The following is a 144,179-nucleotide window of genomic DNA, read 5'->3' as shown; positions in this document are numbered from 1 at the left end:
TGTTCGACGCGACAGCCCGCCGGGCGGTCGTGTCTAGTGCAAGTGCGCGCAGCCGACGGTGCGCTCAGAGCGGCCGAGTGTGTGAGTGTGCACGTGCCACGCTGAGGTGGAAAACGCCGCTGGGTTCCAGTGGGGTAAGTACACCAATTATTTCGTCTCCCTTGGGAGACCAATTCGACGCCCTTACCTCCCGTTGGTGGCTGCCGCGCAAGCGAGCAGGCTACCGAGGGAGGAAAGACTCTCTCTCCCTGCCGCTAGGCGGGGAGTAACTGACGCGACCATCCAACAGCACCAAGATGGAGGAACTAGGGAGGCACCTAGTCCTCTTCCTCCAGGAATCCCACCCCAAGCTATGGGAAGGCTTCATAGCGAAGCATAAACGCTTCCTAGGAAGCGAAACCGACGACGGCACAGCAGTGCCGGAAAAAAACCCAAAGACCGCACACAGGCCAGAGACCCGTCCGACCCCACAGGGCCGGCCCTCCACCTCCTACGGGAGGTCCAAAACGACCTCAGAGTCAGAGTCCAGCGGCTCCGACATGGAGGTCGAACAAGTTAACTCGACAGGTGACGAGGGCTTCACCCTCGTTACTAAAAAGCGCAAACGTGCGCTCAAAAAAAGCGAAACCGAGGACACCTCGGTCCTCCTATCCCCAGGCGCGTCGCCGCCTAAGAAAGTGGCCCAGACGGAGCGCAAGGCTCCCCCAGAGATCGAACATCAGGAACCCAGGGGTCCCAAGCCCCCTCCGCCCATCATCCTGCAGGAGAAGGGCAAATGGGATGAGCTATCCCAGTGGATAGCGAGGAACAAAATTTCATGCCCTAAGGCAAAAAACACCCAACAGGGTATTGTTATCAACCTAGGTACGGTAGAAGACTACCGTAAAGTCACTAAACACCTCAGGGCCCAGAGCATAGGTTTCCACACCTATGCCCTCCCAGAGGATAAGCAACTGAGGGTGGTCATTAGAGGCATCCCCTTAGAAGTCGACGCGGGTCTTGCTTTTGAAGACCTGAAAGCTCAAGGCATTCCAGTCAGGAGTGTCTATAGAATGTCCAATTCAAGGACAAAGGAACCCATCTCACTACTCATGGTGACGATAGAGCTCTCCCCGGAGGGCAAAAAAGTGTACAACGTGAAAACGTTGTGCAAGTTGAGCGGGATTAGGGTAGAGGCCCCGCACAGGAAGGGCCAAATAGGGCAGTGCCACAACTGCCAACTGTACGGCCATTCAGCGCGTAATTGCTACGCGCGCCCCCGATGCGTCAAATGCGACGGGGACCACAGCACAATTAAGTGCGACCGACAGGCCAACTCGGCCGACCCACCCACATGCTGCCTGTGCAAGGCCGAGGGGCATCCTGCGAACTACCGCGGGTGCTCCAAAGCCCCACGCAGGCACCGCGGGGGAGCTAAGCGCAACCAGCACCAAGCGCTATCAGCACCGCCCCCGCCAGGAAACGCGCGGCACCACAACCGCCACCCAGCCGCCGCCGGCGCCCTGGCGCCCGGCTCCGGCACCAAGGGTCTCGGCATGGGCTAAGCCCCTGCCAGGAACGCAGCCAGCTCGAGCTGCGGTGGCCGCAAGGCCGCAACCACCAGCTCCAGCAGCCAATAAACCAGGTAAGACCGACCTAGGTGCGGGACTGGAATCCTTAACGGGATTCCTGGACTGCATTGATATAGATAGCGTATTAGCGCTCTCGAATGACCTCCACGCCGCCAGCGGGTGGAAAGAAAGGATGGAGGTGGTGGTTAAACACGCCGCAACCATCAGGGCTCTGAAAGCAGAGCACTAAATCTGTTACTAACCACTATGGATAGTACGACCAAAACAAGGACCAAACCAAAAACACTAACTGTCGCGTACTTTAACGCGGACGGACTCCAGTCACAGAGGGACGAGATCGGCTTGTTTCTCAGGGAACATGATGTAGACATCATGCTCATACAGGAAACTTTCCTAAAACCCGCAACGCGCGATCCAAAAATAGCAAACTACGACATAGCTAGGCAAGACAGGCTGACCGGACCAAAGGGCGGCACCCTGATCTATTACAAGAGGAAGCTTCACTGTGTGCCTATCACACCCCCTCCTCTAGTTAATTTAGAAGCCACCATCTGCAAAGTGGCATTGACGGGCCATCAGCCCCTAGTAATAGTTTCTGCATACCAACCGTGCGGAAAAACAATGTTAGAATCGGACCTAGAATCCATTATGAATCTGGGTCCAGCAGTGCTTCTGGCAGGTGATCTCAACAGTAAACACACCTCCTGGAACACGTCAAGCTCAAATCAAAACGGTAAGGTGCTCTTCAGCCTAGCGGAGACACTAAACTTTGACATAGCCGCTCCGAATAAGCCGACGAGGTACGCGCATAATACCACTCATCGGCCGTCCATTATAGATATAGCGCTGCTCAAAAATATAACACTAGAAGTAGCAGCTATGAAGGTGGTCCAAGATCTTACATCGGACCACCGACCAGTCATTATGAAACTGGGCCAGTCCGGCGGTGAGGTCCCTCTGACCAAAACCGTCGTCAACTGGCGTAGCCTCGGGATCAAACTCGAGGCCACGAACTCCCAGCATCTGGACGAGATCCCAGACACAATTGACACGCCCGACACAGCATGCCGAGCGATCAAATCTTTAACAGCCCATCTCTCATCGGCGATCGAAGAAGCCACAAGGGAGATACCCGAGTCGGAACACCGACTCGGGGCTCTCCCAGGCTCCATTCGAGGACTGATCAGAGAAAAGAATGCCGTTATGAGGCGACATGACAGACACCCCTCCGGGGAGAACAAACAGAGATTGCGCCGCCTACAAAGGCTAGTGAAAGCGCGCGTCTCAGACTATAGACAGGACAAGTGGGATGCGCTGCTTCGAGACCTTGAACCGTCAGAAAACGCCTTCTGGCGGTTGGCTCGAAGCCTGAAGACCAACAACTGCGCAACCATCCCTCCCTTAGTTAGGACAAACAACGCCGACCCCGCCTTCGATGATCTGGAGAAGGCCGAATGTTTAGCCGACAGCCTAGAGAACCAGTGTACTCCATCTACACACTACACAGACCCTATGCACTTACATCTGGTCAATACAGAAGTAAGTAGGAGAACCGCCCTCCCCCCGGAGGGCGAAGAATTACCAAAGGTAACGGAGGTAGAAGTCGCTGAGATCATCAACGGTCTCAAACCTAATAAGGCACCCGGGCCGGACGGCATCACCAACAAGGTGCTCCGAGCCTTGCCCGGGCAGCTACTAACTCTGCTTGCAGGTATATTCAACGTCCTGCTGGCCAACTGCACCTTCCCTGACGAGTAGAAGGAAGCGGTGGTCATCGGCATCCACAAGCCGGCCAAGCCCAGGGAGCTGCCAAGCAGCTATCGCCCCATCAGCCTCCTCTGCACCATGGGAAAAGTGTACGAGAGAATCATCCTGTCATTATTGAAGAACTTCGCATTCGGCCAAAATCTCATCCCGGACGAACAATTCGGGTTCAGGCCGAAGCACTCATGTGTACATCAAGTGCACAGACTGACAGAACACATACTGTCAGGTCAAGCAAGATCCAAGAAGAAACCCGTCCTCACCGGCGCACTTTTCTTCGATGTCGAAAAAGCGTTCGACAAAGTTTGGCACGAGGGCTTAATATATAAGCTCTATCAACTCAAGGTGCCCGACAGGCTTGTGCTCACCATACAAGCCTTCTTGAAGAACCGCACGTTCAGATATCGTGTGGAAGGCGCCCGGTCCTCCAGACGACCGCTCCTGGCAGGAGTACCACAAGGCTCCTGCCTCTCACCGCTCTTATTCTCGCTGTACACCAGCGATATACCGAAAGATCCCCAAGTCGGACTAGCCATGTTCGCGGATGACACGGCCCTGTTCTACACAGACATGCACCAGGGCCGAATCACGATTAGACTCCAGACCGCCGCCAACCGCCTAGGCGAATGGTTCCGGAAATGGAGGATAGACATCAACCCGGACAAGAGCGAAGCCGTTCTCTTCGGCCAGAAGTTCGGAAGGAAGCAAATGCCCCGACTCAAGCCAATACCCGAGAAAAGGAAACTCGGGAATATCACTCTCTTCGACCGACCAATCCCATGGAAGGCATCGGTCAAATATCTAGGAGTCACCCTGGACTCCCGCCTAAACTTCGCACCTCACATCAAAACCGCGAGGAACAAAGCCGCCTTTGTATTGGGTAAACTCCACCCTCTACTCTGTGCCTCCAGCAAACTAGCGCTGAGGCACAAAATCCACATCTACAAGGCTTGCGTACGACCCATAATGTCGTACGCGAGCGTAGTCTTCGCTCACGTCAGTGAGTCAAAATTGAATCACCTGCAAGTGATCCAAAACCGCTTCATCCGGAAAGCAACCGGAGCGGAGCCCTACCAGAGGAACGTCGATCTTCATAGCGACCTGAACCTCCCAACCATTCAAGAATTCTTCGGAGAGGCGTCAAGGAGATACTTCCAGGACGCCGTACATCATCCGAACAGTCTGGTGGCCCAAGCGGCCGACTACGAACCAGACACCAACGCAACCACAGCAAAGCGTAGGCCCCGCCACGCAATACCGGACGAGGACGCTCCGACCCCGAAAGGTATTAAAAAACGCCCCCCGAAAACACCAAGGGGGGCCCCCACCAAAAAGGCCACTCTCCAAGTGGCCAAGACACGCCCAACCAAGAGGGCACACCGAACAGCTACTGCCAGGAGGCAGTAGCGAGAAGAAAATCAAGATCAAGACAGAAGATAAAGAAGATAACGCCGACGCAGACTCCATCACCGCCATCGAAGGAGGAAGCCGCAGCAATACCAGCAAGTCCCTCGCAGCGCAACCACGCGTCGAGAGACGGCAGTAGGATAGTCTAAAAAAAATTTTTTTAGCTCGCGGGTCTTCGACCCGCGAGCCCTATATCCGACGAAGCTGTGAAAGCCCGCAAGGCTAACAGCAGAAACATCAACAAGAAAACTATTCTATCGTTCAAAGCTTTCATTAAAACTAATTTTAGATTATTATTTAAGCTGAAAACATAAATCAGCCGAAAGACATCCTGTCTATACAGCTACATAAATTTATCAAAAGGCAAGACTGCTGCAAGAAACATACCGTTTTATCAAAGTAGAAGTATTTTTTAAAATACTTCAACTTGGACTGATATCACTGCTCAACAAAAACAAACAACTACTTAGATTCATCATCAAGTAATGTGACATTAAATAAAAAAGCTAGTAGTTATATATAGTACATATGTTTATACTTAGGCCAGAACTAAACTTTACATCTTTTGCATATGGCCATTCAAAACAAAAATAGTTTTACACAAATGTTAATTCTCGACTATATAGTAGTAGCCTAGAGATATAGAACTGACACTTAATCATAGGTCACGGGCTCTTTTTCCGAAATACGGTCATATATAATTTACATATTGTGTATTAATTATATAAGATTGCCACTGCTCACAAACAAGTTCCTAATTTGGTACCACTATTCCAAATTGCGATCGCTAACCTGCCTGCCAAGCGTGGCGATTATGATATATTCCTCCCTAAATACCTTCGTGGGAGATCTATGCCTTGCACAGGTTGTCTATAAGATGATGATGACGAACCTTTAACTAAAACCAAATCTATGGCAGACGTAAAGCCAGAGAATACTACTGCATGAAACGTGTTGTTTTATTTTAGATGTACGACCTCTTTATTATTGTAATAGGTTTATTTAAGTACACTTGCAAACTTAGTACAACATAAATCTATTTTCCATTGCAATAATGTCATTTCTCTAATTCAACATTCAAACAAAGATAAAGTTATCGTACACAATTCAGTTTGCTAAAACGTGAGCAGTGTCTAACTCCATAACGAAGCTTTAAGTTTATTAGTGTATCAGAAACGATTAATAAAATGTTTATTTCGTACTTTTGCAACCAAAGATTATTAAACACAACAGACATCAAGATTTATTTCTTTGTTTAAACGTTTGTCAATACAAAATGATATTACACATATAAATTAAATATTAATGCACCGTAAATAAATAGTCTCGAATAAAAGAGATAAAAATTTCAAAAACCGAACAAATTTATCAACCCTGTTCTTAATATATTTGTGTATAAAACAAAAAAAAAACAGGAACGATCTGTGTTTTAACTTACAATCTTGATTGAGTTTTTTACATATGTACAATATTTAAATTGTTGACATGAATAAGTCAGATTATGATTTGCTTAACTTATCATCTACCACATACTATCCACTTATTTTTTTTAAAAAATAGCAACAATTTCTCAAGACACTATGATGACACCTCTTGACGTATTAATTGCGTAATAATTAATGCTCGCGAATTTGAAGATGTCTTCATATTCGCGAGCAATATGTCAGGCATCGGTTATATGCGTGTTCATCGTAAATTACTTATTCTCCTAAGGAATTTATTAGTGATGGTAGTAAATAATTATGGGCTTAGAGCCATACTCCGTATTTCACTGTGAGATAGATCACTGTGCGAAACCGTTAGAGCTATAAAGAGCCTTATGGAATAGAGACGACGAATCTGCAAGTGCAGCTAAAGACTTCCATCCATCCAAGCGACCTTATTACGGTCATCTTAAGACGCTGGATACAGGCCTTCTTCTACTCGCCCTTTTGTAAATCTATATGAGAGGCACACGGCGAGGTCATAGGCATAGGTGGAAAAAAAAGCTAACAGTGGACGTCCGGCGGCTGAAATGTATACGACCAGTTAGACTTTAAACCCATATCGATATTTAAAAAAAAAACTATTTGTACCATAGAGATAATGAAATGTAAAAAAAAGAAATGTCATTTCTAAATTTTATTTTAACTTTATAATGTCATTGGTGCTAATATTAGATTCTACTTTTTGTTTATACTGTCAGCCGTATTATATAATACATATAAAACTTTTGTGCACATATGTATTAGAATACTTCACCATGCATCCATTTAATATTCGCAGAAAGCTTACAGTGTTTTGCGAAATGTCTATTCGGCTTAAAGGAATTCTCGACTATTTGTAACCTATCTATCTTGAATAAAACCTATCTCCTTATTATCGTCTCCATAGTTTTTTTAGCCCATAGACGCTCACTGCCAGGAATAGGTCTTCCCCAGAGATATCTGTGGGAATGTACCTTATTCGCCTCGCTTGGCAGGTGAAATGGCGATCGCCGTGTCACATTATGGTACGCAGAAGACACTGCTGCCCATCCTTTAGAAACTTGTGTCTGAGCAGTGGCAATCCCATATAATTAAAGAACGAAGTGTGAATAATATATATAAGATCATATCTCGGTAAATGAACCCGCGATAGCAAGTATCAATCCTCTACAGCTGCGCTACCACTGCTCTCCTTATTCTACATGTTAATAATTTTCGGATAAAAATAAATTAAATATATCATTACTTGTTATTATAATAATAAATAAATTATTTTTAATTAATATATGCTTACTATTATTTCCATTAAAATCGTAATTGCTTACATATTAAAAGTTTCTGTTTCACATTTGCAAGCTAAAAAAAATAATTAACATTATGAAACAATGACCTGCACTTAGCCTTATAATGATGAAGGTAAAAACTAAAAGTTTAAATACTGCTAGTTTTAAATGGACTATTCTAGGTCAGTTAAATACAAATATATGTATGTATGAGCTCTACTTTTCTAAAATGCATTTATTTAATAACCAATTAAAAGAATGGTTACTGTTGAAATAATGTACATTGTCTAAGTCAACTATAGTGTCTTAATATGAGATACCTGATTTACTTTTTGTGCATTTAAAGTCTCTGCGTGCTTCGTCATTTTCGTTTAACCAATAAACAGTAAATTAGGTTAATGGAAATAGATCGTGGCTTCCTTTACAAAATACCATGACAACAAATTTTTTACGCCTTCAATAAAAGCCTTAATGCGGTTGAAAGTATTAGCTTTGTGCCTGGAGGAATAAAGAAAAAATACATCAGTTCTTTATACATAAGGTAAATATCCACTTTTTTACGTCAGTAAATTTTACATAATTGGACTTTGAAAAATTTCTCTCTTTTCAGACTGTTTCGGTAATATTATAAAACCAGAAATAATTACAACAACTGTCATAAATTCATTGAGCATTAAGTTCTTTATGCCAACACATGTATTAAACTTCACTAAATATGTAACGATAGTTTAGTTTTCAAACTATTTCACAAATGATTTTCTGCGGACTCAGGATTGATGTAAATGTGAACGAAGTTGTATATTTTAAACATTTCAATGTCACTAAAAACTTATTATCCTTGTTATATAACTTTAAGGTTAACCATTATAAAAATTTTGACTGTATGAAAACTGTGTATTCAAATTAAAAAATAAGTGTAAAGAAAACACTATATTTTTATTGAAATAGCTACAATGACTTCCCCTTGTACTGGATTCCGCCTTAACGTATAAGAGGGATTTAGTAGCTGTAGCCTGGTCACTCACGGCGAAGCGATGAGGAACCTGCCGATTTTTAGGCGTAGTACAAGGGGGTAGCTTTAAATGGGAGTGCAGCCGTGTACGAAACTGCAATAGAAGCATCAGTCCCTTGTTCCGCAGCGGAGGCAGATTCGCAGAGGAAGAGGAGTGAGGATACCTATATATTACGACGCGGCGCTCTCCCTTTACTTCACAAGTAAACGGGTGCAGCGGCCGTGACCGTAAAACTGTAGGAGACAATCATCCTTCAATAATCAGAGCCATAGACCATATCCGCCACAGTGATCTGATACGGGCCTGTACTGGTGAGTACTCGTACTCTTGGTGGCTTCTGGGTAGACCGTTGCCCACGTATTACAGACAGGCCAAGACGAAACCTCACCTACGTGATTTTGGATGTATGAAAACCTTGCTACCATATGATGACATACTGATGGAGGAATATTCTGGGATTTTTAGTCACATGCACATAGTAACGTGTACTTACCGCGTCAAGGGTACTTATTCTAACCCTGCGAAAACATTTTACTTTAGTTATAGTTGTATATTAAAACTTTTAATGACTTGCAAAACAATATTTGCAGTCATTGCAATTTTTCAATCTAATTTTTAGAAACTATTACGCTATTTTTATACTAAATAAAAGTAGACAAAGCTAGTTATGGTTTTTTAATGCAAACTTCTGCGCTTTAATATATTTATGATTATTGTCCTCGTAAAATTTTATTTTGTGTCTAATATTATTTTATTAACTTACTACACCAAATTATCAAAAAAATTGCAGGACGCGTATCTAACGGTCAATAATAAAATTCGTTCACATAAGTACATTAAATCATAAGTGTACTTAAACTATGAACGAGTCTGTTGTCTTATTTACCTAGAAATTACATAAATTATTCTCTGCTCACCCCTTGAACATACACTACATGCGTTACTATTTACGTACTGTTTACTAGAAACAAATGGCGTTGTGGTAATCGCCTATGACCTTAAAAACTGATAAAGCAACAATTGCGGTTACAAAGAACGAAACAAACTCAATATACAGTGGCAAGAGCAATTTCGACAATAAAGAGAAAACGATACAATTCGGCTTTAATCACAGTCGGCTTACGTTTAAATTTAACATTTTAATCCTCATTATCGTTGTGGTTAACAAAGACTTACTCAGTATCCACCCGCCCAATTAGGCCTTTTGATAAAACGAAACAAAAAGCCTTTTTTTAATTTCGGTTATAGTTTGATGACAAAAACTTTGTCTGTGATTTGTTCGTTGATTGATATTTTTTTCGTAATTGCTTTACGTGTTAAGTTTGTTCAACGCTTTATAAATATGAATTTTAAGGATAATGAAAAACTAACTGTTCTCCACCCATGTGGCCGCACTGCCTTTTGTGGGTGTTATTTCAAAAATTCATTCTTGTTTTTAAATATTTGAGAGCATTTTCATGAAGTTTCACACGTCACAAAGAATTATTATAGGAGCATAAAGTTCAACCGGAGAATCTCAGAATTACAATGGTATGAGTAAAAAGAGATATAATTATTTGCCTACCCAAGCTTTGATATAGTTACATATTAGTAATATCGCAAAGCGTTAGTTATAAATGGCAAAAATTTTATGGAGTAAATACTGAAGTGAAAAATTGTAAGATTAGTATATTTACCCCAGATTTTAAGGCAATCGCTTATTGTTTCAAATGGCTTCTAGCCAAGGCAATAACAGTGAGTCTTGTGATAGTTATGTTTTGCAATTCCAAAAACGTCAAATAGGTTAACCGGTTTTTCAGGCTGTAATACGATGTCGGCCTTAGTTTGAAGCTATAATAAAATCAGTTTCGTCTTTTAAAAAAAATATAGCTATTTGAAAATTAAGTTAAGATTAATTAATGAAATAAAAAGATTTGAACAGCCAGGTACATATCATGTTAAAACGACGTCTATTGACTTTTACAAAATAAACTCTCCCCCATAAATTTCCAATAGAGAACCGGGTGGAAGCAGCTTGTGATACGAGTGTCTCCTGATGACGTTAACAAGCCAATCCGCCTTATGTGTGAACATCCTACGCGACCCTGATAGATCCGTGGTTTGAGCTCCAGAACAATGAGGCCATAAATTCTACGCGGTGTGTTGCTTGTCTATTGCTACTTTCATTCGCCAATATACAGTTATCTACCTTCCTCAATCAATCTCGTAGAAAAATCCGGGACTTATTATTAACTATCGAGTATAACATATAAATGAAAAATTGATCCTGGTAGGATTACTGGCAGTTACATAGTAAATTTTCCTCATAAAAGAAACAATACCAATATGTAAGCCATTATAAGAAACCATGCTCAAACACGATGCTTAGTAAGAGTTAGGAAAATTAGATTTAGGACTTTGAAAAGTCATATATTTTGTTATTTTACTAAGGCATATAGTTACTATAAAGTGTTTTTTTGTAAAGCGTGACCAACGCATTTTCTATTTCATATAAAATAATCAGCTGAACCTAAAGCGGTGTACAGTAATGAAATCTGTTCGCAACTACGATGTAGTTATGAAGCACAGGCAAACGTTTTACAACCGCGCGTACCCGAGGGTAATGTAGCGGCCAACGCTTTATATTTCCTCAAGCAACTTTCAGTTACCGCAAAATCCTTCTGGGCATGAAAACGATTTACAGTTCCAAAGCGACTAGCAGACCAACATATCTTAATATTAAGCAGTCATTTTAAAATTTGCATTAGGTTTCTAGTTGTGTAATTGTTTATCCATATCTGCTTTGCAATATACTTTAAAGTATTATTTTATATATGAGTAAATTGATTTATAGATTTACAAATGTGGCTTATAGCACTACAACCTCTGACCTCTTTTCGGGGAAATAAATATTCTCACTTATTTAAAGTCTCTAACGTTTATGGTTCCTGAAATATCATAATGAGTCAGTAAATAGGTGAATATATCTTTACACACATGTACATTATTTTGTCATGTATCTATTTTTTATTTATTTTTTTATAATTAGACGATTTATCTTTTTTATGAGACGGTTAGCGATACAGTACCCGTCAAGGTACAGTTGCGTGCTTATATTAAAAATGCCGCACAAAATGATTGGTGTTTTTTCTTTTCTATAAATTCTTTTTATTCGTTTGCGTTAACTGCTGCACCAGATTTTCAGCCTAGGACTGTTTAAAATTTAGCCTAGACCAGTATTTTTTAACGTTTTGCCGACCCTAGCACTACCTTAACTTTACTTAATTTCTTACGCGCTCTTATGTAACATTTATTTTTTAAATTAAAAGCGAAAGGGTTAAACTCGGGTCGTGTCCAATTTCAAATAGCCCCTTATGGGGCTTAGGCCGCACGTGGGGAAACACTGGACTAGACGTCCTTTAACATGTTTAACTTACTTTGCCAAATTTGGCAAATTGCGCATTTTTTAGAACATTATTTATATTAAGATGGTTTCTACAGCAGAAACTCGTTTTTCCGGCGTTGATTGCCGCTAGGTGAGATGAAAGTAATTAGAATACTGAATAAGGTACGAAGTATTATAAGATTCTTAATATGATACATGTGGGTTAACTAGCTGGACCGGAAGAGTTTAAATAAATTAAATGAACTAAATATTTCATAATTTAATAATAAAGCAAATAGCAGATGTGTAATAAGTATACTAAAAGTCTTCTGTAACGAAGTATAGAAAGCATGTTTAAATATAGTAATGGGCAATAATAGCAAGAAATTCATCACAATCATCATCATTTCAGCTGCAAAACGTTCAATGAAGATAAGTCGCCCATCTATTTCCAATAGGACCGGAGGTAAGCTGTCGACATATACTGTATTCCGTCGACCTTAACTGGATCGTCTATATTGTGTGTGACAAACACAATTCAATTCTGTACTAAAAGTCAACATATATATACGAACCGGCACCCAAGCATCTAAGATAAAACTTTAAAATATTTAAAAGTAATAATAACATAAATTGCATAGGTTATTTTAAGATATTCGCCATTTGATTTCTACTTTCTATTATTACTAGAACGACTACGAAAAGAAATCCTTGTGCTTTTATTATCGCAAAAATGTTTATTTCTTAAAAAATTAATTAATTATTCCGATACGTAGAATATACTAACACGTAAAAAATTGAAAAAAATATGTGTACTTTTTCATTGAATAATGATCTTTTCTCCTATGAAAGCAATAAAAGAGATCTATAGAGCAATCTAAGAAACAGGTTCATGATTTACGATCTTTCCTGGTGGCCCTTTTGAATCTCGCATTTTACTTTACCTAGTTAAAGAAATATTATCATAGAGTCAAAAAAGCATTTATCAATTTTACCTATGATTTTAATAACACGTGCCCGTTTTTCATATGAACTGTTGTTGTTATTTCATGTTTATTAAATCTATTTTAAACTAAAATTGCTTATACATTTAATATTTTGTATTTTATTTTCATTTTTCAAGTCTGTATTCTACACCAACACGTAAAAAATTTAATGAAATAGGCAAAAAAGAAGTACAAGCGACGGTCTCATCACAAACGCCGATTTTTTCTAAACAACTATGTTTACAATTTTATTACGATTAAAAATGGTTATCAAGAAGATAAATAAATATTTTGATTTCCCCTAATTGTTGTTTGCTATAAAAAAGTTGCACGCTTAGATTTATTTTAAGAAATAATATGATAAAGTATGCAGTGTGTAGTTTAAGTTTTTAAGTTGTCGCATTACATATATTTCTTACTTCAAAGATTCTTTTTGAGTTTATTATTTTATCACGAATGAAAGGCACTTTATCAATTCTTTGTCAAGCTACTGTCTCTTTTGTTCGCTTCGACATCAGGTCAACAATGTCTCCATTCATTGATCTTGCAACGCTTTTAACGTAAACTATGAACGCTTTGCCCATTTTGGTATGAGCCGAGTTCACACACGCGTTTCTTATTTCACTGATTAATGTAGCGGGAATAATTAAACTAAAAAAATGTTGTAGTTGTACGTACATTAAATTATGTTTTAAATAAAAAAATAAGTTTAATTAGAAGTTAGCTCAAAATGTGTAAAAAATTATTGGATCGTTATATTACGAAACTATAAATAAATACGAAAAATGATTACTTCCTTTACTCTACTACACGTTTTTGCGTTAAAATTTGCTTTTTTTAACATAAATTTTAATAATACATATGTTATTAACATAATATCCTATTTATATTATGGTTTAGGTTGATATTCGCAGACTAGAATAAAAATATATTTAATTAATAATCTGAGAGAAGAAAAATGTCGATAGATATTTCAGTGCGAAATTTATTAAGTAAATACTCACTTTTGTTATTATAGGTATATTAACATGAAAAAATTTAAATATGATGATAAGACTGGAAGATAATCGTATTGAGTTATCGAGAGTAAACTTGACAAAATGAACGCCAAAATAAACCAAATCAAATAAAATCCACGTTAGTATCAATAAAAATCGTTCAGTGCAAATACGTATCGTCAAGTTCTTTGGTCAAATCATCCGTAATGAGCACTCAATGAAAAGTTTAGTAGTGTAAAAATGTGGAAGGCAAACGATCTAGCGGACACTTTATAATGAGACTGACAGATATTATCAAAACTGTTACTAATAAGTCCGTAAATAAATGCTCCTAATCCACAAAACACCGAGGTACAAGGTGACACAGCGAGAGCAGCAGGGGCACCAGAACCGACCGGGGCAGTACCACGACCACTCCGACGAGGATGCACGAATAAGAATAAAATGAATAAAAATATATCGCAATATGTGTAATTTACAATGTTATAACTCTAAATAATTATTAATACAGACGTTATGTTTAAGATATGGTATTTAAATAATTTATACATAAGACACCACACAGTGCAGTTTAACTTTTGTTGTAATAAAGACTTTAATTTTGATTTGAATTATTATTTCGAGTTTTACTTTATTACTTTAAGTTTATTTTAATTTTAAATGTAAATGTGAATATTATTAGTTGTAATTTCTGATATATTTTAATTGAATTTAATGCAATAATATTACGTAGTTTCTTCGGTTCGTTACTAAGTGTGTATATGCTATGTTGCTGTATTTATTCATAAATAATTGTCAAGTAAACTTTTATCCTATTACTATTGTCAGTGATTATGTCGGCGGTCTACCTAGCGGGGTACCTACCCACGCTAAGAATAATAAATTTAAACGAGATAATTATTCACAGTGCCTTAAACCTTTTTAGCTTTATTAAAAAAAAAACAAATGTGCGATTAAAGGAAATTTAAATTTCTAGACATAAATAGTTTATTGCTTTATATTTTCATGCTGTTAGCAGCTTTATTGAGATCTGTGATAAAAAAAATTCGTTTGCTTTGAGCCACAGCCTGTATAACAATAACTGATTTAGAGGAATGACATTTATTACATACAAAATAAAATTTTAAAAACTTACTTAAATACATTTATTTTTTAAAACATTGAGGCTTTATTTATTCAAACTTACAGCAAATGTTTTTTAATGTCCATATGCACACATATTTCGTGTACAATATGTATTCCGCTTAAACATTATGTGTGTTGAGAAATATTACTAGCCGAGCGAGGCGGTGTGTACCACACTTTACTATCTGAAAGTATGTGTGCTACGCTGGACATATAGAGTGCAACTACATCCGACGTCTCTCGGATGATCTATGAGCGTGCAGAAACATTAAGAGATAGGTAAAGCTGTGCTTTGTGTCATAGAATAAAGTACATTTATACTTTACGGTTTAAATATGAAAAAAGTTTTCAAAACGTTAACGATATAATTTATTTGTGACATAGAATTGTAACCTTTATTTAAAAATTTTAATTATAATCTATCACAGAAAAAGTTAACAACTAACAAGAACATCAATTTTGTGAAAGAATTAAAATGTAATAAATGTTAAACGTTGCAAACTGATTGGTCACTGGTGAATACGTACGTGAAATAATATAGAATATCTGATGATGTATGGCGGTGACTGTACTGTTCCCTGGGAAACAAATGAGGATAAAACCCACGCAACTATAAACTGTAGTATGACCTCGTCAAAGAAATGACTAGGAACTTTTCATAATGAATATGTAAACAGTGAAGTAAGGATAGAGAGGTATAACAGCGAATTCTCTCTATAATTTGATAAAGGCCTTAGGCCAGCCAAGAACGAACATCACTTCATTTCCGAACCGAGCTTCCAGTGCAGCATTGGTAAGATCTGACGGTAGGTTTACAGTCTGATGAAGATAGTTTCCTTGAACCAGTTACTCAAGTCATCAGCCCATAGTTCAGTACCTGACCCCTTTCACTACAAGGTGATGTACTTAGCATCCGCACAGTGAATCCATCCATGGATTTCTGACAAGTTACATATAAACTTTAAGTAAGTCGATGAAAATATTTTTTTTACAATATTCGAAAAACTTAAACTCAGAATGGTCTTATATTATTGATGTTTTATGTACAATATTAAATTTATACATTTTACGTTAAATAACATCATTATTTATATAATAATGTCAATACGAAATAAATAAAACATAACGTAGATAATTTATAAAACGTTTTAAATTTATAATTATTTTTTTCCATTAAGTATTAATGAAACCTCTTTTCCCATGCCTAGTAAATAACATTATTGTGTCCATTCAAGATTGTAGCACCTGATCCACCACTCTGAAATAAGAAAATCGTTTCCGTTTTATCTTAAGTAAATGAGAGTAAAGGTAATAACTTGCGAGTCTTAAGATTATTGTTGACAATTCACAATAACGTACACATCTAAAATTACATAATTTAAAATTATATAGTGCATATATCCATGTATATTGTAATAAATAGTTGTAATAAAAATAATTAAAAATGGTTACTCGCAATTTAAGTATGAAAAATAGGTTATTTAAATTATAGCTGGTATTTTCGAGTAATATATTATATGTATAAGTATAATGATAATACCTTTATTTTTAAAAAATATAATTTTAATTGACAACGTCACATTATTATGTTTTTATGGTTAGGGTGCAGTGGTGCAACATTTAAAATAATGAGAATAATTGGCTCGCTTCAAGCAAATAAAGAGACATCTTTGCCGCTTGACGTACCTAGGATTTCTTTTTTAACCAGGCTTGCACTGCTACGCAGATGACACTTGCAGATTCCACGGGTACGAGGCGACAGGGTGCAGAGAGTGCTTAGTCTAAAAACTCTTTTAAGATAGCGAAGATCGCGAGGTTTCTGTAAAACCTTGACGTGAACAGCCAGTTACCATAGTTACTTTGGATTGGGAGGGTAGAATGATCGAGAGTATGTAAGGTTCTTAAAAACTTTCAGGGCATGGATTTTTATGACTAAATCTCGCGTTATACCATACTGTTAGAGGCTATATTATTTATTATTAAGTGATCAACATGCTTGTCTCTTGCCATTATACAGTCATATAACTTTTCATCAAATCTTTCTTTAATCCTATGGATATTGAACTAAAAATATGCATGAAGAGGGAGTAAATATAGGAGAGTAAATTATCGTCGCTCATAAACTGCATTGAAATTTTCATTTAACTGCGAGGCATTGATTGATTGATACAGTTATGACAGCCACGTAATTGAATTGCGTCGAAGAAAGGTATTATTTTTGCACGAGGACGAAAATTAATTTTCGAAGAAACCACCTCGTTGACACGGTATTGGTCGCGCTCTGCTTCTGGTAATCATTTTCGATTAAAATGTACTTCAACAAACCGGCTCGAATACTCTATTTATTTGAACGTAAATAAAAATAAAATAAACACATTTTAATCCAGATAATATTAATAGACAAAGTCTTTATAGATTATTTAATATACAGGTGATTGGTTTTAAGTGTAAAAGCTTCAGAGTAATCAAAATATATTTCTTTCGTCAGTACTACTATTGCTAATCATCCTGTATAAAATGAAAATTATCAAACTCTACCGAATACTATTACGTAGTCTATATAATCTCTAATTACGATAGGCCAACAACTACTATCAGTACTAAGTCATCAGTGATAGGTAGTAAACAATAATTAATTGTAGCATGTAGTAATGCGAATTTTGAAATTATTACGTTATATATTATAGATATGAAATAAACAGTAAATTCACCCTTATAAATCTTTTACACCGATTTCCAATTAGTCTGTAGTTATATTAAAATGTTATCTTTACATATGTCACCTATTTATACTGGGCGTAGTGTTTTGAAACATCAGACCTATGCCGGTGTAACTAAAAGGGCTCTAACGAATCGAAGCTTATTCCGCAGAACTTGAGTGCTCCATTGAAATTTTCAGTGGTGTATGGTGGGAGTTTTTAAAATGCAATGTTAATTATAAGCTATATTCCAAAGATCGAGAGGTTTCTGTTATTAGTTGGTAGCAAACGTTTTCTGCTATTCATTTCAGTTAACAATACAACAAGGCTGTTTAAAACTGCTCAGAAATGTACTTTTAAAAGGTTTGATACTTTAGTACGGCCTCGTCTACGCCGATGTGTTATTTATTTCATTGCAAGTTTTATTGCAGGCTACAGTAACTTTATTACTTCCGCTCGAAAGACTTTTGGGTGCCTATAAGAATTTTATGACTGGCTATATTTTTTTTAAATTTCAGTCGTTTAACAGTTTGATTGTATTAAACACGGAAAACATCTACAGACCGGATATGTACTTTACATACTTTTCCATTATACAAGCTTTTCGTAAATAGGTTCATTTATGTATAAATTATGTTGATGTGCAATGCTGATGTCATAACACTGTAATTAGGATTTCGAGTCTTTTGCCACGTAAAATTTTAACGCAAATATTTTCAGTAGTGTTAGTATCTTTACCTTATTTCAAATGTTATCATGGTTAGTAATAATGATCTGCGACATGAATCTCAGTTTTAGTAACAGCCTATAGAAACTGCTTTTACATTCTTTGTCTTTGCTTTTATCCGCCTAATTGCCCTGGATTTCTGAACAATTTTTTCAGTCCAGTGGCTTTTCAAAATTTCTTTTACTCGATAATAGCATACACACTGCTAGTTAAATAACCATCATAGTTTTATCATTATTCTATGTTAGTTATGTATTTTGTGTACATCGTATAAGAAATGATAACAAAAAATGTACTCATTTATCAAATTAAAATTCTCTTCCCTACGACCATACACTGCCTTGGAGGTTAAGATATTAAGAAACATTTAAAGTAATCAAAACCCTTTTAGTTTATCCACCGATTTTGGTCGGTTTTACATCATCGTCGTCGTCATCATTATTTAAGCCTTCGAATGTTCATTGTTAGATAAAACCCTCCTCCATATAATTCTAATCGAAACATATTATTTTTACATACATATATTAACGTCATAATAACATTTAAAACATCGGTGCAAAGGAAGTAGTTTGTTGAATAGTTTATACAGCGGTTTTCCTTTTGTAGATTATCATCATTTTTAAGGACGTTTGCTGCTAGATATAAACTAGATTAGATTTCCATAGGACTAGACACCTGTTTTTCCCGTTTCTAATTTGTTGATTATATTGTCCCCAAAGGTCTCAACCGTTAGATTATACCAATGAGGACTATAGAAAGCGGCCAGTTTGCACTGTTTTCCGATTACATTAATAGAGTTATCTGTCTTGTCTCCATTCCAGAACATCAAGGTCACAATGGATATCTGTTTACTCCACTTCAACATGCCGATGCCCTTGAAAATATCTTTGGTTTCGATTGTGGAGCTTTTCATTTCTGATGCGATCTAGTAAATAAATCCAGAGCATAACCTTCTCCTTGGTTCGTTTCATAAATACATATTATTAAGGAGAGATTCGATTAATAATATATATTTCTAAACTAATATAATACTATAAAAATAACATAATACCATAATCATATAGGATATACGTAATACGTCACAGTTCCATGAAAACTAAGGGTAATAAAAAAAACTGTGTGAACGTGAGTTGCAATATAAAATTGTCCTGGAGTCTATATTTCATAAATCCCAATGAGAACGGTGCTATAATATTATTCAGCTGTATTTCACTTTGTAACGTCACTTTCTTACTTTAAGTCGCCATATATCTAGTATGGACGTGTTCTGACTTTATTTATTAAGTATTTGACGTCAACATAGTTTTTGATTATATCAAGCTAGCGTAATAATGGCTATGCACTTACAATAGGTAAATATAAAATATATTTAAATTCGTACCAAATTTTATGACTCTAATGTTATGTTTTTCTATTCGCGTGTCTTTCTAGAAAAATCGAAAAACCTGGTTACATGTATTTTAATTATATATGCAAGAAAGTAATAGTTGTTTAATACCAATAGATCATTGATTTTATTAAACAACCATTTTATCTCGAAACTCGTAACACGTTTTATATTATTATTCAACTTTAAATGTGTAATAGTATCAATCATTAATAAAATTTAAATTTTTAATACACAACGTTTCATAACAAAACTCAATTCTGTCGTAAAAACTTGTCTCTACAACTACTGTCTAGTATACTAAATAAGTTAACACATCCGTCACGGGTCTGAGTGTACCCTTATATAATATAATTCTACAACATATTTGAGTTTCACGACACTTATATTTGAGTCTAAAATCAAAACTATATTATTAAATAAATCCTACTAAAGCATTTAAGAATTCTTAGTTGGTCGAAATGTGTGAAATTTGATTTATGGCCTCATTTAAATGATTGGTATTACAATTTTTTTTTTACATTTTATCTTCTTTTCTCTCCGAAACAAGTACAAATGTCGTTTCTTTTTATTATCTCGAGTGATATGACTATTTTTTCCCTAATTACTGTTTTTCTTTCCGATATTTGGTATATAATAAAGAGTATTAAATAAATATGAATACAAAGTACATTTCTCGTAGGGATTTCTAAAGAAATATAACAAAAGTAATAATTAATCAACAATAACAACTGCTAATCTGCAAAAAAGTAGGCCAAGACAATCATAAAATTATTTCAAGGCGATTAAATATACCAATGGCGCCGATCCGGAAGGGGAACTCGGAAAGTATCTTTAGTTCACGTCGCGGGAAGTTTACCCCCCACCAAGAAAATGTGAGTAGCTAAGAATCTGTTATCGTTTCATTTTTACAAGCGAAGATCAATCCGCTTTTTAGATAAGGGTTTTTATTTTATATGTATAAAATATCGTTTTAAAGTGGTAACTGTATTATTAAAAAAATGCTCGAAGACGGAGTTTTACACACCCGTTGGCCACGAAATTAACATGTATATGACAAAAACTATGTCAAATGCCCATGTTATGCCCATTCCTGTATTAGTAGCAAGTTTGATTTTAAAAATTGTTAAATCGCACGTTTACCTGGGACAAACAGCCCAACTAGGTAAGTCCAACTTTGAGAAAGAGGTCAATCGTTGAATCCAACTCGCCTAGGCAGCGTTCGGAACCAACGAAACATCTCGTCTAATATCTTTTAGTTGGCAAGCTCACGGTTGCTCAACGTACTGTAGGAGGGTTATGCTCGGGATTTCTCTACAAGATCGAATTAGAATAATACACTGATTTTAATAACGAACTACAACTTTGGTAAATTTATTCAAAATCTACTATAATATTGAATGACATTGGAAGGATAGACAGAAACATGTCCTGAACTTATTTTACATGAAATGCTGCGCTTGTCTACATGTATATGAAGCAAACAGAACCAACACACACTCCTCTTATGATATTTTATTTTGGTCCTCATTGACAAGAAGCTCACCGAGTCATAGAGGGCTATGCTTGAGATTTTTCAACGATCAAGAACTGGAATATGGAGATTAGTTTTTGAATGTGGAGATTAGATTAGTAGTAGTTAAAATGGTGAGCAGGCTACATAATGCGCAGAAAAAATGACCGCTGGGGTCTTAACGTTCTCTGTAGTGCTGACCACGGATTAACAGGCGCAACGTACTACGTCCACCAACATAATGGCTAAACGACTCTGTTAACATGTTGACTGCCACGGCAATTTTCAGAAATCTGGCCTTAGAATTGCAATTTAATTTAATAATATTATATTAGAGAAAATTCTAGTGTATAGTTGTCGTCAAAAAGCATAAAAAAGTGTTTATAAAATTCTATTTTATTTCCGGATTTTGAACTAATTTTTATGATTATATTTTTGGTTCGTTATTTAATAAATAATCTGTTCGTGCAAGCCAGCGTTGATTTTTTGTTCTTTTCCCAGAAGAAGGCCTATGCCCAACAGTGGAGGCCCTATGGCTAATATGGTTTTCAAACAAGAATGTCGCTTTCCAACAGCTGTGATATTACACTCGTGTCAGTGACACGAAATGTCAACAGGATGAACCCACAAGTCACAAAGACATTGAAAAATTAATTTATCACAAAATGAATTTAAATTTTATTTTTCTCAATCAAGATTTTAATTTTGCGATTGCAATTTAATGGCACTGCTTATGCAATTTAATGGCACGGGATTTTTGTGAAATATGTTAAACATGGCTTGTATATAGTAGTGATAGAGTCAATTAAAGCTTCAACTCAAAATCCGTGACATTTTTAACAGTGTTGACACATTATTTGGCAACATATAATAGATTTAAAAAAAAAAACGATTTGACTGCGAGGTCGCCGTGGACATTTATAGGATAATTTTGTTTTTTATTTTCCTTATTGCAAAATCTCTCTTTTCCCTGTATTTATTCCCTGTTGAAGTGCGTGCTGTTAGCCCGAAGACTTTACAGCTTCAACTGTGTTGAGTGGACTCAACTCCCCTGTACAATAATTTTCTTATAAATACTTCGTTTTAATTTTAATAAAAAAATTTGCAGTGCTCCATAAATAGTTATACCAAATAAAGTAACATATATTCTCATAGAAAAGCTTTTTTATCACCATTTCCCTTCTCGTTTTAGAATAAATTGCGCCAGCCACATTTCTACATCGATAAAGAAGTTAGTGATATCACAGTGTCCCTTTCTTTAGCAAGCCAGTAAGTTCAACAGAGTTCGATTTTAAAATTATTTAATAGGAGGTAGCACTTTATATCTCAACAAAGTCAATAAATAAATAAAGAAAATTTTAGTATTTCAAAACTTGTCTAATGCCAAAGTTTTAACAATGAATGAGAATACATTGCGTATTCCGCCGTAATAATTTATAATAAATTCATTGTTATGCTCATAATGAATAGGTTAGATATTCCTATCTCTTACGAGCTACAATTTATGTAGCAACATATATGAACAGTTTAGTGGACAAACAATACATTAGTCACGTATGCGTAGCAAAATCCTTAATGTTTAGTTTGTACATTTTCGTTGCAATATTTCAAATTATGTAGATCAATATTATAAAAACTGTCTAATGAAATATAACAAACTACAGTCACAAATCAGATTAATACAAAGTAAAATTGAAGAATACATTTAAATTCTTCAAAAATAATTACATAAATTAGGTGCATGATTGATTTACACTACCATGATCTCTTTTTTGATTTTCCTCCATATTTTCTAAATATATCAGATACACGATATAAGTTGTTCAAAATTGTCAATATTTAAGTGTTTAAGAACTTAAAAGAAAAAAAATTCTTGTTGCAGAAATATGCATATTGTTTGACTTTCCACTAAAATTTAAATCGAACTGTTATATCTATTAAACAATGTTTGGTAAGTCTAGTTTTTGCTAATCGTTGTTAAGGATACTGTCGAAGAAATTTTTCTAACATACATTTAATCGATTTATCAAAAAGATTCTCAAAATGGTATCTATTTATTTATTTATTTACTTTATTGGAGATAAACAGTAACAAAAAGAAGTAAGAAAGTACAAACTAGAAGCATAGACATATAAAATTAGTTACAATTGCTACCTTATAACTATCTCACTGAAAACATTTAATGATTTATGGTCAAACAAAGACAGAACAAGTAAAAACATTAATAAACAGGGGTCAAAGACTATGGTTTATAAACTTATATTATGTTTTTTTATATATCTATATCATATATTTATATTATGGTTTAAATTGTATTGTGTGTATCCATTCTATTAGTGAATTGTTAATTGATATAGTTATTAACGATATTGATGGAATAAGTTTAAAAAATAAAGATACAATTCAAAATGACGGTAACCTTTTTACTATTATTTTTTCCTTTTCAAAATAATAACAAAAATATCTAAAATCAAATAAATGCATCAAGAATTTATAACATATGCATAACTTATGTTTTCTTACATTATTTAAGTTGACAACATATGATTTAATCGTATAAAGTGTACTAAACGACAGCAGCTCGACCTAAGATCACAAACTCATCCAGGTACTAATCGAGTCGTTTGTCACAGAGCCTCACAAAGGAAGCAAATCCACTAACAGACAGAGTACTAATGGTGTGCACTTTTCTTCTTACGTATCACACGCTCTCACACGAGAAAATTATTTCACACAGGCATTATAAACCGTCGTCAGATTTCACGGATTTTTTTTTTTATAATTTTCTAAAAATTAAAGTCTTGCTTTTATCCCGTTAGTCTTTATACTCTTCAACGAGAACAATAATAAGTATGTAATACACAAAATACTTGCGTTTCTATAATAATCTCAATTTAAGGTAAGCAATTTTTTTCTCGAATTATTAAAACTTCATGAAAATTCTTGATCAGCAAAATTGAGTTGGCGAAACTTTTAATTTGATAAGTTCCAGATTGCATTTATATTTGAAATGTAAGCCTTATTAAAAATGTGAATTAAAGTTACCTCCGTAGGTATGACCTATTTGCATAATTAGGATGAAGAAGTTTTGTGAAATTTGACAAATTATTTTTGATGCGCTAATGAGAAATACGGAACATCTTAAAACAATTAGCTTTAATTTTTAATTATTTCAAGTGCGAAAAAAGTGGGGTTATATTAGGGGAACCTCTCTATAACCTGCTGATAGATGTATTCGTGGTAATAAAAAATCTCAGCTCATTTCTGGAACGGGTTTCTTAAGCAGCATTGGTAAGATCATATAAAATTGGGCTTGGCACGGTGAGGAGTCTGATCGGTGACGGAGAACTCCAAAACATTGCAAACAGGCCTTATTAAACCTACGCGGGTCGCCAGCCCCAGTACCGTACTCAGCCCTTTTTCCTAAAATGCGATGGAACTGATACCTGCACGGTGAATCTATGGAATGATGGGAAGTTTAGGTATAATCTTTGTAAATTCGCTTTACAGTACATGAAAGTTGATGATTAATCATTATATATCTAGTTACAAAAAAATGTAAATGTGTTTATTTTTTTATCTCTTAGTAAAAATACACTCTTTTTATAATCGGTACACGCACACACTGTCCTAATAAATACATTCTCTTCTCTTTGTTACGCCAGTTAATTCCCCTTCTATAAAACTAAAGGCACCAGATAATGTTTCTTTTTATTTAACATCATTATTTTTTCTCATTTTAATTGCATGCGCCTATGTATTTTACTGTATAATTATATTATTTTTTATTACGACTATTTCATATAATATTCATATTATAAGTAAATTCACGGAAAATTTATACTATTCAAGAAAATATTTAAATGACAATAATCCTTTCCAATGATGCGCTTGATTTCATTTAGGGTATATCTGACCAAAAATGTGCATGTATCAAAATTATTAAGCTTTTTTTACACATATGTTTTAAGGCATTTCTTCCTGTTGGCGATTAATTAGAGTCCTTTGTTCCAATGTGGAACAAATAATTTATTTTAATCTTTATTAATACTAAAATGAATAGTAAACTACTACAAAATAACGTTGTTATTATAACTCCTAATTCCTCGTTGTACTCGAATTTGCGCTAGAATACGACGTGCTGCCGTGCCTGGCCAACGCATGCCGAACAATTTTCTCAATATATCCCTGGATTCTCGGTCTAATTTTATCATCCGTCATTAACAGCATAACTTTTCTTTATGATTATGCAACTATGTATATATTTTCTAGCGTGTACAATAAGGACTAACTAACTTACTGCGGTAGACTTTCCCTAGTGAGACTCTATCCTATCTCTGAGTCCAGGCCGCACCTGCCGACCCTGTCTCGGACAGTCCAGCAGCAAGCGCAAAGCCCCATCAAAGATGCAAGAGCATGTAAGTCGTCCCTAAGCCGGAACTGACGCTGGCACGATTATGAAGACACACAGAACTTACACCTTGAAACATAGAAATTAAGTTCCAGCTTGTCTTTTCTGGTTTAAGAGTTAACTCTAAAAAGAAAAGATATGTTAATCAATAGTTGTATTTTGGTGAAGATCATGTATTCATAAACTTATAACTAAATATACCAAAAGATAAGAAAGAGATTCTAGATACTTTTGCCACTGAGGGGAAATATATACTAAATGGTCAGTTTAGATAAAATTTTACGAAAAACAGGCTTCTTTGATTATAATATTTACATTTAAAGTAAGAGAAGTTTATATATTTTAAGTAGTTTAACTTAAAAATATAAACGAAGTAGTAAAAGTTTCTCATAAGAATGTATTTATTCGGTTGCAACCATGTTGCTTTGGGTAACAAAGTTTCGTTGGATATTTAGAGTAAAGGAAATATAAAATGAATTTTCGTAATGTAATTTTTAGATAAAAGATTTTGAGCTTTGAGCTTTCTTACCAAACAAACAAAAGCTATGTTATGTGCTAGTCAATAATACAAAAGTACAAGTTTATTTTTTTCCTAGAAAAATATTTCATTCAGTTCATGTCACGATAATATTAGATATCTATTTTACAATAATACATCGGCATAAGCATTGACATGAAAATAATTCCCTACAACGAACGTCTGTTGAGATAGAAATAATGAAATCCACAACATCGCAATAAAACATACTGTAAACTAAAAGTTGTATGAGATTTGAAATACATTCTGACATTTTATAAACTTTATTGCAAGATCTTCTATTAATGACACTATAAAACCGTGACTGGGTCGAAATTCTAACTTTTTCTTTCAAAAATATATGTCGTGGTTAACAATAAATTTAAAATAGTCGCTATAGTAGTACTATCGAGATTTTTCTTGAATAATGTATAGAAATATTACCATAAATAATGCATAGTACATTGTATCGGAGCATCTTATATCCATGAAATTTCCTCATGAATTTTTTTTCTTTGGGTTATTACAACTTGATTTATATAGCTTCCATCTAGGATAAGGTTACAAAATATCTTCTATCTTCATATGGCTATGGATTTGGAGATAATCCCCGTATGTCAGGACCTCACGGTGGTAAGTGGAGTTTATTTCTAAGCTAAGTCAATGAGTACCATTGAAACTACGCTAGTAGTAAAATCGTACATATGATCTTCGACGACTTGCCGATTCCACCGTAGTAAGACAGAAGTAATATGTCTTATATGTTCTGGACCGCCAGATATACGTTTTCATTGTAGATTTCTATCTTACTTGCTTGGTTAAATGGTCAACGACTATCTTTGCAAGGCATTTTCGTGTAGAAAATACTTAAATAATGTTTAATGTGTAACATCTTTCCGCTCGATTGTTTCGTAAAAAGGAACGAAATCTTGTTACAGGATACCAGAAAAACGCACGCTATTTGATTTGACCAAGAAGCGCGCACGGTAGCGGATTGCTGATTATGAGATGGTGCCGAATCGTTTTAGTTGAGGTTGGTACGACGACGAACTACCAACATAATGGATGCGTGTATGTGACGAGAAAGAGAAAGAAAAACAGTATTATAGCCATGCAGTGTCGTGTATAAAATTTTATTTTATAGTTATATGTGTAAACTATATTAACAAGAATAATTATTTGATCTAAAATGTAATATTATGTTATTGTAAAATTGTTTTGGAAGATGTAATTATTTGTTAAAAATTGATACACACATAAATCTATATATTTTATATAAAGTATAAAATTTCATATTCTTTAGAATTTAAGTTACAATTACGTATTTAACACGACTAGAATAAGACATGCGCGATCGTAAAAGCTCCGTAAAATAGAACTATATATAGTTAACTTCACATGTATTTCATGTAAATTTTATAGTAGAGTAACAAATCAGATTGTACGCCTCATCTGCGGCTACAGTAAAGATTTGTAGTTAATTTTATATAACATCAAAGTATCACAATCAATTCATTTTCATAAAAACGTTAGCATGAAATATATTATGCAAAATTTGACGAACAAAACACAACAGTTAAACTTTTCCACCATTTATTCGTTATTTATCACCGCGTTTAAACAAAGAGTTCGCTCCGCGTTTACTCTAACAGCAATTTAACTTTAGTTACAGCCATAGCGGATTACGTTAATACTATTATTCTAAATAACAAAGTTACATCAAATGTTACTTTATAATCGAAGTTATTTCTTTTATTTAATTAAAGCTTTCTAGCTAGCCTAATTTTAAAAATCGTTGGTTCAGCCCTTAGGCGTCCACTGCAAGGCATTGATCTCATCCAAAGATATCTATAGCCAGCAGATATACCATAATCGCCACGTTTGGTAGACAGGTTGGCAATCGCGGTGTGGTACTATTGTACGCAGAGGATGGTGCTATCCGACCTCTGGAAACTTGTTTGTATGCAGTGATAATTAATGCAAAAAGTGTAAAATATTTAAGATTGTCTCAGATCTCTACTGCTGCGCTACCACCGTTCAATTTTAAAAATCAAATGGTATCAATTTATATGGTTTTTAAAAGTTATTTATTAATAACAGATTTTGTTATGTTTTAATGGAGTCTTACATAGATTGATACGTATTAAAACTTACACACTTCGCTTCCAAGAAACTTAAAAGGTCATTAGAATTTGCCAGAACTTTCTTTGGATGTCAGCTTCTCAGAAAAATAAAATGAAATATCTCCCTATTAAAAATAAAAATGTAAATTAGGGAAAAGTACGGACAAAGAAAGTGTATATAAATCGGTATTTATAAACTTTTTTAAGAGTGTTGTTGTGGGGTTTCTTTCTGCTTATTCTTCACAACTATAACACATTACGAAGCATATTAGTGTCAAAAATAAAATAGATTTAAAAAAGTGGACGACCAATAAGCATCCTCTCAAAAATTCAAGTAAATTTCAATTCGAATCATTCATTTATTCAAATCAGTTCAATTTAAATAAATTATTTTTTTCCTTAAAATGATTCATGTATAGCTAATTTGTTTTCAATTAATGTACACCCTATCCAAAACCATTGGTATAAGAGGTCACCATTAACGTAAGATATCGTAGCAATCAAAACCATTCTTAAAACTCCGATTACTATACATCGAAACTAATTATTGTTTACTATCTGACCAACAGACATTGTGCTGCCATAGGCCAAATGCCTGTTTTATCCAATAGAAAAATAAATTAGTGTAATAAGTTTCAGAATTATCAGTTTACTATTGTTGATTAAATGTTTAATACGTTAGTTAATTTGGATCGATAAGTACTGACCGATACATCTATTAAATAAACGACAATAAGAATTTACAACACCTGAATTGCCCACAGCAAAGAAAACAGACAAGCGACTATGCATTTTCGAAATTTATTTTTCCTGACATGAATACACAATGCAAAAAACGGACTTATTTTTATATATAGTATATAGCGATCGTTGTTTTTTCATTGTTTACTATAAAAACGATTCGTTATATTTTGTGTAGTCTAGCTTATTTTCCCTGTTCGACTATAAGATAACAAGGAACAATAAATCTAACAAATAAGCTGTGCCCTATTACAGGATAATCTCTCTTAATGCTGCGAAAATGAGAATTAGATACGCGTATAATTTAAGGCTCAAAGTTTGATAACAATTGCGTTATATATAAAAACGAGAACGTATTAATTAAAGTTCTAATTACTTTTTTACACATTTCAAAATTAATCTTTATTGAACAGATAATGAAATAGAGAATTTAATTTCAAAAACGACTTTTGTATTAGTTTGAGGAGTTTGAATAAAATTAATAAAAGTAATTTTTTTATTTTTTTAAATTACTACAGGTAATTTATCTATTTCTAATAGATCGTTGGCAGCTGAACTAATTATCGAGGTATTAATAAGATTTATTAATTTTTAAAAAGATTATTCCTTTTACAATAGTATAAGTAATATTTATTGAACTTTAGTGTTTGTGTACAGCTGCGCAGAATTTGCTCAGTGGCAACATGATTTTACTTAAGAAGTAAATTTTCAACTTTTTCCTTTAACAAGTTCAGGGGTAAGCGGGTAAACATTGTTTTTACTGTTTAAATACCAGGTTACCATTGTCGACGTACAAAAGCTTTTATATTAGAATAATTTATAATTATATATTATTAACAATTTTTAAATTTTTATTCTCGTTCCAGTTAGCGATTTATATTTTGTGTTTTCTCGAAAAGTGTTATTGAAATTTAAAGTCGGGGTTTTTCCAACTTTTAATTTCCATCTTTAAGTACGATTTAACGCATCAGTTTAATTCTACCGACACCTACTTACTAGTGTTTGGGTAGATGTTGAGTTGGAGCATGCTAAATCGATTAGTTGCCAATATTATATTGGCAACTGATCAAGCTATTGTTTAGCTCTCACGTATACCTTTTAATTAAAATATTAATCATAGATTAAATTGGGATCCCTTCATGAATGCCGTAGAGTGACCGTCCTACCAAGCTATTGGAAAGCTTGACTTAAAATCAGAATATAACAACCCTAGTGAAGTCACACGAGAGGGTCCACTGGCTTAATTATTGTTATAAACATTGCGATATGTGGCAAAAATAGAACGTCTCCTCTATCTTGTCTTAGACCTTAAACTTTAAGCGCAAAGATATCGTAAAATAATAATGGTACAACTTAAGGCGGTCATAGCTTTTGTAGTTATTGATATGATATGACTTTCTATCTTGTACTTTAATATGATGAGCGTTGAGAATATTTAAAAGAAAAGTATTTCTTTGTACATAATTTTCATTTAATTAAATTATCCAATTCAAAAATTAATATATGTAATAAAGTAACCTATTCCTGCTAATTTATTATTTAGTCAATTACCTAATATAATTAATTATACATTGCACATATAGGTTGATTGATTTTAAGTGAAAAGGGTTTAAAGGGAAAATGTATAATTCATTTGTTGTCAATTAACATATGATAAACCCTTTTAAAGAACAATAGATTCAGAGATAATAAATTACGCACTAATAATGTACAAGTATTAAAAAAATGTTTTCAAAATTCAGATTACATGTTAAATTAATTATTGCCTACACTCTGTCCCTGAAGACATGAAGACTACCATAATACAAAAAATAAAATATCTCATATATTTCAGAGTCATCACTTTGTACAAGGTGATTTTAAAAAGGTGCAAAAGCTTTAAATCTTATTACTGGCAAAGAAGCTATACAATCACCCCTTTAAAGTTTTCACTCTGATCATTAACTTACTTTTACAGACCAAATTTAGCCTGTTTAATTTGAATGCATAAATATAGACTGATTTTTTTAACGTGAGGAAAAAATGATTACATGCAAGATAATATATTACAATTCATTTATAAGTTATTAAAATCGATAATACTTAAAATCATTATTTATAAGTTGAATTTGGTGTTCTGTATTTATTAGAGAAACGTTTAATTACTTTCAAAGATACTTTACGACAAACCAGAAGATACTCATAAATCAAGCCTTAACATAAATCTACTTTCCAGCGACGTCTCCTGTCTTTTGTCTTAATTAGTACCCTTTGCGAAGCTGGATTTCTTTCCCTATTTAATGTGATGAAGTTTCTTTATAGCAGAAGTGTGGTTTCGCTTAAATTTAAATAATTAAAATGAAGAAAAAGAATGAAGTATTTGTTGTATTAAATTGTTGAACTCTGTTATAGGTTTACGAAATTCTTATAAGTTTCACAGGCTAACCTATATTCATACGAGTAGTTTGGTTAAAATAAATTAATAAAATCTCAATGTCATAGATATGGATTTTTATTTCACATCGTGTTTACGTTTAAAGATTACATTCATCAATTTTAACTTTAAAGGAGGGAAATAATTACAAGGAATTTTAAAAAATAGTAAGAGATATGTAAAAAAGTTTGAAGACGTGGAAAAATAGTAACGACGAAAAAGTTCTCACAAAACTATTACAAAAAGTACTTCAAACGTTATAATAAAAAAAAATCTTCTTCGTCAAGAAGAAGCAAAAAAAACGTTATTTACTACCCATAATACAAACGTCTACAGGAAAACTACGAAAACACTCGTAGCTAAATCAACATAAAATTTTATCTCTTTGAAAAAGTTTTTCTTCGGAATAGCTTATCATGAAAAACGTTACATGCCACACAAGTTAACCAGACCATGTCATAAGTTGTTTACATGTCGGCCACTAAACGTATGAATAAAATTGTCAGATTCGAACGTATTTATATTACATAAGCTACAAAAGAAACTAAAACCTTCCTTGTGATAGTGTTCTACTTATTTCTTTTACTAAATATATTGTTTGAAAAATATCGTAACTATAATAATATTGCTCTTATTTAATATTTTTTTGAATCAAGGCTGTAGTTGTGTGTGTGCTTATAGTTTTATTTTTTGTTTTGACTAGTGTTATCTTCGTATTTATCTTCTTATTTACGGAGGCTTCTTCCAAATATAGGCACGATCAACGGTCTTGCGCTGCTCACACCTTATTATGACCTTAACAATGATGTTGGTCCTTCTAAAAGGGGACAACCTACGCCACGTCTACCAGCTCATGATTGCCAGTTGTGAGCCTTTCGGCCTTATTTCAGCCATAGGTCGTAAGCTGCTAGATATAGGCTTTTAGGCCCAGGTCTTTCAATGCCCGTAACAAGGCCATATGTCCACCTTATGGTTGGATGATCTAGGCTTCACTCGCCGGACCATGGTGTCCACACCAAAACATTAAGACCCTCGATGCCCTCTGTTCTGCGCACTATGTCCCTATCCTCTTCCATTTCTTAAATAAGACATGACATACGGTTTAAAAAGCACAGTTGGATTCGAGACAAACAAATTTTATTTACAGCCGGAACTCTAACAAATAATACCACTGCAAAAGCAGCCATTACGTTGTGATTAAATTGCCATCCTCATAAAGATGTAGCACTTAACTATCTTTTACGATGCTTGTCGACTTGCTTCTATGTTCTATGTAATGAGTGGTTAGTCATATTGTTATCATTAAAGACGGAATTATTAAACCTTTTTTTCCATAATTGGTAATTTTTTTATATGCCGAAAAATATCCTAGTGAAGTTTTATGCGCTTGCGGCAGTAGTTTCGGCAAAATTCGTTTTTATCTGACCTCTACTAAGTGAAAGCAATAATCATCATCAACGAAGGACATTTTCATCAAGCAGCCTGCATCCAGCGACGGCATTATTGAGATCATCTGCCCACTTTGTAAGTGTAGTTTCTAGGCTGCGCTTCCCAGTTTCGTGATATTCACTCCAGATCCTAAAGGCCCCAAATATCTACCAAATTTTAAGTCTTCAAACCTTATGGTTCCAGAGACATCATGATGAATCAAGACATAGATGGAAATAAATATCTTAATTTTTAGATTTATGTACATTTTGTACACACTTATCAAAGTAAATTTTAAAAATTATTTACATTTATAACACGAAAACATAAGATCAATGTACTTTTATATTATAATAGAAGTTTTACTGAAGACATCTCTCACCTTAATTGAAATGTAGACTAGGAAAGTTAAGTTTGCAAAAACTATAATTTACATAATTTCGCTTTTTAAATATTTAATTAATATGTTTGTCGCGCAATAGCTATGGTAAAGAAAAAAATATACTTTTGTTTCGACCTATACATAAACGTTAACGAACAACTTTGTTTTAAACATAGGAATGAAAAAGTTTCTTTAGTAACTTTTTGAATCATTTGCGAAAAGGTTCACGGTATAAGCAATTTAGATTCAACACGTGTTCGGTTTTCAGCCCACAGAACCGTAAACACAATGACTTTACGAAAAAGTTTATGCGTTCCAGGTTATTATCTGAGGATTTTTTTTTCTTTTTCGAATTTTAGCTAGAAAAACTTTGACCATATTAACAAAGTTATTGTAATTTACTCTTTATATCAACATATGTCAATTTGGAATAAAATATGTGTATATTTTACACGTCCTTACACTGAAATTTGAGAATACTATTACTATATATTATCATTATTGCTATTAAATAGCTTTATTTACTGTAGCTTTTTTAATGTTTAAAAAAATTCGCTTTAGGAATTCATTTGTGTATTTTATTATCCAATTACGATCATTTATACTTTTTATACACTTGTGTTCGTCATGAAAAGAATGCCTGCAAAGCCCTATTTGGAAGAAATTACAAGCAAATTGAGCTCCCTCATAATGGCGTCATTTAACTTAAAGCTACGATGGATTCAAACGCGCCATGATCTGATAAGAACTCATTCTCCGGCAGGTTCTTTTGTGATCACTTTTAAAACTATCATAAATACTGTAGTTAAAGCAATTCACATCCACGCTTTATTATTACTAAAAAATCTTTACCACAACTATTATTTATCCTTTATTATATTTAATCATCTGAATTTCAATAACGTAGTTTATTTGAAATTTCATTATACTATTAATTGGAATAATCACATTTTGATGTAGCTTTTTCTACAGATGTTACGAGTATAAAAAAATTATCATATATTTTTAATAACATCATAGACATGTACAAATCTGTTCAAACCTATTTGTGTAATAAATATTACCTTGTTACAAAATTAACATTTAATATTTCCAAAGAATAGAAGTCATGTATTCACTATAATGGACAACTCCGTTACAATCTCTATAGTATTTTAATACTAGAGATTTAATAGAAATTTATTTCTACCGAAACCGCTGTACCGCGCCTAAGGAAAATACGACGGGGTGTAGGCTAAGAAAAAGAACAAGAGCGCCGCCGTCGTGAGCGTTGGCAGCGGACTAATAGAACGATGCCGCTAATTCCCCTCACTAAGGGAGGCCTAGCCGCACAAATACCCAAGACGCCGTATAGCGGTTCTGGTATATCTTACATGAAGTAATACTAATTCAGACAATACATAAGTTTTTTTTACTACATATCAGTTGGTTTTTAATTCATAATTTGAACAATAATGATGTTCGGTTTTTAAATGAAAACCATTTTGTTCAGTAGTACTTTATTTATCCTTCGTTGCGGTGATTTAAGCAAATACACAATAAATTAATACAAAGTATGAAGACTGTATAAATATTTGAGAGTTACCTGAATATACACTCTGTTTAAGCAATAAGCTAACCCTCGGGAGGTTATCAAGAGTGTCTTTAAATTAACATATAAACGAACACAGTATCATCGGGAAACCGGACATAAATAACATTAAAAAGTAAAAAAAAAACAAGTATGTGATCTAATCGAAAATAAGAATAACTTCTCTCTATCTCTCCTTGATTGAATGTAAAAAAAAAAATGATAAACTGTAAGTCCAAAAATTAACCTTTCTTCTATCATATTTAATGGATTCAGGCGTTACATTGCGGAAGTCCATCCTAAATAAGAAAGGACCAATATCTAGCCACCTCCGCACATGCAGTGGTTGTCGTGCATGAAAGTGCACCGCCCGCCAGCCCGCTCATAAATGCGCATGCGACAGACAATGCAAACTACACAACCGCCACCGTAAATTCACTCAACACGTGTTTCACCCCTCCACGGGGCATCTTCAGGAGTTGTTACACAGATTAGTGCTACTCGGTGTTTAGTTTAGTGTCGCATGCGCATTTATGAGCGGGCTGGCGGGCGGTGCACTTTCATTAAGTTAAAGACAACTTTATACAGTAATTCTCCTCCTCGACTCATCTCCTCATTGTCGAAGGTCGTCATCTCTTGGACACGGTAAAACCTTCAACTTCGTTTAATTGCCACACTAGTTGCTATGTTTGGCACCATGAAGAGCAGCATGAAGTTTGTTGGCAAAAGACAGGCGGATAATGCCGGACCACCTAATGTGACTACTACCTTCCCGGTTACCATCAGTTATTCGTGATTTTGACTGTCCTTTATGTGTCCTAGCAATGTGGTGAAAAATTCCAGATTTTGGTGCAGGCAGATAGCTGAATGACTGGTAATATTGAGACCGCGCAAAACGGATTCTTTAGTATGAGACGTCCACATGTCCACAGAATTTGCAGCTTATAACTCCAGTACCACACTTAGTAAGTATTTACATGATCTAGATCGACCTTTATTGAGGTCCACATTTCTGACCCGTAGTTAAAGAAGAAGTTAAAGAAAATAAGATAATATCAAGCAATTGATCGGTTTTTATTTTGACATTATTCCGGTATAATCTATAACAATCAAACTTTTAAATAAGATTAAATAAACGCGAAATTTCTTAATGTTAACTGAAACGCTTATCGGAGAACAATGGAATTACTGAAACTTTCAAGTCGGCTACGTTTGATGCTCTAACAGCTAATGGCTGATTTAGCCGATGAGCGGTAAAATGCACGACGATATAAAAGTTTTAATACCATTTACAAACTGTTAGATTATTTCCCGCTACAACATGATACCATTAAAACTACTGCTAATAATTATATACTCGTATATATACATGTATTAAGTTTATAACAATACTTTTTTTAAATGCCCTATATATACTTAGATATAAGTTTTTTTTTCATATTGTGATAATTTGTATTCGTCATTCATATATATTTATGTACATATATATAAAATGGCAAACGGGTCTTAGACAGTGAGGAGAATTAATGTAATTTTATACATTAATATTCAAGGAACAGATCGTTTTAGGCATGTTCGGGCCTGATATAGAGTTCAGATCCCTATATTGGCATTCATTACTCGGATCTTGACATTATAATTTATAGTCCGAATAAATTAATAATTGCAGCATAGTAACTATTAATGTTACAAGATCTTTGGTTACCGCCTTAACATGAGAACGACCGGGTAATCGTAAAATTAAGCAATATAAATAAAATTTCTTGCATCTTCCGATAGTTAAAAATAATACAAATTATTTAATGATAAAATTTATAATAATAATTCAAAACGAATATTGAAATAAAATCTACCCACAAATTTACGTCCTGTGAACACTAATATAATAAATTTGCTTATGTCATTTTTAATTATTACCCACTTACTTAAATTCTTTATCATCATTTTAGCCGTAGAACGTACACAGCCAACAGACCTTCACCATAGATTTCCAATAGAACAAGTTGAAAGCGGCCCTCATCCAGCATCTTTAAACTAGCCTAACAAAGTCATCTGTCCGCCAAAACCTCAAAGAGTCAACGGTCATCAGTTTTGTGCACAATTTGGCCTGTCCACTGCTACTTCAAGTTGCCAATCTGCTGGTAAGCCGGTTTTGTTCGCCCGTCTACAGAATTCCTCATTCAAGATTCGATCCCATAGAGATCTCGACCACGGCCTTCTCAATTATATTAATGTATTTTCAAATTTTAGTTTAATGTATTTTTAAGTTAAAATCATGGTTATAAAAATTAAATTGATTTTGTTGAATAAGTGTATTATAAAGGTGGCTTTGTGCAATTTAGCTACTCACATAAATTTATACAAACACTTTTTATTTTTTTTTAAATTTGAATATAAAAATATGTTTAAATTTACTTTAGCTATTTCTCGAATATTAATGACCTTGTTCAAAAATGTCTCTTTCACGGCATCTGTGAATAAGAGCTTTCAGATTCGCGCTTTTTAATCAATCAAAAAAATTTGCATCGTGCCCATGAGACTTAAGAAAGTACTTATCGACTTCATTTATCGGCACACGATATATTTAAATAAAGTTTATATATAATTTTGTACATGGAATCTTTCTTTCTCAAAGTTAAATCTTCGCGAAATTTATATTCATTAATAATCTTTTAATAAAGCAACTAGCATCGAAATTGTCACTTAAATATTAAATTTGTATTGTTTCGCCTTTATTCGTAGTTTTTTTCCGAATCTCAAATTGTAGAGTCACTACCAACTAATAAATAAGTCATAAAACGTGAAGGGTAAGTTAAAAAATTAGTCACCCTGTGAAAGTTATAACTAGTGATGTAATTATTGAACGTTCGCAATGTCATGGTTATCAAGAGGGCGACGCAGTAAATTTTTGGCTACATAGCCGTGACTAGCTTATTTTAGATTTATTACATAACTCTGTGTCGCAAATTTGGTTAAACTGTGTAGATTGTCAAATATTATTTCGAAACTCTTTCTCTGTATCGCGGAGCATTTGGTGCTTCTCGCCGCCCGCCCTTAAAGCAGTAACTTCCGTCCCCGTTTCGACATCAGGACATGCGTCTCACATCGAGCCCCGTTAGTCTCGATGCACAGAACTGTCATCACTCTTATGCACATGACTAGGCGGCCGCGCCCGCCTAACCCGCATTCAAGCGAAGGCGGTCTGGAGAGGCCCGTGTCACTCTCGATCGCCGAGTAGTCTTCGTTTCGCACAACTTACACTACACCTCATTGACTACACTACTATACACCTACACGGGTACAGTCCATCTACGTGTGTGCGTCTTCGTTGTAACTAGGGTACGATCACCCAGCGTAAATTTTAAGTCTGACCTCCTATTTCCGCGGACTCGATTTCGATGAAGCTGCACAAAGCTTAAATCGGCTAGCAGCAGACCTCAAACACATCAAATGAAAATTCAATGCAATTATTATTATGACGCAACTTCCAAAGATTACTTCATTTATACGACGGTCTTCACTCGCGTGATGTCCGAATCCGACTTGGAGAATAACACCACTCTCGCTCTTGAGAGTGAGAAGTAAGAAAGTAGACGTGAGAAGTATAACAGCGAAATCTCTCATGTCCTGCTTAGGGATTTAGGGTTTTCGACAGCAAACATAAACTAATTTCTGGAACGGGCTTCCAAGGACTCTTTGCCTTAGTAGGATCATTTAAAATTTGAATGTAAATACATTGCAAGAAGGCCTCCGCCAAAGGGTTCCGAGGGTCTAAAACTCCGAGGACCGCGCAGGGCTCCTCTCCTTACAAGGCTTTAATAAAAGTTACATATCTCAAATATTTCTGTAATTAATGTTAAAAATATATGCTAAATTATATAAGCTATATGGCATAAATAGCTTATATAATTTAGCGTATATAAAGTAAACACAACAGTATATCAAAATTATGTTGTATTAATAGTCCTTCATGTTACCAAATTTAAGTCGTTCAGAATCAATTACTAAAGAACTTTACCCATATGTTTATACAGATTTAAATTATTGAACTTATCGCATCGTCTGTGAAGTTTCTGGCAATTTATAACTTGAATATTATTTGCACTGCGTGTTAGGGTTTCTATCAATTGTTGGCGGTGCAGGGTAATATATAGCAAAACTCTGACATCTCTTCGAATTTTAATAAAGTATCAGTAAATCTTTATATTATATAAACATTTGAAAACTCAAATCTGCATTCAATTGAAATATTCAGTTGGCTTTTATTTTCTTATTTTAGTCCTTCGTTAATTTACTAATTTTAGTACATATTTCCAAACACATCGCTTTCTTTTTAAATGTACGTCAAAAGGCATTCTTGAAATTTTAAATATATGAAATTCATTTATCGGTTATAATGTGCATGTTTTTCGATATATCGGGGAACATGTATAAATAAAACAAATCGTAAAAAATGAATTAATTTATTTTTATTGACATATATTTAGTTATTCGTTAGACAGACAAATACACATATCTTTATTATTAAAAGAAATGAACAATGATATCGAGAAGTATAAACTACTCCTCGATATCTTGTTGCAACTTTATGTAAATCGTTTCGGTTAGAAAAACAAACACATCCGTTTATGAAGAAATTCATTTTATTTAAAAATATACCTACCACAGAATTAAGCGATACGAGAAAAAATGTGTAACGCTCACACAAAATAATTTTAAATAACTCTGTGTATACCTCAATTAATAAATATTTATTGAAATTTGCAATAAATTTTATCTCGAAATTTTCAAATATTTCTACACAGAACTAAACGACACAAAAAATAAATAATGTGTTACACCCTCACAAAATAATCTTAAATAACTGTGTAAATAATGCAATTAATAAACATTTAATGTAATTTACAAAAGATTTTTCTTTAAATGAAACATCTAGAAAGTCTTATTACTCCTGTTAAGTTAATTTCTATTTAAATATTATTACAAAACATACAAAATTATTCTGTACGTAACCATTTAATGTATCCTAAAATTATTGAGTTTCTATTTGTTAAAGGAAAATTAAAATAATTAAGTGCAAGTAAATAAGCATTTAAATTTTTGAACATTTTATTTCTTATTATAAACGATAGTTATTGCTTACGAAAAATAGACACAAAGACCCAATTTAAGTGGTCCACATACTTATATTTATAGCTATTAAATTTCTAATGACCGAAACACATTTATTTTTCTACTTATTACAAACACGACTCTGTATGGTTTTTTAATAAAAATGTTCCAAGTGGACAACGTTCACTTCCTTGTTAAAAGTCACTCTTGGAAGTCATCGTGTCAACGTAATTTCAGTGTCACTTGAGCTTCTTGAGCTTTCTTTAATTACGTCTAGTTCTCTGTTCGATAGAGAAGAGTGTCGCGAAAACTTTTGCATGTTACTATATTCGTTTTTTTCATCAACACTGTCACGAAAAGGCTCATTTACATTGTAGTCTTTTATCTCGTTGTCGTCATCTTCGACCACGTCATTTATCTCTACTTCTAAAACATGATTTTCCTTTTCTCCGTATACATTAAAATTTCGTTCATGGCTAAGACTACGTATCCTATCAAGGTTATGTTCTAAATCGGTTATATTTTCATTTTCTATACACGACACATCATTGAACTTCCATTTGACACTTGAATTAAAATGTTCGACTCCTGGGTATATCCCTATACTATTACTTCTATGCCCGAACACCGGACAGTTCGGAAATTCTCACAATTCTGAATGTCTACCGTTACATATTTTATTCAGATTCCCCTCATCCAAACTTAAATTTGATCGAGATCGACCACAATCAAGTTCGGCATTTGGTCGAAACAGACAAAAATCTGAATTTTTCATTCTACACTGCCGCGAACAAGACTCTATTTGAAAAGCTGATCGATCAAATTGCCTATACTCTGTGGGACCATACCCATCAAATAATCTAGGATCATGCTTACAACTATTACTGGGGCAACCTTTAAAGGATCCTGTACATCGAAGTACGTCTCTATGACAAGCTTTTTGTATAGCATGCAAAGAAGTTGATGAAACTGTACGCTCTAAAATTTCTCCCCAGTATTTCTCTCCAAGACCTTCGAATTCACCTTTCGAGTGTAAACCATCAGATGTGATTGGTGAACCACAACAACCTGTAGGTTTTTCATATAGAGCAAATGTCTTCTTTCTGCGACAACAGACCTTTAAGCAAAAAACGAATTTATTACGAATTTATTTACTTTCAAAGTCATTGAATATTTTTGTTGTTATAAATACTTACGTAATATTGGACTAAGTCATTGCTTATTCTTCTAAAATGACTGTTTAAAAGCCAATAAAGGAACGGATTCCAAAAACTATTGCTTAAAGCTAGCCATGTAACAATGAAGTCAAGTGACGGTGGAACCTACGGAAATAATTGTGAAATAAGTAAATTCAATAAAGTAACAAACACATAGAAAAGATTTCTTACTTTACATCCAGTGCACGCCGCAACTACTTCTTTTATAGTAGCCGGTGTAACCATAACGATAAAACCTAAAGACATGGCCGCCATCGTACGAGATGTGCTAACACTGTGAGGACGAATTGGAGCCTGAATTTGCTAAAGAAACAAATCATATAAGAATTAAAATCGTAACTTTATATCAAAGTACAAGACTATAAATTTCGAATGTAATGAAGAAATTATAAACACTAACTACAGTTTCCAGTTCTCCGTTGGTGTTTTTGGGACATGTTATTGGTATGCCGTTAGGTCTTGTACGGTCTTGATCACATTTACTCCTTGTTTTACTGACATGGAATCCTGATCCATAGCAGTACATCAGTGCCATAGTTGTTGGAAAGTAATATGCGCAACAAGATAATATTCTGAAAAAATATTATAATTTTTAATTTCTTGCCAAATCTATAAGATCATTATTTCATCATCATGCGTGCATAGCAATAATTGAATTATCAAAGAAATTTAAAATTCATTACAAAAAATGTGACAATGTATTTTACCTGAAAGCTACTCTGCTATGAAATACATCGCATGCCATTAAACCGGTGGAATTGAAGTAATATCCTGATCTAGGCAGAACCATAACGGCAAATAGTGAAACTGACAATATCCACGTTATGCTTATAACCAATACGCAGCCCTGCAATAGTAGACAGTGATAAAATTTCTGTACCCAAACTATAATAAGCAGCTAATAAATTAACTGGGCAATTTACATGAAAATATGTTTTTATTTAAGGAAAATCGTTTCATAGATATTTTGGTCTTAGTGGCATTCACTAGATCATAACACACCCTACGTATAACAATGCCAGATTCAGCCTTTGTCGTCTTAAGACCAAAAACTATAGGTCCTTATAGTCTATTAATCACTAATTACTGCTTTCCGTACAAGGGATCACAATATTGTTCAGAGACAGCGAATCTAGCTGCTGCTAGATTCGCTGTCTTCTGCTGTCGCTGTCTGTAAAAGAAGCCTTTCATTTAAATAGACTTAAATTAATAAACCGGTAATAAAGATCTTTAAAATTTATTAATAAAATATTTACGAGGATCAAGTTACTTTTGATCAAGTTATTCTGCGTTCCCCAGAATTTTAACATTTGAATATCAAACAAAATAATTAAAAAATTATATGGAGATACAGCATTTAATTTTTCTATTAAATACATTGTAATGTATCGTTTAGTCACGTCATACGTCAATGTATTAGCAGCCTAGAGATAAAAGACTTTATATCCAAAATACTAAATAATCTCTTTACTGTTCACAAGTCAATACGATATTGTATTCAGTACAATAAGGCCCAAGTTTTCTTCAAATTAAAGATTGTAAGTTCGTATTTCAAAATATACAGCATACCTTTTTACTTGAGTGCTTTTGATAAGTGTTTGGATGCAGCAAGTATAGATACCTGTCCATCGCCATGCAAACTAATATAATTGCGCTTTGTTGACTAACAGCTCCACGTAATAATGCCTGTAATTGCAAATATTCATGTTTCATTATAGATAAACAGTCGTGATTCACACAGTCCAATCCCTAGCTTTTAGTCTCCGTGTATCACGGTCCCTAACTACTCTTAGCTTTATAAAATACATGTTTGGTGTAGTAGGAATTTTTTCTACTAGCCACTGGGAGTGGTCCCAGCGGCGGATGGACAAAATTCCTGCTACAAAAAAGATGCAGATCTTTTTTCGTGAATAACTTATTTGTCGGTACGTTTTCGGATAATGTAGAAACTAAAAATTCTACGAGTGACTTCTTGAACTAGACACTTTTTGTGAAGCTGTTTTAAAATGGAATTACAAATATAAATTGAATAACTAGAGAAACGGATTTGATAATTACCGTACCGTACGACTTATACTTGTGCAAAGGTAGGCCTGCGATTGAGCATTGAGACTTGCGATCTAGGCCGCGGGTGCGATTCCCCGGGGGCAGTTTATATGATTCACATTTTGTGCATTAATTGTATAGGATAGCCACTGCTCACACACAGATTTCCAGACGATAGGCAACAATATCCTGCGTGCCATATTACCACATAGCGCCAACCTGCTTGTCAAGTGTGGCAATTATGGTATACCTCCCTTTAGATATCTTTGAGAGAGGTGGATGTCTTGCAGTGGGCGTCTATGAGCTGAAACGACTTTTTGAATGATAAATTTGTATTTACTGTACTTTTTGAAGCTTTCGTATAAAATAATAACAATAATGAATATCATATTCATTAACTAACGATGAACTTCAGTTTTGCACAATGAAAATTTGTGCCTTAAATCTGGATGAACCAAATTAAAACTATATAAACAATCTAATAGTTCTCAAGGGTCTATCTTTAAATCGGTTTCATGTGTATGATTTTATTACGTTGACTGTATTTAAGATTACTTAATAGCATACTATTAAATTAAATACAAAGGAATAAAGACTCAAAACAAAGAGCAAATAATTACTAAAATTATAATAAACCTAACTTCTAGTAGTCGTTTTTGTGTTTAATTTATTAGTATGTAATGTGTAAAAGTGTTTAATTTATATATTTTAATGTTTTTGTTAGTTTATTGAGATAATTATATGTTTAGACCTAAGAATTATCTCATAAACTGTAATTATAATTCATCTAATTAATAAAGGTATTGTACTTGATAAAATTAAATTAATATTTGGTAGTTGAATAATTATTATAGAGGAAAATTAATTATGGAACAATAACAACAGAATAACGGTTTTGGCACGGAAGGCGCGAAGTCTAAGAATTCATAACTTTAGCGGCCTTGTATATTTTCTGCTTAGTCATTAAAGGACCCATTAGCCAAAGCGCCATGAAGAACTTGATCGTTAAACTTTTAGTTATATAATTGCCTGCCAATAGCATTCCATGACGTTAATAATTACGAACATAATAAGAAAGGAAACCTACCACGAAGGTTTAGCTATCTTTTACTCATTAATCTTAGTTTATTACACGGTACGACAAAAGTTATTAAAATACAAAATCTTGAGGATCTTCTACATTGATCCATCTCTATTCTAGCAGAAGAAGAAAAAAAACTGGGAAATATTTCATTTATTCACTCATATAGTCTACATATTTATTTTAGTCACAAATATGAAATGCGTTTTCAAAAAAATAATATACTATATTAAAATTTAGTAAAACAACACCGCTTTAAATATAACATTTTGCTATAACTTTCCTCATTTCCTCTTCGCCGTCTTGATAACACTTGATAACTTTTAGTAACTTAAAATGGATAAACAACAATTACGAAGTACATAAAGCAAACACAATTTGTTTCATGTCTTTTTAAACTGATTTTACGAAAGGTTCGTTCTCAATAGCTGTAGCTAATGACTCTACAAAAAGTTTTCTTTAAAAGTTAAATGTTAAATGAACATCAAGACGGCAAATAGGTTTTAGTACCAATTTCTGTGGAACATATTAACAACTTTGTTTCATTTGGCGTTTTGTTTCAGTCAAGTTCATATTAAAAACTCTTTAAAAAATAGAAGAGTATACTTTTCAGTAGAATTTGAGTCTTTTTTGCAACATTTAATAGCCACCTTTCATCTATGAAGTTGCGTTTCAGTACAAACAATTGAAATTGTCTTTTTCAAGCCCCGAACAAAACATAGAAAAATAAAAAGGAAAAGTTTGTACGGTCGCATTTAATTTTTTCTGTTCTCGAATTTATCTTAAGCTTTATATATAAACGGTTTTTATAACTGCTAAATTTTGAATAAAATACCTATTTTTTTAATTACTAAATTAGGAACGAACTTGAACATTACTGTAAAAATGCTTCATCTTTTCAGTGCAAGAGACGCCTACAAGGCGTCTGCCAAAGATATCTATGTGGGGATATACCATAATCGCCACGTTCAGCAGGCGGGTTGGCGAGAGCAGTGTGGTAGTACGCGGAGGACGATACCGCCCATCCTCTAGAAATTTGTTTGTAAGCAGTGACAATCCCATATAGTTGATATTGTATATTATGTAAGATTGTATACCGGGAATCTCTTTGCATCAAGTTTGTTTGATTGCCTTTAATTAACAAATTTTCTACAATTGCTATAAATAATATATTTTGACTATATAATGTTATATCGAAAAAAAAAATATACTAAACATGATACGTAAATTATAAAAGTTTATCCTTGTAATAACATAATAACACAGCAATAATAATATAATAACACAGCTTGTACTTGCCTGAATTTGGCAAAATATTTCACCGTATGGCCAGCACTTGTACAATGCCGGTAGAAGCGCCACAGGTGCAATTAGTATACCAGTGAATAAATCGTTTAATGCTAATGAAGTCAAAAGGTATCGTGGCTGCAAATAAACATTTTTTTTATTTATTAGTACTTAATATTTTAAGATATGAAATATAACAAGCAATTTGGTACCCACCTGATTATCAATATACTTAACGTAACGTCGGTTATTCAACACACATATAAGTACGAGATTAGCGAAAACTATCCCCATAGACAGAGTGAATATAAATAAAGCCTTTAGAATATCCGCTGGCGCTGGAAAGGTTGAAGGCCACACTTTTCCATTCAGCCAGCACGAGCTATTAGAGAGAGATGGCGCTACAAGCAATGCGCCTTTAGTCGAGTCAAACATAGTCGGCGCCTGCGAATAGCAGCGCACTGTTCTTTTAAATAAGACATTTAGATCATTTGTAACGCTACACTTCACTTGTTTTAGATTTATCAATTAATTCTTGAAGTCCATACACCTTTGGAAAACCATCATCAGTGCAACTTAAATTCATATTTTCCCAAAAATTATTTCATATCATAATACTTGCAGGAATGAATCTGAAACAAAAAAATAATTAAAATAATATGAAGATATATTTAGAGCCGTAATGTATATATATATGTATGTATATACATACATATATATATATATATATATGTGTATATGTATAACGCCTAACAGTATTAGTTGTGCGTCTGAAAATAATACAATGTGTGAATACAGTATTCTCAAGATGCCATCTAAAATCTGTCATCATCTGTCAATTGGAAAAAGAGTTTGCTATTACCCTTGACAAGATTTTAAAAAAAGCAACCAGTCACAAAAAAATTAACTAAAACGTCATCTTTTGCTAATTAGGTAGTATCTAAATTAGGTCAAATTTACTTATTAACAATGTACGTCACTGGAAATCGCCATTTTTTTGTTCATCAAAATCTAATGAAAACGCCCCACATGTTATTTAGGTCAGGGATATATTGTTCTATTAGGTTCTGACGTGAACTTGGCACCAAACACCAGAAGCACTAGAGCGTTCCTATACCACTGTTTATACAAAACAAATTTAACCCCTTCTTGGCATCTTTCTGTACTGGTTTTTATGATTGAACTGAATACACTTACTGAATGTGAATAAGTTGAATGTATGAATATTGTTAGCAATAGTTTTTTTTATTATTTATACTACACCCTAAGCAATAAAAATTGGTATCTAGTAAACTAAACTTTGCATTTAATTACACAATTATTATAATACTCATAAATTAAATTATACACGTATATGAATATAATACATTTTAGTAGGTCATTAATTTTTTTTAAAGTTTGTACTGTGTTATACATAATACATAGCCGATGTATTTTGAGCAATGGTAGTCCAGCGGTAAAGGAATGAGACTTGCGATAATAGTTCACGGGTTCGATTCCTGGGATACAATTTTATTTTTTATTTACACTTTGTGCATTTATTATATATAATAGAATTGCCACTGCTCACAAATAAGTTTCCAGAGAATGTGCAGCAGCGTCCTTAGCATACCATAATACCATACTCGGATCCCCAACCAGCCTGCAAAGCGTTGCTTGTGGGATATCTTTCTATATCTTTTGGGAAGGCCTATGCCTTTCAGAGCGACAACAACAACCACTACTGTATTTATATCTTATTTTAGTATTGTAAGGAAATCTTACAGGCTAATGACTTAATTAATGTGATATTATTAAGCAACACTAATTAACTAATTAAACGTATAATTGTACTACATTTGCATCACGAATAGCTACACGAATGTACAACGGGTCAAGAATGTTATTTTTTTTTTCATGTAATGTTTAAAGAACAAAAATATTGTTGTCTTAATTTGAGTTTCACTACAGGCATAGTCGCGCAGAATAAATCCATATATAAATTAAAGGGATGCTCCTTAAAACGACTAATGACTTGTAAATATCACAATAACCATGTTACAGTAACAATTTTTGATTTTAATTTTCATTATTGATTTTCATGTTTTACTACAAAAATATGTCTAATATAAAACAAAAAGAAAACATTTACACCCTGACACTAATATAAAAAAAATTCTTAGTGTCCGAGGTCACAAGGCCATTGCTTATAAATGCACGAAGAATTGGGTCGACGCCAGCAAAACATGCTACGTCTAGAGAGAGACCCAAGGAATATAAATGTGCTATTACCATAATCTATAGATACGGTTTCAAAAGACATATATGAAAATTCATAAAAATCTACCTTCGTTTTTCGGTCGTCACAAATAGCGTGTAATTGATAATGATTTTTTCAAGTTGGGGGTTATTTATAAGCATATTTACATAATTATTTTTTTGTTTAAAATGGCTAATAGGCTTATTTAAAATGTTGTAACGATTAAAACAATATCTCTCCAACATACTCTCATTAAGTACATTATTTTTATTTCTATTATTATGAGTCAATAACTGAAATAATCTACGTTTTTGGATGGTGTACATGTTGGAAATATTAAACTAAGATAAAGCGAAGAAAAAAACACTTTTTTTTCACCTACTTTATTAGTCTTCTAGTTCTATTTTATCCATGTCGCAATAATAGTTATTTGCAATCAATGGTTATTAATCTATCAAGAAATCTGAATATTTTAATATTATGTTATGAGATCTCCCTGCCTACTACATATTGGTAGTCATAAAAAGATACCCCAAAAAGAAAACAAACATTCGTCATTCCGTAACAATAAGATAAGAAGATCGATAGGTTTTACGTAAGATTAAAAAGAAATGCAAAAGACGGCGCACAACTCGCAACTGTCTTTTTAGCCCATGAACGCCCACTGCAAGGCTTAGGCCCCCTCTATAGATATGGGGAGATGTACCATATCGCCTCGCTTGGCGGGCGGGTTAGCGAGCGAGAATCTTATATAATTAATACACAGAGTGTGAATTATATAAGATTGTATCCCGGGCTTTAAACCTGCTACCTACGCTCGCAAGTCTCAGTCCTCTGCAGCTGGGCTACCACTGCTATATATGCATCTATACAATATTGAAATAAATTCCAATTGTTTCATAACTTTTACCAAAAACTAATGTTACAATTGATCCATATGTTTTTAAATTATAAAACAACAATTTACAATTACGTACATGCTTTCCAAAGTTTTTGTATTATTTTTGATAAGTCCATAATAAAATAAACTCTGTGTAGAAAAGAAACCTAATTATTATTTATACACAATATAAGGAAATGTTTCAAAGTCCATATGCAAAGCTATGCGTTTGCGGCACTACTTTCAGACAATAAAATTTTTTTTGATGGCTTGTCAGGTAAACTTCGTAATGGCATCCATTTCATGAAGAATATTTTCATTGAAACGTGGCAGAGAAGACGATTTTTAGGATAAAGTTTGTCCTAACCCTGAACTTGTGTATTTTCGCGGATACCAATTTAATCGATTTGGTAAGAAAAATTTAATCAATGCTTCGACAAAAAAGTTGTTAACGCCGTAAATATGGAACATCATGAAATACAAATGAATAAATAGATACATTGAACGACGTTGCTCCGTATTGTGAAGTCCATGTTTCATGTATAACAATGAGCCAGTAATGTTATGTTATTGAAACTACGAGATAAATTCAAACACGTTAACAAATTCTTTTTTTTAAATATTCTTCATCTTCTGGCCCTATTACATATATATATTTATCTCTGTGTATTTACAACAATCTTATTATAAAATTGCGACAGAGTTTAAGGCAAAAAAAAAGGTTCAATGTAACACTTACTTTGTTACACGTTTTGAATTTTATATAGTACGTGTACATTCATTTTTAAGCTGAGTAGTCGTTAGTTTACGGTGACTATGGCACTCGTCACATCTCCGAGACATCTTAAAGATGAGCGCCTTGGAAGAATGAAAAAAAAAAACAAAGTTTATTAAGAAATTTCTAGAACAGTTTTTGCATGTTGTACGGTTCAGTTTTTAACACATGAATAAAATTATTAAAAATAACAAAAACTTAATAACACTATATGAAACGGTAACATAAATATTCACTGTATATCGTCAATATTTTTTTTAGTACAAATTGTTTTGATATCAGTATTACCAAAATGAGACAACATGTTTTTTTTTTATGTCCATTATGTTTTTGGCTAGTTTACAATAACCTTGATTCTATGGCTCTCTGGATTATTAATCAAAAGGAGAACTACTCTTAATGGAAGATAGTGTTCCATAGTAGTGCCAGTGCAGTTATACCGTCACAGATTGAAGAGTAGCTATTGATAGCCATTTACTAGTTGAATAAGAAAATTTACTATTTTTCTTACGATATGCTTGCGTACACGCTTCTGAAAAACTTCTATGCAGGCATTAATTAGTATTAGCTGAAATCCTACTACGTTTTAACATTTTATATGACATAAATAATGATTTTTCCGTAATCAGCAATGCCTTTTATGTGCCAATGTTTTTTATTATAAACAATGAAATATTACATAATATAAAATAAATGGAAAAGGAAAGCAACAGTAAAACAACTAATGATGCACATAATTTGAATTAAAATAGATAAATATTATACAACAAACAGAGTTGCATATTCCAAAGCCTATGGTTCTAATAGCAGAAATTATTAAGTAACACTAGACGTTTCGTACAACATATAACATCATAATATTATATTACGATCAGTTCTGTAGCTCGTTCAAGTTCTTAGATATCTACGCTAATGTTCAAATAAAACATGATATATATCTTAAAGCATGTTACTGTGAAAAATGAGATTGCAACGACTGTCAATAACGTAACAAACTCGTAGTTACGTGATCAGCTACGTAGTTTTAAAAATATATTTGGTTTAAATTCTACCTCTATGATTCTTAGTCATTTATTATTTATAAATAGATTTTACGCTAATAAAATAAAATTAAGGGTTGTAATAAATATTGTAAATGAAGGCAAACCTTTTATAAACACGTTTTACAAATTTTATAAAACACTTTAACCTCTCAAAACCGGCGAATTTATTCGGTTCATTATAATAAACCTCATTTACGTTACCTTTATCTCTATGTGGAACATATTTTGCAAAAAAAGCTATTTAATTAAATGTAAATATTTATAATAATTTAGTTTATAAATAGAAATGTTTTATAAATTTACCACGTTGTAAAAAAATATTTTTTCTAAGCTCACTAAACTTTTAGCCAAAGAAAAACGATTTTCATTGATTTGCCCCGTTGACAGTCATTTCCAAATAATATTGAAGAAGAAGAAATTTTTTTTGGTAACTGGTAGCATTAATGCTTAATCTTCTAGTTACTCTATTTAAGTAAATTAATCATTATCATCATTAAATTTCTCAACAGGACCGGTAGAATTAGCCAAAGAGCGTTTTCCGACGACCTCAACAAGGTTCACCCAAAAGGTTGACAGAAAGCCTTGTTAAAGTAGGGGTCCACTTCAAAACCTTAAGATCCAGTGACAATTCGCTCGGCGCGGTAGGTTACCATGCCACAGCGAAAGTGGTTCGCTCGTTAATCTGCTAGGCTATGTCGCTTTCTCTCTTTCATCTACGGTTCTCCTCATTATTTGGATCTCGTAGATAAATTCCGGCATCATGACTGATGACTCCTTGAGCCACTGTAAGCTTTTCATTGAGGGCTTACTCTATAAGAGACCACGTAAAAGATTAAATTTTTCAAATTTTATACCGTAGAGAATCCATACTACAATATTCCTAGCCGAGGCGTAAACCGGTCCGATAGAATCAAAATTCATGCGAAATTGAATAGAAGCAATGCTTAGCCAAGCTCAAACGAGACACATGCTTCCAAAAGCATCCACGTTACAATATATCATATCGTGCATAAACATTTACATCATAAGGATTATTTATTCAAAAATTGTTCTTAAATATATACATCTATATGTTGCAATGCGACAGGCTGATAACTTTTGGCAGTACAAAATCTGCAAGGACAATTAGTAATCAATAATTAATTTTTATACATTGCAATCAGAGTTTTGAAAATTGCTTCATCTAATTATATAATCATAACGTTATTTATTATTTCGGATTTGATATTTCTATAAGTTGTGGCAAATATTCATTAACAGTAATTTAGGTACACTTGCAGCTCTTTAAAGGTTTTACACCTATTTCTAATAAACCTGTATGTATAATCATACATCGTTAGATATTTTAATAGGTAATAGTAGTGCGTAAAGGCTAAACATAATATTACATCAGTTGAGAAGTAACGTTCAAGATACTGGTTTTAATTAAGAGGAACAGAAACCACATTTTGTAATAGAGTGCACGTGTCGCTGTAGCCGTATACATCAAAGCAAGAGGAGAGATTGTTATGTCTTGTAGAGCAAAGAAACGAAATATGCCACAGCTAGTCATGCAAATAGTAATTAATTATTACCATAAAATCCTACTAAGTATGCATACATTGAGTTCTTTTTTATTTGTAACAATCTTTCCGAGATTTCCCCTAATATTATCGTTCGTAAACAATATCACGTTAATAAGTAATTTTTATGTCTAATATACATGTATTACACTAGAAACTAAGAAACTAGCGGAAATTATTACACGTTATTGCGCTAATTTCCGAATATTTTGTATATCTTTTAATAAATATCTCACGGGTTCAAACAGTATCACTCCTGTAATGTTACTTTAAAAGTTCATAAGCTTTACTTATTCAACATGTATTATAAATCATACTACATTAGTAGTGAAAGAAATGTAATCTCGTATTGTTTTCGACATCATAGCTTAAAAAATCATTTTAATAAATTTAGTGAATATAGTACTACAGTATTATACAGTATTTTATTCAATGTATTTTAATACTATCTTTATACTAAAATTATAATAATAACATAGTATTAAAATAAAATCGTTGTACTTTCTATTTTTAAGTAATACTTTAAAAGAAGTGGTTAAATTTGTAACAAAATGTTTTAACGTCAAAAATGTTTTAAGGTACGTGATTGCAACTTTTTCTTAGTAAAGTTTGCATTGGGGTTTGCTTAACTTTTAGTCCTGTTAGCTCATAAATTTGAATTGCTGACGGTTTATTCTGAAGATTAATGTATTTACCACGCACTATTATATTTTGTTAGTCATAAAAAATCTATTAATAAAAGTATAAGGTAAAGCGTCTTTTATTTTATACGTCGTATACGTCTTGTATTGTGTGTGTGTATATATTATCGATGACAACACACATGTAAATATACGATTTAAAATACAATAGCCTTTTTTTTTTATTTTATTAAATTAGCGTTCTAACACAATAGATAAATTTGTCATTTCACTTTATCTTTTCTGTATTATTATATTAACGTAAGAAAGTAAAGTATATAAAACCTTTGTTAAAGTCACAAATATAACCTGTATTTTAAATATGACTCAAAAATTTTCAATGGATTACTTGAAGACGGTAATGTAATTTTTGCCTTTAAGTGTCTATTTTCACGGTGTATATTTGTGATATTTGCATTGAGAAACGAAGTATGCATGTATGTATTATTAAGCACACGGTGGAGCGTGCAAACTCGGTGCATCGTTAAAAGTATTGACCAATTTATGAATAATAGCGAATTCTACCATTGGCGATCTTTTGAAGAAATTTGTTTTAAGTGTTTTTGACGCTTTGCATAATAGACATTACAGAGGCAGCAAGGTTGTTTACATACACACCCACATATGTAAGTGTGTGTGTGTGTGTATATATATATATACATACTAACTGATCTCGCAAACGTTGTTTTGCAAAAAAATTATTTTTAATTTTCAATTTAAAAATAAGGGTTGATCGTAGAGGGGTGAAAATTTAGGGTTGTATGTATTTTTGTATGTTGTATCAAAAAAATAAATAAAAACAAAAAATTTCTTCAAAAAAATAAAAAAATTTTTTAAGGGTGAACAACCCTTATCACTTAGGGGTATGAAAAATAGATAGTAGCCGATTCTCAGATCTACTAAATACGCATATAAAATTTGGTAAAAATCGGTCAAGCCGTTTCAGAGGAGTTCAAGTTCGAACACCGTGACACGAGAATTTTATATATTAGATATAAGTATTCCAACGTTAAAAAATGTCATTCTATTATAATTAATATAGATTCATTAACACGACTGTAGTTCTACGCTGTGATAACTACCAGCGTGTGACATCACAGTTCGATAATTCTCAGCGGCGCCACACATATTATATTGAATTCGCGAGGTCTTGGCCTCATTAATTGTGGGAGGACAATTTATTACCATTCCAAATTTTGTTTCCAACAAACTACTTTTCCTGCACCTATGTGTTAAATGTTCTCAATAGATTAATATATGTATATAATACAATATTTTTCTATTGGAAATATATGGAGAAGGCCTTTATTCAACAATGGACTTCCGACGACATAACAATGTTGACGACGACGACAACAATGATCTAAGACAAGAACGGATGGATAAATTAAATAGGGTTTTGATTTCTTTAAATGTTTCAATATACTCTCGTTGTGAAGAAGATTTTAATTTAAGACATAAGTACATTTTTCCTTTATATTATTTTTATATGATGTATACTAAATACGTAACTAACTATGAGATTATGATAAAACTATAATAGTTATTAAATCGGCAATATAATGGCCCCCGTCGACCAAAAGGCATATTGGAAGGCTGCATAAAAGGCTGATAAAATAGTACTAAAAGGTAAGACAAGATTAGACGGACAAAAGTAACGCCAAAAAATGTAAAAGCAGTTTGAGGCAGCTGTTACTGATATCAAGATTGTCACAGATCATTATTGACTAACCAGAATAATACTTGAAATAAGGTAAATTTGAGTACTAAAGGTATATATATATATATATATATATAGTCCTCAAATTTATTTAGTACTTACTATCTCATGGTACAATTGTATTTTTTTTCATAACTTTAGGTGACATAACTCGTGGTAGTAATAATGATTAAATATTTTTTCTTTGGAATACGAGAAATATTTCAAGGATGTTAGTAAAGTAAATAATTATACCTTTCACTTAAAATATCGACGTGTTAACTGAATTATTCTTACTAACATTAAACCACTACACACGAAAGCAGCTTGACGCTCTCCGTGCTTTCGATCCCATCAATTACATTCGACTCTACGGAGAATCACCGCTCAAATTACTGGCCTGTTATCACAAGGATTGCCAGTGACAACCTCTGTAATTTTTCGTAACATGTCCTCTAATTTGATTCTAGACGGATATGTGAATTAAGATGGGAACTGTATTCAAATGGTGCTTATTATCGTACCGTTTAAAATTTTACTAGTATAACGATGTCTCTATGTGTCAAAGTTGTAAACGAAAAGGAAATACCGACCCGAGTTTAAATAAGGAAACTTCGGCATCGCACTTTTCGGTTTTCCGTCGAGTAAACCTTTCGCTAACCTAACCTTTTTAAATTGTTTAAAAGTATTTGTAATTGTTCTCAAATATTTAAATTAAAAGAAACAAAAAAACTTTATAACTTTTTTCATGTTTCAAATTGGCGAAATACCTTTACATATCCACCCTTTTGTAAAATCCCCACGATATATTAACTATAGAAGAGCCCCGTCATCGATATTCAACGGCATAGCTATCCACACAGCAGCCTGGTTTCGTGAGGAAAAAATCTCTGTCATATTTCGCTACCAACAATTTATACGTTAGTGAAGGATAATTATCCCCCACAGATCTACCGCCGTCGCATACACGGTGTGACCTTACATGCTCGAGGAGAATCAAGGCAGGACAGACGCTCCTACTCCTGCTCCAAAGTCCACCTACTCGGCTTTTTTAATTTTTTGAATCATTTTAGATTTCGTGAGGAAGTCTTCCTGGTGTTCAAGATGCAACGATACCATGCACCAGGGGCGAATATAATCCCCACAGTATTCGCCGTCCGCACTGCGTGAGGGATTCCGGTATCTCCATTGTTTTAACTAGACACGTGATGGTGTTGACTAACTCACAAAAACTTAATTTATTTTGTACCAAACATCAATTTCTCAATTAATTATAGAATTAAAAACATGATTATAATTATTCATTTTAAAAGAATTAAAAAAGCTCATCAACCTCATTAATAAATTCTGATCAGCTAAGTAAGTATATAAAAAGTAAAGAATTCTAAGTATGGTAGATTAGATATTCAAGCTATTACATTAAAAGATTCTATAAAATTCAATTTATCTCCTCTGTGTCCAATTACCTGGTAAACTGTCAATACAAACTTTATAATTGCCACTCGCATATACTATGTGTATTAATTACAGGTTCAAAAAAATTCAGAAACTGCGTGCAAAAGTGTGCATAAAAGTTTTATAAATTAAATATCGCAACGTAATCCTCAGAGTCGAGTAGTGGTTACTCAGCGGTAGAGGACTGAGTATTCCCAAGATACAGTTTTATATATAATTCATAATTTGTGCATTAATTGTATAGATTTACCACACGCCATAAACTAGTTTCCAAAAGATGAGTAGCAACAATACGTAAATCGGTCCATTGATTTTTATTTTTATATTTGTTTTAAAAATTTTGATAGTGTATATGACTGGCCATTTTAAATATTTACATTAAATATTCGCATTAAAATAATTGAAATTCTTAAAATTTGTGTACTTAATCTGTCTTGTTACTGATAACGACCGGTGTCGTCAAGTTTTTTTTTTTTCAAAGGAAAGTGTTAATGATATATTCCTCCTTAACGAAATTTCATGTTTTTTTGGCGCCGCTCGTCTGAAACTATGAGAACGCTATCACATACTACCCTAGTTCTAGCAGGATGTTCCTGAGCCCAAATTTGCGTCCAACTCTATGTAAAGGGAATTGGACGAGGACGTAGTAACTTCTTTTGATCTCCAGGCTTTCGGTTGTGGATAAAAAGCTCAAATTGTAGTGTCTGGAGTAGAATAATATAATACTAACCACATTAATCACATACGAATAAGGATAAAAGGGATGTACCTAATGAATGGTGATCAGCAACGTACACTTCGTTTCTATAAATGTACATGTTTAGAGAGATAAAAATCCTACCTAAAAATTTAAAAGATAATCGCAAACACCTCTTGAAAAACAAAATATTTAATTACAGCCTTACAATCAAGGTTAATTATAAGTTTCGCAGTGTAGTAATGTTATAAAGTATGTAATATTTTGTAATAAGATATTAAATATCGATAAATAATCTGGACATATATATTACGTATGTACACATGTTTAGGGGATAAATATGTATATGTGTGTATGTAAGTATTCTTGTATGTATGTTTGATATGTACATATAATTGTATTGATATATTTATACGTACACCCTAAACTGCTCTCTCCTTCATGTCTCTCATATCCATCCAAAGGTAGTCTGGTAGAGATCGCCCCGAGCGATAAGACCGTCCCTTGTACCATATGAATTGTTTCGTTTTTTAGCTTTATTTATTGTCCATAGTGTACAAAAATGTGTTAATGATAAATAAAATTACATTATATTAAACAATAGAAAACACACATATGTACTAACAATTTACTTTGTATTCCAAAATGGATACATAATTTTAACTAATGCAGAATAACATAGAAAATGTGAAACCCTTTATAGTACGTAAAACTTTCGCGTAACATACGTAATAATGTATACAATGTAAATTCTCCTTGACGCGTAAAGGCAGTATGAAAATCAAATCAAGAATCTCGTTTCACTGTTGACTTTATTCGACAACAAAAAAGCCAGTATTGAGGAACTGTAGAAAATCTTTTAGGTGGAATCATATATTTAATATATTAATAACAAAAGAAGAGGAGGAACGTAAGTCATATATGTAAAAAGTGATAGCAAAAAAATAAAAATCTATTTAAACTATATCGTGGATGAATACTATTAGTTTTTTTAAGGTATGGTTATTATGAATATCATTTATTCAAAATCTAACGAGTAAAAGCTTAATCGGTTTATTTTATCACCGCCATATAAGTGTGAAAAGGGCAATAAGAACTCTATTATTATTTTGTTTACCCATTCGAGAATGTTTTTCAAACGAATAAATGGCTGTACCGGAAATTTTCAGGTTAAAATTCGGTGTATAACCCACGGTTCTATTTGTACTCACTTTTTATACATATAATAACGTTAATAAAAGAATAAAAACCAATAAAAAAATTACCATGTCGTATGTTTTTATGTATCACAAAGCAGCAATTTTTGGAAGTAATTTTCCATATGTTAGCTCTGAATTATATCTGTTATGTAATATAAATATAACGATGTTGAATCAATATATATGCCTCCTTCTATCAGCAAATATCCTCATAATCTAAAAACATCCTTTTACTTTTGGATATACTTTAATTGTGTACTTCAATATTCTTATGTATCGTATCGTATCCACTTCTTGAAACGTGTATTGTTTTATTAAAATAAACTAATAAATAAGATTTTTACAGTAAGATTGTTTGAGACCTTTTCCTATACTTTCCCGGACTTTCCTAGTTGCAGTTATTGAAAGATTTATCAACTATGTAAAAAACACATTTCAGAACACATCTTTATAGAGTAACCGTCTTTATTTTTTTGCAATATTTTTCTTATGTCATTTCAAATAACAATACAATAATATAACCCTGTAATATCGACTTTTTCAGATTCTATAATGTATAGTATATATAATTTAATATTAACATTATAACTTCTCTGTGTTTGATAAACTCATAAAAAATGCTCCCCTCCATTGACATCTGTGGTACATTCAGGTAGTGGATCAACACCACACGCAAGATCCTGCTACCAAATGGTAAAGTAAAGAAAAAAACTGATTAAAAACTCGTAGATGAGAAAACGACATAGGCGTGGGAATTATGTTACAGAAACACATTTCTAAATTTTCTAAATATTGCGTTACCCAGTCGAATGCGTCTGTCAAACTATTTATGGTTAAAAGTATTTGCTTTGTCATTCTTCTTACTCTCAAAAATTCATTCTTGCATACATGTGGCACTAAATCTAAATTCTTCTTCACACCAACTTTATATAATAACTTATAACAATAAAAAGATACAGCCACAACTAAACAAAGGAAATAATAAATAAATTTTCTTCAGTAATTTAGACATTCCAGTCCAAAATGTTATTTAAAACAGTGTAACTGTTTTATTGTAGTGCTTATAATATGGAAAAAATAGTGGTATTTTTATTATATTACAAACCATGTCTCTTATTAGTAACCAAACATTAACTTTTAAATAATTTTATGGTACTAAACAAAGCTTTTAAATAAAAATAAACCAAGACGGAAATTTTAAAGTGAAATAAATTTATTAAAATTTTGTTCACACAGAACCACCATCGTCTTTATTTAATTATTCATACAATCCAAAAAAGAATAACAGAAAAGGCACAAAGGATTTCGTGTATGCAATAAATCGTTTGACAAGTGAGGTAAATTTTTTTCAAAGACTTTATTTCCTTTTATTATTTCGTCACAAATTATTTTAAGATGAACCTTTCAAGCAAAGTGCTATGAGCTAGGAGAAAAGTTAAATCAATTACTCAGCTACGCGGGAAATGTAATTTTCAATTGTTGAAGTAGCGAACTCGCTAAATTGCTTTATATAAAAGATATAACTGAAACTATTTCGAGTTTTCAAGCACTATTTTTTCTCTAATAAACTAACAGCCATTGTTTACGTAAGTTTTCGATAGTACACGTGAATTTCAGATCATCTCTAATCCCTGCCAGAAATATGTTTAAAACACGTTAGAGATGCTAATATAATATTTCAATAACATTTTAAATATTACTTTATAGTTTGATGGTTGCATTCAAGGAGTTCGAAGCTACGAAGTGTGCGTAAATCATTTACAATGTGTTCATTCATAGGGTAATAAATTTCTACTTGCATAATATAGAGCTTAGAACATATTGCTTAATTTATGTCTTCCAATAAAATTTTCAAATAAATTATGGATAACATGTACATTGAAATTAATTTATGGACGTAGAAATTTATAATAACGCGATTATGTAACAAGTTTTATTCAATATTCTCTCTGAAAATTAGAACAATTTAATAAATTGTTGTGGGTTTATATCCACATATGATTAATTACATTACATACACAAGCATAAGCATCGATGATGTTAGTAATAAAGTATGATAAGTATGTTACAGTATCATTCGATAGTAAATAAATTGAATGATGAAACAAAAAGATCGCACAGAATATATGTGACAAAAATCACGCATCCTCATGAAACCAACAGGAAAAGCAGAGGTTTACTTTTGCTTTTAGTAAAAACCCTTTTTTTAATTATATTAGCACATTTGTACAGTCAACAACGTAGAAAATGTGGCATTAAAATAAATTCTTTGAAAAGGTTGTTTGAATATGAACTTAATATTTTTATTATATATACTATAATTTGTATAGTCGACCCATAAACGATAGCCGAGTAAAATCTTTGTATTAATCCTGCACTTATTTTCGATTGATCTAATGTTTGATACATAAACATTGTATTAAAAAACGGCGTGAAACACAGAACGCCACATGAAATCGAAGATCCAAAAAGAAATGTGCACTTACCACAAACTTCAGTTAATTTTGTGAATAATAAGTGATATAATGCTAAATAAATCGTCACTTAATTATAACGAAACAAAATTATTCTTCCCGCAACAAAAGGCACACACTAAGAATCAAACTTAAAACATCGTACATTTATCCCGCATCGAGTGTAAAGACGAAAGGAATATTCGAGAATACGACCACCAACCTCCACGTCTGAAACGGGACTGAAATTACCGAAACATTTGTTTCTCTCTGCGGGCAGCAAGCCGCCAAGGGATGATAAAAACCCGCCAGTGCTCCCGATAAGCAGTACATACCTTATTTCATATCCATTTATCTTTCTATTTTAACACTAATATACAGTAATTTGCACTGGATTAACCTACTTCTATTTTTTGTAATTTCATCGTAGATTTTTACGATATATTAATAGATACACAATTTAATAAGTTATTTAATAATATTTTTATAAACAGGCCAACAATTTTTTTAACTTTAACAAATGAATTTAGTATTTTTAATCAAATGCTTATAATTATATAATTGTAAGGTTTTTTTTATAAAATAATAATAGATTTTGAAATCATTATTGCTACAATTTAATCACACTATTTGGGCTTGTTTTCAATCACACATACTCATATATTGGAGATAAGTACTACCGCTATCTACAAAATGACAAAAATTCGTCGTTGCAAATTTTAAGCACCCCACAAAGCTTTCCAGTGCTTTTAAACGAAGGCCAAAGTCGTAAGGTACTTTCTAAGACAATAGTTCCATTGAGATCAGGTTCTTTGTAATGCAAAGATCAAGGGCGATATACTGAGGTGCGAGAATGAGCACTTGGCTTAATAAAACAAAAGAACAATAACTTTTACATATTCTTAAAAAGGCTATTTACATAAGCGATTTATTTATATTTAAAATAAGTGTTGAAGTTTTAGGGTAATTATTTAAAAGATTAATTATGTAATATAAGTGATGTAGGCGTACAAATCTGTGTAAGCTAGTTTCTTAATTTCGAGTGATGATCACTTTAGGTATTAACTGGCCGCTTACGTGAAAAAAGATGATATATAAGGGTGTGCATTATAAAAATTGGCTTCTATAATGAATAATCATCATTATCATCATTTCAATCCCATGACATCCTCTAATGGCGCTGCTGGTCATTTCCAACCCGTCCTTTCGGAAATCTACGGGACAGGCCTATGTCTCGCAGTGGAAGTCGGTTGGCTGTGGATGGGCCATATGGTCTTTATGGTCCTACGCAATACCTAATTTCAACTCATCGTGGGACATGAAGAGAGGCAGGTTCCATTAATGTGTATTTAATTACGGGGATAATTAAATACATAACTAATTTTAAATTATTTAGTTATATACATGCGTATAGTTGTATATGCGCCTATTAGAATGAAGACCATTCCTGAAAGCATACCAAGAAAGCCTGCAGGGAAAGACAGAAATAATATGATGACGTCACGAAGATGACGAGCAACAACTCGACCATCACTGCCCAAAACAAGAAAAAGTGGAGAGAAATGAAGAAGGTACTACTAGCAGTAAATTAATAATTGAGGAAGAGTGATAAAGCAATAAGCTACACAGAAATATATATATATATTTACACATTTACATATATATATTTGCCTATTATTATAATATGTATATAACTTGTTATTTATTTTAAAATATTTAAGTATTTTTTTCGTAATCTGTCTCGGACAGTGTGTCTCTATTATTCTTATATCTACGTACTATCGTTGTCTAAAAGAAATTTCCTCGAGTGATATGATTGCCAATTGTACTTTATCCGTGTTATAATAATACTACGTTTCGTTGTTATTATATTATTTATTGTTATATATATTTATCGTTGTTCTTCTTTTTTTTTTTTCAGCGATTTTCCGCAACCTTAGCTATGTCGTCAGTCTACCTAGTTGGGGGCTTTACAACACCGCGTCTACCGGTTCTTGATCGCTAATCGAGAACCTTTCGGAACAAAGGCTATGGTTTGTTACTAATGTACAATAAAGAGTAATAAATAAATAATAAAAGCTTTTAAGGGTAATCTGTAAGAAAAAATCTTTTTGATTTGTAATCTTTTGTCACTAAAAAATACTTACTTGTTTTTTTTTTGTTCTTTTGACTACACCACTCATCTTTTAGCCCCTACTCAGCGTTTGAGCTTTTAAATAAAGTTTGAGGTCACAAAGACATTGAATGGTTTCGTGTAGAGTTAAAACCGACACCGTTTACTCAACTAAAAGAGCTATGCTATTCTTTATTTAAGAATTAATAAAAAATCAATTTGCTTAGGTGTGTTAAAAATGTGAAACGTAATTAGCGGTTCTAATACTAAGAATAAAATTAAATTTATAAATATCATTGTAATATTTGAGACGCCCTGGCATTTGAACCTTTATTTATTTTATTACTCATGTCTCAGTGTATCATGTCTAAATGTATTATAAACTAAATCAAGATTTAGCGTTATAAATAATTAAGTGATGAGGGTATGATATAAAACGACGCCGACGTGGTTTTCAGAATTACTCGTCTGAAATAGCAGTGCGTGGGGCATAACGGCTGAAAAGATGAAGAAGCAGAATAATCATAAAGGGAATACAGTTAAAAATACTATTAGATATATATAAGAAGAGATATAGTATAAACAAAAAAAGGAAAAAATGCTTGCTTTTAATACGTCTTTAGTTTTGATTCGTGCGAGGACCTGCATGCACGTTGTGAGCTAATTCTTACCTTTGTTAGTTCAGGTATTTTTTAAATTCATCATTAATAAAACAATGTCATTTATTATTATTTATGTTTTATTTCTTTATCTTTTTTAACGGTATAATAATTCTTAAAGACGATACAGGAGTAATCAATTTAAGTTTTTCACTGTGCATAAGTTATAAAATTATGCTTGGGAATCTTCGCCTTAAAATTTAATTTGATAAATTGTAAACGAATGAGTTTTAGTAATTACTTAAGTAAGATGTTGATTGAAATCTTATTTCTAATTTTATTGATTTGCTGTATATAAACGTTAATGTCTCCTCAATGCGGTGACTATTAATGCTTGATTTAATGTTGCAAATTATTACAAAAGTGAATTGACACTTTCATCATCGCAGCCGTAAATCATCCATAGTTAATATAACAAGAAACCTCTCACAAATTCCCGATAGGACCGATAAAAAACGATCAGCATCCAGCTGACCTGTTCCGACGACCTTTGCAAAGTTATCTATCTACCTTTGAAGTCCTATGCTACGTTTGCTACTGAAAGTTAAACAAACTGTATCTCTCATATTTTTAATATTTTTAATTTGTGGCAATGACAATTTTTTAAACGTGCCACTGTCGCAAATAATAGGTAGAGTAAAAAAGAACTTAAAACCGTATTCTCTGAATTCGGTTCGCATATAAATTTCATTGCCCTCAGTTAACATTCAAAAAGTAAGACGTTTTTGGGTAGTAAAATTCAGAGGCATTTTAGTTACAATACTTTAAATGTTAACTTACTTAAATCTTTTATTTAGTGGTAATACATACAAAAAATATAATTGTCTTTTTACACGATTTTGTTTATATAACACGTAAATTAAATTTTATGGCCTTAAGCAAATTCCTACAAAAGTGCTAAATTTTTTTTTTACATAAACTCTATGTAAAGAAACTTTTTTTACAAATATTTTTGAGATATATATATATATATCCTTATTGTACCTACACTTGGTAGGCATGCCTTTCACTAAGTGGACTGACGAAATAATTAGGATCGTGGGAAAGCGCTGCACACTGGGAGCACAGGACCGATCACCATCTTTGGGGGACGTCTTTGCCTTGCAATGCCTTGCAACGTCCATTTGTTTAAGAGATAGAGAAAGAATTAGGAGATTCGCTGGCGAAAAAAATTAACCAACATAGCCCAACGAATTGGCAGTATACTGGTAACTTCTCACGCAGAACAGAAGGACGCTGAAGCCTTATAATTCTGGATGAATTCTTTAAGAATGACGCGAATGAATGCCTCATAATAAATAATTAATTTAAACAAAATCCTCTTAAATAAAAGACGGATAACGCAAAAGAAACATTGAATTAATTTACTGATTATAATATCAGCTAGTAGATGCCCACTGCTAAGCATTCTCCAAAGATCGACACGGACGGTCTCTGATTTGTATGTCATCACCAACAACATATATTGGTCAAAAACCTTCAGGCATTGCGGTATTTTGGACATGGAGATGTGCCAAAGCTTTCGGGAAGCTGCCCATCCAACTTGGATTCGGCAAATGATCTTTTAAGTAATGATTAGTTAAAAACATTTGCGGTCTGTAATCGATTTAAATTCCCTCGTCTAGTCTATTTCGTAATACAAACTATTAGCTTATTCAACATCCAATTAGCTTATTTAACTTGTAACATTAATTTAAGCAAAGGGATTTCCATTGAAATCACAATGCCAAAGTTTAAACAAAGCTCATTACTAAATAGGACGATGTAAATTCAATTGTTGAAATAAATATTAATTTTCATTTACATAAAATTCTTCATTCAAAAATATTTTTCCTCGCTGAGAATTTACGTTAAACTCGCTGACTGTGCAACAGCTTAAAGAAATCTCAAATCTGAAGATCAACACTGTAGATTAACTTGTTAATGGTTCATGAATTTATTAACACGACTTCCACTTCTTCGCCTCGAATTGATAAATGACTCGGTTTCCCGTATTCTAAATTATTTTAATCCAGTGGCGGAAATTTCTTAAAGGATTTTTGGATAGCTGCTTCTTACGGGTGTCCCATAAATCAACGTCGAAAAGAAATCTGCGGTAAAAACTAATTTGAAAATAAAACGCTGTTTATAAAATTAATATAATCTTATACGCTCTCTAATGAATACTATTACTTTAATTTTTCTTCCGTCTCATGTTATTGTGAAAAATGTTTTTACAATTAACAGATATAAATTCATAATGCAGTAACCTTATTTTGAAATAAAATGATATTGTTTGATAAATCAGGTATTAATTTTTAAAATAAAATAAAAATAACAGATTTTTAATTTTATAATTCTTCTTTTTTCTTATTATAAGTAATCTATAGTTTGTAAAAAATTGCATAGCTATTTCGACGTTTTATGTATCAAGATGGCAAGCAGGGACGCTATAAACCGCGAGATTGTACGTTAAATAGCTCGGTGGAGTCTTCCATCTACATCACTAACAATTTCGTTAACTTCTCGCCCGCCTTATCTCTTAATATGTGTAATAATAATAGAAACAAAGGATAAAAAAATAAGTCAAATATTTATTATTCTGGTACTTTAATTTGTAAAGACAAACAAATTAAATGACAATAGTAATTTTAATGTTATTATTAAAAAAATTAATAACGAAATCACACGTATTGGTCGACTCACCCCCTCTTTATTATACCCTCTTTTATATTTCAAAACGTTTCCAAACTTGTCTGTTAAGATATCATGAAATGCGATCACACCAACAATTGTACTCGTGTGTTAAAATATATTGGTTGTATTTTATGTTGTACATTCACCTTATATTAGGGGGACCGGTAATTAATGTCGCTTTCTTAAGTTAAAATCACACGACTAAGTTTTTAACTAGTTTTTACTTCTAATACGTCTTCCAAGTACATAATAAGCTACCAAATGACAATCAAATATCGACAGGCACAGAAACGACATTACTTTCCGGTCCCTTTATTATTTACAAATATGTGTGAACAAAGAAATAAATAAAGATCGGGTAACATTTACCATAGCATGGAGTGTGATTCTATGATTCCCTGTTCATAAACAATAGCTCTGTCGTCTTATAGATTTAGAGGATTACGACAGTCAAGTATGTAGCTACTAATCATGATTCACTACGTTATTATGACTTAATTGTTATATTTTAATTAATGCAGATTTGTACATTTTATGCCGTCTTTGGAACAATACTCACTTTGAAAGCAGTAATAAATAATCATTTTATGTTAATTCCCCTCTCCTTTGCTAAATGTAAGAGTATAACTCTCTGTGAAGTCAAACCATGTGTAAATTAAATTTAGCATAAATTATGTAAACGACAGTCTTCAGAAATCCGGAGAGACAGCTATGAAAGACGTTAGTATTTAACATTTTAAGAAAAGAATTTTAAAAAATTACAAAATTTTTTTCTTTCACGTTTCTAGCCACATATTTATTTATTTCATAATCTATAATTGAGCAAAAACTTAATGATGAAAAAAAGCATGAAATTACATCAATATAACTGTTAAAACTGCCAATAATAATCAAATCAAAGTACAAAACATGACCTATGTTTATTATATTTTTAGTCATATAATTGATTAATGACATGTCTACAGGGGTGACGCATAAGGTAAATAATGGTCACTCCAGTGTCAGAGCAATGAACGTTAGTATGATTCACAAGTGTTTGTATGTTGTCTCCTGCAATGCTATTTTCGTCTGTTATATTAAATTGTCGTTATTACAAGTTAATTACAGTGTAATTTTTTGGTGTTGTATCATATGTTCTTTGAAAAAAATATTTTTTAAAAATACTTAAAGCGACTAACTCAACGGCATCATAAGGCCTTCGATGTAGGCCTCTCCTTTAGATTTTCATTGAGACCAGTAGGAAGTAGCTTAGATCAAGTTTTTCAACGAACAAGGTCGTCTGTGCACCTTGTGGCTGGTCGTTCTATGAAATCGTTAGCACTGCCCTCTCTATGGCTTTCTGAATATATAAGAAAACGAATAAGTGTTATATAAATATAAATAAATGAAAAAGATAAAACTTCCTAAAGGAAGAAATATACTTTTTTCAAAAGTGTTAACATTCACGAAACAAAATTAAAATCGCAACGTACTTATCCAGGCAACGATTAATTAAATTATGAATGATATAAAGACAGTCACATTTAATTAGATGAAGTGTATCTTATACTCTATACAATAATCGAAGGCAGTGGAGACCTTTAGTGTCGTCTAATCTTATTAATAAACCTCCATTAGCGACGCTGGCACATCGAGGGCAGAAACGTAGATCAATGGCAAAATGGAGACATGTGATTTTATGTCACGTTACAAGTTTATATCAAATGTATGTTCCCAATAGCAGAGGATTACTTTTTATTAAAGTAGTTTCTACTTTTGCAATTAATAAAAAATTGGTATATATGTAAACCACCTTTCATTAAAAACGTCCCACTATTGTATTAAAATAAATTCCGTTTCATCATCATTTCAATTTTAGAACGTCTACAGCTGGACATAAGCGCCACCCACAGATTTTTATAAGACACGAAATAAGGACAGCGCAGTGTAAGTCAAACTGAAAGGAGGCGACCTACACTACGCTTGCCGATCCGTAGTATCCACTCCAAAACCTTTAGGCCTCAGCGATTTTTGTTCTATACAGACTACACAATGACCCACTTCTACTTGCTAATCTGTTGGGCTATGGCAGTTACTTATGTTTGTCTACAAATCTTCTCATCCCTCTTACAATCTTCTAGAAAAATACCGGGAATAGCTCTCTCCATGGCGCATTGAGCGACTGTAAATTTTCCAATAAGACCTGAAGTGAGATACCATGTTTCTGTGTTGATGATCATCACGGGCAACACACATTACTTGTGAATTTTTATTCCTTAACTATTTATTGTATAGTCCAATAGAAGAGATAGTAATAAAAAGCTTTGATCACTTTATTTATTGATTTATTATCTTAACAGCATTTACACACACTATGACAGAAATAGGTTTTAGTTGCGTATATTTCTGTAGTCTGTGTCTGTGTTTGTAAGTAATTTTTTTTAATATTATACGCGTTTTTATTTTCAATGATATTACCATCACAATCTTGCCCATGCCTTAACAAAAATATGACCTGTACTGATGAACAAAGTTACCTGAATGGATGTCATTCTCGAGTTTTAGGCTTAGCAATATTTTTATATTTTGGCAATTTATTTTTATTTATAAGTTAGATTCATTTATTAAACTTTATAATTAGAACTAAATTTTCTGTTATATTTAGCCCCTTTCCCTCTAATAAATTTTTTGTAACTTTTAAGTGTTATTAAAGCATATCCATTATAGCTATTTTATTTCAATGATACCTTTTTATTAAGTAATAGTACTTAATGCATGATTATTTGCTTTAATTAAAAAAGTATCAATCATACTAAAGTAGTCATTAGCTATGGAAGAAAAAGTAATATAAAATAAATAATATCAAATTAAGTTTTGATACGGACAGGTTTATTTATAAAACTTAATAGGACCGGATGTTTCTTGTCAGTTATGTCGGATTAATTGGAAGGTTATATTAAAATTTCTTATCATCGATGACAAATTAAATCAAGTTTTTTTAAAGATAAAATAGTTTCTACATAAGGCTTATTTCAACGGAAGTCGCAAATGCTTAGTGTCATTAAAAAAGGAACTTTGTCCAGACTGTGTTTATACATGGGAACCTTTTATGGTGATCATTTTAACGTAGAGTATCTACTGTGGAAAAGGAAATCAGTTTTCCGATATTTAATTAAGCTAACTGCCCATTCAAACTAACTGCCCATCGCTCTGATAATAAAGGTCGTTACTTTTAACTAAAAGCGTAGAAGGCCTGTTGTTATGGTTTTCATCTCTAGCATACTCCAATGTAATGCATCTCTCTGATACTGCCTGATGATATCACATATAATTATATCAACGTCCAGTAATATAAGCAGTCGTAAACCAGTGGTAGAGGAACGAGACTTGCGATCGTAGTTCGCAAATTCGATTCCCCGGATACAATCTCATATAATTTTCACTCTATGCATTAATTATACAGGATTGCCTGTGTTCACAAGTTTCCAGAAGATAGGCAGCAGCGTCTTCTTCGCACCATATCATATTGCAATCTTCAGCACCTGCCAAGCGTGGTATAGAAGATATAGTCGAAGGCCTCCCGCAAAGATCAGTTAAGTCTTGTTGGCCTCTAGGGATTGAAACGACAACGACAATAATAAAATTTATTACGAAGAATAGCAGGTAATTTCGACGTGTGAACTTAGTAAACAACAAATATTCTCTATATTAGTTGCCTATAAACATTCAACAAGACGCATGATCAATAAATCCCAGCAGCACACTGATGTAATAGTGTCGACTGGCCATTTCACCTCGACGAACATCTATTTTCGAAAACTTTTATTGTATCGCATTGTAATAAATAAGGTAGTGTGTACCGATTCTTTGCAAAGTACAGTTGTTTTCGAACTGTGTTTTCGGTTATATTTACTGTTTTTCGAGGTAATAAACTGTTTTCATACTAGCTTTTTAACTTAGTGAATTTAATTCTCACATGGGATAAATATTTGTCTTACAAAGACATGTTTAAGATCACTAGTAGTGTTACTCAATTTTATTCCATAAAAAAATTGCTACACAGTGAATAATTCTATTTTATCAAGAAAAGCCCATATCCTTACAAAATATGAGTGATAGATTTTTAAGCATGTATTTTTATGTGATCAGGAATAAGGACACTAATATCTAAAGACTTTGACCAGTGTGTGTTGCCAGTTACAACTTACGGATCCGAGATGCCTTATATGAAGATTCAAGATCACCCACAGAGCAATGGAGAGAGCTATGCTAGGAGTTTCACTGCGAGGCAGAAACGAGAAGATCCGCAGAAGTCTGAAGGGTTGCCAAATAATGTCCACGAGCCGGTAGACGTGGTGTGGGTAGGCCTCCACGAAATGGACCTACGACATGAGTCGCAGTAAGTCGCTGAATACGGGCAGCTCAATACCGGTCACCGTGCCGTTCTTTAGAACAATCCTATGCCTTGCAAATGGCGTCCATCGGCTGAAAAAAAGGAGAAGGACAAGGCAATTCTTAGACGGAAAAATGTAACCGACATAACCTAACGAATTGGTAGGCTAAAGTGGCATTGGACAGGTTATATTGCAAGCAGAACCGATGGCTAGGTCTTATAGTTCTGGAGTAGAAACAACGGAGTAAAAACAAGTGCAGCGTAAGGCTTCTATCCACAAGGACTAACGACTTTGCTAGCGCCTTCGCTGGATACAGACCACTTCCTACATGTCCTGTTGAAAGTTAATGACTGTGGTCTATTTTTAACAGTGGACGTCTGTTTTGCGTGCTTTGTGGATAGCCTTCACAGCCTTGCCTAGTTAAACTACAGAGGTACATCGGTTACTTTAGTTCTTCTACAGATCTCGTATAAATCCCAGGTACACACAATACCACCGTACTATTATGTAATGTAATCAATCAAGTAAAACTTGATCAATATTGGAAAAAGGTTTTTTTTTGTTTTATATATATCCTTGTTTGCCCTAATCTAGCGAGGGACAGGGTCTTTCCATTTATTTTTTACTTTTTATTTTATTAATTATTCACGTTTTTCTTTTTATTTTCTTTCTCTCCTTAAATTCTTCACAAATCATTTCGTTCGTCATCTCTATTTTTTAGGATATCTCATACTCTCCTGGATCATACAAAGGTTCTAGATTTGATTTCGACTCAGTTAGTTTTTTGTCCAGTATTTTGGGCATTCATAATAAGTCGGCTTGTAAATGACCCCGTTACATATTTAATTTTTTTTATAGAAAATTAGTTTTAATTTCTTATAAGAAAATTTTCTTTCTGAAGTAGCTTAATTCACCATCATGTACACTGCTCAAATGCGTTCAACAGTAACTACTCACGAACTTAAGCAAGATCTCTCTTCATTAGTATTTATCTTGTAAACATCTTGAACTAATAATACGACTGTGTGGAAATGCGAATGCTACATTCCCCAACAACAGCTACTGTTGTTAAAACTTATTCTATTATGGTGTATTTACTTGTTTCATTTTTCTGACATGTTTATAAGTCCATGTTAAATACTGTTTTTATCTTTATTCCAGTTCGGTTGTTAGAACTCCCAGGCTTATATCAAAGATACTAACCCACTTCTCGGGCTTCTTTAGTGGGGAAGCGGGTCGACTTCCGAGTGAAGAAAAATCTAAACAACGCCTAATATAACGCAGTCAACAACATAGTACTGTCCTGGTATAAGAAATAAAATACTAATTTAAAGGTTGCTACATAAAAGTAACGGTTTTCTGTGAACTATCTTTAATGGTAGCAAACGATGATATTAACTAATAAATAATGAATCATAAAGAAGATAAAGTGCTAATAAATATTTAATGCGTGTAGAAGAAAGCAAAATAAACCTTCGTAAAGATTTATTTCATAAAAACTGCATATGTTATATGTATCCTCTTTTATTCAGGATAATAAAAACGATTTACTACATTTATTAGTAAAAAAAACATTAGAACAACAAGCAAAATGTGTCGGAAATAAAAAGTGATATTATAGAAGAGCTATTTCAGAAATCGGATTTTTAGCAAAAAATCGGACAATATTGTCAAATATCTTCTTCGACGACACTTTTATCATAGGACCTCCAAATTCTTCTGTTATTTGTTTCCAGTTATCGTTCAAGAAAATAAGCATGGGGTCGCCTGAAATATAAAAAAAACTCTTAACATCGTACAAAAATTGAAGAAGTTTGCGAAGTTCAAGTTTTTGTCTTTGACAAATGTTTTTTTACCAAAGCAATAAATGGACTTATAGTGGCATAGTGCTACAGTAGTATCAAAACCGCTACACCGTGTTGTCGTCGGCGCTCATGCTCTTTTTTATCGGCCCTTTAGACCACATTGCCTGCCTGCCATATTTCCTATATGCAAGATACCGCGATTTTGATAACTCGTATAGTGCGTGTAGCCTCAATCCCTTATAACTACCTAAGCTTGGAAACCTCTCCTTAGGCCATTTTGTTACTTATTCCAGCGAGCTGGAAGGTTGCCAAACTCTCATGCCACTTACACGGATGTTTCTTGAGGTTATTGACCTTCGAGAAGTGATTTCGACTTGGCCTGGCCAATGATATGAGCCGCCAAAAACGCTGAAGCTAGAATCGATAGGTGCTATAACCGGATCAACATAATGCTACTATTTCTTAACTCAATTCTCATCATTTTATGGTTCTCTCCCTATTGGTCATCAAAGTCTATAGGCTTCCGTAATCGATTTCAATTAAGGGTGCGTGAAGACCGAAATAACTCGTTTGAAGTGGCAGTGGCCGGGGAAATTCGCTCGTGCGACCGAAGTACGTTGGTACTAGACGCACATATTTACTCGTAATAGCAAGGTCACAACATTATAACTAAAACAATAATAATATTGTGCAATTTTCAGTAATTAGAATCTTAGTTATTCGTTCTGACTTAAGGATTTTAGTAGAAATATATCTGTATGTAATAAGTACAGAGATAAAGAGGCGGTTCATCCTTTAGTATGTCATACGGACCGCCCGTAAATGTAGTGCTTAGCTGAGTTTTGTTGTACATTATGATGCGCAATACATCCTATCTTGAGAAATAAGAAAGTGCGTCATTAATGTTATAATTTAATTAGCAACGGTTTTTTGTTTTCTAAAACAGCAATGTATATTTTTTTACATTACAAATGTTATTTGTCCGTTGACAATAAGGAATAGAGGTGACTTTAGAATCAAGATTACTTTACCGTCCCTAAGCTTGAAGGCGGCGCAAGGAGTTACCTAATTGGGACCTCGAATTTTATAGTTACCATAGCGCGTTAGGGTTACCTACGTTCACTACGTTACATTTAAAGGTAACAAAACAATCTATGGTTCAAAAGAAACAACAAGGAACTTTTAAAACTAAAAAAGTTTTTTTTTATTAAAATTGACGTAAATACTTTGCATTATAAGTTTCCTATCACTGCATAAAACGTTTTTATAAACAAAAAAGAAAATCACGCGGAAAAAAAATTGAGAAGATATAGACTATTGAATTTTCCCTCCTTTAACAGTTCGTCTTGAACTTAACATATTTGACAGTTACTACTCTACAAATTTATGTCGTCGTTTATTAGGTGCTCCGATCTGTATCTATCGATGACATAATTAATTGATTTATATTTATATTTGACACGACAGCCTAATAACTTCTGGTTAAACAAAGTCTATTGGGACAGTTAGTTTATTATATATCTTACATGTGCTATATGATATTAATTACATAGATAATATGGTACCCGTATGCTACGAGTATTATCATTAAAAATAAATATAATTCAACAATATGTAATAATGGAATTTATAATAAAATCTACTTACTCAATTCTTTATTTCCGTTAAATAGATTCGTCAAGTCGAAGTTTGCGCCATCTTTGACCTCATATTTATAAGTGTAAGACTTTGGCGCTATGTGTTTTTTTCCGTCCCTTTCCTCCATCTCATATTTGAGCTCCAAACCGATTTCCAGGTTTTCTAAAAGTAATCCAAACCACTTTTACCAATAAACGTGTACTACGAGTAATTTTAAATCGTTATGTCGGCATCTTATTGTTTGTTTTAGATACCCATAAAATCTCCTTCAAATAGTTTATGATACCAAATATAAACTTTCAATAAATACAGGTCTATTCTGAATCACACAGTGTATTAGACAAATTTTTATACTAAATACCATGAAAAGACTCGACAAATATTTATTCCAAATGCCGTATAGGTGTCTAAAAAACAATTACACGATTACCTCCGAATACGTACGTACGTAAAGAGGGAATCATTGGACATAAAAAGTGATCCAAAGATAGAATCCTAAACCATCAAAACATAGTAGCGTAAAAACTGTTGGACCAGAATTCAACAAGATATGCTTCAAACATAAAATTGCTTAAATGTAAAATTAGAACAGGACTGTGATCGAGCTTCTATATAAATTATCGTAGGGGCGACAAATCGCAGTGTATTGCGATGAGTATATTCAAAAATATATTTATACAGCATTTTCGGGTGTTTGGAATATACTATATCGGGTATACATATCTCAAATAAATCTCGTAATAAAGTTAAAAAATAACTGCAATATAAATTTAGGTTATAAATTAATAATTAAACAAAATATATGATTGTTTTTTTTTTGTTTCTAAAGTCACTTACTTAATTTAAGTTTCATTTGGCCATCTCCGGATATGGGCAAGATAAGGATGCGGCCATCGGCGGTGTAATGACCCTTGATGCTGGCGTCGAAGTGAAAAACTACGTTTAATTTCTTTCCTTTCAGATCCCATCTGAAGCAAGCGTGTTTTATTTAAAACACATTATTTAATTACAAACACTAATTTTATTTGTCATTTTTAATATACCGTTTAAGTCTGAACAAAACAGTATTTTTTAATTTAAAATATACGAAATTTATATTATGAATTTTTGTTTTTTGCAATAATAATAATTTAATTGAATTCTATAGTAATAGCCAAGTTTACGTTATTATTACCTGAATCAGTTATTCCCTGATATTAGAGTATTTAATTTAAATGCAAAAACTAAAACTTTGAACCGTTATAAATTTGACTATACAAGCTTAAAGTTCAACAATATAAATAATGTATTACTAACTTTATGTTTTTTATTAGTGAATTCTTCAATCCTTTTACGCGACCATCCTTTAAACTGAACTTTAGTCCAGCTAATTCAAACTTTAAAGGATCCAGCTCCATCACGTCTAATACTTCAACGCCGTATTCGGGCATACCAGCCATAAAAATAGGTATCGCCTTTTGAAACGCTTGTGCCATGCACGATGAGTCTTCTAACTTACATTTTTCTGCAGGCAAAACTAAAAAAAAATATGTTAAAAGCTAGCAACTAAAACAAGTATTATTTCTTTCAAGTAGTTTTTGTGTATTTAAATGATACCCATAATTACGAAAAAGAAAAGCTATACATTCATACGTCGTGATTAATCAGAACTGCAATGAATAATTAATAAGTTAATTGTCTTTGTTGGTCCGAACTACGAACTTAATCTAGAATTATCTCATGGCATCTCAAGGACTTTTAAATTATACTTTTTTCAATGTATCGTATTACCACTGCCTGCGTTTTAATCATAAAATTGTATGTATCTAATCTCTTAGCATCTTTATACATACAAATCGTAACAATAACGATGCTTAGAACTTATTGTAAAGCTTATAGCAAAATATATTAGTCTAACCTCGTTTTTAGTGAAAAATGTACTCGCTCAGCAGTTTTTAATTATTTTTTTCGGGTTTATGAATACCATGTTCCTTTAGTATATATCTTATGATTTAGAATGGTTAGTTTTAGATCATATTAAATTTTCATTTTAATTAGGATCGCAAATAATAAACATAATATACAAATTTATTACATTCCTATAAAATTGGACAAATTTAAACACGTATGCCCATTGTAAGCGCACGCAGTCAAGGCCATATACCAGCTAGCTTTAAAGTAAACCTCCGAGACCTTTTCTATAAATAATAATAAAACACGCTATAAACAATTAATATTAACAATGTAAATAGGACAATATAAGGAGTTAAAGTCTATCCTATTAAGGTCGTTAGATGACGCTTTCTACCGATCTTATTTCATATCTATGCGAGAGGTCTATATCCTGTAGTGGAAGTTCATAGCTGAAATGATGAAGATAATAAACCATTTTAAGCATTTTACAATATATAAGTTGATTACACTATTTATCTATAATATCATTATAGATTAGATTTCATTAATTATGGGTTTCCAAGTCAAGCATTAAACCACCATGCCCTTTGAAATAATGTTTTTTAATTTCAATTGCCCCGGAAAAAATCCGTTAAAATATTATTAATTCCAATGAAATCCATTTAAAATTAGTTTCATGTTATATGTATATAAATAAGTTAAATACATGTTAGAGAACTTTTTTTTTTAATAAATACTGTATTTTGTAAAAGTTGTAACAATGTTTTGCTTGACATCTGTTTGCCAATTTAAATTATTCATCATTATCGTAATCGTAAAAAAACCATAAGACGTCCACTGGTAGATAAAGATCTACTCTATAGATTTTCAAAAAGATCAGTTGGAATAAGCCAATGCGCATCATACGACCTTGATTCGGTCGTACCCTTGTATAGCCATCTATTCTACGCGTTATATGGCCATTGCTACTTCAACGTGCCAAGAAATTGATAAAATTAAGGAATAATTATCTACTTCGTGCGATATAAGATTACTTTTGAAGCATAGATCTTACTAAAATACTAGTAATCAATTGTAAAATATATCAAACCTGCACAACTGACCGCTCCGAGTAATAGAAATAAAATTATTTTATATAACATTTTCAAACCAGTCACAGTACTGAGAGAAATGCTAACAAGAATCGTACTGTTGCATATCTACTTGCGTTTTACTATTTATACTGACAGCATAGTAGCTTTATTCAAGCAAAATAAAAAACTTAAGATTACATCTAGACTTGAGATCATAATAAGTATTACTAGTGATATACGACCTATATAAAAATATATATTGTAATAATAATAACTGTAATTAACATGTCTAGATAATATGCCGGGCTATTTAAGTACATTACATTTAATATGGCCTATAATTATAACAATCTGCAAAATGGCATAAATAAAATGAAACATATATATTTATTAGTTATCAAAGGAAAGACTTGCATGTATAAAAGTGTACAACTAATCTCAAAGTTTAATAAGGATAACAAGCCAAAGAAGCGTTTACATCCACCCAGGTATATTAAACACACATTTTTACCCGTTGTTCTTGTTTGGCGTATTTTTTTAATAATTTGCTTTTTAACCTATGATTAGGTATGTCTTTGTGTTATCATATAATTAAAACCTCGCGAGAAATAGGCAGAAATTTTTCGCCAAACGAGGAGAGACGATAATAAAAATAACACCTGCAATGTTACTTGCCCTTCAAGTATAAAGTAGCCGCATATAAACACGTCTTTAAATATCTTTATAATCCTTAAAGCCCTCTGATATCATCTGTCCCTTTCTCTTTTAGCAGTGTAATTGAAATAGCGCTATATGCTCTGCCCTGCGACAAATTTAAATTTACAGCTATGACATCAAGCGGCCGGTAACACTATGACACTTATAAACTTACCCAGGAGGCTTTTCATAGAAGGCCTTTTCATTACAATTTGTGCTCAGAATAACACAATGTACTGTTTATAGTCGAGGATCCCGTTTACGTTTATAATATAGATGATGCTTCAAGAGCATAACGCGGTCCTTCATAATCTAGGGAATATGACAAAACTTTAGGTAGCGCTACTATAGAAAATTCTGAAGCGTATCACCTTGTGGTATAAACAAAAAAAATGAAGATACGATTTAAACGTATATGTTTTCATATACCAAATATGTGCATAATTATATTTATATTTTGCTAAAATATATCTTTAATATATTTTAGCAAAATATAAATATACTATAAAGTAAAAAGCAACTGGATTTAATATTACTGTTAATAATTGTGACAGTTTAATAAAGACCTATGTATATGTAAATAGGAACAGCTTTTCCTTGTGTTACTCTAAATTGTTTATAGATTGCATTGCTGCTCAATTTGTCTTATTATTATTTAACATTTTCTATAAATTTACGAATAAAAATTAAGTAATAGGTAGATACGGCGTGGATAGGCGCTCCACTAAGTGGACCGACGATATAGTTAAGGTCGCGAAAAGTCGATGATTGTGGACAGCACAGGACCTGTCATCGTGGCTATCTTCGGGAGAAGCCTGGGCCTTGCAGTAGGTGTCCATCGGCTGAAAAAAAGAAGAAGGAGAAGGTATTTAAATACTGTCACAAGGATAATTACCAATAAACCTAAAACTATGGTTTTTTACAAAAAAGATTAAAAATGTCTGCTTCTATATTTGACACATTCCTTTAATCAGTAACCTCACTTCTCGAACGATGCTCGTACCATATTAAAGTCTATTTCGGCTAATGATTTATCAAAGAAGAATTTACGTTGTCCTAATTTTTATGACATCTAGCACACACTGTAGCTTCCATAACCTGCCATATTTTGTAACCCGAAGCCATAAGATCTGGACTAGAGGAAGGTTGCTAATATTTTGACTTGCAAACCAAGCCTTCCTAGGTCCTCGTTATGTACTTTTCCACGATTTTCTACTCAAATTCATCTGAAGAGCCTGTAACTTCTTATCGCGGTCAGAAATTTCAGCTATTCGCGTCTTAATTGCTTTGATAACTTTTTATTCGCACCGGAAAACCTCTACGCAAGGCAACATATAATATATCTATTTATTTTGAAATCTGTAACGTATGCAACAATACGGTTCAATAAATAATAACATTTTCAATCTGTTTCTCCGACATTGTTTTACTGTCTATACTCTTTTTCCTTTACCTTTTATCCAAGTATTTTATATGTGTCCATGGATACTGGGCCTCGGAATCTGTCTAGTGCCGAAAAGCTCCATAAGACGTTTACTTAGATACTGGTATTTTGATAACCTTTAGTCTAACGGATCAAGGCCAGCCAGATCTCTTCTTGTCATCTATTATTGAGACTTCATTGTACCTCTTGTGTGTGTGCGTACGATAATAAATCTTTTCGTGATATTAAAGTTTTTGAGCAACTCGAAATTCGTAATTTGCTCGTAACCACAACGGTGTTACGCAATTACTGTTATTCGGTCCTCTTTGAGCATACACTCCATCGTAGAAAACCTAATCTATTTCGGTGCCATGTATCAAAGGTATTTAATAACTGAGTACACAAAAATTATTACGCATTTTGTGTCACTGATAATAATTAAAGACCGACTATGTATGTAATACATATGTATTTACAAAAAATAACATTTATTAAACCAACTATTATACAATTTGAATAATGACTGTCATTTAAAAACCAGACTGCAATAAACCAGATAGGTAGTTACTGGAGACGTAAACAATTTTATTTAGGTACTAGTGATTTAAAAATAACGTTTTAAATTCTATAATTAGTGTCCAGAGTAAAACAATAAGTATCTTTATAAATTCCAATGCAGCCGCAATATTTTATTTTCATTGCAAGCGTTATTATGTCCTAATGCGACTATAACTGTCCTTTGTTCAAAACAAGTAACAAACTTTATTCCGCAGAACGTCAGAAATTTTCACTTTACCATGTTTATTTCTTTGTTCCTCCCGGCGCGCATTTTCGACGTGACTTGACTTTATAACGACCCACTCCACATACATAGACAAGTGTCTTTTATTATTTTGTTATCTCTATTATATTTTATGAATAATTTAATAAAGTAACAAGTATTTAATCTCAATCGGAATAAATACAACATACAATGAACATGCTGGAGGTCACCTGTCAAACTGTCAAGAGGTAACGTAAAATTAAATATTTAATGATAAATATAAGGAACATTCAATCTGACTAACAATTAATACTCGCTCATATTTCTAATAAATTGTAAATTCTGAGTTCATCCACAACATGATTAATACCGTAACCTTGTGATCTAAGATGAAAAACTGAAAATAATTTAACATAATACTTTGAAATATTGACAACAATTCCCATTTATATATCATGTATTTTTTTATTTCATGAGTAAAACGAATATATTTCAAACCGGAAAGAAATTTTTAGGTTATTTTTGGCTTAACATCACCACAATAATATCATCATTATCATTCTCATCATTTCAGCCATAAGACATCCACTGCTGGAAATAGTCTTCCCCCAGAGATTCTCAATAGATCCGGCGGTCTTAAAGCGGTCATATAAGTAATGGAAATTCCCTGGTCCTTTTACAAACCTCAAAGGCCCCAGACCCTAGGGCTCTTGGCTTTGAAGATGTTGATAGGAAACGCAAACTCTTTCGATAACCTCACCATGCAAAAGCAACACAGAACCACGTGTTTCCATCTTCCTAAGGATCACAAATGATTACACCTTAGGTATTATCTTTGGAATTCATCAGTTCAAAGGGCTGCCGTTGGAAATATTCCTACTAAAAATTTTCTGACACACTCAATAAATCACTCACTTTCCGATTTTATTCACATTTCAATTACCGAGCATTAATTATTCAATAAATTTAAAAAGTTTAGCAAAAAAAAAACTAATAGCTAGTATAACATCCAACAATAGTGTAAACAGTTTTTATAAGTACTATATTTTTATTTATTTATAAATATATATACATATATGTGTATATATATATATATATATACATATAAACATATATATGAATACATACATAGTAAGGATATGTAGCACTAAAGACTGGTATTAAAAATATTTATCAAAGTAGAAAAAAAACCCCAAGAATATTTCAAATTACAACAGCTTTGCAAAATTATTAAACACGTGTTAATTCAGTAATTTTGTTATACTCATGATAATACTTTCACCATCTCATGATAATAAGGGTGTGATAAATGCTCGCTTGTTATATTGTATACAATCAAGTGAACCCCTTAATCTAATTTTGTTTATCTTAAAGTAAAAACTGGTTTCCGATAAATGCAACTACGTCCGACCACAATCTTTTGCCCGGACAAAGTCTGGTGAGGTAGAAAGTTATAATAATAATAATAATTAAACCTTATAAAGGTCGTTAGAAAACGATGACCACAACTTGTGTCAATGAGGTCGTTTTAAGACTAGCAATTGACATCCTCCACCTGAAATCATTTTGATAATAATAATGAAATATTTGTTTTTTTTATTTTATAAAGAAAACCTTTTCGTGTTTATATTTACTTGATAAATATTAAACAAGTAAAAATATTTTCCCAACTTATTAAAATTTAATAAAACAACTATTGTCGTATATAAAATCTGAATATAATGCAACGATTTATTCAATTTAATGTTTACATAATGAAACAAAATTTGGATCATGATTCACCATTACAAAGAAGCTCCTAAAGTTTTTAAGCCCGCAATATTAGAACAACGTCAGCAAATTTGCAGGAGACAAATGTTTATACAGAGATTAGAACAAAATTAATAACGACTTGAGTGCCTAATAAATTCTGCGTTACAGTAGCATTAATTAAATAAATAAAATATATATATATTATAATATATATATATATAAATATAAATAAATATATATATATATATATAAATAAATATATATATATATATTAATTAAATAAATAAATAATATATTTGTCTTAAGTAATATTAGCGTCATCGCTAAATTGAATGTATTTAAATAATTTGCTCTCAAAAAGATTCTTTACACCTTTTCACTAAAAATTTTGCTTTCAAACACATTATTTATATTGATTGCAAGCAGCAATATAAAGTCTTGTAAGACTTAACGAATGTCTTCGATAAAGACAAAATGTACACGATTTTGAGCACTACAAAATGTATTGTAATTAGAATAAATATATAGGATAATTGGCTATAAGTGTAGATGCTTTAAAATAGTTAAAGTATAACTAATTTTTCAGCAAAATAGTTTGAAACTTTTACATCTATTTACAATCAGCCTGAAAAAGTGATCGCACGGAAATAAGTAACATTATTTTTTACCTATTGGAATGCAACAGGTTAATAGTACATAAAAAAGGCAGTACATAAACTGCAGGGACATTATGTAAACAATAATTAATTTAAATGTACATAAACCGAATTTTAAATACACTTTTTCTAACTACATTATCATTACGTTATTAATTGTGTTTGAAATCATTGGTTTTTGTATAGGGTCTACTTACCGTACAATAATTGATAGAAAACAAGCTATACGTTCACCTCTTCAAGGTGTAAACGTTGATCTAATCAGCATGTATAAAATAATAAAGTACCCTTCGGTATCATACAGTCTGCAAGTCGTTAAACGTTCAAAAAGAAAATCAATGTCTATTTTTTCAGTTCGCACTTCCCAACCAAATATTTTCTTTTTATTCTAAAATAGAAATTTGTTTGGTACTGAACAGCGATAGTCCAGCGGAAGAGAACTAAGACTTGCGATTGTAGGTCGCGGGTTCGAATCCCGGGATACAACCTCACATAATTCACAATTTGTACATTAATTATATAAGACTGCAACTGCTCAGAAACCTGATTCCATACTTCAATACGATCGCCAACCTACAACAAGCGTGAAACAACAAAGGCGATGCATACTATGTCCTCCTTTTAAAGTAAATTTACGTTTATTCGTAAATGGTTAAACGGTGTAGTGTTTTCATAATTACTCATCTGCCTAGTGGTTATCTCTGCACCACTCTGGGTTGACTGGTACAGAACCTTTCTAAGGCTCCGCAGCATCACAGTAATAAAAAATCAAATAACAAATGTAACATAATTATTTAAAATATTATAAGTAGTAATCAAGGCTGCCCAAGTTGTTAAATGCGGGCTGCGCAGGACTGGTCATTTTGGCAATTTTTAGAAGAGACCCACCCATACCTTACAATGGACGTCTGACGATTTAAATATTATAACTTAATTCTTTTTAGTTGAACCACAAAATTTATCTATAAATTAACGTATTTATATATACAACTAATTATGTAAAAATATGTATAAATATATAATCAATGAAATAGTTAAGCTTGAACATGTAAAAAAAAAATTAATTTAATTTTTAAACACATTAACAACGTAAACATAAATATATACGAAAAACATTACAGTAAATCTTAAAACTATTCTGAACATACACTAACGTCATCTTCACAACATTTTTATTTAAATTGTGTACGATGGTTTAAAAATAGGACTGACAGTAAGTAAAAAATTTAAACCTAATAAGAATAAAAAGTAGTTTTTCAAATAAATTCTACCAAAGTTCCTATTTTTTTTTAATTAATGTCAGTGCTGTTGATCTTACGGTAACTTTATCGGCTCCGCTAGGAAAACTTGGCCGTCGGTAACTAGAAAATCTCGTTAACTCGGTTCCTTCCGTCGCTAATCAAGTAACCGTCGCGTCCTGTGTTTACATGTAGGGTTAATAAACTGGTCCGCTTTAAGGATAAAGAATTTGTTAGATGTTAAGAAAAGTTTATGTATTTTATTAACATACTCACAGTCATGAGTGTATAATTGAATTTATATGCTACTAGCTGATCCCGCAAACGTTGTTTTGCAAAAAAAAATGATATTTTAATTTACAAATAAAAAATAAGGGTTGATTGTAGAGGGGTGAAAAATATGGTTGTATGTATTCTTGTATGCTGTATCATAAAAAAAATAAAAACAAAAAATTTCGTTAAAAAAATAAAAAAAAATTTTTAAGTGTGAACAACATTTATCACTAAGGGGAAATAAAAAATTATATTATATATATTGAAAATAGATAGTAGCCGATTCTCAGACCTACTGAATACGCATATTAAATTTGGTAAAAATCAGTCAAGTCGTTTCAGAGGAGTTCAAGTTCGAACACCGTGACACGAGAATTTTATATATTAGATATAGCCTTCAAGGAAAATGCTACTTGAAATTATTATACAGAATCGATGAAACTATTTGCAAGTTACTATAACCTTTATTTTAAGGCTATTATTTCTGATCGCGAATTAACATACGTACTCGTATAAGGAACTTCCTTATATGTACTAACTCATCACGATATCTCTAGAAACGTAAGTCTCTAGCACTTGAAATTTGGTAGTAATATTAATTTTATAGTGCAAAAGTCAGCTAAGAACGCATTTCATTAAAATATTTTTTTAATTTTTATAAGCAAAACTAATACCGAATCGGTTTCATAAAATTTTTCCTACCAGAGACAGTGAAACACTAATAATAATAAAAATACCACGCAAAACCATTGGGGAACAACACATGCCAGGGTCATAGTCAAAATAGCTTTATTATATAAGTTAGTCATAATCATTTATAGTCGTCATTTTTAAATTATGTTTACGTTAGTTCATGACACGCCACCTGCTGAAAAAATGAACAAAACCTTGGTGGCGTTTGTATTTTTTTTTTTATATGAGGTATTAACTTTTTTTTTTCTTTTTCTCTAAAGTTACAATAATTCATTTCCAAACATCTTTATCCTAACATAGTCTGGACTAAAATATTATTCCATTTGAAGCTCAAGCTCAACAAATTTTTGAATTTACTTAGATATAAATTTATCGCGTCGCTAGATCGTTTGTTGTTGTTGTTAGAATCGTGTACATTGTCCTTTATGAAGCTCAATAGTAGGGACAGCAATTTTATTAATTTAAAATTAGATATCAATATTTGTCTTAAATTTATTAGAAATTTTACGAGTATATATCATGGCCCTTTGATCCGTACTCAAGATATGTAGAACTATCTTACCGAATAAGCTTTGATTAACTACAAGGGCATCGTAATTGATTTTACAGGTATTTTATGTAAAGCGCCAAACGATTACTTTTTAAATTTATGATGTTTTCGAACGTTAAAGTATTTACTGATAATTTGATATATGTGGTAAAGTCTAAGGTTCTAGTCCCGATTCACCACCATCTAGCTGTACTACTCATAAGATAGGGTTTACATTACAATCAAAACAAAACCGAGGTTCATAAATCACTTTAATATACTACCTTGATCCCATACCTAACCCTGGATTCGCCGAATAAATTATATCACAAATTACCTACATATCAGATTTCATAGATTAGTAACCAAGCAAAGGATACGTTTACACGTGGGAAAATCACTATTGACATTTTAGTATGCATGGCAGGGATTCGTTTTCTTGTTGAATGATTTGTTTTCTTGTTGATTTTTACTGCTTACTCTACGATCTAAGTATCATTTATAAGCATACTGAAGAAACAATAGCTAATTCTTTTTATTATGAACGTAAGAAAGAAAGTCAGGAAACGATCGTAAATTCGATAATTTTGGATGTAGTAAAAAATAATTATCACTTGCGCACCTTCTGAAAAAGGAAAAAAATGTAAACGCATCTTTAAACAACTGTCCAATGGTTGACACACACTACACTTAATTGCCCCTTTTACTTGCTTACAAAAGTATGGTTAGGTGAACGCTAGATTAATTCTGCCAGACAAATATAGTACAGTTAACAAGGACTTATTCTCTGTAGTAAACTAACTCTAATATGTTTTTGTTAAAGTGTCGTAGATTTAAAATTACTAGTTTTAAACTTGTATCATAAATCAAAAAAGCAAAAGACAAAACTGTAAACACATCTCAGCTTTTTACACGTGTCCGCTTGTGACGACAGAACTCCACGGTTCGATTAAATAATTCATTTGTTGAAGTTGGAGCAATTTGCTACAATTAGCATAGAAACGAGATCCAGACGAAGTCAAAAGCAGAAATTGAAATGAAATTCAGATTATGTCGAGATTGAAAAGAACCATGTCTTATACTTTCTAAGGAATTTAATTTTCTACCCGATAGTACTTATACAATAGGCATAATTCATTTGAATGGTATAAATATGAATTAATAAGCTCTGGCTGCATTGATACAATTTCTTTCCAATACGGGATAAGATGATTTGTTGCAGGAATGTAATATCAAGTCAAGTCTACTTTTCAAAGGTATATGAGCTGCAATATTGCAGTATTGGTTTTGGTTTAATTTTCATGGCAAGGAAAAGTTCCAACATCTAGAATTTTAATCTATAGTTATAATTTTTTTTAATATAAAATTAAACTTTAGAATCAATGAACAAAAACGCATGCTCACAATGCAACGCGAGTCGCTTATGAATTTAAGCCTTATTAGTCGGAAAATGATCTGTGTTCAGCGCCTTTTTATTTTTTCTGTAGTATTATTCAATTAATGTGGCTATGGAAGACTAGTGCTTCGCGTCTCATCCGCGTTCCAATGCTACATAACGTCTGCTTGCCCAAATACACACAAAAACGCAGGAAAACACCCACACGTACTCGAACATTATTCCTTATGGGTTCGCTAAGGGATGTATTTTTACATTAGTTTCTCTCTTTTAAATATTTTTTGCTTACTGATAATTTAATTTAATAGGTTGCAATAAATATATCATTATTATTAAACATAAAACCTATATATACTCAGTGATCAAATTTAAGGTTATTCGGTTCGTTTTGTGAGCTTAATGTGTACAAAAGTCTATTCGTGTAAAACATTAAATGAACACAGTCATCACTATCCTCTTATGCAGCTTAAAATGACTTATGTAAAACTACTCTGCATGTTCATACGGAAAACGATTATACTTAAAAGCAGGTTGTTTACTAAAACATTATACGAGTGATGAATTTGAATATAAATAAAATTGTTGGGCGAAGAAACGATGAATAAATTGTACAGTAATTAAAAAGTTTTTAAGATAAATTCAAAAGATTCTTTCGACGCTTTAAAAGTAAAATATAAATCGAGGCCTCATTTTCAAATTGAATAAAGTTACATTTATATACAAAATGAGTAGCGTAGCCCAGTGGTAGAGAACTGAGACGCGGGTTCGATTACCGGAATACAATCTTATAATTTTTGTTCAAGAATTATATATGATTGCTACAACTCCAAAACAAGTTTCCACAGGATGGGCAGTGGCGTCATCTGCGTGCGATAATACCACACTGCGATTGCCAACCCGCCTGCCGAGCGTGGCTATTATGGCATATCCTCTTATATATTTTTGGGAGAGGCCTGTGCCTTACAGTAGGCTTGATAGGTTGAAGCAACTGTGTTGTATTAAAGACGTGAGTGTGTGTCCACCCGCAACGGTAGACAGTCGATCTTGTTAAGATTGTTGAAAGACGATTACATACAGACGGCTTCCAATCATTCATATTGGAAACCTTGAGAAAAGGCACAGCCGTGGACGTTTTACAGCTGATATGATAGCGATGATGATGATGACGATCTTGAGGATTTAAGGTAAGTAAAAATATTTCAATTTAAAATTCGGCTACATTGATCACCGTGGTCTCTGAAATGTTACATTCCGGACCATTTGTCACCGATACGTTCTTACTCGTATTTTACATACTAGATATTGTTTTAATTGAAAACATTTTAAGTTTTAGGGGCCGTTCATCAATCGTATCATTCATATTCAGGATCAAGTACGATACTTACGTAAATCAAAATTTTTATTACGTTTTCAAAATAAACATTTTATTGATGGATATGGAAGTCGTTTATTCAAGGAAATTGTATAAAGCCGTGATTTCTAGGGAAATTACAATTTCAAGCGGATCTGAAATTAAATGTAAGTATCGAATGCTGAACGTCTCGACGACATAATCTAACTAATATTTCATTTCCGTTCGGAATTTAACCGAGAAAATGTTTAAAAGTTGTGGATCTCTAGTAAAACGTATATTTACGACGCATAACTAGTTTGTTTTATTTTCTAATAATGTCAGTCGCTAATATATAAACGTTTGTTTTATAGAAAAGATAATAGAGGTTTCTTATACCTATTTTAAATAATTAAAATATGTAAAGATTAATATTATAAAGGTTTACTTACTAACATAAAAATATTTGTATTTACTTAGTCTGGCTAAAAAAAACTTTTATAATTAAAAATAAACAAAGTATTACTTTTGAATATAGAATCTGTTTAACATGAATATTCCTTGCGTATTCCTATTTTTGCGCCAATATATTGTAAAATATTTCATAATATTAAAATGGAGTGGTTTGATAAATGTAATGTGCACTTTAAATAAGCTTCATATATTTTAATGGTTTTATATTAATGTATGAAACTAGCACACTGTAATAATTAAATAAACTATAATTAATATTACTTCCAAAAAAAAGTTGTTTTTTATTGTAACGATATTTAGGGCTAAGCTTAGTATTAAGCAATTTTTGCCTCTCTTATTATATACTTACTCAGTGCTTGTACAGAAATGGCACAAAGAGTGTTTTTTTTTGGTATTTCAGTGGAAAGTAATTAACATTAAAATATTAATAAATGAAATTCCTCCTAAAGAGCAGAAACACATATTATTAGATAATACAAATTTATTATAATATATAATATTACCCTAGGCAAGAAAACCCCCTATTATTTCTCGTATTAACGCGCTGTAAATGTTTCTTATTTATCTACGAAAGATTGATTTAGGGTAATGTCCTGAAACATGAATGCTGTCTATTTTCTTAAGGCCGTATTAAGCGATTTTACATACAGATTGATTGGTTTTAAGCGGAAAAGCGTTTATGGGATAAATTTATAATTCATTTGTCTGCAAAAAGCCCTAAAATATGTACACCTTTTTCCAAATACCTATATGATGTGAGCACTCTGAAACACGGTAAGTTGATTTATTCTTTTCATTGGAATGCGAAAGGCCAATAACTTCCAGCAGTATAAAGCCTGCAGGGACATATAGTAAACAATAACTTATTTTAATACGTTATCCGAATTTTGAAAATATAGAATATTATAATTACGTTATATATTATTACTCAAACCATTGATTTTTGTAGGCATCATTTATTAATTTACACCAAATGTTTTACGTGTAATTCACTATTTTAAACCTTTTACACCTATAACCAATCAACCTGAATAGATAATTATATTTTACTTAAATAAGCACCGACGATTTGTTTTAATGTAACCTTTAAAAAATTAGTTAATTATTAGCCCTTCTCGAAAAATTTGATCCTGTTGACAAACTAGCAAATTTTAATTAATAATTAAAATATGTATTTAATAATTGATATTCCACAAGAATTCATATGAGAGGACTTAATATACTATTACCCTTTCTTAGCAATTAAATAATGAGTAATGATATTCTTGGCTCATGTCTTACATGGTAACTCCGTATTACGAATCGATAAAAGTGATCGTATCAATTCGGAATAGGGAATTTTGACTCTTCAAAATTATATCTGAAAGAGCATCTTACCGTTTCATAATAAACAAACGATGTATGTTTCATCATACGTTTGTATTTGCGGACGCGTTCTCCTGCTCTTATGTTGATTGGTCTTGTTTATCCTAAGATTTGACGTATTTCAAAATTTAACGTGTCATTTAGCGTATTTGAATATTGATACTTATTTAATATGTAACTTGATGTGTTTCTCTGACAACTTTGGTATCGAAAGCACCTAAAATTTTCATGCTATTATCTATTAATCACTTCTGTCCATTTAAGAGCGCACATAAACTCTCACCAACCCATAAAATATTAAGAAAGTAAAGCTAAAGTGTTCTTTCAAGAAGTGTCGGGCTTAAAAATAAACCGAAAAAAAGAACACGCGCCTATATTCTTTGTTTCTTACGGCCAATCACTCTATCCGCCTTGTACGTATCGTACGTATGAATTGTATATTATAATTACCGGAATACCGTTGCTGGCTACTGACTAGGTCATATAAATCCTCTATACTTTTTATTTTTATATTGATAGTTTACGTCGCTATGCAGTTTTGCTTGTTCGTTTGTTCTATAAGTCCATTGTTACGTATTATTTTACTGTAACCTGGTTTTGTAAAATTATAATTCAATTACAACCATCATTTTTATTTATTTAATCCGTTTATACAGTCCATACGCTCGCCAACAACCGTAATTATAAAATTAAAAAGAAAGCAACTTAATAATTTCAGTAATAATGATCTAATATTAAGCTTAACTAATATAAATCCTAGCCCAATTTATGTGACAATTATTTGATTTGTGAAACACAATATTTGAAATTTTACATGACGCACAAATCATATTGCAAGGCCCAACTATAACTCAAGAACATAACTGTTTTCATCAATATAAATGTTACGTAGCCTACGCGATACCAGGTTTGTGCTTTAAATTTTGATCAACGTTCATTTGCCACATTGTCATTAATAGGGTTTGAGTGGCAGGACGCAGATGGCACGTAAACTAAACATAGTTTTGTAACAATGCACAGAAGCCCACTGCCGACCTAGAAACTTTATTACCGACCCCTAAGATGATTTGGGAAGACGCTCAATGGACCTGGTGCTAGGACACCCCGAGAAAAGACCTCGGGTTGGTCTTTCACACGGAACTCGTTTAATATTCAACGTTATTTTAATAATTTTATCAGTTCCAAATTAAAAAAGTCAGTAAAGAAAGGAAGATTTTATTAAAATTAGAATTGAAATCACATCTAATTGGTCAATTCTTTCACACGAAATTCTTATAGTTACAAAAAGGAGCAAGGAAAGAAATCCAAGTGGAAGAAATCGATTTACATACAAGTGCTTGTTATAAAATGTTTATCTTAAAACTATCAATAGAGGTTTACAAACTTAATTAACATCCAAGAATAGTTTCATTATTTATTATAGATTATCCCACTACATTCATTTAAAATAAACAAAAATACTATTTCTTAATTTAGTTTCTAGAAATGGTCATGTGTTATAAGCAAAGATTGGATATTCGAGTTGATATTAACCTAAAGTTGAAACGTTTGCTTATTATGGAAAGAACTGAAAAGCACAAAAATCTCTATTATTTAAAACAAAGACTGTACCACAAAATACTCCGTTCATGCACAAGTTGTGACTACAAAAATACTTCATTTTGTGAATTCATCTATTAATAACACATTAAAGCCGCCTCCGTAGTTTCATAACTAAATATTAGGCAAGTATGCTCTCGAATATCCTATCTCTAGTTTTAAATGTACTAAATTTAAAATGTGGGTATTAAAAATATTGCAAGATTTTGTACAAAAAAAGTGCAATGTAGTAAGTGGTAAAATTTGTAAAATGTATAAAATACATGATAATACTGAGAAGAGTCATATGTAATGTTAAAAACTACACTGCTTCTATGATATGCGCACGTAAAAATTTAAAGTGCTATCACTTTATATACATCATTAAATTCGATTTACTAAGTCCGTGAATTCTATTCAAACTTACAACATACAAACTACTATTTTCATTTCAAACATGAAACAGTTAAAAATAATACAATCAAAAGCAATGTTTTAAATATTACTTTTGTGTTATATTCTGTCAGCACAAAACGAATATCTATAAATTCTAGACTAAAATATGAATTAAAAAATTAATCAGAAAATATGAAATGTTATTCAGAAACGATTTTGAAGCTGTCACATATGGATCTGCATATGCTATCGCCCAATTGCTATCCCGCGAGTCACACCGACGAGAGAGAATAATCGTTTACTTGAGAAGACGGATTCGGAATAGTATCATAAAGGCTTTCCACAGCCACGCGACTGTGGGAACCCTTCATGATATTCTTCCCACAGGTGTATAAAAAGCTATGTAACTTGGGCGATAACATATGTATATCGTAAACAATAGAAATATCATTACAAAATTAAATATTATGACCATGTATTACATACAGGTATAATATTATCAACCGAAACTACAATTAATTAAGAATCTATTAATTTAAATTTTATTTGAATAGATGCACCAAAGGAACTAAATTTGACTAAAACATTTCAAAATCATCACTATCTAATAACTATCAGTTATAACTGAAACCTCTTTAAGAGCGTAACTAGTCGCAAATGCCCCGCATAAACACTAATAAAACATCGGAAGATCTAGCCTACACACTGTAAACTTTCCCAGGAGTAAAATAGAGATTCGATAGATTAAAAGTAAATCAGTCACAATAAATAAGTACTAAATAGATCTTTGTTTATCCTATAGTTAAGTATCACACATAATTAAATTAAAACACACACACTCACGTAAAAATGATAGTGAACTTCACGATATTGCTGGAAGGAACAAAATATGTTCCTACTAAATATGAATAAAGATGGATAGTAACAAATTAAGAAGCAATCATTATTAGTAGCACCAACTTTTCCACATTAAGATGCATTAGTAATTCAAAAAAAAAATTACTAGTGCTATCGAAACTGCTGCCTTAAGTGTTCCTCCGTCAAAGTTCCCAACGACAGTGGTCATTGTTTTTTCCCTTGACCACACCACATCGCACTTTCCTAAAGCGCGATACAGCAGTTCCGGTAGCACTGTATAATATAAAATTCTTGTTGTTTTACACACAGAATTCTAATAATTAATTCCATTTTACCACAAAACAAACATATTAAAAAAAATATTGACCATCAAAAACAATGTCATAAAATATATGCATTTAAGTAGATTATCGAAAGATTGATGCTACTACATTTGTTAAAAATACGTAAATATATATTTTAAAATGTTAGATAACATGATTGATTCTATTTATTAAATAATTTAAGTCATCAGCCATTACTGATCAATTGGCGGTATAAAAAAAAAATTAAACAAATTCAAAAGCTGTGTTCACATTGACCAGTTCTTCAAATACAGAAATGACTAATCTGTGCGACACCTTAAGCTTTAAGTTGAAAGATGCCCTAATAAGGGAACTCAATCCGAGTTGTTTCTATCGATTTGGACTCTTCTTTCATTGTTGTCATGACATACATATGTGTAAAGGATATATATGTAAATGCCACACAGTGCCCTTAAAGAAAGTAACGAAAATAATTAAATACACGCATAATAAAATTAATAAAATAGTCGTAGATGGAGGTTATGCCTCTTGGGTTACCAAGGCAGCTTGCGATAGAGAAATTTGCTGTGACCTTGGCAACGGTTTCATAATTAACATTTTAATACAGGGTGCCAACAAGTACACTAACACAGCTAAAGCTACCATTGATATCACGAAAAGAGTCCACTGTGCAGCTTTAATGGATATCGCCGCATCTGATATAGGTTCTATTAATTTGCATCGTACAAGTAGAGACGAAGATGTATTGTAAGGTCCGTGGATTGAAGTCTCAGGGCCGCAGTTTGACGTTTGGAAGCCGATCCAGCCGGCCGATCTATTGAATACAACCTGAAAATAAAATAATCATCTTTAATTATTTTTAATAGTGAGATTATAATTCATTTTTTTATGAACAATAGCTTAGCTTCTTCAACTGACATAGACGCTTAAGAATTTTCCAACTAATGATCTTAAATTTTCAAAATTCGTATAATTAATACGTATTTTTTTTAATCGCTCCCGTTATTTGGGACCTCCCGTACACCCTATTTTATTTTTGATAAATAAACTTTACCGTCTTCAATAATTTTTTCACATTTCTTTTTATTGTCATTCTCTTATATTCGACCTTACATTCTTATGTATTCTTAATTTATTTCTTTGCATCGCCTCTCATCCTTTCCTCAATTACCACAGTACAGGGTTTTATCATCGTTTATCACAATATTTCCTATTCTAACAATTTAATTTTTATTTCTATCACAGATGTTTCATTTATCATAATACATTGTTTTCTTTTGTTTTTTAATTTATTGTCTTATTTTGATACTTACAATTAAACTTTATTTTTATTCTTTATGTAAATCTGCATTCCAGGCATCACCACATGGTCCTTTATATGATATAGAAAACAAATCAACAACTGTAACCTATGAATTCCCGAACAGCACCGCATCACGGAGGGCATCCAGGGTAAGGGATCAACTATGGGGGCCATGTTCTCGACGTAGCTAAAGCGAAGTCTAGTATACGCAAGCTATACGATTACAGTATGCAGAACTGTCTCGTATGCAAAATACAAAACTTTCTGAGCGATCGAGCGTTTCAGTACTGCGTTGAGGGAATCAGTTCCCGGCCACGCCAAGTAAGGGCAATTGTGCTCCAAGAATAGGTCTTTGGGCGGTTCTTCGCACGCTCTGTACCAACTAAATGATATTCGTTAAAGGTGAAACCTTGGCCATATACGCAGACGACACCTGCCCGTTTCTATACTTCGGACGTTGCTTTCTACACCATGACCAAACGCCTCCAGACAGCAGCAAGACAATGGTTCAGAAAATGGAGAATCTTGCGGCTTTGCGCCTTTGCTCTTCAAACAAACTTAATTTTAGTGCGCGAGTGTTGTATGGAAAAAACGCAGCCTTCTTTTTCTGTCGACTCTACTCATGTTACTAAACAGCCGAAGTAAAATGTCACTGTAAAATAAAGTCAAAACTATCACACCCGGCACATTCATTTGAGTTTCCGGACGACGCGACAATCTTAATACAGGGATGTAATAAAACATTTCACAGCCGAAAAACTATCGGCCCCATCAGAATAGATCGGTTCGTGTTCCATAGAAGTCGCCAACCACCGATCATGCTATTTAGAAGCATTGCGGGAGTATCTTCCGTTTTTTATTCCCAAATGAACCCCGGTAAAAATAGCAATGTTAGCCAGGTAATATTACTTCTTAAAATACAAAAAAAAACTTTTGTTCTTTACTGTTTGACTTATTGGCAACAACAATTTAGAGAGCACCTAGACACAACTAGAATGCACCTATCCTAACCATCTTCTTAGTAAACTACTATATATATATAAGTCTTGGATCTCTTCTTCTTGGATTCTGAACATTTTATAGGATTCTAAGTTTTGTTAAGGCGTATACATAGACATTTACTAATTCGATGAAGTGGAATCTTAGGTATACATTTTTGTTTTAATTCTGGTATTTACATGGTATACACACTTCCTGGGTAAGTCGGAAAAGTTTTTCTGGATATGTAATAAATTTCCATATACGTGTCGAAAAGCAAAAATAATATATAAAATATAAAAATGTAAAATACGTCAATTTAAACTAAAACAAAGTCCTTTTACCTTAAATCCTTCCATCGCCGTATATCCGAGAACTGTTTCCTTACCACCCGCTTCCAATCCCAATTTGTAACAAAATTCAGATACAGTGCCACTTTCTCTGCTATTATTTCGAGCCGATACTACCCGCATGTAATTCTGAAAACAAAAAAGACAGTTTCTTGCAATCAAATATTAACAACAACAAAGTTTTAAGAAAAACAGTGTTAAAATCAGTAAACAACAACATAATATACTTTTGATTTGAATCTAAGTATGAGGAATATTCGCCCCGTTATCAGAAGCAAAGTCATTAAAAACTTATTAAACACCAAAAATAACGACAAAGTGGACAGACGATCTTGTACAGGTCTTCGGAAGACTCTGAATGCAGACTGCTTCCGGTTTAGCAGTGGCAGTAACTAAGAAAAACACTCAAGAACAGTTTAACCAATTAAGCTAATTATTATTTTTAAATTTAATATATTCACCAAGACACGAGAATCTTATATAGCAAAAATGCAAAATAAATTTTATTTTCTCATACAAACCACAGACTAAATTAAACCACCTGTCATTAATTGCCACATTTGAAGTAAATGATATATAAAGACGAAAATAATGACGCATTAGGAAGTAATAATGACAAGTGAAAATTTCTATAAGAAATTTAGATACTTTTCGGAACTGTTATAATTAGAATTTATAGTCCGGACACTTGCTTCGTAATGACCAAAGTTAGGACATAAATTGAGTTTAAATCTCTTCAAAACTTCTATCACAGCTTTAATAGGACACAAGCCGCTGTCGTTTAGTAAAGTCGTCGACGAATTACTTCGAAACATAGTCAACAGAAAATCAAAATAAACCACGTGTAACCAAAGGGATAAGTAAAATTTTAAAGAAAGCTGTATAATTAGTTATTCGACGATGTCTGCACATTTTAAACCAGGGAACATACATTTAATTAGGCTGCAATTGTCGGAAGATTTTCATTTTAGCCGTAAAACGTCTCTTGTTGGACCGATTGATAGCGACCTGTATCCAGGGTCATCCAAAGACCTTAAAGAGTACATCTATCTACCTTGTGGATGTACAGAGCTCTTGTTGATCCATAGTTCAGCGGACACTCTCCGTGCCAAATGAAGTAAACAGAGCTCTCCCCAATTCCGAACCTAAATCCATAAACACGTATAAGTCACAGCCGAAGCCTAGGGTTCCTCTTGAAGGTCCCCGTGATCTCCTTGTATATTGAAATAACGAGCTAGGTTACTGTAGAGGCCTTTATCGATTTGTCACCTTTCGTAGGAAAAAGCCGCAAATGGCAAGGGACAAACAGCATTTATAAAGGACATAAGAAAACCGCATTGTAGTATGCGCAAAAGTGCTATCGAAACTACTGTACCGCGCCATAAGAGCAGAACCAAGGAAAAGCGTTGACGAAGGACTAATGAAACGAAGCAGACGTTAGGTTCTCTCCCCCTCCCTCCCTCTGCAGTTTCGTCGCACGTGTACCTAAGGAGCGCCATAGCGCTTCTGGTAGCAATATGGCAACTGCCTGCGGTATGTGCATGGTAGGAGGGTAGTTCGCGATTGACCTGGTCTACCTCCATCGTCGTAACTCAGGAGGTGACTATGAGTAAAACAAAAGAATGGATTATATACATAAAATGTAGAATATTATCTTCGTAATAAAAAAACTCGTACCTGGGGAGGTATTTCGATAGTGAAATATTGATTTTCTGCATCCGCATCTAACAAATCTATCGCCAATCTTGGTAGTGACCACTGCTGGGGCTCTGGCCAACAGGCAGCCTGAAAACCAATAGAATTTTTTTTACAATGAAGCTACAATTAAGATATGGAAAAATAAAAGGTGATTTTTGATGTAATGTTATAATATTACTACATGATGTATTACATTGAGGAGTGGTAACCAAACGGTAGAGAACTGAAACTTTCAATCGTAGGTCGCGGTTTGATTCCCAGAACATAGTCTTATATATAATTCACACTTTATGCATTAATTGTATAGGATTGCCACTGCCCAAATACAAGTTTCTAGAGGATGAACAGCAGCGACCTCTGCATATCATAATACCACACTGCGATCGTCAACCCGGCTAGTAAGCGTGGCGATTATGGCATATCCCCCTACAGATATCTTTGAGGGAAACCTATGCCTTGGTCGTTGATAGGTTGAAACGATGTTGTATTAAAGACACTAATGTATATTTTGTGATAGATTTATGTTTGCAAACATAAATTTTAAAAATGTAATATTTGTCACATAGTTTAAAAAGCATTGAACGATAGAATAAAAATGTGAATTATATTTTTTAAAGAGTATGTAAATAAATATTATCAAACGGATTGCACATCGTTCAAAACGAAACCTTGTGTTCTGGGCAACACGCTGCAGTAAACTTGGTTCAATTGACCTTAAGCCGGGTGATCTCGAACGGCACGGCCAAAGTGAAGCAAATTCATTGAAGCTGCGGTCTTAAGTGTAATCGAACTATCCTGTTGGAACTGCTTGTGTGATCAGTACGATAGATGAGCTCGCAGGTTCGGAAAAAAGATATCCGTGATCAAGCGTCTATAATTTTCACTATTGACTTTTGTCGTCTGGTCATAAGTATTTTCGAAAAAAAAAAAACAATCCAATAGTCTCATTCGTGGATAAGGCACACAATACAGTTACCCTGGACTAATGCAATGGTCTTTGATATTTCTGTCGAGAATTGCCGGTTTTATGGAGACCAATAACGGTTACGTTAACACGTTGCTGTTTAAGTGAAAATGAGCCTCGTCTGGCGAAAACTGGGATTCACGTTGCGAAAACGTTTTAACAACGTCAGACACAAAATTTTGTGTCAACCATGTTCAGTTCTTAAAATTCTTCAACAATTTGATTTTTAAAAGAAGGAAACTTCAGATCCTTTTTTGAAATTCAATGAATATACGCTCTAGAGAGTCCCAGTGCGGTTGCTTTTTTCCGTATTGTAAGGCGTGGATATTCATATAAACTGCTTTTAACCAGTTTTCGAGTGTCCTTGAAAAATGGATAAATCTTGACCGTGGGGTGTTCACAGCCCATGCAGTTGCGCAGAATTTTTGCTCGCAGAAGTTAAATTTACACTCGGTCCGTAAATAAGAACAATTATTCTTAAAAAATGTCTCGACGACGAACCCGCGATGCTTATTCGACTATTGTAACATCGTGACTGAGAAATACGCCACCACCCTGCTCCCGCGCCGTTTATTGCATTTTGAATGAATCATGTTTAAAACATAAGTTTTTCACCCGACACTATGTACGAGTGCTTAAATAACTTAAATTTAATTGGGTGCTTTTTTAACGTACATAGGTATTCATTCATATCAGTTATAACACTTTTTTTTAAATGAAATGGCTATAACATTGCATAATTTATTAAAATATTATGTTTGTTATTTTATAACTTATGATCATACCGAATATTATAATTACACTTCTAATAAAAAAGTGACAATTTGATCCGTCATCAGGCCCTGAACGAACTACCTCTATCTTCTAATAGGCTATCCGAGTGAGTATGACAGTTTCTATTTTCAGCAGAGGTTATATTTAAAAAGTCATCTATATTATTCATTTTCGATTTTTACTAGTTTTATCACCCATACAAAAAATATTGCACATTACAATATTGTTAAAAGTTGACGATAATTTTTAATGTTAAGTAAATGTGAATCGCTAGAGAGCAGAAGCTATATTTGTGTTTTTTGGGGTATATTATAAAATTGTTGTTATAAAACTGTTTTAAAACATAATTATTGTTAGTTTAAATGCTTTTGTTTTGTGTTTCTTAATTGCTAAAAATATATCATAAACGTAGCACCATATTAATAACAATTCATGTGATCGTTTAATTTATCTTATATAAGATATGTATATACATTTTCCATCATTTGGTTCTATGGTATATTCTATGTAAAATAATGAAAAAGAATAGGTAAAAACTACAACTTACTTCACCGTGATACCAAAAATCATCCAAAATTAATACGTTGCTGGTCTGAGCCGCATTTCTAAGCTCCTTTACCACCTGGAAAGTTAAATTAATCACTTTAAAAACTGCACATACTTTGTTGGTTGTACTATGGCAGATTAAATACAGTGTTCTTCTATTACCATATTTTTTACATTTTTAAGTGTTTCCTAAAATAAATATAAACAAAGTCTCAAGTATAAGCTACATGTAACAATGTTGAAGTCAAATGCACAGACTAATCTTAACTCTGCTGTTACAGCATAGACTATGGTAATCACTTAAATTAAAATTATACAAAACATTAATTTTGTTTCAGTTAACTTCTCTTTGATAGGTCAGTAAAATATTGCTAAGTCGTACCTTTTATATGCATGTTTATATTATGTTAGCCTGAAGTTTATAATCTATAACCACAAGCAATACCAGAAACGGAAGATTATGACAAGTCTGTGACAAGAATACTCACCTGACCAAACAACTCATCTGGGAACCTTATATTAGTTGTTCCGCTGTCCACAATACTTTTTTGTTCATTCAGTCTTTGACACATATCATCATCTATTTTAACAGTTTTGTTTTGAGTTTCAGAAATATTTTCAGTCTTTGATTTTAAAGCCACTGAAGTTGTATGTGAAGCAGTAGAGACCACACGTATTGACAACACTCCTACCACAAACCATCGTTTCCTGAGAATAGGTGTACGAAATGCGTAGCTTTCTTCTTTTGTTAAGGATTGGTCATCTGTTGATAAAATATTTTCGACAATTTAAAAAGATTTAAAAGATAAATGAAAAGTTTCTCTTGAAATGTAAACAGTTAGCGTCATAATGAATTTAATTCTTAACAGTTGATAATACGACCTTTTTTTCTGGAGGACAGTATATGCCAAAAAGAAATTAGACACAACAATTGGATGCTAGTATAGGTGGTTGGAAATTCCAGCAAATTATTTTAAAAAATATGAGATAAAGTATAAATTAACAGTAGTGTTGGATATAATAATTATTTTAACTCAATTTTGATTTGTTAATAGTGCTATTTTCTTCAAAAAATCAGGTCACATATGTTTTATTTTGGATGGTCGTTCAAAGAAGTTTATCACCGTTACATGAAAATGAAAAAAAATAAAGTAATGATTTGTACTGCAAAGTATTTGATATACGAATAGAATATTACAGGGTGCATAAAATTGACTTTTTCAATAGCATTTAAAAAATATGCGAAGGGCGCATGCATGGATGTAGATCTCACTAAAATATCTGCCTATATCTACATAGCTATTTACTTACCTAATATTCTCAAGTTTCCATAATGAGTTGCATTGGTTACACCTTGGACACCACAAAGTTTTAATTCAAAAGACATAGGCTTCTTGAGCATATGATCTACTGAATCTAACCAAGAACCTACTATAACATTGTCACCCCATGCTCCAACTGGCAAGTAAGCTAAACCAAGGAGGCCCTGAAAATATCGAAAAATGTTTTGGTTATATCTTCTCACACCTAACAAAAACCAATAATATTGTTTGTGTACCAAAAATATTGTTTGTTAATAAATTAAAAAGGGTTTCATATATATTAAACAAGTAAACAAAAATAATTATATGTAGTTTATAGCTACAAAGTTGTTCACAATTAAAACACCTTTAAAACACATTCCTACATATTTGATGTTCATATCATAAAAAATTATAAGATTTTTTTATTTTTTAATGTAAGATTTTTATTAAAATTTTTTTTAACAATAATAAAATTAGTAATGGAGAAAAGGTGTGTGGATTTAGTGGCCATAATGCAATACTGAGAATTCAATCAGGGGTAACAACTATAAACTCCTCCTAATAGCCCCATTTACTTTAGATCACATCTAATGATGCACATAAAAATTTGCATATTTTCAATATAAGATACACAAAATGCATAGAAGTTAAGGATTATTCCATAATTATTAATAAAAGCTGCACTAAAAAATAAATGTCTATTTTATAACATCTTGAGGTCATTAGAAGACACTGGATGCAGACTGCTCCCAACCAGTCTTACTGGAAACCTTTTGGAGAGGCCTAAATCTCACAGTAGATGTTTTACCATTAAACTAATAATTATGAATCTAACTTAAATCACATTGCAAAAACAATTTGAATCTTGAACACAATAAAGGGCTAGTATATATGGCCAATATAACAGTACAAGCAATTAGACTTTGATGCATTACTGCCACATCTCCTCGCCTTTATAGAAAATATAGTTCTTGAAGCTCTGGTAAAGAAGGACAGTTCGCTGTACCCAGGTAAAGGAAGAGAAAATAAATAACGTAAATGTAATGATGTAAAAGTAAAACAAATAAAGAAAATAGTAAAATAAAAGGAAAAATAAAAATTATAAGAAAATTGGAATATTTTAAAAATAGTAAGAAAATAAAAACAAAATATAAAAATTTTAGTAAATAGGCATGTAATATAAATGAAATAATTGTACCTTAGATACAAAGAGTGCCATTAGGCAGTACACACTCAGATGGTGACATAATTGAAAAAAGTATAACAGTATGAAAATTACAATTACTAATGATTATTGTAACATAACACACCTGCCATCCTGAACCATTCATAAAAAATTTATGACTTTTAGTGATCAGTGCTACATCACATCTAATCTCTGGAATGGATGGTAATGAAGGAAAATATACATAATCTGACACCAACTTGCCCACCCATGTACCCTGTGAATATTTAGCTTGTACCTGAAATATTAGAATCAATTAAGTAAATAATTATTGACAGTGATAAGCTCACAATACTCTTACACAAAGCATGTTTTTACTAAAATATCTGGAGAAGTGACTAAGATGACTAAATTTACAATTTAAAAGTACTCTGTAATGAAGTTAAGGAATGAAAATTATTACCTAAATTATAATAGCTAAAATGTATATTTTTATGTGTACATATCATAGTTTTTACTAAACAAGACTATTGTCTAAGAGAATAGTTTACTCTAATGTAAAAGATTGCATAAATAGTGTATAATCAAATCATTTTTTTTAATATTTATTAGGAAATTATGTTTGAAATTACAGTTCCTAATGAGACTTACATTTATTTTTGTACCAATTGTAAATAGTCACTTTTGAGTTTTTATCTTATGGTAAAAAGTAAACAGTACTACACTTATACAAATAATTGTACATCTAAAACATTTGGCATTGGCATTGTAATATCCACAAAGAACTTCTGCCATCATAGCCAATATGTTGTGATATATTTATTTACACTATATCTAGTACATTAATGGGACATGAAAAGAAATCATATGAAATAGGCCCATATGTTTGTGTATAAAATTATGGGCATTATTGCAAACAGCATTTTCTTCCAGACGCATCAGATAATAAGGAAAAAAAGTGATATTAATGTAATATCTTGGCAATGTGCTCAAAAACTTTTTTAACTTAACAACTACACATAGTTCCTGGTATATTGTATATCTTCTAGCTTTGACTTTGAAACAGCTATAAAAGTTATAAAGACATTTTGTGAGTTAGCTGTACGATGCCTACAACTCTATAATCAAAGCAATAATTTTTCATATCACACCAAACAAAATTTTATATACTAACCTCTTTGCCACTTTCATAAATACTTGATGAATTTCTTAATTCAAAATATTTATCATTGTCTAGTCGTGGATATGATGCAATTGCTAATGTAGCACTTCCTGTGTCTACTATCACATTCAGCTGAAATATAATTGACTGGTGTAATAAGGAAGTAATATTTAAATACTAATTTAATTGTGATAATTTTCATTGGACTATTTAAATGGAATAAAATAGCATTAACGTAAAGCATGCTTTGGGCTTTTCCTTTCCTTAATTCCTTTCTGATTGACAGCCAACTTCCTAAAGAAAAGCTCCCATTGCCGAGATAAGAAAAGAAAAGGGCCGTATATGGTGGATGGTATGGTCCTCCATTGATTTAAGAGAAAAATTAAGAAAATTCGTATAACTAGTTATTTTTGCCTGCACTTAATTTCTTTACCTTCTGACCAGGATGTCCAACACTTATTTCTATGGAGTAAGCTTGACCAGCTTCCCCAAAAAGGTTATAATTTTCTGCACAAGTTTTTTTCAACACAAGAAGCAGAATCAATTGCACAATAAAGATACTTGTAATGTAAAACATATTTTAGTCGCAGCAATTGTACTGGAACAAAACTTGAAACTAAGCCATAGGCACTGGACTAGACTTCTATACGGTAAAAACTTAATTTGTTTTGTTCAGCGTCTAAAATTAATTGATATTGAAAATTTATTTATTGACTTATTCCTAATACGGCATAAGAACTGTCATATGTCAAAAAGATTATTTTGATCTAGCTTAATTAGGTTGTTCTTACCAAAACTTTAAAATTTATGTTCAGGAAAAAGTAGTCGAAAATAATAATAACAAATAAATATTATTGGTACAAAAATATACAATAATGAAGAAACTAAACAGCATAAATAGTCATCTTTTACTTTTACCATATTTTCTTTATTATATTTCTTGGCAAATTCATTTTCGGGATATTATATTTATGAATATATTTATGTATGATAGATATAATTTTTTAACAAAGTAACATTAAAAGAAACTTTTCACAAACTGACTGTATAGACCAATGTCCTTTGCCTAACATATAAAAGGAGCAAAATTTTTCGGATATCAGACAGTTAGTTTATTTACAACTTTTAAATAATTTAAACAATGAGTTTGTGGGTCGATAAACACAGACCTAAAGATTTAATGAAGCTAGATTTCCACAAGGATCAAGCAATAACATTAAAAAATTTAGTTCAACAAAGCGACTTCCCTCATCTTCTCGTTTACGGACCTTCGGGTGCCGGTAAAAAGACGAGGATTATGTGTTTGTTAAGAGAATTATATGGTTCCGGAGCAGAACGTTTAAGACAAGAAACTATGCATTTTACTACTCCGTCTAATAAGAAAATAGAAATTATGACCGTTAGCAGTAACTATCACATTGAGGTTAACCCAACAGATGTGGGAATACACGATAGAGTTGTTATTATGGACTTAGTGAAGAACGTAGCACAAACCCATCAAATTGACTCTTCAGGGCAACGAGAGTTCAAAGTCGTAATATTGAATGAAGTTGATGATCTTACTAAAGATGCACAACATGCTCTACGTCGTACGATGGAGAAATATGTTGCTACTTGTCGTCTTATTTTAATTGCCAATTCTATATCACGAGTCATCCCTGCTATAAGATCACGTTGCCTTACTATTAGAGTTCCAGCTCCTACCGAAAATGAAATTGCTACTGTTTTACATGCAGTTTGTAAGAAAGAAGGATTAAGTCTTCCTTCTGAGCTTGGATTACGTATTGCTAAAGCGGCTGATAGAAATTTACGAAGAGCTTTGCTCATGTGTGAAGCTTGTAAAGTCCAGCAGTATCCATTTACAGCTAATCAAAAAGTTCCAGAACCTGATTGGCAACAATATATAAGAGAAACTGCTGCAATGATATTATGTGAACAGTCCCCAAAAAAACTTGGAGAAGTTAGACAGAAATTGTATGAGCTATTAATACATGGTATACCTGCTGACATGATCTTTTCAGGTCTCCTATGTGAATTAGTGCGTAATTGTGATATGTCAATGAAATGCCAAATAGCAAGTCATGCAGCTGAGTATGAGCATAGAATGAAACTTGGTAATAAACCAATATTTCATCTCGAAGCCTTTGTAGCCAAATTCATGGCAATATATAAAAAGTTTGTTGAAGAATCTCTCGGTGATGTCTTTTAATCTTTTGTTATAATGTATTTAAGTAAAATATAATTAAAAGGGAACAAATAAAATATTTTTAATATATCTTTTGTTATCATTTATAAATATGAAATAGTAGATAAATGTTGATAAACACTGATGAGTCTGAAGTAAGGTATTCAAATTACTTATGTATGTGCTCAGTAGTCACCTAGTAAACTACTTGAAACAAGATTTTGCACATCAATCAAATTATACATATTATTTAACCAAAACTTCTGAGATACACTTCAAGAAAAAGTAAATTGTTTTATTTATCTAATATTATTACATACTTCAAAATATAAATACAATTCTAAGGATGTTATCAAAATGAAGTTATTAATGCAATCCGGAGGAATACAGATTGTTAACATTTATGATTACAATTGATTTTCATAATAGATTGTCAAACCTATACAGCTGAGATCAGAGAGGTTACAATACAATTTGTTAACATTTTATTTATTTTTTCTATATTATGTTACTATATAAACAGAGTTACATATTTTACCAAACTAATATAGCATATACACAGGTGTGTGAGAGAGTTTATCTGTAATATGTGGCATTGAGGGAGGGGAGCAAGGAATATAAAACTACCACCATTTTTTGAAATTTTTTATTCTTAATTTTATGTTATTTTTTTACAATACTAATTGTATTATGTCAAGAGTAGATAATTCATATTTCGTATTATGTTGTGGCTAAAGGAGTACACTCCTTTCAACATTAAAAGTCTCTTTATAAAATCTTTGTTTATCTATGGCAGTAGTCATTTAATGTTTGTAGTTAATAAGATAAATTTGTAATAAATAGTCTATGCTTAAATTATATAATAGTTTTTGACAGGTACTCTACTTGCAAATAGTCTGAAGTTATCTACAACAGCATGCATTAGAGCTACAACGACTTCATTTGACATGTGATCTAATATTGATTGCTTTGCTTGCAGTACTTGTTCAATTTTTCTTGCATCTTCATTGCCTAGAAAATAATTAAAAGAAATTAATTTGGTATTTAAGCAAATAGAAGTTTGAGGTATTCGAAGAATTGCCTAAACTTCCGGTTTTTCGTTTTGTTATTTTATTTATATAAAATATATGTAGCTGCCACTTGAACCTTCATATATTGGCCGCTTGCTAACCCTCAAGTCTTGACCGATGCCAAAGTAATAGTTTTGATAACAAGCAACGAACACATGTGCCGCGTGATTGAGGCTACTCTTCGCCTAAGCATTCAGTAATATAACCCCGTATAAAAAGGTCATGTGGTCTACTTTTCATATAGTTTTAAATTTAGGATAGAAAACTTCTCTGTACTCTCAAGGTTTTCTAATCCTAAATATATAACAAAAAATTAAATATATAGTACATTGTCCAAGAAATTTTGTTTCTTAATTCCGTATAGATCGCTAACCTTTTATTATTTCTCTATTATACTTTTTTGCTCTTTATGGTGAAAGATAAAGTAAAACAAAAAGAATCAGATAACTTGCTGCGATACCGCCGTACCCACATCGGACAAGTTTCTAATTATAAAGATAGAAGCGTTCCCGAAGTTCCTTTCACGATTTCTACTTTTAGCGCCAACGCTTTTCGAACTAGTTGGTCGAGTAGAATTTTGGCCATCTTGGAAATCCTTAAACCGGAATGTTAAACGTTTTTTTTAGTGGCAGCTTTTGTCGTCGTATCCCCTTGTGTGCCCATGTGTCCAGTCAATTCATATATCATTCGCCAAAACTACTTCAGAGCTAGGTGGCTTCTCAATTAAGTATTAGAAATAACCTCAGGGCTCAAGCGGAGGTTCCTAAGGGAGCCGTTATGGAAAAAAGAACGATTTAGAGTACTCTAACGTCTAAGTAAATCTAGAACGACACATGTTTACAGAAAGAGTTAATTTTGAGTTCTTAAACTTGTAGACATCAGCTTATTTCTTTCTCTTTTTATTTCAGAAACAATAATTAGACTTTTCGAAAGAAAGGAATAAATAGAGTCGTTTCAACCCATAGATGCTTAATGCAAGGCATGGGCCTCTCTTAAATATATCTATGGAGAGCTGTTCCATAATCGCTTGGTATAACGGTACGCAGAAGACGTTTCTACTCATCTTCTGGAAATTTGTCTGAGAGCAGTGGCAGGCAGATAATTATTGCACAAGGTATGAATCATTTATGATTGTATCCAGGCCCGCGAAATAGATCGTAAGTCCCAGTCCTCTACCGTTGGGCTACCACTGTTCATCAAAAAATAGAGTAACAATCAGTAAGGTTCTTTATTACTAAATACTACTACGTAACGTCCGATGGCTTCAACTTTTCATGTTCACCGAGTGGGTTCATATTCGTATACAACGAAGATGTCATTTTTATTGTAAATCATAAGAAATAAAATGTCATGTCATGGATGTTCTTTCAAGTTTAGATTTGCGATTCTAACTTAGCTGTTGTCTTCTCAATCTTCAAGTGTAATACCAACCAAGATTGTGTAATGAAAGGCAGCCCAAATAAGAACCAAGAAAGATTTTCGAAAGAAAATTAGCTTGAAATGGTTCGGTTCAGTACTTTGACATATTTATCGCGAGTCTAAATAGATTTATGGTCCATGCAAAGAAAAGCAGCACATTCTGTGTAAAAGAAAATACTGTCGTTTTTAATTGTTACGCTACGATGATTTTAATTATAATATTGTGGCTTTGAGCGAAGCCGACACCCTTTTAACCAACGTCTTTTTTGAGATGCGACCTTCAAGAACGCAGTCGCAATTGGCGACGCATTTTGCACAAACGTCGCCACGACAGGAGACCGCGTTGACAAACGTTGCCGCAACAAACGGCAACGCAACGCCACTCTCAGAACCCTTTATGATATTATTTCCGCAGGTACATATGAAACATTCTATAGTAAAGAGCCCTGCGGCAGAATGCATATAACAGTGTTTAGTTAGAATAAAGAACAAAAGTATCTGTCTCGCATTTTTAAACAGAAAATACGGCAATTATTCACCATATATACATTTACATGTAATTTCATGGTGATTTTTATAAGCATAAAAGCTTCAAAGTGATGAATATGTAGCTTATTTGATGTCAATTAATAAATGGTACACCTTAAACCAAAGTCATTGTTTTCAGAAATAATAAATTACATCAAGAAAATTTCATATTATTTAATAAATAAACAATTAGTTATTGTTTACTATCTGTCTCTGGATATTTTGTACTAATCGGAGTAATTGACCTATAGCATTCCAATAGAAATAATAAATTAATGTAATATATTTCAGTGATCGCTTTATACAATGTGACTGAAAGTAGCTGTAAAAGCCTGAAAGCTTTTTGCTGAAAAATGAGCTATACATTCATTCCTTCAAAATTTTTTACACCTGTAACCAATCGCCCGTCGAATAATATACAAAAGTTTTTTATTCATCAAATTTAATCCATTATTTAATATTTTTATATCAATATACATAATACTTTTAAAAAATGTAGTTTTCGTTTAATAAAACTATGAAATTTTGTATTTTAATACTCGGAAGTATATTTGAGATCATGCTAAAAATGTTACATTGATTTCGACGTGGTTTACGCTAAAAGTTACTCCGAATTCGTAGATGAAGTAAATAAAACTATCTATTACACTTAATTTTCTATTGGATATCGTAATTTTTTTATTTCTCTTTAATTATTTATGTTACGTTACCCTAGTTCTTAGTGAAGCATGTTATGTGTTTCATATTCACCATTTTGTACCCTCATTACACAAAATTTTAACTATTACTCTCTGCTGTATGGTCTAAAGAACAATGAAAATCAAGCATGGTGTGAACTTGCTTTCCTTCTATGTTTTAACCTATATTTTTTTACGAAATAATTACGTAATACGTTACTTTTAATTTGTGTAAAATACAAAAAGTAAATACATCGCTGTGCCGTGAAAATATAGACAATGATTCATTGCTCGAGTTGCTAATTATTGAAACGTTGATAAATGAACACTGTTAATATTACACATCATATAGTATTTGATTAATGACAAAAATGGATAGCCATTATTAGCTTTAACTTCCGGTTTATTGTAATTCTATAATTAAATTCATGTTTATTGATATAAACAAATGTATTGTGATCTATACAGGGTGATTGGTTGCAGGTGTAAAAGGTTTAAATAGGTGTAAGAACAGCTCATTTGTTGTCAATTAATGCATTGTATGTAGTTCTGTCGACATATTTTCAAAAACCGATTCAGTTTTACCGCTCCGGTGTTGAAAATTTGTATACTAGATGGCAAAAGGTTGTTGATAATGAAGGTAAATATATTGTTAATTAGAAATAAAAACTTATTAAAAATGTAGTCGTGCGAATTTAACTTAAGAAAGCGATATTACTTTCCGGTTCCCCTAGTAGTAATGATAATCCTTTATTACAGATATCTTAAATCACTTTTATATTTAAATAAAAGCGTTTTAATAATTAGTATTATTACTTATTAAAATTAATTATTCTTTCTACCTGTCCCTATAGACTTTGTACAGCCAGAAATAATGGTCTAACGCATTACAATAGAAAAAAACGTGTAAATGTATATGTAATGTAATGTAAAATATTTGTTTATAATAATGTTTCTTTATTCATTTTTTATAATTTACGTATATATAACCAACAAAAAGTAAAGCAAATAATATTGATACAGATAAATATTTAGGTGCTACTTGGAGCTATATACAATTGCTCAATTACTAACGCGCGAGTCCCGATAAAAAAAGAAACTTTTCTAGCAAAGAGTAAACAATCTTCTAAATGACAGGGAACGTAATTCGAATAACGCCTAAAGTGCAACAGCACATCGGATTGACAAACGGCGCCTCAACAAGCCATTCATACGCGGCTCGACTATGGAAACATTTCATGATATTATTCTTGAAGTTGAATAAAAATATAAGGTATAGAATAGACATTCGTTTAATTCACACAAAACTGTTTCATTTCTAACAAGATGATATTGCGTCACAAATACTTCTTATAAGAAAACAAGAATGAATAACTCTAAGAATATGTTCACAAATAAATCATAATTATATCTTAATTCCCTTTATTTCGGTAGAAAACTAATGTACGAAAGCGGTAGAGCACCTGAAATCTGCTGAAAGTGATTAAGCAAAAGTGTAATAAGCCGTTTCTCACGATCGGCGACAGATCCGAATTGATTAATGGAGGCTGACTACTGTGCCGGAGCCGGTCGAGGACAGAGTCGGGAAAAATAGAAAGTTTTTTTTTGGGATCAGTTATTACCTCGCACCAACTTACAGCGATTAGTGACTTTGCGAGATTGTGGATAAAATAAAGGAATTACATTATTATATACAAAACAGAAACTACGATACAAATTTAAATACATAAATGTGAAACGTATATAATAGGTTTAAACAAATATACCTATAACAAGGAGAACAGCATAATAAATTATTTTTACCAAAATATACATATTTATTATATTAAAAAAAAAAAAAATCTTTTTTACGAGTTATTTGCTAATTTGGTCAGCTTTACGCGTTGTATTAATTTCTTAGTAATTTGTTTTGCCGACTTAAAATAATTATTGATAATAATTAAGATAAAAATAGCATACGACGTGCACCTGGAAATTGTGTTCCGAAGATAAATTAAATGGTTGAATGCTTCACCGTTTCTCACGACTATTAATTCAGTTGCTTCTAAACCAGTGGCTCCTCTTGATTGATTAGATTTCCAAGTCGCAACGCGCATGTATGGTTTTCTTTTTTTATCAAACTTTTTATTTTCAATGGAAAGGAAATTTTTTAAAAATGTTTTTGTTGTTTATTCGATCTGGTCTCCTAGATATAGGTATGCTAAATATAGTATAAGTGCAGTGGTTACCCTGACTGATATATGTGGTAATGGGTCGCGGGTTCGATTCCCGGTATACAATCTTAAATAATTTACATTTTTTGGATTAATTATATATGATTGCCACTTCTCACAAACAAGTTTCCAAAGGATGGACAGCAGCGTCCTCTGTGTACCATGATACAACACTGCTTTTGCCAATTCACCGGCCAAGCGTGGCGGTTATGGTATATCCTCCTTCAGACATCTTTGGAAGAGGCCTTTGTCTTGCAGTGGGCGTCTATCGGCTGAAATGACGATGAACAAACACATTTGAATTAGAGTAGTCAAGAGAATTATGGTTAGACAATTAGGTCTCACATTTAATGTGTTCTATGACAGAGGCTCTGCAAATATTGATTCAGTTTAAGTAAAATGCTCGTGTTTCCTCTCATTATTTTTAGCGTCGATTCTATTTTCCAGAATGAAATTATACGGCCCTTAATTCTTAAGTTGCAACGAATAAACATCTCGCTAAATAGTATACATAGTTAAAAATTGTGGCAGTTGCGAAGAAGTTAGGAAACGGCTCAATGTTGCTGAAAATATCGTGTAATATTAAGCTTTTGATGGTAGCAAATGCAGAAGTTTGACGTTGTGTAGAATTGGTACAGGCTGTATTTCAGCTAAAAGCTTTGATCTCGATGGAGAGGTGGATCTAAAATTTGTCGGGAACAAGACACAGTCAGCATCAATTTGGTGAGTGGACACAAGTGGAATGTGGCCAGTTTCACGTGTTTGATGGGTTGAATTTAGGAAAAGGTACGGATGAATTTCACGATTACTAGAACGGTAAAAGTGTTTACAGTTCCCCTTGATAATATAACAGTGGAGTTTAAAGAGTGAATAGATTACCAGGTATAACTCTGATAGAGCGTTTTACTAACATGATTTATACTTACACTCAATCCTTACTCAAATAAACTTTATTACGTGATAAACATGAAAGTATATTTTACATATGCACAATAAACGTTGTAATATATTGAGTTTTTTGAGTTGAATTAACATTAACTTACTATTTAATAGTTAAATTGCGGAGATGTTTTTTTTTTTATGTCAACGAGAATTTTAAAAATAAACTAGGTGAAATTTAGCGTCGCATTAAAATGTCGGGTTTAAATATGCATTAATAATAGTAAAATGATAAATAAACACGTGAGATGATGCTTAGGATTTTGGCTTATGATTATAAGTTATTGGGTAGATATTGGAAACCGATAGGAGATCTAGGGAGAAAGCCTATGTACAGCTGAAGACATCCTTTCATCCGTCGAACGTAGAACGTCGACTGCTGAAATTATGATGGTATTGGGGTCTATCCATAATTGCACAATAAGGCCCAATAAGAATATGCAAAATATGAGATGTCTATCAATAAACATTACTGGTGTGATGGCAGCTATGCTCTCTAATATCAGAGGAAGTTTGTTTATTATATCATAACGTAGAAAAACGAGCGAGACGCATGGCTTACTTGAATATCATAATATGATTCAGCATATTCGCGTTGATCACCTTAAGATATAAGATAATAGCTCTCAGTGATTTAGTGTTATTAGGCCTCTATATGTTTTTTAGACTAAAACACGACGGACATTTTTGTACAAGACTCTTTAACGAGAAACAGGTATGTTATGTTGCAAGAATTTGAGAGAAACAAAAAATAAATAAATTATAAGCTACGGCAAATAAGCTTCCATAAAATATATAGAAATAGAGAATCTTTTTGTCTCTTTACGTACATTTGAAAATACGGGTTGTTTTGGTTTGTGAATTTTCACAGTGCTTGGAAAAGGCGGGGTTTATTGGAAAAGTTTGTGTGTGTTTTAGATTGGACGCTTTTAATTTTTCCCAATCTCATGTATCTTAAAATCCACAGCCTGATTATAATTTATACGTTTTAATAAATAAGTGGGATTATATATAAACTATGCCAAACATTTGTGTTAATATCTCGAGGATTCCAACGTTCCATAATAAATTTCAAAGTATGTTTTGTTGTTGTATATATAAAGGAATGGCCGCCCTTTTAGTGTTTCGCTATTTTACTGCTAACAAAAATTTCTGCATTTTGATTGTTGTTCTAATAAAATTGAAAGAAATAATCGTAGACATGTCTATGTTATAACTTTGACGTTTTTGATCACTAGCGTTCTCATCCATCGAAAAATTAGTATGATGTTGATTTAATTATTTAATCATGTTTGTATCCACTTAGGATCATTCGTATAAATAAAAACAGAATGACGGCCGCGACAAATCGATGCTATTGGAAATATATGGGGAGGCTGAATGTACCAGCTGTGGTTGTCCTGAGGCTAAAATTGTTGTAAAGATAATGATATAATCTGATCATAATTATCTGTCATCGGAAGAATATATCACTTTTATCTGATTAAGCATTCCTGTAATGGCATTGTTTAACTTAAAATAAACTTGCGAAGGTCCCAAACGCGCACTAATTTAAGAAAAACCCACAAAAACTCTAATGAGCCACAAAAACTCAAAATAGTTTTATTTTAATTTTTTTTATATCATTAACTTGTTTTCATTTAAACTATAACAAATAGAATCACAATTAATTAATAAAAAATATATTAACATTGCTACAATTCCTTTATCTAAATACATGTTATTTAAAACAAACTATAATCCAATAAAATATTTTGTTGTACATAAAAAAGGTAATACACACATACAAGCAATCTCGTTTAACTTTCTGTGAAATAATGCGCACTAGAAATTTATGATACCTTTAGTTCTTAATTTAGCGATGTTTGTGTAGTGTTTGTCAAATTATATTATCTCATGGACACTTTCATTTCGGTTCTCTTTAAAAAAACATTAAAAAATATATATTAAGACTAGTTACATCACGTACTCGTAACGTTGTAAAATATTTTACGTAAGTCATGACTTTAAACACGTAAGTAAATACATATTTTGTCGGTAGCACGTATACATTGCAGGGTTACCGTGAACTCTGTTGAAAATCCTGGGTTTTAGGACGTTAAACGCTTAATTTAGGGTGGGTAATTTAAAAGTAAAAGTGATGGCCAATTGGACGTTGGACACGCATTAACCCAAGCACGGTTTCGTAGCTACGGTCTCATGTATTCACTAAATATATCGCTACTAATTTACAAATGTTTATAGCACGGGTTTTCTGCAATGTTTCTTGTACAATTTTTTTGTACGGAGTTGAAAATTTCGTACGAGTATACATATTGAATGTTTAAAGAATTTTCATTTTAAATAAGATGGAAGTGTTTTAAAATATGTTCTGTAATAGTTTAGAAATTAAATTCAAAATTAACGCCCCATTTATTTCTGAGAATTAAAAGAGTAAATCAAAAAGGGTTAGGAGCCCCTGGCATTTATGATATTTACATAAGGAGATATAAAAATAATTAATTTCTCTTTACTCTCCGTTCTGTAAATATTATTCGTTTAATTCTTTATTATATTAAAAAAAATCTGTGTATACAGTATGATTGGTTATAAACGTAAGATTTGAAAAAAGTGAATACATAGCTCATTGGTCAGCAAAAAGCTTTAAAATTTTTACACTAACTTTCAGTCATCCTGTGTTAAGTGTCAAGTGTCAACTCCAAAACTCTATTAAAATTCGATAGGCCATTACCTTCTAGCAGTACAGTTTTAATACGTAATAATCTGAATTTTAGGAATATTATACCTTACTATATAATTGTTATCTTATTTCTTACTTCTAAAACCATTATATTTGTATAGGATGTCCCACACATACTTTCACTACTTTAGAGCTTTTACACCTATAACCAATCATCCTGTACATGTATCTATTTTTAGTAAGCGTAGCAGACAATTTGTTTTCTTTAGTAATTGATTTTTTTGTTTTGCTTATCAAATAGTTTAAGCATAATGTAATCATATTTTTTTTAATTTCGTTATATTATATTTTAAGTAATTGTTTTGTTTACTATCTTTATACTTGTATTTCTTATTTGTGAAAACTCCACTGGATACTGTAACACATTGTCTTGTTGTTTACGATTCATATCTTCTGTTAGTTTCCCTAATAAAAACAAATAATTCGTGTCTCCATATGCTGTACGCATAAATTAATCTTGTGTTTTCCTTTGAATATAGTGATAAAGCGCTGCTTAAGAATTTGTAATACAAAATACAGGATTCCCTAAAGATAGAACTACTCGTTATCTTGAGATATAAAATGTCATGTCTCAAAAGTACAGTAATTAGCGCTACGACGCTTTTGTACAGTCATAAGGCGTTATTGTCGGAAGAAATTTTCGTTACAATGTTTTTCCTTAACGACCTACAACGGGAGAGATCTGTTTAATAATTGTACAGGGTATCCTGTGCATGCATTTTGCTCAAAGGAAATAGAAAATTACCACTAAAAATTAAAGTAATTAAAAAAATATTAAGTCTGTTTATTCTCACAAAAATCTCATATTTATCCAATAGATCAAAGTTATTTATTTCCACAATTTTTAATAATTTTATTTCCACAGATCTTATTATTTTAAACTTTAAAAAATAATTAATGTACATTTTTTTCTAAAAACACGATGGCAACAGGTGGAAAAGTGGGTCCGAAAATTGTGGATTTTAAATTATGAGGAAAGTAAACCAAAATTGAATTGACTATTAAATGCCTGTCTATTATACATTTATTGAATAGATTGTGATAATTCCTTTTTATATATTTATTTAATACTTTCTATTGTGTGCGTAAAATCAAAAAGAAAAAGTATATAGAGCAATAGTGTAATAATTTAGGTAAAAATAAATATAAACCGAATTAAAAAAAAAAACTCAAATGAACCAATAAATGTGGACTTTCTTGAGAAAGTAATTAAATAAAATTATTGATGTATGTTCAGATACTTACGTGTTTTATTATATATTTTGTTACAAATTACACATTACTTACCTGGTTGCAAGAAAAAAGTGGGTAATCGCGTATTTCGTACAGCTACTCTTTCCGGACCAATAATAATGTAGTCATCATTTGTATAGCTACGTTGTCCCATCCATGTGTATGTTATGTTGCTTTCTACATTTTCTGTAATAATTGTTATTTGATATTAGTGGTTGAATGCTCGATTTTCGGAGCGCTTAATGGTCTGAAAAATAAGATTGATTTCATTACACCCGTATCGTCTTTTTTCATTGTTCGTATTATCTCGATCGTATAATGTTTTTATAACTTATCCTATTTTAGGAAATAATTCTAAATCTTTATTTACAAAATAAGAAATATGAATATTGATTATAATAAAAAAAAATTAGGAAAAAATTAATTTGAAATATCTTTTTGATTATGGAATAACATAAATTATTTTATTTCTTCTTTACTCGGGACCTCATTGGCAAACTCACAATCACTTAACAAGCCATAGAGAGGGCTATGCCCGGGATTTTACTACGAGATCGAATCAGAATTAACAAGAAAGTGGACGTATAGCCATAAACGAACGAAAGTAACTGAATTAACTCAGAGATATGATTGTCACTTCAACTTGATTTGAGAATCCAAATCAAAGGGGCAACGACTAGGCCGCATAATGTGTAAGACATGATCGCAGGGGCCTCGTCCAGGAGTGAAGGTTTCGGAACGGCCAGCGCAGCGAAGGACGTATACGCTGTCAGATGATTTTGTAAAAGTCGTCAGAAGACGGTGGTTGCTGGCCGCTTCCAATCAGTCTTATCAATAATCTATGAGGGAGGCCTACATTTAGAAATAAACGTTTTGCGGCTGAAACGATAATGATGAAAAATAGTTTTATTTTAAAATGTTTTGATTAAAACAGTTTCATTAGATAATTAAAAAAAGCCTAGTACAATAAATTCAAAACAAATCACGATATAAATCTGACTAAGCGACTGCGAATAAATCTTATTACTTAATTTTAACCTTGTTTAACAGTTTGTCCATTTCTCAATTATTTCCTTATCCACTTATGTATTCGAAGTAACCTAAGAAAGGCATGTGCAAATGTCAAGGACGGAGGTAACGGTTTATAACGTGGAACTAATTACTTCGTCAGTAATGAATGTAAGAATTTTTCTTAATTTTGTAGTCACACATTCTACACATTTTACGTTTCTGTCTTATTTCTCAAGGTCGCGTAAGTAATTCATATTAATAGAAAAGAACGATTAATATTTTTTTTACAATATAATAAAAAATTAAAATAAAATAACCTCAGCTTGGATCCTTTAATTATGGACGCTAATTTCTGTAGAATAAAATATTGTCTAGCGATAAATTATCAACAATAAAAGTTAACATAATTACATTTTACATACGTTACATAAATATCGAAGTTATTAATATTATTTTTCATCTCTCACTAAGTGATACATTAAATTGACTGATGCTATGCAAAAAACATACGTACGCTAGCTAGACACATTTAAAAAGCTAGCCGCGTCTTGTTGCATCGAATTCTAATGAATTGATTATTTAAATTGGCGTGGGGCAGAACTGTATAAAAATAATGTATTGTTGGATAATTAACTTAAAATAGAACTTTCCACTAAAGTATGTTTTTTTTTTATTATTAAAATCGATTCTCATTAAACTTGAATTTTATGCTAAAATAGCATCAAAGGTTTTTTGATAATAAATATCTATATATTTTGGAATCAAGTACGTATAAGAGATCAAATCTTGTCTATGCCCTCACTATCCTCTTTATATAAAGTTTACGTATTTATATAACATGAAAAATATGGTACATGTTTAGCAGTGTCCACAAAGAAAATACAAAAGACTTACAATGTCCTTAGTGTTGTAATAGATAAAGTTACCCTAAGAGCGTGCCTCCCTTTACTTGAGTAGGAAGAGTACATTACTTTAATTAGCTACATCCATCTTTATCTCTGTTTGTTGTACGTGTTTCAAATGTAGGGTATTTCTAAAGTCGCAGCAGGGATTTGATTTACTACATACGTTGTTGATATTTTTTGTTATTTATTTTTATTATAAGTGCTCTATACTTTTTCTTCTTTTCACTTCATAGACGTCCACTGCAAGATATAGGCATCCTGCTGAGATCGACATAGTGATCAATTTTGCGCTGTCTGCAGCGAGATCCCGCTATCTTAACTATGTCATTGGACCACGCTGTGTCTACGAGATCAGGATCACCATTTAAAAACATTTCAGCACCGCGATGTGCCCCGCACGAGGATCAGACGAGTAATTCTTTAAACTCACTGACATAGCTTGACCGTGGTTTTTACGCGGATTTACTTATTTCTTAGATGTATTTTGGAAGAGAAAATGTTTAAGAGCTTCCTGAAGGCTGCCCTTGCATCATGTTTATTTTAAAGCCTACTTGTCCGGAGACACTACTGAGATCATCAAGCATTGCACCCTGGTCCTCCATGGTTTCAGCCATTATGAACATATCACCGGTAAACCGAAAGTGAGCTTTTTGCTTTGCTTTTTCTCTGATGATGTAAGTGCTGTTAGCCCTAAGGATTTTAAAGCTCCGTCGATACTGAGTTCACGGAGCCAAAGAGTCTGTGAACTAGATTTAAAAACTAAAAACTAAAGCTGGTAGAGCGCCTACCAGTTACACAGAGACGTTCGCACATTGCTAAGGCTTTTCGCGGTAAAGCTTTGATGGGATATGTTGCTGAAGTATGCTTGCAGGTTGGAACGGCAGCGTGGACCACAGGCGAGCCCATGCTGTTCGCGGTTAGGGAGCACTCACTAAAAACGGATGTTGTGGCGTGGTGGGTTATGTTTTGTTCTGATGTATAGAACGCGACGACCTGTGCAATTTTGAAAGTAAGGTTTTCGCTCTATACATTTGTACTTAATTTCTCTAAAATACAAATAACGTCAATGTATATTGAAGTCTTTAACGTTTTTTTTTTTTTGCATTTATACAAGTGCTATAAATTTGCTTTATTTGTCACTTGAGTACGTAAATTCAGCATTTGCTATTCAACGTTTTGTTCTCAATTGTGGTATTATTTTTTTAGTAGACAGATAAATTAATAGAACTTCGATTTCAGGAACATAGGAAATGAAAAATATTAGCAACGAGAACCTTTTTATCTATTTTAATATGAATCGTCTTATTTTGCAGAACGTTTAGAAAACTAAACTCGCTGAATCACAATTTGAGAATACGAATACAAAACGCGTGGTCCATTCCCGAAATCATCCATAGGGACTAAATATCCAAGCGAAACAATCTGTTGATATACTCTGGGGCCCTTGGATTTACTGCTTTCAATGAATAAGGCAAAAATAAACTCTTGTATTGTAACTTGTTCGCACCTTATATCACATAATTTCATCTTAAACATTCCAATTTTGATTTCAAACAAATGTAGCTAAAATATTTTAAATGAATTAAACTTCGAAAACTGCTTGGAATTTGAATACACAACTTCAATTTGCTTGTTTTATGTCTATGATAGCCAGGAATTTCGTAAACTATTCTTTGAGAGATTCTAATGAGGTTTTGGAACAACTTTTCTATTCGAATTACAGAGGATAAAAATAATTATATTACAGTATTTTCAAGTATCAGGTACAAAGGAATCGCATATAATCGCCTTGGTTCCCGAAGGGCTACGGTCGACTATTATTGATAACTCTTTCCTTATATTATTCAATTTACTTTTGGCATACCTTTTTATATTTTGATACATACTTCCATTACAATTCAAATATGGCAGTTAAATGAATTTCGCAAGGATTTTTTCCGTACTCTATGAAAGCGGTATACGACAGTAGTAAAAAAGAAAGATTCTCTTTTCCTTATGTCCAATTGTTATGTGTTCGACATACACGTAAATATTTGTACCGGTTAAAATATAATTTAAATCAAATCACAACGTGACACAATTCTTTAAATTTTTATAGAACGCCTTATTAAAAGAAAGCGAATAACCTTATTTCTCCGAAATGCATGACCTCGTCGCATTAGGTTTGGCACAACGTTAGTAAATGACGTGTTTTTATATTGTAGAAATTTAGAAAAGAGAATTTTGCTTTGTACAAGGGAACTAAGGCTCGAGGCAATGTATGTTATATCATGGAACGAGGCGTTTATAACTGCATCTAAAATATAAAATGCTTTTAAGTTACCTTCTTTTAAAATATTGAGATTTTGTCGGTTTGCAAAAATATCTACAAAACTATGAAATTTAAAAATTATGTTTGTTTCACCCTCATGTACAAATGTTCATTATATATATTTTAAATATGTAGCACGTATTCTAAATGCTACATACAGCCAGTCTTTAACAGGTCGAAGTTATGTAGAATATTGTAATTTTTTGTAATTCGTAATTAAACGAACTCTATTGCATGTGTGCATGGAGGTGCGCTTGTGCATGCTCTTGATTATAGATGTGCTCTATCGTTCGCGTTTGTGCGTATAGTGTTATGGAAAGCACTACGTAAGCACCACGAGCTGAAAGACGAGGCTTGAGTAAATCCTACTAGGCGGACTGATGACATAGTCAAGGGAAATCATGGCTTACTACATCCTACACTTTATCGATTTAAATGTTATGCGGTTGTATACGCGACTACACGGACATAGTATGTTAATATTTCTTGATCTAAGTTTTAAGATTATCAATTTTACCGCATATGAATATATAAGAATAAATATAACATTTAGACGTATTGTGACGGTTTCGTACCGTAAAAATTAGATTCAAATAATTTGAAAAAATTCTTTGACCGTAAACTTATTGACCTAACTGCGGCCATAACTTCGAAATCTCAAAAGATATTGGCTGGTCGCAGTCCAAGAGAAATAAATATAAAACGTATTTAAGAGATACTTCTTTACACTTCACACTTTCGTAAGTGATATGAGTCATAATATTTTTAGGTCGTTTTTATGTGCCCATACTTATTGATTCGTCGTCGTTGTTGTTGTCGTTTCAGCCCATAGAGATTAATCTGCAAGGCATATGCTTCCCCTGAAGATATCTATGGGTAGATATAATATAATGGCTACGCTTGGAACGCACGTTGGTGATTTAATATAGTATTACGTACGGTACGCAGAGGCCGTTGCCATTTATATATTATATATATATCATCAAGAATCAATAAGTATGGGCACATAAAAACGACCTAAAAATATTATGACTCATATCACCTACGAAAGTGTGAAGTATATATATATGTGCAACAATAGCAGTTGTAATAATTTTGTAAAAGGTAGTTTTATTTCTCTTTAATGGCAACACTACTCAACCACTTCACTCTTTTTTGACATCTTTCGATAAAAGAATTGAGAGTCGATAAGTTGTCAAGTGGAAACTATGCTAGTTAGCCAATAAGAGTATTAAAAGTGTATGTTAAATTCAGGACAGGTCTCCCTCCAGAGATCCGGCTCGATTTATTATGATCAAATTGTGCCTTTTACTAGCGCGTATTACTGCAATGAAAATTTTGATTATAGTTACGATTAAATTTAGAGCAACAACGTAAAACTCAATTTGACATTGCAACAGAAATATTGTCCTTTTCAGAACAGAAAGTCTTTTAAAAACGTTACCAATTTTGTTAGGTCAGAAGGCACATTGAGTTAAACCAGAGCACCGCTGCACAAAACTCCTTTACCCATACCAAGGGTGAATATTAAAAGCGTGGTACCAGAAACTCTCAAAGGAAGTTCTGAAAAAAGTGAGCGGAATGAACGACTGACCTTTATATTTTAGAAATACCTATGCTGCATTAAAACTTTGAATTTTACTCATAACTTTCGTCTATTATAATTCATGAAATGAGGTTAATATGAAGGTTTTTTGTTATACAAAATTACCTGGAATATTAATTACTTAATTCAAACTAGTTAGTACTAAAATCAAGTATTTCATTAGTTTAAACATAAAAGATGATAAAAGGGAGGTAAAAATTGATCTAAACGTCCAATAACGTTTCTTAACGTTTGCGTTAAAAATGCTGAATTTAAATTTTGAAATGGCTTTAAAAAAACATTAAGAATTTGTTTAATTGGAGATACCAACGAATTACGTCTTTTAGTTAGTTAATTCTTAGATTTCATTTTTTTACGCACCATTATTCACGTGATGTTTTTATCATATGTAATTTCTCCGTAAAGGCTTATATGGTAAAAACGTTTACATGTTATGAAGATATGTGCATAGCTTGGTTATAGTCCAATATACATAGTGCGGCTTCAATTACGTAACACAAAACACTGCACAAAACTTTACCGCGTCTAACTTTAAGCTTTTAGAAGACATTTCTCATTCGGACACTAATTACACCTGGTATGCTGATGAGATATTACGGCATCTTAAAGTTGTAGTACGAGCAGATATGTGTCGCGTTGCTAGATTGCATATACCTAGAGAAACAAAGCTATATTTTTGAAACAGTGTATATACATTTTTAACATATTTTTTTACTTGGCGGATTACTTGGCGTGCAAAAAAAAAGGTCATTTTTAACCGTTACCAAGCCGAGAGTTATTCTGACAAAGTTTGTTTACTCTTATCTGTACTCTTTCTCAACGCGCTTGACTGTATCAAGGAAAAGGTGAACGCTTGGCGACGCGGTTTCGGATCTAATTAAAAATCTTGAAGACTTGAACTACTCTAAAACTATATACCCATATATCTACTATAATATCAACGCTAACAAACGGTGCACAACCGCGATGACCCTTTGGTCCCTTGGACCCTTTGTTCCCTTGGACCCTTTGGTCCCTTAGAGCCTTTGGTGTAGTATATTTTTATATGTACATAAGGCGGCATATACCTGATGCCATTTTCCGTCGGCTCATATTAGGTAGAGTAAGTCCACCTATTCATGTCACCATTTAATGTCGAGTCAGTAACTCGAATCCACCTAAAAATTCACTGTGAATGCCCTTTGCTCCATTACAGACGATACGAGATGATAAGGCAAAGTCAGTAATTTACGTCGTTAGGGATGATTTCTAATACTACGTAAACTCATTAATTAACAGTTATTGATAGTTTTGTTATAGCATTTACCTTAATTATAGCACATAACTACGAGATTTCATATTTTTAATTTGCCTATATAACAAACTAAAAATAAATTAAAAATACTTACGCATGTCCATGGTTAGGTAAGCTACAAGAGGATCGGAACTTTCTGCCATGCTCATTGTCAGCTCTCCCGTCACATGAAGATCACTTAAAAATATCACTCCACTTTTACCGCTCGTGAGTTGTAATCTACGGAACCAAAGGTATAGACGATCAAAAACTTTCAGATTATTGTACATATGTTATATGTGTGATACATATGATTTTGTTTCTATATTACATTTTTTACTGTTTTTATCTAAAACTCGTACGTGAAAGTATTTATTTATATTTGTAAACATTACAGCACTGAGACGGCCCAACTGTCAGAAATGAAAATGTTAGGTTTTAATTATTCTTTAAAATTGTTTAATTCTTCGTTAAAAATAATTATAGGTTTACTTCTGACTCGAAACATGTATACAGATTTTCACCTACATAACAAAAAAAAATATTTTGTTCTCAATTTTAATTAAAATAAATAGGTGTAAAATATAAATATCTTCAAACCTAAGCTATGCTAAGTGACTATCGAGATATTAAATAGTCAAATTAAGTGAAACCTGTTCGCGTTTTTATAATTTCTATATAGTTCATTCTGTATAGAAACATTTATAGAAAAAATAAATTAAATTACTACACGAGATCGAGATCGCGGAAAGGACGTGAGCGAACGACAACCTCGTTCTAATAAACAGCAGACAGAGAGCCCAAGCGGTACCGCCCTTTTGCAAGGCCGAGCACTTGGTAATATGTTTATATATACCTTTTGGTCTGTCAAAAGCACTTTGATACTGTCCTTGTTATTTATAATCGAGGTACAGATAGGTTTATATTCTCGGTTTGTCAATTTAAACAGCACATTTTTCTAAAAATAAATAATATGAACACTAAGGTCTTTGACCAACCTGGTTATTGCCGTTGATGACTTATCAAGGTCACATTGAACCATAAATGCAACAGATCCGCGTAACAACTAAAGTCACCGACGTAGCTTGAATTCGGAACGAATTGCTCGTCTAAAGTTGCATCGGGCGGAGCGCATCGGCTGTCTAGCTGACGGCCGTTAAGGCCGAAACGCGGCTTAGATAGGCTTACAAGGTCAACGTCGCAGGAAGTCGCTGGATGCGGACAAGGCTAGGCCGGTCATCGCGGCAATCTTTGGGGGAGGCCTATGCCTTATAGTAGATGCCTATCAGCTTGAATGATGATTATAAAATGAAGTGAGACATATGAAAACTGACAACTTAAAGCTGTGTACACAAAGTTAAGCTCCCGTTTTATGTGAATATTCAATCTCAATTCTATCGACCGTTTCTATGAATGATATGAGAATAAAAAATGTAGCACATATGACGCTGACAGACTCCACAAATATAACTTCGAAATATTTCTTATTTTATTTATATATCAATCGTTCTATGTGTACAGAAGGGGAAATATTATATTTTAGGTACTTAGGTTTAAACTGTAAACAATTAAACATAATTAAATATTCTAGCATAATATTAATTGCAAAAAGGTAATATTATTTATTTTTATTAAATATTAATGTATTCACTTCAAAATTAGACAATTCAGTATTATTAGATATAAGCATTGATAAGAGTAAAATTCAAGGAAAATATAATCTCTTAACAAGACAACCGGCAGCTATAAACGGGAACGGTTCCGTTTAAATAAAGTATTTTGACTAAGGGACAGAAAATTGAATTAAATATTCAAAGCATCTGAGACCCAAATACCTTTTTTTATAAAGATCTTCACGGATCCGAAAATTTACGTCCACCAGCATCAATGTCTCTTTTGAAGCGTGATTTGGTGAATGAACGGAAGGGATTAAAATAATATGGACGTTGGAAGTATACATATATATGTACATTATATACATATATTTATTATAGGTTATTAAGTCTATACCAAAAATGCGTATCAAATGTACATAACCTTATTTTATATAATGCATTAATTTAAGAGTTATTTTTAAGCATTATTTTACATATTTATTTAAAGTATATATGCTATATTCATATGTATGTATGTTGTGCGTTATTTATACTTTTACTATTTCCATACTATGGTTGTCTGGAAGAAATTGCACCATGGAATAAGACCACCAATAGTACTTTTTTCTTTATCATTATAAAACTACGTATATATTTTATAGCGTGTACAATAATGAATGTTAAATTAACGTAACTTAGATTCGTTGGTTATAATTTTGATCCAAGTAAAGCATAAGAAAAATGGATAAAAGATGTACATTTTGTTTTATACAGGTGTTCAAAGGGTGAATGTATGTATATGCAGCTCATTTTTCAGTGAAAAGTTTTGAAGCTTTTAATCTCATTTCCAATTTCCTTTCGTGTATAAAGTGATCACTCTGATATGATATACATTAATTATTTTTTATTGGAATGCGTTAGGCCAATGACTTCTGACAATAAAATGTCTGCAGGGACAGATAGTTATCAATATGTAGATATAATATGTAGTAATCAAAATTTTGACAACGCTTTACTCACGTTATTTCACGCTTCACGCTTTCCGAAATTTATATTTGGATAGGGTGTACCGTGTATTAATAGACGACAAATAACTTTTACATACACCCATTTAAAGTGTGTACACCCACAACTAAAAACCATTATAATATATAGTTGGGATCTCTTAGTGTTTAGTTACCCCTGAACTCTATAATTGCGTACATTTAGCCATGTAAACACTGCTTTCTCATATTACCTAAAAATTAATACTAGATTTTTAATCTTTGTCACGTATTTTTAAACATACTATAAAACATATAATGAAATAGCGAAGAATTAAGAGAAAAAAATATTGCCATACGTGGGTTGCTTGCTGTGTTACTTATAATGTTTTATACATACATATATACAAAACGCTCCTGTTTGTATCTTATATATAAAAGTAAACGACTTGGAAATTTATTTATTAAAGAGTTGTTATCCAAATGTAAACTTTTCACACCCAACTCTTTAGTTGACCTGGAATATTTCATATAACCCGTGCAAAAAACAGAACGTCTAAAAGTAAATAATTTATCATTAAGGTAAGAAAAATCTAGAAATGGATAATTTAATGTTAGAATTAATATAAAATGAAGTAGCTCGGAGTCATTGATTTAAATCCATTATGTTTGATTTTTAAATATTATAATATGTAGTGTAATTTAGCTACTATTTTACTTTTTGTTTCATGAAGTGTTCACTTGATAAACATTTAATATTCTCATTTAATTGCCCGAGAGGATCGAACTACGACTCCAAATATTATCGGATTACCAAAACTTATTCACACTTTCCCTTCACTACCTTTACCTTTATCCTTTCTTAATGATCTTAGTAGGATTAAAAGATCAGAAAGATTTTGAGAAGCGACTTGCGTCAATGTATATTTTCGTCAAAGCTTACGTAAAATCAAATATTCATCAAACAGATGTATCCTATTTTACTCTGTAATAACGAATCAGATGTGACTGGAAATTACGTTTTGCTTGTACAGTTAAGTTCTAAAAGATCTTCTTTATTTGCTTCGCTATAGATTTATATTAAAAACAAATTTAACAAACACAAACGTAATGGTTCTAATGACACGCTAAATGTCACAATTAATGGTTAAAATAAAAGCACATTACAAAAACAACAAGAATAGTGGAAATAATTATAATGTAAAATTGACACGTCCATTTGTAAACGTTAAGATTGTGTATGGTATAAAAAAGCTTAGTTTGACACATGTATTTATAATTGAAGTAAATGACTCGGTAGCTTTTTTGGAGACAACATTTATTTACTATACGTAATATTTACGTAATGTATTGTTTGTTTGAATATCAAGACATTATAATTTAATTATTAAAAATATATATAATTATGGACAAAAGAAGAAAACTGTATTATTTAATGCAACCACGATTACATGGTACGCGACTCGGTATATATTTTCAAATCTATAATAGCACATGTCATGTAACGGACTTCCTTTACTTAAGCCAAATTTTCTGAGTGACGCCCTGGAGCTAAATAATGTAAAATATGTTTAGGCAAAGTGTCTTCTGCGCTCTGTTTCCTCAAGACCGCAGAATTTGTAAATGGACTTTAACAACATCTTTTGGAAGCTTTAATTCAATAAAACATCGAAAGCCTTTTTTTTAAAAAAAAAGACATGTTTCTAGGTATTTTGTTAGTAATCTTATTAATTTTTCCAAATTGTAATAGGATACATCTAACCTAGTCCTGTTTTATTTTTAGTTAGTCGTATCGCATTATTTATTCATAGTACAGTTTTAAGAAAGCTAAATATTTATTAATTACAAGATTTCACAAACAGTATCAATCTAGTAGAGTTTCGTAGTCGTCGTATCTTATAAAAATTGTTATTTTACATTTATGTGCTGTGACTTAATGAAAAAGAACGCTAACGTTATTTATATGCACATATCCAATATATATTTTTTGGTAAGATAAAACGTGTATTTTATTACCTCCTCTGCCCTAACTTTGTCCATCGGGCGCCGGTAACGTTAATTTTTCTAAGCAGAACCGTCACTTCAGGCCTGGATACCACCACGCTGTTGATTTGAGCTGGATCAATTGGTTGCATGCCCATGTGCCCGGTGTCCATGAGGAAGAAGAAGGTACGAAGCCCACGTCGGAGGCAAGGTACATCGTCAGCTCTGCATGGTGGGAATGGCAACGGTGTAGGCGCTGCATAAAAAATTATCATAAATATATATCATATTATAGTAACAAAGATTTATTTTATCGCTAAAAAATAGATAAATAGGAAAAGATTTCACATTGCATGGTAGGCATTGTGTTAATTAATCATCTCGCTTCTGCCAGTCGAGTGTTGTTAGTTTGATCTCGCGTGATGCATTTCTCATGTGAAAATCGTGACTTAAAATCAAATCATTTGCAATACAAGTTACGGTCTTAATGCTGGAGTTGCATTTTTAAAACCTTTGGTCTATAAGGTGAAAAATATCACAAGGGATAATTGGCTGACAATGCCACTCAATTCTGTTTAGAAGTAAAGCAAAAAGAATAATGTTTATTCAGGCGCTAATTAATGGTAACGAGGTATTCCAGATTCATTAAGAATTTAATTTTTGTGTAAGGTAAATTTTGTGTTTTTTCTTACCCAGTGCTATACTTTAAAAAAAAAGCTTATTACGATCGGATGTATTAACACAGTTTAATTAATATTGAAATAGGTATTAAGATGAAAATATGCCTTAACATTGAAATTGTGTATAAAAAAAATCATTATCAATTATTATTTTCAGTACGTCTTTACTCTTACTGCTTTCAGTATTCACGTCGTTTTTATTTAATTTAAATATACTTCAACTTGTACGGCGGTGTTAATTATTTTTATTGTGTTAAACCATCGTTTTCGTTTTTTGTCTGTATGTCTCTATGACTTTTGCGATTTAGGGTTTTACTTACTACAGCAAAAACTACAATCTTATGAACTTTTTATCTATCTATTTAGTAACGAATAGATTTTTATGATACCTCCATCTTTTGGACTATGTGACTACATAGTTTTTTCTTTGAGCTCTTGGAGCAAGTTTGTTTCTTTTGCTTTCTAGTATTATCGTCTTAGTACTTCATTATTTTTGTTTTCATCCATTAGTTTAACTATTCATGTTTCAGCCATAATAAAAAGAAACTTTTATCCCTTTTTAAGCCAAGTTTTTTTTTAGCTGGCCCACAACACTCTAGCATATTTCTAGCTGATGTAAATGTTATAGTATTGAAACGAGAAACGAAACCTTGAAACTGTAATAAAGTTGCTAACAACTTCATGGTTAAGTGTTTCAGTTAGTTTCAGCTTGTTCGTGCAATGCAGCAGATATTATCCCATTGTTTTGCACTTATTAATTTAGTTCAAATGGTCCTGTTGCAAAGGTTATGTATAATATATAAAACGTAATAAGACTTTATAAAATAAAAAAATCCTTAATAGGCATTTGTTGATTTTTTTTTTGTTCTCGTTGCTTCGAGAGGCTTATCACGGTAGCGGATGGACCAAGAGGTTAGTCGTCACACGTCTTATTGATTCAGAGGTCCCTTCAAACTTGTTAATTGAAGATTAAAATCGTGTGTTACTTTGCTCTCACGCAAATTTATGTGATAAATTAGTTACATTTCTTTGTATATAATATAGCAACACGTATCGGGTTTCACGGATATAAGAATAACCGAATATGGAGACCATTACTGAACTGGTTACTTAAAACTTGTTTGACTGAGAGATGTGTACAGTTATGCCATTAAGTGGATGTGCTGACTTTAAGAGTAATGATCTCCGTAAAATGATACTAAAAATTTTATCCGAAATTACGTCAAGCGATTTTAATAAAAATTGTAAGAATTTATCAGCAACTTTTTTGTTTGTATTATAATACCCGTAAAGCAAGTTTTTAAAATAATTGTTAGAACGACTTTATATGTACAATAGTCATCGTCATTTCGGTTTTAAATGATTTTAATTAAATTAACAGATATTTATAAATATATCAAGGAACTACTCCGCCGCGCCACCTCCTCAAGACGACATAAGGGGTTTATGTTGTCTCATATACATAGCATGTATTATCCGGTATTAAGCAAAGGCAATTAGTGTTTTCATTGAGCGTGTATAATCTCTGAATTTATTATTATGATTATCAATACATTACTATTCCAGAGAAAGATGGAGAAGGATAAGAATGTATTAATAGATAAAAAAATGTGTTTAATTATGCTTTGTTCAATGCAGTTAACACCCGTCAAAAATAATGTATTTATCAAATAAATGATGAAATATTTTAATTACTTATTTATCAAAATTTTACGAAATCTTGTCAACAACGTCAACTCATACAAGTTACTATGTATGATACAAGGAATTGCCTGCCTGAATATAGGTCTCTCACAAATTACAATGTTCTCGTAATGTTTTATCAAATTAAACCTGACTACACCTAACGACTCACCTAAAACGTAAGACATTTATTGTTGGATATAGGCCTTCCTTGTGGATTTCTAATAGGAAGCGGACAGCATCTTTCGAAGACCATAAGGTCATCTGTTCACTTTGTTAGAGAACGTCCTTCAATAGTACGGGTCACGAATCCAAAATCTTAAGGCTCCCGCCGCCATTTATTCTATCCGCTATATGGCCCGCCTACTGCTAATTCAATTTGTTAACTTTCTGGATTATGCCGTTTACAAATGTTAGTCTACCAATCTTCTCATCCCTTATTCGATCTCGTAGAGAGATCCCGGACATAGCTCTCTCAAAGTCCCGAAGTTTGTGCTCGCCTAGTATGTTTCATAAGGGCATACTTACTGCCAATTTGAAAGAAATTATTCATTTTAATCGAAATCAGAAAACGAGTTTTTATGCGATTTAAATATCGTTTTAAATCATATAAAAGATTATACAATTTATACATAATTAAAAATATTAATTAAGAAACAGAGGTGACCGAGATACCAATTTGCTGGTTGATAAATTAGCAGATATAAATCGGCAATTTTATTTTATAGCCATGTATCTTATATATCACAATAATTAAACGCTAATTCGTACCATCATAAATGTGTCAAAATATTTCAGACGCTATCAAATAATTTTAGTTATATTACTTAAATAAAATTTTGATATCAATTTTAATCACCTCTTTGTTGTCTGTTAAATTATAGCAGTCGTAAAACTATTATATTTAATAAGAAATTTATCGTAGGTTGTTATGTTAATGGGATTATGTTACTAGTAATATATATATATATATATATATATATATATATATTCACAATTCTCTTTAGAACATTGGACTTATAAACAGTTGTAATGCATAGTTGGGATAGCCCAGTACTCGGTCTAAGCGGTTGCTTTTGTCATTTATCAAATGAAAAGCAAAGTGGTATAGTAAATTGCCCGAGTCACGGACTAGCGCCTTCGCTAAAATATGTGTCTCTCAGATAGTGCTGTAGACGCTATTATTTGTTTAATATATAATCAGTCTTTTATCATCAAATAGATGCAGGATTTAATGAGATAAAATTACTGTTTTTTTTTTATAATTTCAATGAATTAGTTATTTAACTTAATTGAACTAACAATCTTTTGATTATTAATATGTTTACTCGTGTATCTCTTAATAAACATAACTAGAGAATAGTAAAGTACACGACCCAACAACATCCGTTAAATTTATTTGCTCTAGCGATCGCTGGTTGAAGTAATAGTATAGTTATATTCGTATAGATAAATACAGCCACATATTTTTTGAGCTTAACAGTACGTAACGTACGTAAGTATTATTGTGTTACAATTTAACCTGCGACATAGATAGGTAAACAACAGAGTGAATAAGTCGTCTAATACAGCGTCTGTTCGTACTGACAAGTTCGTACTAACAACTTTCTTCTCATATATATAAAAGAAAAAGTAAGTAGTTATTAATTACATGAAACACTTAAAAAGTCTTAAAAATAATTTAATAGGTATTCTCGCACATAAAATATAAGAGATTCACACTTATGTAGTAATTCATTACGATGTCAATGGATCCATAAAGCTTAGATTTTTGTATTACAAAACTTTCATAAAGTTAACTATTTAAATAAGCAGATGCATTGGAGCGTATTTAAAAATAATTTTAATGCATTAAAATAACTGAGTTTCTGGTGTTCATTTTCTTAATAAATAAGTATTCTCTGATGTGTAAAGGTTATAAACTCTATAATAGTTCTGTACATTACATTGTATTACAAATTATTGTATAGCATATTTATTCTTTTAATGTTTGAAACCAGTTTTAAATATTTATGATCTTCTCAGTTTTAATTAATAGACATATTAATAACGTGAACGTCGTAATACCAATAAACGAAATACCAGTAAATAAATTATCCTTAAATGATATATTTTTAAATTATCTCTTTAATTCAATTAACTTGTTGATAAAATGAAAAATTTCGCAGTGTATTAAATCTTAAATATTCATGTTATTGCCTTAAAAAAAGTTAATTTGAATTTATATTTAAAATCTTTGATCAGATTTTATGAAGGTTCAGTTGATTTATAATGATGAAAAAAATTTAAAGTAACGTACATATTGACTAGAATTCTATTTAAAATTATACGACAGTATTGTCTAATAACAAAGCAAATTTTTTCCAAGAAAATTACGCTACTGATTACTTTGCTATTAATAATATATTTTTATATATTGACATTTACGTGAATGTAATTCTGTATCGAAACAATAATCGGTTAAATCGCCGTATTACACAATCCGAAACAATGCCATTAACGGATAATAATCTACATTCACTAGATGACCTTTTATATTTTAAAATGAAAAATTATGTAATATCCCACTATACTAAAAACTCATACTAATATATAATTATAGTCGTAATAATTTATCGCTTGTATGGGCTATAGACGTATATGATGTGCTTGTCTAATTTTTATGAACGCACTTCTATATACTCTTCTGTACTTTATAACTCTACCCGAAACCACCGAGTTACGCCATCAAGTCAATGTAAGGAAACCATTAATAGCCAGGTTAAATTTTAAGCCAATAAGCTGAAGAAAAAGTATCGTTCAGAACAAATTTTGCGTTAAATTGCAAAATTTACAAAATTACTCTTTAATATTCTTTTATTTAGTTATGTTAGTGATAATAGATATTAATAGTTGTTTATTACGACTCATTTACAGTGACCACTTGTGTGTGTTATGAGAAAAATGCCAGAAGAGGCCAATTTGTAAGAAACGAATAAAACTGAGCTCCTATATAATGGCATTCTTCAACTTTAAGCTACGAGAAATCCAAAAACGCTCTGGCCCGAGAAGAAATCGAAACAAACTCATATGTAGTTTTTTTTTGGTCACTTTAACATTAGTGGGGCTATTAACATCCAATCATTGTTATAACTGAAAAAATCATTCAGACTTTTAATGGACTTTAAGTTTTTGTTTAAAAAAATCTTCGATTTATTACATTATAAATCAAAGACACCTTACGATATATTGTAATACAGAACATTGCTGCCTAGAAAAAGTTACTTTGGTATTACCAACTGATCGAACAGAACGCTTTACTCATTTTCAGTAATAGCTTAAAAAGTAGAGATCTCACTTTTGCAATCACTCCAAGAAATACTGCCAACTTAACCTGCTTACTTGCTAGGTAGTGGTAGCCCTGCTGTAAAGGATTGAGACTTGCCATCGTATGTCGCAGGTTTGATTCCCGGGATACTATCTTAAAAATTTCACACTTTGTGCATTAATTGTATACTATTGCCACTGTTTACAAATAAATTTACAGAGGATGGACAGCAGCGTTGTTTATGTACCATAATATCACACCGCGATCGCCAACCCGTCAGCCAAGCGTGCCGATTATGGTATAACCCCCATAGACGTCTTTAAGGGAGGCCTAGGCCTTGCAGTAGGCGTCTAGGAACTGGAACGGCGATCTCCTAGGCTATGTCAGTTACTGTGGTTCGTCTAAGGATTTCCTGATTTCTGATTCGATCTTGTTGAGAAATCCATGACATATCCTTCTCCAAGGCTCTATGAGCGAATATAAACTTACCAATCCAGCCCGAAATAATAGACAATGTTTCTGTGCTGGAAGTACTCACATTTTTATCTAAATATAGCAAAGTTTTAATTGTTTTAAGTATTTCTAAAACGTATTACTAATCTTCACAGACATAGAATTATATAATTTTAACGAAGAAGAATGTTAAGAACTTAAATAACAATGTTAACTTTACAAAGATAAGATTGTTCTTAAACTTAAACGCCGAGTATTATAGTCAGCGCGCAAATAAATCCAACAACAAACGTCAAAATCACGTTCTGAAGGAAGATTTTATTTGGGCAAGATAAGAGCGAGATCTCGAGCGTGTGCCTTCTTTATGGTATAAAATTAATAAGATTTTGGGCCTCTGCTCTCACGCGAGGGGCGGATCACACTTCACTTGTATCAACGATAAACTACCCCATTTTCTATATACACAACACACATTCACAAGCAGTGATATGTTGAATTTACTTTGTATCGTTTTAGAATATAGAAATATTTCAAATTTTGTTTTTATTTTTAAGGTCTATTTAAAACTAGATTCGATCGGTCTTATTCATTTTGTAAAGCCCTTGTGAGAAGCAATAGCCACCATTCCTCATGTAATTTTTGTGATTCAGTCAAAACATTAGATACTCATCTAATACAAAGCTAACCTAATACGTAAATAACTATACAAAATATTTTAAATTTGATTCATACGAATGGCCAAGCTTACTCAAATATGCTGGTGGACATTGTCAGACTTTATCATGTGCCCCTTAACTTTAACGTTGTTAAAGGACATCCTTCACGCAGATCATCCAGAAATTAGTATGACCACGTTTTAATTCGATAAAGCAATTGTAAATAGTAGCACAAGATGGAGCTTCATCACTGAAATCTTACCGAAGTTGAGCGTGACTTTGATTCTGACCGCAACGATAATAGTGAAAATTCATACAAAGAAAATTTCCACGTGTTAAAAACATAAAGATGCTAAAACTTAATAATTAAGTTGCGCCATGTTTGTGAAAATTATTATGAAGATGATGTACGCGAAGAAAATTACCAAAGATTTCTATTTTCGAATTACAATTTTTTTATAATATTTGTAAGCTGGCCAGTTATATAAACCTTTAGTTTATAATAATACCAGCGTATGTAAATACTTAAGTCCAAATGATTTTATTGTAATAACTATGATCATTTACACCTCTATGCTTTTCTAACTTTAGTTTAAATATATAATGGTTTCTATCGGAATGAATATATAGAAAATAATAAATATTTAGCTTCAAATTCCATCTCAACATAATACATACTTCTACAAAGTATTTTAACGCTGAAATAACGCGCATTTTTTACTTTGACCTTTTTTAACTCTCGTAGAATATTAGATTTACACACGGACCAACCACGGTGACCTTTATATTCAACTTCACGGCGCAACACTTTTACTGTCTCTTTTATTTTTTAAAATCACGTCGGTGTAAGCGTGAACATGTTAAGCAATATTTACGAGGCTTTTTTTTCATTGTTATAACCTTTAAAAATAACCATTAGGTAAATTAAATAAAATTAAAGCTTGTCCAAAGTACTCAAAGTACTTCTTGAGTTACAATAGAATATATGATTTGTCTATACGATGTAATGAATGTCGATATGGGCAAAATGAAATTACTTTAACAGAAGAGACAGACTAAAAAAGTCAACATGAAAAAAAAATATTTATTTTTCTGTTACAAAATTGTTAGTCTACATCTGTAACTTAATATCGTATTTTTCTAAAAGGCGCTGTGTTGTTATAAAGGTACATTGATTAAATTAAATGTTGTATAAACAATACTTAAACCTGTTTGGACGAATTTTATATTTAGCAATATCACCTCAAACACTAAGTAAAGAAATCTATTGACTTTTGTTAAGAACGTGTGTTATTGTATTATAGCACAGACACACATATATTACATTCCTTCTATTTCAAAAATTTACACACAAATACTATTATAATTACTATAACTTAAAAGTGGAAAATTCAAAATTTCGATTAACTTCCGATACAATGAACTTAAAGGTATGAAATCCCCTTTAAGCAAAATGTATTTATTGCATGTACGAGTTCACTTCGCTCTTCCCTTAAGGTTTCTCCGAAACTATTGTTAAGTATTGTCATACAATGTGTGAGTGTGTATGTGTGCTATTTTGTCGTCTAATATATATAAAATAGTAATCTTTGACCTCGCAATAAATTTCAAAGATTTACTTAGAATGTGTTATTTAAAAGATACCCGTATACCCGATAACCGTAAGTATTTTATGTGTAACACAATCAGAGGCGAAACAACAGCTATCAATTATGATATTACTATTACCATATGCTCCAGTGCGTTAACGACTCCTAAACCACATAAGCCAAGTATCAAATTATAATTTCCAACATTTGCGCAAACACACGCGCACTAGTTCTGACCTTCCAAAATATGACGTAAAGCTGAACCATTCTCCGTTATAAATTTTAGTGTATCAAATTTCAAATCGACAATATTCTTTAAGTATTATTAACGTTATAAGATTAACATTATGATATCACGAAGGCTTTTCCGACTGTTATTTAACAACTGCAACCTCTACATTAGGTTGATAGGTGTCTTAAAATTTTCAAGCGTATATGACATGTTATTAAAGTATTAGGATTATAAGTAAAGCTATGCAACTTTGAATTTTGATATAGTGCTCTCGGAACCGTCGCACGCGTAGTCAGCTGTTCCTCAGCCTGGTTTGTATGATAACTTTGTGTATAAGATAATAAAAACTCTAACACAATATAAAAGAACATGTTAGCACAAATAGTCCGCAAATTATCTGTATTATTGTTAGTTATAAGAAAACACGTAAAAGTTATTTATTCATCTGTTTAAATCAAAACGATGTTTTCATAACTCTGTCGGACTAGTTATATACGACTGATTTCCTTACAAACACGTTAAAGATAAGGAAAAATAACTATATTATATATAAATACAGTAAACGAAATGTGTAGATGATTAACGAAGGTTAATGTTTTTTCCTGCGTTGTTTGCATTCCTCGGTATTGGTTTAATTATTTATTTATTCATTAAATTGGCCACTTATGATAATTGACAGTGATCACTTATGATTATGAACAGTTATCACTTATGATTTTCACTTATACGTCACGATGAGAATGCCAGAAGAGCTCAGTTTGATTGAAACTAGAATCAGATTGAGTTTCCTTATTATGGTAACATTCACCTTGAAGCTATGACATGAGAACAATCATATATTCTTTGTGATCACTTTTTGGAATTTTTTTAACAATTTTTATTGTATTAACTTTATAAAAATGTTATACAATAATTTAGAGACATTACTAGAGAGTTTATTAACACCGTACACAATTGCCTCTTTGAAAGATACTAACAAACTTATTTTTAACTCTAGCGCTAATCTTATGTACATTTTCTTATATTTAATATTTTTATGTATTACTATTTAAATATACATTATATATTGTGATATTCCATTCTTTACGTAACGTTTATTTAAGAGAGTAAAACGTACCTGTCTAATAACGGCCAATTTACTCTTCTCAATTTATGATAACAATTACGTAGTTTCCTTTTCTTAATTTTATATTAACGCTCTATACAGACCCACTGTCGTCCATTATCGCGTCCAACGTAATTTAATAATACTAAAGTAAGATTCAGGCGAGATTAACTATAATTAAAAACGTAAATTTTTAGTTCTAATAAGAATCGTAATTAGTGTAACTAACAAAGTAAAATTTTTCATTAACTCATCTCATAATGTTATTGTATGATATTTTATGATATATGTAGATTTATTTCAGTATTTATATATGATGATATCAAAAACATGATGATTATAAATACTAAAGATCGTCTATTTCTTCCTTGGAATCGCAATATATAATTTGGTTTGTATGACGCTTACATAATTAAATCCGTAATTTGTGTGCAGATAAAATAATTTAACAGCTGATTCAATAATAAGATTATCAGTTATTTCTTAAAGTATCAAGGGTATAGAGATTCATAATTTTGTTTACGATAAATTTAAAATGCAAATCTAAATATTTCTATGGCTATTACATCGTTTCTTGCACAATCAATGAATCAATAGCTGTTGATTGCAAGTGCTAACTGTTTAAATACTAAAATGACATCATGTTATGTGTTGAAGATCTTTTTTCCGATAGTAAGGGTGCATTTGTAAAAAAAAGTTACGAGGTCATAGTGCATTTGTACACAGCTTGCGTACAAATTCTAATATGAAATGAACATAACAGGATTTAAAAATGTTCAGTCATTAACACAGAGTTTTTACGTAGGGAAATATTAGGAACAAAATGTCAATGATTTTATAAAATGTATATTTTATAAACACGATATTTTACTGCACTAAAACAAAATTAAAATGCGATAAAATCATAAAATGCAAATAACATTACTTACTTGGTTCGTAAATGTTTTTGAAACTGAATTGCCCATTGCAACTTTTAATTTTATAAAATAATCCGAGAGAAAGGAGCAAAAACCGTATGCAATTCCGTAACATCTTGACAGAGCTAAAACTTTAAGAAAATGACCGGTCGTTCGCACAACTTTTATACCACTACGCTTTTTTCAAGATGCAAAAACCTTGATTCAATTGATTTTAACTAATACCACAAAAGTGTAGTTTGAATGCGTTAATTATTTGATGCGTGAGAAATATGATAATTCATGCTACTACCCGAAGATATATTACTTTATTGCAAGTAAATATATCTTTCAGTGATTTGCATTATTGATTACTTTTACATGATAAATATTTCTTTGTTTATTCATTTCAAATCTTTATAAATATGATTTACAATTATTGGGTTACTAATTGTCCTAAAAAATTGACATTTAATAAAAAACAAAACAAAATGTTTAATAATAACAGTAATGAGTAAAATATTACAAGTATCTATTTTCATTGGCACTAGCAGTGTGAATACAAATATTTAAGTTTATCTTCCGTTAAGTAACAAAACTAGTACTACTTAAATTGTTATTAAATTTTAAGTGTATGTTAAGTAAGTATATGAATATTTTTTCTTTACAATAGACGTTTTTAATTAAACTAAACGTAACATTTTTTAAAACTTATCATTATGGCATTTATTACTTAATATATTTTAATAAATTTACAAAGCCTACGTGAAGAAATTCTTATTTTTAAAATGTCAATGACCGAAACGACATTTGTAACAAAGGGATTATAAATTAGATGCTGTATCAAATTAAACATTTCTTAGGTTTCTTCTTTTCAATTTATCAAGCTGTACTCCAAAAGTGCCTTGGTATAATGCCATATTATTTTTGGTTAAGTTACAAAAATGATAATAAAAAAATTGTTGCCCTTTTCATTAATACGTAATAACATATTAAATAACAGAATTTAAACATAATAAGGAGAACAAACAAAAGCCAAGAATTTCATGATAAGTTTCTATGTAGACGATGCGTGTTCAAAACGGTGCCTAGAAATGCAGGTCACGCATGTCGTTTATCATCAAGAGAGAATTCAGGTTTAGGTTTTCTCGTTACTCATTTTGGCTCATTACGTTTTACTAAAACGTTATACGTAATTACATATAATTGTGTTTCTAGACTTTAGTGTCTAATTTAGCGACTGTCACTACAGCGAAAAGAGGCTTAGATGGTCAACATCAAAGGTTTATTACTGGCGCTAACAAGGTTACGTCAGAAAAACCTAACGATTTTGTATTTCTGTTTAAAGATTACATGCAATTTATATCTAATTGATCTTGTATTTTAAAAAGCTGACCTCGTATCAAGCTGTAATGGGCACAGCGTTTCTATTTTTATTTACATTGTAAAATTCCTTCTAGTTAATGAATTGAAATCAATATACCTATACTGACTACGATTCGGATGACAAAACGCTTTAGACTTAGTCTTTCATTAGAGAAATGGGATAGTGAATGAGTATAGACATTTTGTCCTACAAGCTACCGATCTAAGCAATTTTATGGTTCAATTTTGTTTGACGAAAAAAAATAAATAATGCATAAATCCAATTATTCGTAATAAAGGCTTTTTTTGCTATAATAGGATAATGGTTAGCTGAGATTTTCTTTAGCAAATATACATAATTATTATTTGATTTTTAAAGTTTACTTTCAAATTATAATAGTTAAAACATTTAAGCGAAAACGATGCAATTTATGAGAACTTTATAAAAGAATAAGTTTCCTTAAGAATTTATTAAAAAAAATTAAAAGTCATTTATCGTTATAAACTCATGGCTTTCAAAGTTATTTAAATTACAAAGTTTTAAAAATATCTCTTTATGTAACGAAATCATAGACCATTTTAAGACATTTCATACGAAACCAAATCTATCATACGATGTACAAAAAGATACGGTCTACCTCGTTTCATAACATCTTTATTAATCGCTCTAACATTTTCAAAACGTTGATACTTAAACCGCACTTTATTGTTCCGCTCTTGCAACCTTATACTTGACGATGATTGAGCAAAGGTCTTCGTAAAGACGGTACAATATTGATATTGCACAATTTCATGTCCGTATCCAACAGTACGCTATAATTTTCGGCTTTCAAGGTTGAATTTCGATTTTTCGTTAATATGTAGTGATTGGATGATGTTCTTTATTAACATTTAAGAGAAATTTTATTTAAGATTTTATTACATTACCCGATACTTAATTGCTAAAAAATATTGCATAGGCATACGTTCTACGGTATCCTATCCCTCTCGTAAAAGGCGACTATATAGGTCATCAGGTTTATTATCAACTTAAACCTGGGGAGAGCAACAACATAAATAGTTTTCGTGTTGCTGTGACATTGCAATGATATCGAGGAAGGTTTAACTTTCTACCGAGATATATGTTGGTATAGTTCTGGGTGTCAGTTATGCATGTTAAATGTCTATATAATATGTCAGTTATGTTTCAAAAAAATTAATTTATGGGAATAGGTTTAAGTTGTAAAGAGGAGTATTAAATAAAAGTTAACGAATGAAAAAACAAACTTGTTTCAGGTTATAAAAATTGTGTAAACACGGAATTGGAATGAAAATGAGAACACTAATTGGTGCTCTAATTTTTATTAGCGTCCACGCCAAACAAGCGATGCTTTATCGCGCTTTAACTGGAAATTTCTATCTAGAACTTAGTATTTACTTACGCCGTGAGAAACGACCAGACCCAGATTCGTTTTTTTAAAGGAAAGACTTAACACCAGTTTTTTCTATTTAAAATGTAAGTTATTTTTAATATTCAAGTATCATTATGCCATTTTTGATGGATGATGATATTTGACTCTTTATTAGGAATGCGTGTTTTTATGTTCTAAAATATTATAAAGCCAATTATTTAATTTTAAAATTTCTAGAATCCACAGATTTATTACAGTCATAAACGTTTTATTTTTTAATGGCGATCATAAAGTTAGTTTAGTTTTTGATTCTAGTAATTCTGGCCAATGGCAACAGTTGAAAAATTTGGATGATATATTTTGTTATTAACTACTCATTTCAGCCCATAAAAGCAGCTAGGCATGGATTTCCGCTAAAGACATCTACCAGACAGGCTGGTGATCGTTCTTAAATATTATGGTACACAGAGGACGCTGCTGTCCATTCTCATATGTTATTAATACACAAAGGGTGAATTATATAAGATCGTATTCCGAGAATTAAAACCGCGATCTGCGATCGTAAGTCTGAGTCCTCTACCTTCGGGCTACCACTGCTCACATTTTGTTATAAGTATTATTAGTCTTTCCATAAATATTGTGAAAAAGATAAACATTTTTTTTTAATTGTATGCTTACCACTATTACAGTGTGTTAGTTTAATACATTAATATAAAACTATTATAAGTGTATGAAGTATATTCAAAGTTGTCTTAATTGGGTTCAACATAAGCCTGTTATCAGTAAATTCTTCGCTACGAATCATATACATTGTTTTTAATGATCCCTTTTTGAGGGCTTTTTCGTACCACTATTTTAAATCTATATTTTCAAATAATTTTCAGTATTTTTTTTTGTTAGCGTTCTCTGTATGGATTGTTTTAGGGACTCCAAACTATCCTAACGTATCATAGCATAGATTGAAGCAAGCCTTTCTCTCTAAAACTGAACCTTAATCATAATCTAGGGAATTAAGGTCAAGACTAGATAATGGCCAATCTCTAGCTCTGATGAAGTCCAAAATGTTTGTTACCAACCAAGATTGGGTGGATCGAGGTTTTTAGTCCGATACCGAGTGTTGCTGCAAGGAACATTCTTGGTTATTGAACATAGTGTTGTTAAGGGGCTTAATTACCTACTCAAGAATTTTAATACACTTGTGACGATGTTTCGCTGCTTTTTTCACAGAAATATGGCTCACTCACTCCTTTACAGATAAAACCCCAACAAACTATAACCGAAGTTGGATTTAACGAAGTTGTTTGGATATAACTCACTATTCAATGTGTGGAAAGCTTTTTTAAGTGTTTTCAGAATAAATACGGTTAATTTGTTTGTTAAAATAGTACTTAACTGTAAAAAAATTCTCATCCTTCTTCAAAATTATTCTGTGACCTCTCTTTGCGTACCACTTAAGAAGTTGTTCTAACTTTACCACGCTATTCTATTTTTAAAATTATCAGTTAAGAAATAAGAATTGCATCTCTTAAAAGCTGCAAGTCCTAAGTCATCTTTTTAAATATGCGGCATGGTTTATTACTTATGACAAGATTAAGTATATTATCTGAATTACGCATATATGGGTATACAGTAACCCGTGTTAAAGCTTTAGTGATTTTATTTATTAATAAAATATTATTGTTTAGGTATGTCCAAATCTATATGAGTTGTTTTAATCATACTAAGTAATCTTAATCTTGTCTACATTATTATGAAAATAATCCATAAATTTATTCCTATATTATGTTAACGATATGTAGATTGAAAATGTCTGCTTGTATGTTCTTTTATATTTAGCCGGAATGTAGAAGGATATTGAATGTTATACCTACTGGTGTAGTTGAATATAATCAATTCGTATAAATCGAATAATTTATACAAACAATAAATGCGGTTTAGTAAGAAATAGGTTATGTTAAAAAGTCTAAGCTTATACTATGCTATAAGGCGAAACCCTCTAATGATCCCAGTGTTACAGCAAAATACCCAAAAATTATGCGACCGTTTTGTTGCAGCAAATTTTATTGCAATCAAATAGAAAACTCTTCTCTTTTGGATAGAGTTTAAATAGAATTTGACTCGTTTCTATCTTATTTAGAGGGACAGTACGCGGAACTGCACGCCTGATCTTTCGTAGGTATGTCTGTTACCCAAACTACACAACGTGAAGAGTTTAATGTTAGGCATTGGTTAAAGTTTTAAATAAAATAAAATTGAATATCATTATCGTTAAGCGTAAACTTTAATAAAACATTTTTTCAGTGAGAAAAATAATCGCGAGAACTTTTATTTCTTTAAAAAAAAACTTACAAACTAAAACTTACTTTCGATGTAATTATTTTGATAATTCAAATATCCATGATTATTTTTTATTTGGCATAACAAGCACAGGACGCTGAGTTTTAAACATACGCGACTTCGTATCATCTCGTTCAACGACTAAAACAAACTAAAAACGAAAGAAAAATATTCGCTCTTCCTGCCTTATATATCCTCGTGCAGAGCTTAGAAGTTTAATAAAAAAAGATTATTTTTGCATACTCTTAAATAAATGTACTCTCTAACACGAATGCGTTAAGGGTGACTTTCGTTTACATTCATGAATTATAAATTAACTTGCATTAGCAAATTGTAATTAATGATTTGTTGCATGTAGTTTATAACTAGTTAAAAATTCTGAATGCGTTGTTTACTTCACACTTATAAGTACCTGTTTATGAAGCCATTGTCATGTAGCAATTAGATGAACTTGTTTAAGGCCGTAATAACACAGTAGATCGGTACGTTCTATTTTTAATATCTTCCAATCAATATTTTTAATTATTTAATTATGCACAATTTAAATTAATTTTCGTACGTATTCCTAATTGTGAAAGGCAACGTAAATAAAAACAAAATAAGATAATAAAAAACGCAGAGAGTCATTACTAAAATTGTTATCTGTTTAACAAACTTTAATAAACACCGATGGCAGATATTACATTTTAAAATTATGCAGTCATGAGCTCGACCCCTGTTTTTTCTATAATTTCATGTAAACCCTTACCACGTGTCGATATTCAATGGTAAAAAAATATGAACTGATTTGTCGGATAGTTTTGTTTCCCATATGTACTACGATTAATAGATTTCTGTATGACGTAAACTATAGCTTTTTAAATGACTAAACTAACGAGTTGCACAATGTCAAGTATCAAGGTCAGAAGTTCTCAGGCGGTAATTTTAAATAATTGTTATACGAGTATGTACATATATGGTTTTTAGACTATCATGTGAAGTATAGAGTTCAACTCATTTTGGCGCGCAACGCTGTGCGTTTAACTTGTCAGGTATAAAGATTGTATGCGTGTACAATGGTGTTATTAACTAAATGTATTATTTATTTATTTTATATAACTACTGAAATAAACTTTGTAATACGGGGTGTTCGGTGGTAGAATTTGGATTTTTAATTCAAATAAAAAACTACTGTATTTTTATATTTATTTTAATAATAATTGAAAAGAAGTATCGTGCAAATTTAAATTACTAAAAATTAGGTTGCCTGGGAATTTCGTACCATTCGTTGTGCGGTATTTTATTTTAGCGCTGATATGGTCT

The 144,179-nt window shown here is 32.1% G+C and overlaps 5 protein-coding genes across 5 annotated transcripts; 1 reads left to right on the top strand and 4 right to left on the bottom strand.

Annotated features, from left to right (window-relative positions):
* Positions 1-40,562: 40,562 nt before the first annotated feature.
* Positions 40,563-46,112, bottom strand: LOC137918356 (trace amine-associated receptor 8b). The gene is made up of 8 exons (XM_068761133.1): positions 45,848-46,112; positions 45,644-45,769; positions 42,787-42,903; positions 41,925-42,064; positions 41,618-41,789; positions 41,389-41,520; positions 41,197-41,322; positions 40,563-41,117 (listed from the first exon to the last, which is right to left on the bottom strand). Exons 1-8 carry the CDS (start codon positions 46,064-46,066, stop codon positions 40,647-40,649), a joined length of 1,503 nt encoding a protein of 500 aa, XP_068617234.1. The 5' UTR covers positions 46,067-46,112; the 3' UTR covers positions 40,563-40,646.
* Positions 46,113-71,749: 25,637 nt separating this feature from the next.
* LOC137918394 (circadian clock-controlled protein daywake-like) lies at positions 71,750-76,645 on the bottom strand. The gene is made up of 5 exons (XM_068761191.1): positions 76,561-76,645; positions 74,874-75,093; positions 74,415-74,545; positions 73,587-73,739; positions 71,750-71,901 (listed from the first exon to the last, which is right to left on the bottom strand). Exons 1-5 carry the CDS (start codon positions 76,610-76,612, stop codon positions 71,750-71,752), a joined length of 708 nt encoding a protein of 235 aa, XP_068617292.1. The 5' UTR covers positions 76,613-76,645.
* Positions 76,646-92,738: 16,093 nt separating this feature from the next.
* LOC137918344 (beta-secretase 1-like) lies at positions 92,739-103,194 on the bottom strand. Its single transcript, XM_068761120.1, has 9 exons — positions 102,946-103,194; positions 102,525-102,644; positions 101,496-101,648; positions 100,193-100,367; positions 99,370-99,644; positions 98,883-98,957; positions 96,577-96,684; positions 94,894-95,028; positions 92,739-93,096 (listed from the first exon to the last, which is right to left on the bottom strand). Exons 1-9 carry the CDS (start codon positions 103,087-103,089, stop codon positions 92,788-92,790), a joined length of 1,494 nt encoding a protein of 497 aa, XP_068617221.1. The 5' UTR covers positions 103,090-103,194; the 3' UTR covers positions 92,739-92,787.
* A 413-nt stretch (positions 103,195-103,607) lies between these two features.
* On the top strand, positions 103,608-104,758 carry RfC38 (replication factor C subunit RfC38). Its single transcript, XM_068761139.1, has one exon. It carries the CDS (start codon positions 103,654-103,656, stop codon positions 104,719-104,721), a length of 1,068 nt encoding a protein of 355 aa, XP_068617240.1. The 5' UTR covers positions 103,608-103,653; the 3' UTR covers positions 104,722-104,758.
* Positions 104,759-105,422: 664 nt separating this feature from the next.
* Positions 105,423-137,920, bottom strand: LOC137918535 (uncharacterized). The gene is made up of 5 exons (XM_068761356.1): positions 137,818-137,920; positions 127,217-127,439; positions 122,738-122,862; positions 115,571-115,702; positions 105,423-105,708 (listed from the first exon to the last, which is right to left on the bottom strand). Exons 1-5 carry the CDS (start codon positions 137,918-137,920, stop codon positions 105,548-105,550), a joined length of 744 nt encoding a protein of 247 aa, XP_068617457.1. The 3' UTR covers positions 105,423-105,547.
* Positions 137,921-144,179: the final 6,259 nt, after the last annotated feature.

The sequence above is a fragment of the Battus philenor genome, unplaced genomic scaffold (assembly GCF_028537555.1).
Source record: "Battus philenor isolate CCGP_79_NKW_IND1 unplaced genomic scaffold, ilBatPhil1.0.hap1 SCAF_14, whole genome shotgun sequence".
Lineage (NCBI taxonomy): Eukaryota > Metazoa > Arthropoda > Insecta > Lepidoptera > Papilionidae > Battus > Battus philenor.
This window is presented reverse-complemented; position numbering and strand designations above follow the sequence as displayed.

What these genes read in the sequence shown, in the direction of transcription:
- LOC137918356 (XM_068761133.1), bottom strand. Translation starts at nt 46,066, where the DNA reads ATGTTTGACTCGACTAAAGGCGCATTGCTTGTAGCGCCATCTCTCTCT. An exon ending in TTAAGTATATTGATAATCAG is followed by an intron (nt 45,770 to 45,847) that starts GTGGGTACCAAA and finishes GTTTATTTGCAG; the next exon opens with CCACGATACCTTTTGACTTC. An exon ending in ATGACTTAGTCCAATATTAC is followed by an intron (nt 41,118 to 41,196) that starts GTAAGTATTTAT and finishes TTTTGCTTAAAG; the next exon opens with GTCTGTTGTCGCAGAAAGAA.
- LOC137918394 (XM_068761191.1), bottom strand. Translation starts at nt 76,612, where the DNA reads ATGTTATATAAAATAATTTTATTTCTATTACTCGGAGCGGTCAGTTGT. An exon ending in TCACTAATAAAAAACATAAA is followed by an intron (nt 74,546 to 74,873) that starts GTTAGTAATACA and finishes CGCTTGCTTCAG; the next exon opens with ATGGGATCTGAAAGGAAAGA. An exon ending in CCAAATGAAACTTAAATTAA is followed by an intron (nt 73,740 to 74,414) that starts GTAAGTGACTTT and finishes GATTACTTTTAG; the next exon opens with AAAACCTGGAAATCGGTTTG.
- LOC137918344 (XM_068761120.1), bottom strand. Translation starts at nt 103,089, where the DNA reads ATGTTTTACATTACAAGTATCTTTATTGTGCAATTGATTCTGCTTCTT. An exon ending in TGGAAACTTGAGAATATTAG is followed by an intron (nt 99,645 to 100,192) that starts GTAAGTAAATAG and finishes TTTTATCAACAG; the next exon opens with ATGACCAATCCTTAACAAAA. An exon ending in CGGCGATGGAAGGATTTAAG is followed by an intron (nt 93,097 to 94,893) that starts GTAAAAGGACTT and finishes TTTTATTTTCAG; the next exon opens with GTTGTATTCAATAGATCGGC.
- RfC38 (XM_068761139.1), top strand. Translation starts at nt 103,654, where the DNA reads ATGAGTTTGTGGGTCGATAAACACAGACCTAAAGATTTAATGAAGCTA.
- LOC137918535 (XM_068761356.1), bottom strand. Translation starts at nt 137,920, where the DNA reads ATGTTACGGAATTGCATACGGTTTTTGCTCCTTTCTCTCGGATTATTT. An exon ending in ACAAAGTTAGGGCAGAGGAG is followed by an intron (nt 122,863 to 127,216) that starts GTAATAAAATAC and finishes TTGGTTCCGTAG; the next exon opens with ATTACAACTCACGAGCGGTA. An exon ending in TTACCTAACCATGGACATGC is followed by an intron (nt 115,703 to 122,737) that starts GTAAGTATTTTT and finishes CAATTATTACAG; the next exon opens with AAAATGTAGAAAGCAACATA.